Below are 138,106 nucleotides of genomic sequence, written 5' to 3' on the forward strand. Positions count from 1 at the left end.
TAATGTACTTGTAATTTTTAGTTTAAAATTTTGTAGAAATATTTAAACTTTATGCAAAATGCTGATGCAATATTTTAGATTTATGCCAAAACTGCTGAAGATCGGATAAAAGAAATTGCTTTAGAATTTATTTTCTTTCTGATGTATTATTGAGTACTGTTTTCAATGCTTATTTATGTTTTAAGGAAATCTGACCTATTAATATATAAAAATGTGTATCTATTTATGGGAAATATGTAACAGTGAATTCTCTTCTGTAAAAAGTTTCAATAGATTCCGTTCCTGCAATCGATATTTCGCAGAGAAGCATGCACATCTATTGTATAGGTAAATGTACCTGGAATCGCTTGGATTGACCCAAACGGAATTCACACAGCTCAGTTCCGACTTTTTATTGCACGATTCGAGATAGATACCAATGTTTCTCAGTTGAAAACTATGACTAACGTTTTCCCCTCACTTCATAGTCAAGCCAAAAGATGAAAAAGCTCTTGCGCAACTCAAATGTCACCTGTGGATTTGAGCAGCCAATCAGAAACCTCCTTCGAATTCGCCTCTCCATTCCCCTCCACACATCAGGTGGTTGCTCTTTACGGACCGTTGAGTGAGTTGACCGCACATGCATCCGTCGGTTTTCTGTACGAGAAGTTTTTTGCGGCACCAAACGTTTTGACGTTGGAGCAGCATTTTTCGGTTTTCCTACTTCTCACGGCCGCACCGTTTAGTCGCCGCGCCGCGCAATCGCGATGGTCGCTTCTCTACTTTATTGTATTTCTCTCAAGCTGTTTTAAGATTAATCGCAACGTCAGCAGCCAAACATTCTTATCGCGTCTCAATTTTTTCTATTTGCATTCCTGAGAGGTATGAAATGTTAGCGACGTAGTTGTGAGGTGTGTCCTTTCATCAAGTTTGTCTACTAGAATCCCTTGCTCAGTGAATTAGCAAACACTAAACTAGCAAACGATTTCCAGTTCTTAGGCAGAAGAAGAAAAAAACTTCATAATCTGACCTTTGCACATCTTTACCCGCTGGAGTTTGGATTCTTTTCCTGGATTAACATTTGCTGTCAACAATCGAACTAATTTTTTTAAAAAATGTAAAAATCTTCCTACTTTTTTACGAGTTTTAGAAAAATTGACTTAACTTGTCGACGACTTGGAAGTTCATTTTTGTCGTTAATAGTGCAGTCTAGTCTAATTACATGATGCCTCTATTCAGTGCAAAGAAGAAGAAGGAAGATTTCAGAAATAACCACACAAATGGGAATGGTTCCTCGGCTCCAAATTCTCCTGGAACTCCAGAGAGATCAAACACTCCGAATAACTTATACCAGAATGGACAGGTTAGTCCAGCAACTCCTGACCAAGTGCGAGAACTTCCGGTTCATAAGCCGAAATTAGTTTTTCACTGTCAACAAGCCCAGGGAAGCCCTACTGGAATAATATCGGGTTTCACAAATATTAAGGAGTTGTATCAGAAAATTTCAGAATGCTATGATTTCCCAGTGTCTGATGTAAGTATTTTCTTATAATTTATCTTCATGTGTAAAATATTGAAATGATGTTTTCCTGAAATGATTGTCTACTTTCGAAAAATTGATTTCAAAGTTATATTGGTTTTATTTCTTATCATTCATTTATTTTTATTTATTTCATTACACCTTTTAAATACAAAATCGTTAGATCAACTTGTGGGATGACTCTGTCTAAATAAAGTTAGCCTTTTGTCTAGATGAAAAGTGGAAATTTAGGATGCATAATCTTTCTTGATAATATTTTTAATGCATTGATTAATACATGAGAAAGAGTTCAGATATATAAATTTCTGTTGAATTCCTGAGCTTGGTTGCAATTATTCCGAAATTTCATACGTCTTATTTATTAAAAAATGTATTTTCATCAGTTATCGGCAATAAAAGCGTCCGACGCTTTTTCAGTTGGTTTTAGTTGCATCTGTCTTCTTTAGAGTTAGGAGAATTCAGAAAGGATTGGAGGACAAAGGATACTTTAAACATAAATCAATATGTGACTTGGAATCTATCAGCCAAACATTTTATGAAGTTTTTCTTGATAATAAAAACTGAGCCATTATTTCTCTACACTATTTTTTATAAAGTTCTGTAATATTTTTTAAAAGAATTTCTTTCTTAGTTCAAATGTCAGAAAATTTCATCAAAAAAATAAACTAAAACAAATAAAAACTTTAACTGAAATCCGTTAAGGAAATTTAAATGTGAGACCAATATGGGATTTGTTTCTTGTAAAGATTTGTTTATTATTAGTGTATCATAATTTATAATTTAATTATTAATAGGGATATAGATTTTTCAAATGCAAGAAAAAGTGAAAGTTAGTAATGATATCTTAACAGTCTTTTGATAATAAAACTATCACTTAGAAAAATTTTCACTGTTCTCAGTTTTTTTAACGTTTTTTGTCTGTTTGTTTGTTTGTTTATTTTTGAAATCCTTGACTTTAACCAGAGTAATTGTACATTGCAGCTAATCAAAACAATTTTGTTAGCATGAGCTGTTATCATTTAGTGCTGTTAGAAAAATATTTTGTTTCTTGTTTTCTAATGTTTCTTTTAAAAGATCTGGAAAAGAAAGTCAATTAAAACAAAATGACAAAAACTCAGTACAAATAATTTAAATTGTAATTTATTGCAAGATAACTACTATGTGTAATATTTGGAAAGTAAAATACAATAATTTTAAGGATTTGAATTTAAAAAAAAATATTTCTTATGAATTATAATTATCATTAATAGAATGCTGGTATAATTTAACTACAACTATCAAATGATGATTAAATTTATGTTAGCAATTCAAAGCTTGTGTTTGTTTCAATTATTTCAGAAATGTGAGTAAATGTACGAATTCTGTATATATTAGTTTTCATATTTTTTTTTGAAAAAATATTTTTAAAGTAAATTCATTTGCATATTTATTTTGTATCTGCTTAGAATTATCGTTAACTATTCTTAGAAATAGGTTTCATTATAAAAAATGTGTATTTAAGTAAATATTTATATGAAAATCTTTTATTATTATAAGATTTCGTTTTTTAAATATCTGATATGTTAAAGTGTTTAAAATGACTTTTTTCTACTTATTACACATAGTGCGTTCAACCTTTTTTCTATAATTATGTTATTAAGATAGTTTCATTTTATTATCTCAGGTTTGAATTAGATTTCCAATTTTTTGTTCGTACAAAGCTTTATTTTATTCTTTGGATGATAATTTACTTGATCCATTTTGTTTTTTGAAAAAATCATCTTCTAAATTTCAAGTTTTAATTATGATATTGTAGATCATTTATAACTAAATACTTCTCTTAAAGTACCATAAATATTAAAAATAAACGAAAAGTAAAATTTTACTGTTTATGAAATCATAAAATAACTTAAAAATTCCCCTTTAATAAAAATATAGCATTTTGAATGTGCTCTTATATTCAACAGTTTTATTTTCATTATTTACCAAAATTAATAAATAATTACTTTGATAGTATCGAATATTTTCATTTGAATATGAAATAACTAGTATTTTACAAATGTACTGTTACGTGCGGAAGTGGCAGCTGTTAACGATATGATACGTGACATGTTGAAAGCAGACGAAAACCGGTGTAATTTGGAGGGAGGGTGGGGTATAACCTTTCCTGTCAGCTGGTTTTTGTCCTATCTATACAGGTGAAATAAATTTTAAAACCTTAACGAAAGAATTGACTAGTGGTATTTTCAGAGTTTTAGGATTTTTACTATTGCGAATGCATAAAGAATCAATATATTGAGGCATAAACGTATTTAGCTTATTTATTGTGTATACAAACTATTTTTTTTAATCAAAAATTTGTGATCGAACTTTTTTTTTTTTTTTTTTTTTTTTTTTCACTTTTCTTAGTTTGAAAACTTGCGAATGTGAACTTCGGTTCGAAATTTTTTGAATGTTCAAAATAAAAAGGTTTTTTATTCAATCAAATCAGATGTTCGTTTTATCGAAAACAGCGATTTTTATGACAGAGCACACGAGGTTATCAATTTTTTTAATGTGAATAATCTGAAAAAATTAATCCGAAATATTTTATTCACTTTTTAAATTTTTTTATTCTCTTATTCCAACAATGAGTTCATTGACATCTGAACAAGTCTTTTTAGAATTCAGAATTCCTGTATATCTCGCTATGTCATTGGCGGAACAATGCATAATAACTTAAAAGGAATACATTCGCGAAACTAGTTGTAATGTGGCGATGATACTCTTAAATTAGTGGAAATCAGAGGTAGGAGTGCTCATAAATCCCACTAAACAGACGTCGACTCATGAGCTCAAAATTATTTGATAGACTTAAGAATCCTAAAGATGTTGTAAATTTTATCTGAAGGGGAAAAAAATCATGGATTCACAGAAAGGGTTACCAGTTGTTTTTGGCTTTAAAGCTTAATAAGTTTCTATGTAAGACGAAAGTTAATTTATTGAATGTATAAATCAGAAGAAACATCCGCGCTTCTGAGTTACAAAAAGCAATTGTCTGCTTTTTTGCTTCCTTAACTATTATAAAATACTTCGATCCCTTGTTAGTTGAAAATATTTATGAAAAAATACTTTCTTAAATTTTTCCTTGCAAAAAAAAAAAAAAAACCTACAGTATAATAGGTACTTATATCACATTTGTAATATGCAAAAAAAGTTTTTCTTTAAGTTGTCATCTTATATTAAATTTAAGTTCGTTTAAATAAACTTTTAATCAATTTTTTTTAAAATTGTTGCTATAACACCTAAAAATAAAAACAACTGAAAGCTGAACTAATTTATAATAAATGATGGTTTTGTATTGCTATTGAATATTAAACCTGTTACAAGAAAAGACCACTAAAAAATAGCAGAAAAATAGTTTTTGCATTAATAAAACGCTGCGATCAAAAAATATGTTTTCATTGCTTTAAATTATATTATCTAAAAATACTAATGTAAAATGAAATGAAATTTTAATTTCAATAAAATAAATCTAAGATAATAATAAAATATGAGTATCTGACTTATCAAGAATGGTCATAAGCTTCATACCAAATTAAAACTGGCAAATTTGGTTTATTAGATTTGTTTTATTTAGTGATTGTAATTGGCGAACTCTGTCAAAGATTCTCCAAACAGACGATGGGCAGTGAAATAATTCTTTTGAAATTCCTCTCGGAAACGGATGATGGTTGATAGAATGGCGCCGTTCATTTGATATGAAATTCACATGTCCTTGCATTAATAGCATTGTTAGCATTAATATGAAATAAAACTTGTCGAATTCGGTAGAGTTTTTGTGAATGGAAGATTTATTCTTTGATTTTACCAGTTATTTTAAATATATAAATGTTGGGCAAACAGTTGGTCGTATAAGACGTCTTGGCTGTTTTATTTCCGACAATGGAATCTATTCTAAATGGATTCCATAGCCAATAATAAAATTAAAATCAACGGATTTCCTAATAAAATTGCTTTTCTTGCGTTCAACCCTTTATTTTTGAAAACAGAAAATTAATATATTATAAATGGTACTTGCCATTATTCTGACGGTTTTCCTGTAAGAGAAAATATGGATATCACAATGTAGTATTTAAAATAAAGCATTCATTAAAATAATGTATTCTTCCGATATTTTCACTAAAACAAGTCTTTTGAAATATTCATGGGTTGTTCTAAGAAATGAAAAGTACTTCCTTATGAATGCTTGGGAATTCTCACAGACTTGTTTTTAACTCAAAAGGAAAACACGTAAGAAGTCGTTTAGAAAATTTAACATGCCGGTGGCATATTATGCATGAACATTCTTCGGGCACAAGATGTAAGTGCTTTTTCTTTGTTGAAATAATGAAATGATAAATAAAAAAAAATATATGAGCTTTTATAGTGGAATAGTCTATTCGGAAGTCAGTAAAAACGCCAGCATGAAGAGAAAAAAGTGATATGTTGTAAAGTAAATAAAATTATTTTAAACACATAAGAAAAAATCATATGTGTGGAATGTTGTCGATTTCACTTGTTGAACTAAGTAAACATCTATAGACTGGGAAATAGTCGTAAATAAAATAGTAAAATATCATTCTCGTTGCCTTTAAAAGAACTTCTGACATTAAAATCATGTCTTATGTGTTAATAATCTTCAGATAGACTTGCATTATTTGTATTTGGGACTTGGATTAACTTGGATTTTGCTTTAGGTGTGGATAGTTAACTATCGTAAGCTTGAAATGGTTATTTTCCCTTTTGTTTCGTTTTTAAGTATTTTTTTTATAGAATTTTGTATTGAAATACTACTACTTTTAATTTATTAGAATAAATATTAGAGCTTTTAGAATTCGAAATCTCTTTAACTCACGAGAAAAGAGGCAGACAAACAAACTACTATTATTTCATGTAATAAAATATGTATTAGTGTGTCACTTAAAGCAGTTGAGCTGCAAGAACATTTCATAAGTATATATTATGTAGTTAAGATGGTAACAGTATTTCTGCTATCTTCTTACTTGTCAAGTAAGGAATAAAGAATTGAAGTAATAAATTAAAACAGTAGAAATACATTTTTTTAGAATAAGAACCTTTTCTTGAGAATTGTGAAAAAGATTGCGTAGTTAACATTATTCAAGGCAGAAGAACATATTTTTAATGCAAAAGGTTGACAACGTTTCAGATGGGTTTTACCACAATAAGACAAAAATTTATGTCCACATTGTTGGAAAAAATGACTTGGGTAGCTTCTCTGTAAAAGGTATCTGCAGAATTTTCAAGTTGTGTGATTGCGAAGGATGTCATCAGAATTAGAAATATAACTTTGTTCTGTCTATATGATGTCCGCTTTCAGATTTGTTTTCTTTCTACATTCGATTGTGAAACATCAACATTCAAGTCCACTAACCTTTTTTAACACCATCAAGTTTACTCCGTTGCCTTTCTTTCTTGAAGGGCATATTTTTCATAGCGGATACTTTCTCTTAACAATGTTTTCGATGAATTGTACATTATTATTTTGATCTAATTTATTAACCCCTTAATCTCGCCGTCCTTCATTTCATTACCTTACATTTTCCTGTGCAGGTGAAAAGAAAAGGATAGTGGTTCCGCATTATCACCAACTCCTTTTTTAGATAAAGATCTATTTTCATACCTAGAGGCAACTGCTTAAATAGGGTCATCTTGTTGCGCTTTGAATACGAAAACGTTCGAACCGAGCTCTATTTCGAACGAACGTTAGAACCTACATCGTTTCTGGACGCGAGTGACCTGGTTGAATAGATGAGTGTCCGGTTCGCATTCAGAGCTGAAATCTGCTATATTACAGTTTCAGGGAATACACGGACTATTAATGACAGGAAATGGAAAAACCTCCTCTTTTATTGTTCTCGAACCAAAGATCAAGAGCAACATGGGATATACAGATAACAGTGCAGTATTTTACACTTACTTTGATTTATTTGGTTAACAAACAAAGAAATGCGGGCGTGCAACAGAAAGAAATTCATAATGGCCGCTTTCTTCTATAAAATAAACTTTTAATTATTAATACTTTAATAACATAAAAAAGTGCTACACCTACCTTGCACACCTTACATTCATTGCAAAACATCCTTTGAAATTTCTTTTAGATAGCATTCAGAGCATATTTGCACTAGAAAAAGCTAGGTAATTTTATTTAAATTATGGTTAAAAGGAAGTCGCTATTTTTAAATTTTAGAAATATAGTAGATAGCTTTTCGCATTCCAAGAAATGATTAGAAATTTGTTTTATTTTAAAGATAAATACATGATGTATTTATCATGCATTTATAAATACATTACAAGAGTGAATTTTCAATCAGTTGCTCAAAAATTAAGAATTCGCCATGCGTGTCTTCTATGATATTTAAACGGTGTGAATAATCTTTAAATTTTTTTTAAGTTACATGTTAAAGAATTATCATGCATCATTTATATCTTTAGGAACATAATTTAGTCAAATGACAGAAGTTCAGAATTTTCTAATTATATGTAGCTAAGTTTTGAACTTTATCTCCTCTTATTTCAAAAATTTCTTAATGATTTAAAAATGCTTATTAACATTATTTTTTTTCACAAGAAACACAAAATTGGAATGAAGATTTTAGATTAATTTTGTTATTATAGACACTTGACTGTCGACAAATACTAAATGGCAAAAAGGAATAGACCTCAATGCCTATAATAAAAATTTCACTTCTAGAAATTTTGCATTTTTATAAAGAAGTAAGCACATCGATAGCTCTTAAACTTTTAAAACAAAAGTCTTCTGCTTGAAAACCATATAATAAATAATAAGGTTTTTAAAATTATGTATTTATCAAGTGTGTGATTGTGATTTCACGCGCTTTATTCATTATAAAACGAAACATTCATTGCATCAATTCATTCTGGATTCAATAGAAGTAATATTTTTTTCTCTACATCGCGGATAAGAATATAAATAAAGCCACTATTTAGAATTCATTACAAGTTTTTGTGAATTTTAAAGCATTATCCCTGCCTTAAATAGAATAAATCATTATTTTAAACAATTAAATTACTTCAATTGCAAATAGATGTCGCAAACGATTTAATTTATAGAAAGCTATTTTGATAGCACTTTCTTGCCCAATATTTATACAGAGATGATTTTTTTGTTACTAAAGCTATTGCTTCACTTCTCAGTAAAAGATCTACAAAGAGGATCATTAGTATTCATTAGATATTGTGGAATTTCCACACGGATGATTAAGAGTAGATCAATATCTGACTGACGTTGTGTCTCGATTGTTAAATGTGTGGTCGTGAATGCATACTTGTGACTAATAATAATATAAATTCTTATTGCGAAAGCATGCGTGACTTTATAAATGTATTCCAGCGAATACATGGATCAAAAATAACTTTGCGGGTGAATAAGAAAAATAAACAGCTTACGAAAGTTTATTTCTAATTTTAAAGAATGAAGATTTCATTTTTATTTTAATCAAAATTATAATTATTTCTTAGAAAGCATTATAAATTAAATGAGGTTTTTTGTTTTAATGAAATTAATGACACTAACATCAAAACAAGTAAAAGAAATATCAAAGTTCAACGTTTGTTTTAAAATGGTTTTAAATTACTTAGATTGCTAAAATATGTAATGTAATTTTCGGTTCATTCGTTAAATTATATGTGGCAAGATCATTTCAATAAAAGAATTGTCGCTATTTTAATAGTTAATACGCAATTTAAATTTTTTTAAGTAATTCTCCTTTGTGCATTTTATAGCAACTGTTATTATTGTTCAAAAATTTGTAAAATACAATAATGCAATGAATCATCCTTGCACGAAATAAAAAATGATCTTCCATATTAAAGTGTTTGAACTTTTGTTGAAGTGATTAAAATTATTAATGAATCAATTACTAACAGATTTTATCCTTTATAATGTATTTACGGCATAAAATTTGAAAAAGGGAAAATCAAAATTTTAAAATAAATAGAGTTGCTTATATGACCAAGGAGCCCTTTTTCTATGGTAGTGTTTGTGCAAACGATAATTATGTCGTTTTCATTAATTTTTCATTTAAAGCAGTAAATAAGATTCGTACGTAACTCTAAAGAAATATTTTAAGTTTCGCACAATATTTGATTTTTCTAGAACATTCTTATAAATCTTATAAATTTTTTATTCACATATTATTTTATTCTTTTGAAACCTGTGTCAGTAATAAAACATCGCCATTGTGAGCAATTCCATGATTCAGCTCTTCTAAATCAGCGTTCAAAGCACGATAAACCGTGATTACTTAAATGTCCTCGGCATGATTCTGTATTTTCCATTTACACGTGTTACATTTATTCAGATCAATCAACCTTTATAAAAATAAAGTTAGTATAATGATTTTACAGGGTTAGCTGACGGTGATTGTTTTAAAATTGATTTTATTATATGAAATAAAGATCAGACAGCTGTATCAGTTAATTTTTAAATCAAAATAAGAACATTATTATGCTACAAAATCTTCTTATTTTGTTTGAATTAATATAATGCATCATATCTCAGTTTATCTGTTTTTATCAATATGGGATTTACTGAGAAAAGCTAAAACTTTTCTTAAATTATTATAATAATGATAATACAAGTTCAACTTTTTTGTCTTCCATTATGTTAATTATTATTGTGGCTTTTTTAAAGGTAAATGAGTAACTTAATTCCTATTTGTGCAATCGAAAATACTGTTAATTGGTAATTCAGCTTGAATTTAATTATTAGTTTATTTTAAAAGTGAATTCATGTTCCTCATTTTGCCTGTATTGAGAAGATCATAACAGTAAAAATAATTTTTTAATTAAAGATATTTACTAATTGATAGGTATAAAACTATATGAGTAAGCTGTTCCTTGTTAAAAGTCCCTAAGCAGGCCAAAATGTTCTCTTTTCTTACAGGAATAAGAGTTTTTTCACCTAAAATTTGAAACGATATGAATCGATGCAGTTGTAATGATACAAGGATTCAATTAACGTTTATGTACTGACAACGTTTATCAAGTATTTCAAGTAACTATCCGTTGTATATAAAAAACTGACATCATCAAATTTGAGGACATGGTAACTACACACATGTGTAAATAAATCTGTTTATCAAAGAGAATCTCGCCTGTGAATGCGATATTTTTCATTGCTGGAAATGTAGAAATGTTCATTTCCTATAGGCACATAACAGGTAGTTTCATCATTGACAGTAGCGTTTCGATTTTCATCGATGTCATCTCAATTTTTATTTAAATATAAATTCGAACTAATTTCCAGGAACAAACACATGCGTTTCAAATATACCGTTAGATACAAATGTTGTCCTCTCCATTAAAAAAAAGTTTTTTAAAATAGATTTTAAGTCCTTTTGACCTTCTTTCTATCATAAATTTCATACTGAAAAGACAGTGAAGAAAAATTTCGAATGTCATGTGTTTTATAACTTTTATTTTGGCTAGATGTAACAGATGATCTATTTTTTCAAATCATTTTCTTTTTTTGGTTGCCACTTTTGCAACTTCACGACACCCACTGTAATAGAATTGAGAAATAATGTCTTTCATCTATGATTAAAAAAAATCCTATGTTTGAAAATAAGTATTTACATTTTTCTAGCCTTTATGTTTTTATTTTCTCATTCTTTGTCAATATGTCGAGATTTTTGGGGAAGGCCATTTTTAGTACTCTCACTTCATTACTCAGTATAAATATTTGTTGTAATTGAATTTTATTCAAATTAATATTAAAAAAGGGATTACAATATTGCATTTCAGTTTGTAAATTACAAATTTATTCTGAAGCACTATCCGTTGAAAAGCGTGCCTACTTTAATACAGAGAATTGTCTTAAAAATGAGTAATTAGTGGTATTGATATATTTTTATTATTAATGAAGGGAAATCTAAATTATCGTTTTCATGTTATTTTTTCATGTCATCGTTTTCATGTTATTAATGTTATTTTCTCTCAGAGTTTCTTACAACACTATTTATCACTAGGTATTTTATTTATTTTGTTATTTCTCACAATCTTAAGGATTTCTTCTATATATATGTACTCTATACATTTTTAAATAATTTCATTTTATACAATTTATTATTACTTATAATCTTAAAGACTTTTCCTCTGCTTTATTTTTGTTTCTCTCTTAATATAATGAAATAAAATTTTATTCATTGATACGAAACTAAAAAGTTTTAGCAAAATGTTTTGTATCTGGACAGTAAAACTTTCTTGAGATAACTTGTCTGTACGCTGTAATTATAATCACATATTCAATTCAATTCATTGGAAATTTTCTTTTCGTCCTAACTTATGTTTTTCCTTTTTTATATAATTATTTATATAGGAAAAAATTGCATGAGAATAATTACAATAATAATGACATTGTCAAAAAAAATATCAATGACTTTTGAAACAGATGAATGAATATGCGACAGGTGGCTGACTTCTACAGGAAGGCAAGATAACGAAATTAAATATTTTAATTTCTGGCTATCACTCTATTTAAAAATTATCTGCTGATAATTTTCATTTAGTTTTAAAAATTAATGAGGCGGAAGTGAAACTATGAGGAAACGGATTTAAGAGTTTTTTCTACGAAAGCCTGTAATTATTATGCTTTTAATCGGATGATTTCTCAAAAGAATGGTAATTATTTTGGTTAAAGAAATAACTAAGAATCAAGTAAATAAAATAATTTGAACTTAAATAATTGCTTAGTTTAATTTTTTTGTTCCACAAGGAAGAGCTTATTTTTTTTCACAATCTAAGTAATTAAATTAAAATTAAATAAAAAATTGTAATTAATAGAATTGGTGATTCGTGAAAAATTTTTTTTGTTACTTTCTCTGGATCAAATCAAATAGCGTTTAAATTATAATTATACGAAATAACACAGCGTAAACTGAAGGATATTAATAATACAATTATTTTCTATGTTATTGGGAAAAAAATCTTATTAAGAACTATACCTTTTAACATGGAATTTTTTCCAGGTTTTTGACATTTTTGCAAATATCTTTACAGAATTTGTTCATAAAGCTTTTTTAAACATAATTATACTTTACATCATCAGCGTGTAAAAGATGTATAGCTCTTTTTAGCATAAAAATTCCAAAGCAAATTTCCGATCACAAATATTGAAACTGGAATAAATTTCTGAAGAAGTCATAAAGGTAAAATAGGTTCAAAAAATGTAAGTTAATTTCTTAATATCATTTTTTTTAAATCCAGAAAGTTAAAAAAAATTATTTAAGATTATTTGCTAGCATTCTTATATCTCAAGGCTATAAAAAGCTATTAACGAAACGATGTGATAATATAAATAACCAAACTAACAACTGTTAATAGTTAAGATATTCAGAACTTAGTTGTATGACTTCTCGGAAATTGTAGGGTAAATTATCACCACTGTTATATCAAAATGTTGGATGTCAAATTTATAAAAAAATTCAATGATGCCGAGCATTTATATAGATGGAAACACTACGTTCCGTTCTCAAATTGCCGAATGTTATCGGATAGAACTTCTTTTAAAGATTAAAGACAAAATGCTATATATCGTTAATTATTCCATCTGCTATATCAAAATTTCATGTGTGGTGTAAGTGTAGTCTTTTTACCTAGGACATTTTGCTATGTCAACTATGAAATGTTTTCTGTATCATTTATAAAATTCTAGAATTAATGGTAATAACGTCAATAAAATCACTTATATCATTTGCTGCAGCATTATCTCATCCATAATATTCCATAAAAAAATCCAAATCAAAAAGCTTCGCGAAAACACACTCACTTTATCTTTTCAGATGAAATGATAAAAATTATCTTCATCTGCTTAATGTGTTTTTGCTGTATGGTTGTGAATAAAATGGATCGGATCATTGACTAGTTCCGTGAATTTAATTGATATATCGTCTCATAGTCGTGAACAAGGTAATAAAACCTTTTATCTAGACGTAGTGATATTCATCTTTCGTTTTATCTTAACATGTATCATTATCTTTCTAAAAATATGTAGTCATGGTTTTCTAAGCAGCAACTCTCTCGATAAAAGTCAAACTGTGGTTCAAAACCGAAAGCAGGGCCGAGGGGGAGATGTTCCACCTGACGACTCAGTCTTGCAAAAGAAAAACCGGATTGCATCTTCTTCCTCCTTAGGCTGTGTCTAGGAACGCTGATCGGATGTTACCCTCAATTCTTCTTTTTCAATCTAAAACACTCTCCTTTGCCCTTACCGAGGTTAATGGCTGAAAACACGATGATTTCTTCTCCTTTAAAGCAATTCAGTTAAAAGCAATTTTGATAAAGATATATTTCGATTCTGAGAAAAAAAAAGTAAACATTTTTTAATACACGTGCTTTCTCGTTCCTACGAATCTGTAATTTATGAAATTTTAATTTTATATGAACTATTTGAGGATTCGGGAAAACCTCTGTGACCTCGATCTGGTAGTAAGATCCCGGTCGTGGTTTTTAAAGTAGATAAATACATATAATTACAAACTGAATTTTGATTTTAGCTATTTATATTCCAGAAATTCATTAATGCTATGGGGAAGTTCAGATCGAGACCCTGCAATACTGAAAACTGCTGTCTCATTCTAGTAACAAACTGACTGATTTAAAACTCAAATAAGCTACATTCAACTATAGATTTATATTTCCAATTCTATGACAATATTTATCGTTTAAAAGGCAATTATTCAGTTTTCATTACTCTACTAATTTGGTATCGTAGGGTTCAGGGTTCAAACCCAAATATCAGTCTTAGTTTCATCATGCTTATGGGCCTTTTGCACATAATTCTGACGTTGAGGATCAAAAGATTTCCAGCTCATCTGAACACGGCTAAGTATTATGAGAACAATCCTAAAATGACCTTCAAGTTCTTACATTAAGTTACGTTACGAGACATTAATGTAAAAAAATTAAAGTGGGGATTCGATAACGAATTTAACCTTAATTTCACTTCCTTCTTATTAACTAAATATACACATACTCTCTCACTGAAGCAGTTGACTCCAGATTACGTCAATTAATAAAGGGGAAAAACATACAGTTACGACCTTTGAAAACACATCACTTGCATTTTTTATGAATATTGTATTATAAATTTAACTTTGATATCGCTTTGTTTACCGCTTCATCATTTAATTATTGCTCGTCTTCAATATTTTCTTAAAATATTCTTCTTCCCTTTCTCGTTGTATGTTTTAATTATATTCTTATGTGAAAAGGAATTTTATTGTTACAATTCAGGTTTTAAAAATCTCTTTTTTTTTATAATAACAACTCAGATGTGCAAAAAGATTAAAATAAGTTTGATTAGTGCTGATTCCAAAAAGGATTTTTTTTTAAAAAAAACACGTGAGTTTTTTTCCAAAAATGAATTAATATTTTGGGATAAATAACTCAAATCAAAATATTTTAGCATTTTTATTTTAACATACCATAAATAAATGCATTGCATTTATATCCTTGCAGTGTTACAATTTAAATGATAAATGAATTAATGAAAAAGGTTATAATTAATTCTAACGGCAATTTTTATTTTTCTGGAAATTTCGTTTTTCCTCTAGTGATTTTACAGGGGATCGTCACTTTTCAACATTTAACAATAGTTGGCATTCACTCCTTATCTCATATCGCCTTGCATTTCCTATATGTACTTAGCAGAATCTTTCAGCTGGCTCTACGCTGGTTGTACCGAAATTTTCATAATAATTGCCTAGGTGCAAATGCGGAAAATGAACGTATGAGTTCATATTACATCCTACTGTGTTGAAATTTGCCAACTTCTACTGTAGATCTGCAGTGTGAGTCTACTTGGTTCCCTAGAAATTTAGTTACTATCATCTTGAAGGGTTTTCCAGAATTTCCTTTTACTTTCTCCGTATCGAACTCCTCAATTTACTCATGTCTCATGTTTCTCATCAATTTACTGATGTCAAATCCCTATAAGAGCCACTTCTTTCAGCTGTGCTTTCTATAAACCCGGGTGTGATTCATAAAAATACTGGAAACATTCTCCTTCTTTTGGCAATGGCTTATGAGACACAATTTTATACGAAGTAATGGAAGTAAAATCTTCTATGGATAAATCAAACTTCCCCTTGAATTTTTTGATTCCAGATTTCAATATCTCCCTCTTCTTACCTCTCAATTTTATGTCAAAATAAACAAAGTTCGTTTTTCCCATAACATTTGAGAATTGATATTTTACATATTAATGCTGGTCGTTGCCTTCCCTCCTATATATATATATATATATATATATATATATATATATATATATATATATATATATATATATATATATATATATATATATATATATATATATATATATATATATATATTAAATGGTCTGCTGCCACAATTTCAAAAGGAACACCTAAACTAAGCCATTAGGTGTCAAAACAACTCACATTTAGTTGCAAGTTGAATTAGATCAATTTGATGCGCTTTTTAGTAGCCTAATAAATATATTTACTACGCAGCCGAAGGAGCATTTATAAGATTTCATTTTAAATGTAGTTATGACATAAAAATAAATAATTGGGGAAAATCATTTGGTGTCAAAAAAGCCCGAGTTCAAATAATCATAACAACCTGTACATTACTAGATGCTTGTGGAGGAAAGCTGCACGTCCACTACAAGGTAACAGGTCAAATCCGATGACCTAGTTACGCGAGAGCATTTTTAACGATGATATAGATGGTTTAAGAAAGGATGGAAATGTTGCATGCTTCAACTGGATTTTTTTTTGGCATATATTCATTCTGTGAAAATATGAAATTGATAAAAATGATCGCATCATTAAATTATGAAACGCATTACTTAAAAGGCATTTTTGAGTAAAATTCTGCCTTGTTCATGTGCGAATCGAAATTCCGCATATATAAACTTATGTAATATCCATGTCACAGATAATTAAATTCTTTCAAACGGAAAAAAAATTTGAAAAAAATCAATTGCATTTTTCTTTTATAATAAATAAATAATATGATATGTTTATTATTAGCTCTTAATTTGAAAATTTTTCTTCGTGCTCTGTCTTTCATTAAATCTGTATACAGAGGAACAATTTAGAAAGTATTTTCTAAATAATCAAAGAGATTTTTCCCTTGAAGATTTTTGTAAGTAAGTAAGTTTTTTCTCTTGAATGTATAAGATTATTATTTAAGATTCAATAGCATTGTTTTCATAAATGTACAGCAATTAATATGCACTAAAGTTTGATAATTCACTTAATTGTACTTAATTTACGAGACCGTTAAAAGTTTTCTTTACCTGCCGATATTGTTTAATTTTTTACAATATCAGAATTTTACTCTGCCCGTAATTAGTCTAAATATTTACTGCTCCTATTAACAGAAAGAAAACTAACTTGGAATAACTATCGTATTCTCTGTCAGAAAAACTACAATGTACTTAAAATTCCTTTAAAATATACCTTTTTAAGTATATACACCACATAAGTCTTTTGTATGATCATGTTATCTTATATGAGTGTGCTTTAAAATTCATATTGCTTATGAAATGAGCAAAAGTTCGTTTTGATTCATTATGAGGTCACAATTTTTTGTGTTTTGAAAGATGCACTGTTTATAAGACGAACAAAACATAACAAAGAGCTTGACCTGCGTTCATATTTACTGTATTACAAATAGACAGCTAATTTCTTAAATGTCCAATACAAAAAAGGCTAATGGCCTTGTAAATCTTGTTTCATTCAACCCTTATTGATAATTACTCCCCTTAACAACCTTTCACGCATCAATTTATTCACCACGCCTTTCAGTAAAATTTTCCTGTAGCGGTTCAAAGAGGAAAAAAGGATATTCATATCGCATATCAATGCACACTATCAAGTGCAGTTAGTCATAATAAATAGTTTCCCTTACGCTCCAACGAAGCGTCTGTCTGGCGTCCGTCACAGACTGACAACTTAATTTTCAAAATTTCACAACAGAAAAATCCATTTGTGTCTTTGTGGAAATTTACAGTGAAGAAAAAATATCCCCAGACCCAAAGCGGAATGAGGCCAACAATTCCCATGCTCAGTCACTGCAAAAAAAAAAAAAAAAAAAAACGGCAATTTTATGAACGACCCACCGGTTCAAGCATTCAACTAATCTATAGTTAGGATGGTTACATCACCCAAAACAATGCAGTTAAACTCATGGTGTGGTGATAAAATATCTCATGGTTTTTAGAAAACCCATTTGGAGTAGTGTCCTTGTCTGATGTTGGTTAGTAAATGCCAAAAGAAGTTGAAACCCGATCTTCAGAGCATGAAACTGTGGATCGGAAATGGGAAAGAGGCAACGCCCAAATGCTTTGTATGGGAACAATAACTACAGCAACGTGCTTGAAATTTCGGTCGCTTCTATTTAAGTCTGCTTTCCGGGCAACACGCACGATTACATCCTTTTCCTTCCTTTACTTTTTGTAAAGCCGTATATATCACCAGTTTGAAGGGAAGCATGCGTTTCGAATACCTACTGAACCATTTTTTTTAAATCTAAAAGTAAACATTGAAATGTTTTACAGCGTGTGGACTTGAGATAGTGAATTTATAGAAAGTATAAAAGACAACCCTTCATTGCAGATATTTGTATCTTTTCCTACCGTAAATCATTTGCGTTTCCTCTAGACAGTAATGAATGGTAACGGGAAACATTTTTTGAATTTTTAGCGTTTTGCCAAGGGGAATTTAGTTGATTACTTGACATTCTTGAAGGGAAGCATGCGTTTTGAATCCTGCTGAAATATTTTTAATCTAAAAGTGAACACTGGAAATGTTTTACAGCTTATGATAAGGAATTTATAGAAAGTATAAAGATGAACCTTGCTGATAATGTATTTGTAACTTTTTTCCCAAAATCATTTACGCTTCATCTAAGTAGTAGTAACGAAAAAATATTTACGGAATTTTAAGCATTTTAAGAAGGGAAATTGATAAGGAGGAAAAATGATATGCCCTGTATAGTGCTGATATCAATAATTCTACAGGTATTTCAATATGGATAGTAAAAGGTAGTTTTAGGAATATTTATAATAATTCCTTGATGTTGGTTCCAAGATTAGAATTGTACCTCCAATGCTGAATTTTATGAATTCCCATAATTCAAATCCAATTATTTGATTCAAGTCCCCCCACATATTATTTTATAAAAAAATAATAAAACCTATCAAACACAATACTTAACTTTCGATTTTTGTGTTAAATGCTACTAAGAATAGAAGAGAATTGTGGGTTAGCGTTCAATTTGCAGAGTTAAATGCATTTCAGAATTTTTTTTTTTTTTTTTGTTTGTGATATATGCTTGTTTGGTTAATATTCAGTCAGAAATTATAGTTTATTTTAAATAGCTTTTTTTCCATTAGCATTTGAAACTATCTAAGTATGGATAGTTTCGCTCTTTTTTTAAATAGTAAACTTTTATTACTCAGAATTTTATTAGTGATATACTAGAATTTATGTTAATGGATGTGTAGGAATGACCGAGACAAGGTGATGTTGATTATTTTTTTTATCATCAAGTTGAATTCAGTTTTTGAAGTAAATTTTGTTTCTTTATATTATTAGAATGGTTTTTTCTTCTGCTGTATTTATTTTGATAAATTTTTATATTAATATAAACAACATTATTTTGATGTTTTAAAAAGATAATGCAAAAGTGTCGTCTTGCCTCGGTACTGGGACAAAACAATTATTCTTATGAAGGTTGAATGCAAATTTATTCTTGGAAAATATAAGACAATATACTAATTAATTACACATTTTTTGTTTTAAATCGCATGTGACTAAATAGGTATTGTGTTTAAAACTCTAGCTAATAATAAATTAATATAACTCGAAATAAGTTTTTATTATAAAAAATTAAAAACAAATTTCCCTCCTTATAACTTTGAACTCCTTTATAGCCGCCATATGTAGCTTTTGCAATATTCTATTCTAATTTTTGGATGGATGATCAAAATAGGTCTCACATCATGCAGGAACTGCAGTGTAACTTTGTTTGGAAATTTCAGCTGATATCGTAAGTGTCGGACTTCTTAGTTTTTTTTTTTTTTTTTTTTTTTCGTTTCGTTTTTTTAAAGGAAAAAAAATTCAGTTTGTTAGTAATAACTCCTTTTATTTTGCATCTTGAGCCTTTTGTCTTTGTGGATATGAATGTTTCTGTTGTACATCATGTTTTATCTTCCAATGGTTAGATTGTTAAAATATCTTTAGGTCGATGTATGGTATTAGTATGAAATAGTTTGTGGATCATGTATATCAAGAAAGTCGCAGAAAAATAATTTTTAGAATTTGCAAATATACCCCTAATAGAAAGCAGTAAAAAGAATTTGAGGTAAAGTAAGGAGGTTGTCAACTTATCTTGGTCATCTTGTCGCGATTGGAAACATTAAAAGTCTAATTTCTTTGATTGGACAAAAATATGATATATGTATAAATAGTCACTGCGACAACCAAAATGTCTAGAGTAATGATGCACAGTAAAAAAAAAAAAACATTTATCTTGAATTATGGAAAATAAAACAGGGACTCTTGCATCACACCTCACTTGGAAGTAAGTCTTGGTATTGATGATGAGCTATTAATTAGTCATACCAGCAGTAATATTCCACCAAAGGTAGTTAGAAAAGAGTTTGCTTATACAGCAGCTTTCCATCCTCTTACTTGAGATGGCATAACGTATTAATTTTAAACTTTTCGCTACCGAATTAATTCGAAATGACAATCATTCGACATGTTAATGAGACATGTATATACTACTGGAAAGGAAAGGCTTCTGAAACAGCCTATCATCACAAGAAGTAATTGTTATTTTGATATATTCCATCCTTACTTCCAATGAAATTTGATTCTCTTATTACAATCATTATTACTACCACTTATTGTTCATATCTTATTCAAGTAAAGTTTATTATAAAACATCCATTTCTAAAAAAATAAAAATTTTTAACATATTTCTGTTTATAAAATGCATTCCATTCAGTTCTGATTTCTCTCAGACATTTTAGAACTGTTCCACTTTGCATTCATTTCTGTGCAAAAATATTTTATAACCATCAGAAGAATCACATTTTGTAATCATCATTTCCAAAATACAAATCTACAAATTTAATTCTACAGAAAAGTATAGGAGTTTCAGAAAACAACTTTTACAATTCAGTTTTCGGATTGATATCAAACAATAGTAATGGAAATTACTTCCTACATTTTTACTTGGTTGTTTTGTAGGTCACAATCTTTCTGACTGTGTAAGAATTGCATTCCTCATTAAGGAAACGCTTTATTCAAATGCTTTATATCTTGTAAGCTATAAAGTTCAATTTGTGTAAAAAAAAATTTCCCATCTCAGGATGTAAAAGTTGTTTTCATGTTTTAACAAATTAGTAACCTTTTTAATTCTTTTGGAAGAAAATTAAAAATCTAGTAGTACATTCATTCATAGAAAAGTTTTGACATTTCATTTGATACGGTTGTGAAAACATTGTTCAGACTGTGATTTAACAGCCAATTACGATCTCGATCGAGTCATTTGTCTAAGAAAAGTTAATGGAGGGCGTGGTTGAGACTAAAAAGATTATTTAAGGCAAGGATTTCAACATGTTGTAATCTCATTTTCAAGAAATGTTATTATGCATCAAAACAAAAAGCAACAAGTATTTCACGCCTAGTTTTTAATACTTCACGATAAAAGAACGCCTTTCAGCTGTTCAAATGTCAATCAATTTCATTTCATTAGTAATTATAAATATTGGATTTAGCTTGAAATACATTTTAAAATAATTATTCATAAAAGAATTAATAAAATTAAACGTAATGCATTATTGCGGAAAATCAATACTTTTTCTATAGATGTTGTTTCACAGCCTAAATCCAGCTTTGACCTTGAGCAATCTACATGGTGATCAGATGCTTACAAATAAAACAGTAAATGTAAGTTTATATAATTTTTAAATGTTTTTTAAGGTGTTAGATATTACGGATAAATTTGATGGCTAGTTTCTTTTCTTAGAATTGATTTACAGTTCTCTCAAAAAAAAATTTTTTTGTTTAAAAGTTATTAAAATTGTCACATGACTGTTCTTTTATATTATGATGAGTCAGTTTCACCACTGGAAAACAAATTATGTATAATGGACATTTTCCTTACAACTTTTATAATTCGGAAAGAAAAGGAATTCACATTATAATTTTTAGGACTTCATATTATTTAAAATTAAAAAAACATTTTTTTTTTTTTTTTTGAAAAAAAGGAAGTTTATGTCTGCATTAAGATTGTCATTCAGCAGATGGGAAAATAATTGTATTAATAATCAATAGCGATGAACTTTTTTCATTTGATGAGCAGCAAAGAAAATAACAGAAGGGAAATGATTCCTATTTTAGGTAAATAGCCGAAATCCATTTTGACGCTTAATTACTAGTAATAGTAGTTTTACTAGTAATTAGTAGTTTTGGCACATTTTTGCTGGTAATTACGAATAAAACCGGGATTCCAGCTTTTTATGGGGGCATACATAAATTTCCTTGTTTTTCGATTATTTGAAATATACAATTCAGATAACGGATTCGCAAATTTATAATTATATAGAAACCATAAGAGAGCTTCGTTCTGTCCAAGTGGACATCAAGAAAAATTTAATTGAGTTAGTTAAGATAGCATAAAAAACTAACATAAGATTATGGAACAAGAGGAAGACAAGGGTCACAAGGGAGAGGGAAAAAAGAAAAAGGAAAGAAAAGGAATAGGAAGATAAATAGCCCCCCAGGGGGGCACTCAGTTATAGGGATGGGAGGTTTCCAGAATGGTAGTTAGTTCTCGCTTCTCTAGTGAGAGTAAAAATGGTAAGGGACTTGTTATCTCTACTCCGATGACGCATCTTGCATTTGTATCAGGGAGGAACGCATAAATCGAGTTGTAATGGGCAGCTATATTGCCTTCACCACAGTGCCTGTTTTTATTTTCTAAACAACTAGGTCATTCAGACTACCTCTGACACTGAAATAAAAGGGGGGTAGGCTCCGTACAGTTATCCTTATGATTTAAGAAGTAATTTATCATTTTTGAAGAGGATATTGCTTACTCAAAATTGATGAATACATCAATACAAATAGAAAACAATGTAGCCCCATGCACGTTTTTTCTCAATTTAGCACCATTCCCATCAATTCAAATTTCAGAATTCATGAATGATAAACAACCAACAAAATCTGAGAGTTTCATTTCTTTTTCAATTCTATATTTCCAAAATTAATTTGATGCAGCATTTTGGCTTATTAAATATATTCGCATCAATTTTTTTCTAGATAGGCATAAAAGAATGGGGTTGGAGATAAAACTATTAAAACGTCTCTTATTTTATGAGCAATGGAATAAAAGATATAAGGCAAAGTAAATGTTTAAAACACACTACTGAAATGTTCAATGAATTTTGTTTAGTTTTCGGTGTAGCATAAAAATATTTGAATTGCATTTTATTTCTTTTTATTATTATTATTTTCATAATAAAGCATGTTGTTGTAGCTTTCGTATTATATATTCCTAAGTTTACAAGAAGTAGAATTCTTTAATAAAAACATTGAAATATTTTAGTTTCTGCAATTCCATCGTATTATATAATGATGTTAATACTATAATTTCAACAACCCTTATTATTCCATTTATTCGTTTAAAAATATCTCTTTCCTTTTATATAAATCCATTTGATATAAAAAATTGAATGAACACTAAAATTCACTCATTATTATTTGCTCTAAAACAAAAGTCAGTATTTCCTAATTAAGAGCAATATTTTGCTATAAAAGTGCTTCATTTCTGTTATTTCTCCGAATAATTAATTGTGAGTTCATCTTATGTTAGCATTTTTACGCATTGCGAAATGTGAATGGAGAATTCAAAAGCTGCTTTACAAATAATAATTAAAAATTTTGAAAGAACTATTTTTTTCTGTTTTATCATTCTTCTTTCCTTTCTGTTCAAGATATAACTGCTATAAATATTGCGCATCTAGACGAAATAAAGCATTTGTTTAATAAATTTGATGTAGCAATTGTGATGAATAAAGAAGCCAGACTGCAGAATCTTCTAACGTTCTATTTTTTTTTATTATTTATATTCTTCTAGCCGTAATTTTGTCGATTTTATTGGATATTTGAGCATAAATCTTTATTCATTATTGGCAATGTATCTGGATGTTCTCAGTCTTTTTCGTGTAAAACATTTGGAGGGACAGAAAACGGAACAAGGTTTTTAAATAACATTGTGTGTTATTTAAATAATACGTATAGTATTTATTATAGATATTTAAATAACATATACCTATGATATTTATTGCAGATATTTAAATAACTCTTGCCTTCACTTTCTCTTTAGGACTTGTGTAGGTGTTGATTTAATTTTACAATATTTTTAATCGAAGATTAAACATGCAAACCAAATTTCATCAAAATTGCCTCAGAGTTGGGAAGTGATGTTTGAACAACATAATTACTCATATGTATTCATGTTGAGTTTTAAATTTTAAATTGCAGGATCTAGACTGCAGAATCTTTTTTATTATATTCTTCTCGACCTTTACAGTAATGTTGTCAGTTTTATTTGATATTTAAGAATATATTTAAATTTATCATTAGCAACGTTTCTGGCATTGTATGGTTTTTTTTCTTATCAAAATCCCGTGGTAGGTGACACGAAACGCAACAATGTTATATAAACAACATAGTGTTTATTGATATTATTTTAGTGATAGAATATTGCTCTAATTCCACTAAAATAATTCACAAGTCTAAAGTCCATTGATTTTTTTCCCGTTAGATTATACAGTATTCTGTTTTTCATTTTTACATTATCTGATCCATTTTTGAGCATTTGTCAGTCAACAGCATAAAAATTTCATGTTAATTGATCCATCTATTAAATGCCTTTTAATGACTCATTCTCATTCAACCAAGAAGAGGATGAGTTAGAGTTCATTAACCATTATAGTATTTTAAGTTGAGCAGTTGAAGTTTCCCACATTAAATGAGAAACATATTTACCAAATTTTATCAAATTTGCCTGTGGAAATGTCATCATCAAGTGCTTTATGGACAATTATCATTCTTTCGGGTTCATTTAATTGAATTCACCATGCTTTTAGTTTGACAGGTTGATGCATGTGAATCAAATCTCATTTCCATTGATTCATTTATTATATTTTTTATTAAGTCTCACCTCTATCGTATCCAAGAGAAGATGGGTTGAATATTTAATATCCCGAAAAGATGATTACCATATTTTTAATTCGAACTAATTGAAACATGTGAATTAAATTTCATGATAATAGGTTTATTTATTACAGGCATTTGAACACCCTAAACAAAGAAATTTACTAGGTGTTTATTTACCTGCATAATATTTTAGTCCTCCAATGAGAAACATGTGAACCAAATTTCCTCAGAATCGCTTCAGCCGTTGGGAAATCATGCTATTTTGCCAAAGTGTTAAAATAAAAGTAGGACAACGGCTACTCTGTAGTTACATCATCTTTATTACGCACAGACAAGAAAGCCATTACCGTCCACTTCGATGCTTCTGGTGTTTCCGTTGCTCATTTTTTTTTTTTTTTTTTGTTATATATATACATAGGAAATTAAAGTTGGCTTCTTCGCGTCGGTGACTTCGATGGCAAACTCTCGTTTAGCGCACCCGCTCGTGTGACCAACTCCGTTCAAGGGTCTCTTCTGGCATTGAACCGTGAAATGAGGGAAGTGAAGTAATATCTTAGCTCCAAGGTCGATTGTTGGATACTCAGCCAGAACGGTAAGGAAGCAAAAGAGTTCTGCTCAACTTCGCTACCGCATTCTAAATGTGATTTTTTTCCCGTAATGTCCGAATGCAAAGCTGGAATTCCGAAAAAATGGTGATATTTCATCTCTATGTAGATCCTGGCATAAAAAAAATGATAGATGATAAAACAGAGATGTAGATATATACATTTATATATATCAATACAATATTTATACAAATATGGAATTAAGTAATTAAGTTTCAATCCAATCGACATAAAAATTTATTTTTAATAAAATTATTAAAAATGAAATTTTAATCTTTGCCTCTACAGATATCGAGCCATCGTAATCCTACATTATGTGGCTAGTGGTCTAATTAAGACAAGTATGATAGCTTACTGAGATAAGAATTTAGGATACTTGATTCACTTGTCATTGTTGTAATTACGACTTGCAGCCATGTTGTCGCGTCTTAGCTTCGAGGCTATCCAGTAGAGGGTCAGTGAAAAGAATTTCAAAACCGAAGCTTTTCAAATATTCCAAATCTGGTAGACATGGACGAAGGACGTTTTGACGAAGGATGGATTACTTCATGTGTCCCATCGAAGGAATATACTCGTATATGTAATAAATTCTTACTGCACGCGCTAGCCTTTATTGTCTATAATTAATGTGTACTATCAAGCGTTTGTACACAAATATATTTATGGATATTCCTAATTGACGGCTGTGACCTTTCAGGTCTGTCGCATTTATTTCTCTATGGATAAACTCACCGGTAATGTACCTCAGTATTAAAATGTCTCAAGCATACTAGTAATTTCTCAAAAAAAAATGTCCATGCAAATCCGAGAATACGTTCTAAAATTCAACTGCTAGTAACTTCCCTTAATTACATGAAGAAAAAAAACTGGGGGGAAAAAACCTTTATTTTTTTCTTTTTCTTGGGTGACATGAACTCAGAAAAATTTGACACTATTCCATGATTTAACGATGAAGAGATCACTACTGTTTTCGACTCGGATGAATGTACATCAGAAATAAGAAGGTTTAATCCTGATCAAGGGAATGAATAATTTTCGATACGATTCCATCTCGAACGTGCTTATACTTCAAGGTCAACTGTCGAACGAATAGTATTAGATAAAAAAAAAAATGGCCGAAAAAGCTTCATATAACGTGATTATCGTATTCTTTTGCCAGCCTTCTAATTTCGTGACTTAAGAGGAAAGCCACTTCACTCGGAAGGAAAAACTTTTAAGAAGTCAATAAAAATAAATAAATAAATAAAAAGTAATAGGAAAAAAACTGGACGGAGGAAGCAAGAACAAACTTGTTATTCAGAAGAGAGCCCACGACGAAAAAGCCGTTATAGGGCACACCTACCTTTCTCGTATTCTGGATCATAAACAAGCGACGGCGTCTCACAGTTGACCTTACAGAATAATAGGAGGGTTAAAAAAGAAAAAAAGTTTAGGAATTATTCATTTTTTTTCTCTTCTTCTTTGGTGACCACACAATTATCGGTGAACTAGTTTCCTTGTTTGTTGAAGCGCTGCCGTGTTTCAGAAAAGGTCATGTTAAGCCTATTTCACAAAAGGTGAAGCGTTGTTCGACAATGCCCTTGAATGTATTTAGTTATGAAATAACAATAGACGTGATTTTGGGGAAAATATGGAGGAAGAAACTTTGCACTGAAATAGGATTGATATCTTTTTTTCATGAATTCGGAGTGATGAATGTTAAACCCAGAAAACATTTATCGTTATGTAGTTGCAAAGAATTTCTTTCGGTTGACCGTGTAACATCAGATACGCTTTCACCTAGTATTTTACTAAGATATCAAATAGATATCTTCGCAAATTACTAGATGGTATATCCGACTTCCTGCTTTAGATTTTTTTAGCTACTGCATTTTAGGTGCCATTTCTTTGATACTGAAAATAATTATGTTTAGCAGTTTTGTTTGAAGCATGAAAATGTGTAATTTTTTTAAAATTTAGCTATTTATGAATAATGTAGAAGGAAAAGTCAGTAAAACGAAACAAACATTCTGTCCTGTTACTCTTTCAAAAAATAATACACTGCTGGAATGCTGTTAAAAATATTTATAAAATTTAGAAGTGCCCAAATTGGACTTTAAAAATTTTTAAGCTTCAAGCTAATATAAGTAAAAAAAAAAAAAAATCATTTCTTTGGAATATGATAATGATATTTGGCCGGAAGTTGCGTGCAACGAAAAAGCGTAAACTTATGAAACACTGATAAATTTTATTCAACCTTTAACCGTTCTCTCTATAAAATGTTATTCATCGCATCTGAAAGTCATTTGTTTCTTACTTACAATATGGTTTCGATTTAACAACAACAACAAAAAAAAAATGCTATTCGCTCACTTCTCTTAAAATATTCTTCTAATTATATTACCCAAATTAAGAGAAAAGAGTAAGAAGAGTTTAAACAAAAAAGTAAAGTAATTCATCCATTCAGAACAGTTTTTGTTTCAATATAGAACAATAAATCTTGAAGGCATTTTGTGGATAAATTTTAGTAAACTTACTGATCTAAAAATGCGTTTGAATAAACACAAATGGATGATATAATGCAAAACATTCCGCTTCGCAAATTTACTAAATTACTTTAAATGCCTTCATTTCGCAATCAGGATTAAAAACATTTGTATAAATATAATAATTTTGATTTTTCAAAAAACAATTAGAAATTTTTTTTAAAAACCTTGAAGAAATTATGTAAAGCAATTAACTCCCAGGATTTCCGAGTTATTTCGAATCAACCTTAGAATCTAAGAAAAATTTGGAACAAGAAAGAAAATTATGTTTTGTCACTTTTACAAGAATAGTTTTTTCAAAAAGGAAATAATCACGAGCTTAAATATTATCATTATTCTCAAGGAGACAAATCTCGCATGCCAATGGGAAAAAATTGCAGATCTAGAAAAATCGTTATTCATTGAAGACCAGTTTTTTTTTTTTTTTTTTTTTTTTTTTTTTAACCTTACAGGCTGCAAAATATTATTATAGAAGGTACTTCAGTGAACGCCTTTTCACTAAATATATATCAAAGAAACAACTTACTTTATATTGAAAGAAGTTTTTTCATTAAATGCAGTTTTCAAAAAAAGATTTAAAATTTCCTGTCTGAAGGGGTAAATTTAAGAAAAATATTATATTAGTTTTGGGTAATGAATCGTTATTCAAAATGGATGGATATGATATGTGATCGCATTCGTGCATGCCTAATAATAAATTAATGTAATTTTTAAAATTAAAATTTTTATGGATTTATGGATAAATAATTCCTTAGAATGCTTTTTAACAACATTAAAAGCTTAATTTATCTTAAATGATACTTTTATTTTATAATACGTTGATATTAACCTCATTAGAAACATTGACACATATATGTTCTTTAGTTTTCTTCCAAGTAAGAAACCAATTCAAATTCATCAGTGAACTATTCACTACAGAATTTTTAAAATAAAAAAAAACAAAATGTCGTTATCACTACTAGTAGCGTTTTATTATATTTTATGTTCACTTCTTTGAAACAACGCTAACTTTTAACTTCTTATGTGTGAAGTTTTTGTAATCCTTTGAAGATAATTCTTATTTTTTGCTGAATAAACTGTCAGGTGTGTAAAATATAGTTCATTTTCATGATTCTATATATATTAAAAAAGCATTTTTTATTATTAGTTATATTTTATAAAAAAGGAACATATAACAAAATACATACTTGTTTACAGTTATCATTTCAGATGGAAATTTTTTCTGAATCGTTGAGCATGATAGTTATCTGAGAATTGTGCATTTGATTGCGATCTTTGTGAAAATGCATAGCAAATAATATATAATTATTCACTATCATTAGCAAATTTTTCCATAGAACTGCTTTTAATTTCTCAATGTATGAATAGTTTAATTCATATATTCTTTTACATATAGTGAAAAAAACCATATACGTTTTCTAGAGTTCAAAACATTACTAGCCACTACGTTGATACAAATGGGCGAGCTAAACAAAAACTTGTTAAACCTAGTTCAAGTTCTGAATATGAGCCACCACCTAAAAAGTCCAAAAGCTGAACCAAAGTGTTACTGAAATTAGGTTAGATCAAGTTGCAAGACGCTATCTTAAATAAATAAATAAAAAGTAAAGGCAGAAACTTAAAATACCTCCCCGAAGTCACAACAAAATATGTGTCAGATGAATTTATTTATTTATTTATATGCCTACATCGATATATTCTTCTCAGAGAGGATAAGATACTGTTCTTTTCTAATTCCGGAGAAATATTGTGGAAAATATAAAGAAATGACACGCAGAGAGCGTATGAAATGTTTTAATTCATTATTAATCTCTAACGCTTTACGATCACATATGAACACGTTATAACACGTTATCTTTTGGATATATTTAATATTTTTCTATTTTTTATTTACAGAATTGTATCAATGTAATTTGAATAAATTATAATGAAAATAATTAAAACGATTTTTTTTTATTTTAAAAAATTGTCCCTGTAGAGGTTAAAGTGATAAAAACTTATTGCACAAATGATAAGAAGCAGTTTATCACGCACAACGAACTCTTTTACCCAGATGATTGGCTCTTTCAACAGAGGAACACTGTTTTCTACATATATCAAAACATCACATAGGTGTTTTTCAAGACTCTGTTATCAAACTTCAGTTAGAAATTTCGCTCTCTCAGGCTTATCTAATCAGTTATTTTTTATACTAATCTTCCGATACAAAATGAAAGATCGAAACTGAAATGAAGGTGAAAGCTAAAAAAAATCTGTAATATTCCTCGACCGATGACTTTATTTCTGCTGCTTATTCATTATTTTTGTATCTCAAAGAAACAATTTAAAATCTTTCAGTTTTAAAATATTCGAAAAATTATTAAGCATACGTGCCATAGAGATAATCAATGAATACGCAGAATATTTAAAATTTATTTGTGATTTATGTATTATTTTACATCTACAAACTAATTTGCTTTTGATGTGCAATAGGGTCAGTTCAATTTCATTTTTATGACCAATCTTATCTAATCAGATTTATTATAAGATGATCAATAAAAGATATCCAGGTCGAAAAAAAATTAAAAAGCAATTCTTGTGATATTTGCTTTTTTAAAGATCATTCATCCCATTATCGAATCTTTAAAAAATAATAGTAGAAACTTTATCCAACTAAAAATAGAAAGTAATAATGATCCTATAAAAATCTTTGTTTATGTAAATAGAAAAATTCGAACTCAGGGACAAAAATAATTGTGAAAGTTTCTTGTAACAATATCAAAGCTGCTTATTTAAAAATAAATATCGCAATATACATATTTTTTCAATATGTTGGTAGAGAAATTTAAAAAATACGAAGAAAAAATTTTCAGTTACTGCAGTAGTGGGAGAAAGGATAAGTTTTTATGACTGTTAAATTATTCTTCAAAACAAGGCTATCAAATCGGCCATGTTTAACTAAATCGTTTAATATAATTACTCATTTAAACTAGTTTCAATAAAAATTATATAGCTGAATTGAACTTAAAAATAATGTAAGGTTAAACCTTTGAAAGCAGGAAAAAGAGAGGGTAGGAAAGTATTCTCAGTTTATATAGTTTTTGAAATAAATTTGCTGACACAGCGTTTTGGTTCTGTGGAAAAAAATATAGCCCCACAACTCAGAAGTTAAAATGACAGTTAAGTCATAGTTGAAGTGATTAGGAAACTATTTTTGGAACATATCTTGATTAGAAATTATGACACACACTTACATATATGTAAGTACAATAGACAATATACAATATTTAACCTTGATCGTTCTTTTAGTTACTTGGGGCTCCAAACCGTATTTTGTTTGCTCCTCAATCCTTTCAATATTCTTATTAATTACTTATTTCAGGAAAAAATGGTCTAGTCAAATTCTGGTTAAGAATGACAGTAAATGATGCGCTATTTCGGAATTTCATTTCACAAGCAATTTCAGAGCAGTAATAAAACTTAATGCTAAATCAACGAAAAATAAATATATATTCACTAGATTGAATATAATTAACCTTTATTTCTCTTATTTTACTCCAATATTTCATCGATTATTTAGAAAAAATACATAAATGTTAATTGAATGTATTTTTGTTTTTGTTTTTATGGAAAAGTTTTCAAAACATTGTATAAATTTAAATATGTACATTTTTTTCAGTCTTTATATTGTTTGCTATTGAATTTATCATGAAAGTTCCATTCTAAGACTGAAATTTGAAATTTGTCGAGCGTTACGAATGGAACGATAAAAGATTCCTTGTCAAAGATTTATTTTTATTATTATAAAGAGAAATGTTGTTTATAATCTATCTATTTATGTATTATCTCTCCACAGATTAATAGGTTTCTTTATATAAAATTATATATATACGCTACATCTTATATCACTATGTTTATCATAAATACAGAATGAAATCTTTCTATTTTTCTAGACAGTAAAGTGCCTCAATTGATCTAATTACTAAACTAACACATTTACTTCTTCCTTTTCAATTTTTAAAAATTATTCATCGTTAGTTTCCTTTTTCTTAGTCAAGCATTGTATGCTGCTCTTAATCTCTTTTCCCTTCTGAAAAGGGCTGTTAATATAATATATTTTTGGTTAATTTCTTATTATTATAATTAATGAAGATCACGAAAAGAAGGTTTTTAAGCCTTCTCCATTGTTTCATAGGAACTAATTTAAGCAAACCCCGAAGCGTGTCGAAAGTAGTTCAATTGTTGATAGTTTTAATTAAGGATAAAATTCACGATTGACATTGAAACTAAAAAATAAAGCACTGAACCATTACATTCTTCACCGTTTAGTTTCCCAATGAGAATGAAAAAAAAAAAAAAAAAGATTTATTATGTCTTTTTTTTATGATATTATTGTAAACTTCAGTTTAGTGTAGTTAATGTATTGTGAAGCAGTTTTTCATTCCGTTGTCGCTCTTACTAAGCATAACAAGCGTAAAATGTAAATGATCGATTATCGAATTCAACTTTCTATTTTTGAAATCTCGTAAAACACTTCCATGATGCATATCTTGTTTACAAAAGAAACCGCGTGCATTGTACTCGGAAGTGAGAGCTTCGTTTAAAAATAAAGTGGTTCGTTGAAGATAAAAAAAAAATCTTGTATTTTGCAGTTTTTAATTGCAAATAAGCCAGACTGGGGGTACTTTTCTAACAAAAACTTTCACACGAGAAAGGTGAAACGAACAGAATTATCTCATCCTTTGCTATTATTTCTCAGCATGAATGTTCTATTTCCAGTCTTCGATTATCATTATAAGACAGAGAAAGAATTTTTGAGACAATTCATGTAAAAAAAGAAAATACGAAAGTATGAATTGGAAGGTATGAATTTTTGAAAATATCTTTGCTTCAAATAGGCAAATTTCTTCTTTCATTTCTTTCGTTTACTATAAGTAGGAGGCATCAAGTACGATTTGATTCCATTTAATTTTAGGAAAGAAAAAAAATCAATTTGTATGAATTTTCTATTTTTAGTTTCTTCTCTGGTCTTTTTTCTGTGAATATTATCAAAAATAGTCGCTTAATATGAAATTTTTAATCTTACTTAATTTAATATTGAATGTTTAAAATGAAAGATGCATTGTCATTTTGCTTAGATGGTTATGACATTTCGACTTTTGATAGCAATTTTTTTCCTCGTAAGCTTTATATAAAAGATAAAGTTACTGATTCTTATATATAAGATAACATACCAAACTATCAAGAAACAATGGTTACTCCACGCAATTGTATAGAGGTAACATAAAAAAATGCAATTCTATATTAATAACGTGAATATTTTTGCTTTCATTCATTTTTTTTAGTATTTAAATAGTTTTGGTTACATTTACTTTCGACAAATTTTCCTGTAATATTGCACACATCCTTCCCCCCCCCCCCCTTTTTGAAAGTAATTTGTTAACAAAATTCTGATGTAAAATATTTACAGGAAATTAAGTTTTTGAGGAATTCGACTATGTCGAAATAAATGAATATTTCATCTTTTATGTTTATTTTAACAAAAATGCTGCCATTGAAGTAGATTGATACTGTATTCCGTTTCTTAATCTCACGATTGTTGTTAATTTGTAATGAATATTCTTTATCCTTGAATATTTTTGAATTCATAATTTGATTCAATGTATAGATTATTCTAAACTACTTTTTTTTCAAATGAATTTATAAAATTAATATTGCGGATTCGTAACTGTAAAAATTTATAATTTATTGATAAATTATTTCATTCACCTGTTGTTCATTAATAAAATAACCAAGCAAATATTTTTGTTCTATTTTAGATTTCTTATTTAAATGAATATCTTCACATATTCTTTTAATATTGATAAGATTGATCAATCTCGATTTCTACCGTCACCGCTTTCTCTTTAGCTCAGCATAATCAATTTAATGGTTCTTACGCCATAAAAAACAAAACTAAGCAAAATCTTTCCAGTGTTTTGACAAATCATATTTATGTTTCTTTTTTTCTTTTTCTTTTTTTCGCATTATAAACCAAAAGTAAGACATTCATTAGCTTTATCATGTGAAAAACGACAGTACATTACCAAACAACAAAATGGAAATTTGAATACATTTTTGTAAAAAAAAAAAAAAAAAAAAAAAAAAAGAGGATTGTTTCGCCATCTAAGATCACTTTTGTCATTTGTCCTTATTCTTTAGCTAATTATTCATTATCTTTATTCATTCTAATGGAAAATTTATGGCATTACTTTAGCATCAGATATTGGTGAATGCAAATTTTTGAACAAGATGACGTTATTGATTTCTGACTTGTTAGTAATGAGAGATGGTTGCCGAATAATCAATGCTAATTTAGAATCTTGTGACAGAAAGAATCCTTTCAGCTGCACATTTGTAAATAATGGCAATTTTAAGGCTTAATGGGTAACACCAATCTGACGTACTACAAAACGATGTATTAGTAAATATTGTATTTAAAAATTGATGGAAATTTATACAAATTTAAATTAGAATAAAGAAACAGCTAATTTTTTAAGAATTTATTATTGGATGAATTTTAGAAATTTAAACATGCATTTAAGGCATACGAACTTGTTTTGTAAGCAAGCTTTTAAAGAATGAAAAAAGAAATCAACTCTCAAGAAATTCTTTAAACAAACATATTTTCACACTAACACTTCTTTGCTGCGAAAATACAATAAGAATATTTTTATTCGTATTTGATATTGTTTATCTTCCACAAATTTATCTATATTTGCATTTGTTGCGGCAAATATTCTTAGAATAAATGTCGATAAGGGAAAAAAAATCGAAATTTCATAAATATCACAAAATAAATCATTAGTATTACTACGAACCCACTAAAAAAAGTAAAATTAAACGCAAAAATAAGTGAAAGCTGTTATAATTTTAGACTCCAATTAATCGTCTGTTGGCATTTTCTTTTAACTTTTTCAAATTGCAAAAAAAAAAAAAAAAAAAAAAAAAAAAAACTATTTTATAATTAATTTTCAGATCCGAGTATTAAACTGATCACGAGCATGAGAAAATCAGTTATGAAAGGAAATAAAAAGTATAGTATTTACTTATTAGGGGAGTAGAAATGCTTATTTATGTATAAGCTGGTGATTCATCTCCAAAAAAAACTTTCCAACTTTCAATAATCATTTCAAATTTTAGAAAAATAATCTCGAGGTCACGTACAAAAAGGGGACTTATCCAAATTTGATACAACTGATTTAAGACATTTTGAAAATAATCTATTTTGTAATCTTTCTATTTCATAATCTTTATATGATCTTTTGAGGAAGAATGCAATGACCGGATTTCGAACTTCTGATCTTCAGTCGTACGCGTTTTAAACCTTCTGCCCCGAGTTGTGTTGTGTCACCTCGATTAATTCGTTCATGTCTGTAGAATACGTTGCGTTTCAGCACATTCTGAGACAGTACCTTTCCGTTTAATATTTATCATTATTATCTTGCTTTCGCTTGCCGTATCTATTTATCAAAATTCTTTTTTAAAATGGCGCCGCGTTTATCACTAGTTTTAGTTTATCATCAGCAAAGTAACCACCTTTGTATGAAATAGGAAACAGAACAATGTTATGTGAATAACCTAGTATCTATGAATATTATTTTACTCATAGAATAATGCTGAAATTCGCATGAAATGATTCACAAATTTTCTTTGATTTCATTATATCAGCACTTAAAAAGCAATACCACTTATCTCAGTTTTCCACCTTTTGCGAGAAATAAAGAAATTTGTGCAACCAATAATGAAATGTAGCGCATTTTTAAATGAAACTATATACTTATATCAGATATGAAAAAAATCCATCATATTTGTTATAACTTGTGAAAAATACATTTTTTTCATCCCTTTATAAAATTTTAAATATTGATGCAGATTGTGGGTCTTCTTAAGCGACGATATAGTACAAGGCATTTTGTATTTTTCTTACATTATTCGGCCAATTTTGGGGCATTCTTTTCTTTTTAGGAATCTGTATATTAAAATTTATATTCCATTCGATCAATTTATCTAATGTTTTTCAATAATTCGCTTCCAACTGTCCAATGTCTTTCAAAGATTCGGTTAGAAATAGGATTCTTTTACCAATACAATATTTTTAGTTGAATGTTCTAACCATTCTGGGCAAACATTCCTACATATCTTAGAAATAGATATAATCTTAAGTAGTTTGTTAGAGAAGATTCAATACTACCATGATTTTAGTTTGATTGTTTGAAATATGCGAATAAAATGATAACATTCAGGCTATTGGTTACATATATTCAAACAATTCAATAACATTTCTAGAAAGGGATGATTTGAAGGTTATTTACTCCTACTCCTAAATTATTCTCGTACTGGTTTAAAGTGAAAATTTATGGAAGAGAGTGCCGATTCTAGAGCTTTCTTTGTCATTTGACGTCGGTTCAAAATTACATGGACGTTCTAAAATAGCCCTCGTTTATCTGGCAAACGAGGCCTTCGTCTTATTAACTAGAATAAAATGGAAAATTCATTATTTCCTTCCACTCTTCTTGGAATTTAGCGCAACAGCTCTGTTTCGAAACTTGCTTCAGATATTACTTCAGAAAGTTGCATTGATTTTAGAAAAAAAAAAAAAATTGTAATCTGAATACAGTGTGTATTGTTTCCTGTTTCAAAGGTTATGCTATAAATATATTTAATTGTGCTTTGACATTCTTTAAACAAATCTTAGTGTCAATATCAGTATTCATAAGTCATTTTTTTTTTGTCAAGCTTGTTCTTTTATCAGCCAGCCCTCATCGCTTATAAAACTAAGTGACGCTTTTTCATAAATTACATTTTCTGCTCATCACGATGGAATACTTTTTCTGATGAAAGTAATGATAACTTACTTCATCCATTCTTTAATATTCTGTTATAGTGCACTTCGAACTCATGGCTTCAATATTATATTCCTATTTTAAAAACAATTTTTATTTGTTAATACCAAACATCCAATCTTGATAAAGTCTTATTTTTAATCAATTCATATATTAAATAAAATATTGAGCTTTTCCCAATAATAATTTTATATTTGACATTTATGCGCATTATTTGAAATACATTAAAGTGATTCCTACTATTTCCAGCTTCTTGTGCCCTTCTACACTGCTCACTCGATTATATTCCTAAAGTTAAGAGAAGACGTGTTGACTCCTAACTGCATTGGGAAAACAGAGCCACTTTGTAAATATATCTAAACAGTAGTTTTCTATCGTTCCTAAAACTAACTGTGTTGTGCTCATTGCAATTACCTGCGCGAACTCTAAATTAGTACCAATTCATTCTACCCTCTTTTTATCTTAACGTGCGATATCGCGGCATACATCTTTCCTTTCTATTAATGAAAAACATTTACAAATTTTTGTAATTTTGAACTCATTTTTCTTTTTTACCTAAAGCTCTCTTTACGAGGAAATAGCTGTCACTATAAAATGTAAACTTTGTTCACTTCCCTAAGCAAAATTAAAATTATATTTGAATTCAAATTAATTCTTAAATAGAGGGGAAAGATTTTTTTTTGAATCAATGGGTGGAATTCCGAAAATTCATCTTCATTGCTTAAAATAAAATGGCCGTAATACAAAAGCAAATTTTCTGATTTTATTTATTTATTTATTGAGGATTCTGGGGACATAAAATATAATTTGTTGAATTTGTCATTCAAGACAAAGTTTTTAGAAAAGTAAATAATTATCTAATCTGATATAGATTAGAATGCACGTAAGTTAGAATTAATTTGATATTAGATATTCTGTGAAATGAAAGAAAATGAGAAAATTTCTGAAAAGAAATACAAATAAAAGAACAAATGTATTCATTTTAATCGAAACTGATTAACTGATTTTCTTTATTCATGATAAAAATTAGATGAAAGAATTTTAGTATAAAAGACAGTACAAAAGAACACTTTCAAAATTTAATAATGGAAAGAAATGAATGAAAAAAAAACATTAAATCAGTAAATTTTTAGCTGAAGGGAGGTTTCTTTATATATATGTTAAGAAGGTGAAATTATTAGACAAAAATAGAAAACACATAGATTTCGGCGCACTTTTTGTCATATAATATTTTTAAAAACTTATCTGAATGTATAGTTCATTCACTTGTATAAAAGCCAGCATTCTTACTCCTTTTAGATGTTTTCTTAAAATTCTTCATTAGAAGAAAAGCCTCTCATAATTCATAAAATTTGGTTTTTAAACATAAAGAAAATCTGCAATATAATAATAAAATATAACCGAGATTCCGTTGATGATTTCTATAAGAGGTCGTATTTAACTGAAATTCACCCAAGTCAGACTACGGCAGTACCTTTTATTACTTCGAGACCGAAACGAATCTAAAAATAAAATTATACGCCTTTAACATAAATAAAATTAATGTGCTATTTGTAGTCTTAAAATGCTGTATTTTTTAATAAATGTTTATAGAAACTTTTATATTTATTTATTTTTGTATTTATATTTTTATCAATGACTTCACGAAAAAAATTATTAAAGACTAGAATTTTCCCAGTACTGCTGAACCGAAATGTTTTCAGTTAGAACTAAAAACAAAATTAAATTTAAAAAATTTGGTTTGGTTTGGTCGATAGATCGCTTTGATGAGACAGTTTTCTCACACCTATCAATTTCTCACGCTTTTTCGAATTTGTGAGAGTAATGTTTTACTTTGATTTTACTATACACTGAAAATGAAATGGGATTTTGCATTCTACTACAGCATTTTTCAGCAGTAATAATTTTACATTTTAAAGATTTAAATTCGATGGAATCTGATGATTAACTTTAAATTGATACCTCTAAATTCAGATAGATATAATTCCGAAAAACTTTTTTTTTTTGACTCAGAGAGGATAAAGCGTGAAGATTCATCAAAATTTCGAGATTCAACTTTTTGAGGATAACAATACTCTCTGTTTATATATTTCATATATTCATAAGTTAACGCGGTCCATTTTAGGAAATTGTTGTCCAATGGCAACGGAGTGAATCTATAATTGTGAAAAGAAATACAAATCATTGATAATTAATGAGCAATAAGTATAAAAAAGAACTATAAATATGTTCTATATTAAATTAAAATTTAACGCTGAAAGCTAAAACTAAAAGATGCATTATAGTAATATTTGATGAAATGTATAAACATTTTTGTATTTTTTCCCATTATGTCTATTTTATTCCAAGCACCTAAGAAAAATGTGAATAAAAAGATTCCAACATGAAACTTATTAGTTAAAATGAATGTTTCATCTTGTACTGCAACCAGAAGAAACCCAATTCCCCCATGCATAAAGTCTTCTAGAACTGTTTATAGTAAAATCTATTTGAAGAAATAGTCTTAGCACTAATTATTTAACCTATCTGACTACATACCAATGCTATGTAAATACTAAAAACTCCACATTTACATACTATCAGCGTATATATTTCAATCAACTCAAAACATGCTTATTCCTAGACAAAATTTCTATTAAGTTTTTATTACTTATGTTAATTTTGAGTCATATATAGATTACGATTAGTTGTTATTCGAAGAAAACTATATCGAATATTTTTTCAAAATTCGAGCTAGCCATGACGAACAGCTGCTTGTTATTCAACGAAAACTGCATCTTAAATTTTTATCAAGATTCGAGTTAAAATGCAGTTTATGCCTGCTAGTTATTCGACGAAAACCGCATCTCATAGAATCTTTGTTGCATTCTACGGCGAGACTATAAAGTAAACCATTTGCTATTTTCTTTTTTTATTCAATCTATTTCTATCACTATTCGGTTTCATCTTTTGATATATTATATGATTTATCGATAAAAGCCTTTACTATTCTTTAATGGCTCTTTCATCTTCACGTGCTCAGTACGATTTTTATTACACGCTATTATGATCTCGAGCGTCGTACAATAAAATTGACACTGAACACATCTGATAACACAACTATAAATAGATTTATACGATTAAGTCGTTTAACATTCAGGCGTGACTAAATATTAGATGAGTTTATCGTATAATGTCGGTTAGTTTCTCGGAAATGAGCCATCAACTATTGTTCGTAATAGCCCAACACGATTACGTGTGGGTGACGAAATATTTAAGTGGTTAAGGAAAAGTCCCAGTAACTTAGTTCTGTTGTTAATAAGAATATTTTTTGCTTGAAAAAATGCCATTTTAATAAATTTGTTTATTAAATGCCATTTTAATAAACTGTCTAGTGAGGCTTACCGGACTGTTAAATACATAAATAGAAATTACATCTCTTGAAAATTCAAATCCTATAGAAAAATAATACAATGTTCCTTAAAAAATTCATTAATCAAATTTTCTGTAAAAAGAAAGAAAGGATGGCTGATTAAATCGTAAATTAAATGTAGTCTGATTGAATCATTGGTTTAGAAAATATAGATATCTATGAAAGGAAATATTAAATGAGCAACACAAAATCTATTTAGCTGAAATTATGTTTATTTTCTCATTAAATAATGATTATTAACAAGTTAGAACCTCTTCAAGAGTTTTCGTTGTTTGTCTTTAATTTGAAAGTACATTGAACGAAATACGTCACACTACGCAGTACAAAAGAAAAATAAAACCTTTGACTTTTTTCATACGCTAGTCTAACGCATAAAATCTGCCATTTTATTGCTGTTCAGAATATAGTGACACTTTTCAAGAATTTGAGTTACGAAAGTTATAAACGTGATATTGAAGCAGCGTCTTGTATTTATTCAGCCACTTTGAGATCATGCTTTTCAATGTCACGTATTTCGCTGTGCAATTTGCAAGGTCTCTTTCCATAAAGAACAAAAAGAAAATTAAAAATAAATCATACATAGATGTCACGAAGAATTTCCAAACTGTAGATGAAGAGTACTTTCGTTTAATTCTTATAAAACTTTGCTTTATTGTTTCTAGAAACATGTTTTATTGAAATGCTCTAAGAAATATAAGTGAATATTGTCATTGTCAATAAAAAAGGCTTTTTCTTTAGTGACCTGATTCCGCTAACTTGAGAAGTATCAAAAAATGGTTTGTTGTACTATCGGTTATTTGATGCTTTCAAAAATAATAATGCGTTTGATAATAAATTTTTTAGAAGAGTTAATTGAATTTATTTAAAGCGTCAGAAGAAAACACAATATTAATAATTCGTTAATTTAAAACGGATGAAACATCTGTTTGTATCATATATTTATTTATATGAAGTTTTGCTTTTTAAAAGAAATTTTATTTAAGAAAAAGAGCAAAATAAATAAATAATAATAAATAATCTGCAAAGTTCTGTGAAATGAACATGATATCTCCCAGCGTTTGAGATATTTATATTCCTTAGATACGGAGTTTTTTGATAATACTTTTCTAACACTCAATTTTTTTTCAAAAAATTCTTTCTTGTATTTGAAAAAAATTATCAGACTTAATTTAATAAAACAACTTTATAACTTTCAATAAACGAACTTTTTTTAGTGCACCAAAAAATAGAAGTTTTTATTTTCTTTTTTAATATTTAGTCTTTAATTTATAATTCTTCGTTCTAAATATTATAAAGCCTTGAAATCAATTTTTCTCAAATTACTTATCAGATAATTTTAAGAAGTGAGCAAACAATTAATTATAAAACTCCATTCTTACTAACAAGAAACAAATCAAGTTAAATATGTATTTCCAAAAATACTGCTTTTTTACTTGTATACTCGTGATCATTTTTGTTCAGTTTTCACAGTTCTTGATTTTCTATTGAGTAGTCCCATTTTTTGTAATTATTATAAAATTTACTACTTATGATAAAAATTACTTAGTCATGTATAATAAAAATAATGATATTATGCCATTCAGTTATTTCTGTTATTACTTTCTGTCACAGAATGATTAAAACAGCACATAGTTTATGTGCTGTTTTAATTTTAACGCGTAATTCAGTTATTATTTCCGGTACTAGTGTCTGTCGTTGTTATAGCTATTATACAAGTTAACATGTGAAATTAAAAGGTGAATTTCAACTAAAAAGATATAAAGACAATTTAAATGCAATTTCAGACTCATAGACTCTTAGTCTCAGACCTCTTCCATTATGAAAGGAAAGATTCGGTAAATAAAAACACGAAAGAAGAAACATGAAAACACGTAAGACAGTCACTTTAATGCCATTCAGCGTTATACGTGCAGTCATTTGCCGACTTTGAAAGTTTATTAGTTACTTACCGCAGTTGATTATACCTGTTTTGTGATTCAACAAATCTTCTGTTCTGTGCGAGTACAGTTTCAGGGAAGTCCAAATGTTCTTCTCAAGTTCTTCTATTGTTCAGCAATGATACAATTACTTCCTGGAGTTCTTCAAGGTCTAGGTCTTCCCAAAACGGTATTGCTTCTTTCATCGTAAAACATGCATTCAATATAAGTAATTCTAAAACAAATGCTTGGTCTGAGTAAGCCTAAATATACTGTATATACTATACACCCGTGATTACGTGGGAAGAAAGTGGCGATATTATCTCCCTGGAAATAGTTCGAACGTTCATGCGAACGGTGAATGAAAAAGCCATAGTTTTTCAGTAATCACGAATGTGACCTCTTTTGTACTCCATGAGACTCGTTCTTTCACCTTTGAATAGTATCTATGAGCATTCACTAAAGATTGCGTGATAGCACCCAAAACGGATTCCTTTCTGTGTCTGTTGCATTGTATTTATAGCCTTTTTATATTTGTAACTCCTAAAGACAATCAGAATTTAGTAGCCTTTCAAAAACAACGATGGCATTCCTTCTCCCGCCGATTTCAAACAGAATATTTCAAAGGAACTTTTTGTCCCTAAGCTGGTCTGATATTCCTAATACAAACAAAACTGTTTATTTTTATCAGGAGTCTCCTTAAAAGAGAAGCATTGTTTTTCAAACCTTCTGTTTTCAAATTGTTTATATTTTTGTTTTATTGATATACAATATCCTCAGTTTGGCACAGTCTGAAGTATTGGTGCGATAAACTCAAGCAGTTCTTTAATATTTCATTTTCTCAATAACGATTTTTAATACATCTATCAGTAGATAAATTTAATTAAGATAGAATGCATTAATAATAAAGCCTCTTTTGTTAACAAGAGATACAAATACATTATGAATTCCTATAACAAAAGGGAAGATTTAGTTTCTTCCTTATTAGTAATATTCATTTGCCCCTGGATTTTATATAAACTTTCATTCATTTCTTTTGTGTTCGGTGAAATTTATAAGTATAGATACAACTAGTTCAATCAAAAATCAACATTGAAAAGCGACTTTAAAATAAGACGACTTCGTCAAAAAGGACTTAATTTTGAAAACTTGTTATTTAATCTATTTAAATGTGTTATAAAAGGTTTAAATCGTATATAAAATATACATTTTTAAAAATGTTCTCTTTAAATATTATATAACTAATTTAATATTTTAATAATTAATAACACATTATTAAATTAAACATATTGACTATAATTTAATAGTTAAGGGATATATCTTAATTTTGGCCGTCCATTCTTTGAGGCATGCGTATTTTGTCCGTGATACAAACGCTGGCTTAAAGTTTTGTGTCTTCCAAATTTTTCTTGAAAATTGGTAACGGTATTAAAGAAACAAATAAGAGATTTGACTAATTAATAAAATTTCATTCATTACATAAAATGTAAACAAAAAACCATTACGTTAGTACAAAAATAAAATGCAAATGTGAAGAGATTTTTTTTTTTTTATTTTATCACAAAAAATTCCGATTTTTTTAGAGTTGATATTGAATCTGTTAATTGAAATTCTAATTAATAAGAAAGGGTATTTTTCCTCCTTAAGCAGTGCTAGTTTTGTGCAATTAAGGAAAATATTTGCACTTGATGAACAGCAGCAGTCAAATCACTTTTTGAGGTTTGTAGGGAATGTATTTACACACCTAAATTGAAAATTTTGTTTATTTGATTTCAACAGAAAAAATGCTGTCACAAGACATTTCAACGGTAGAAAAAATATAAAGTTAACTATGCTATGCATGAGTTTTCATGCATGCAATTTTCATTTTTTTTGGTAATTAACCTTGAAAATTTCATGTTCAAAAATCAGAAAATAGAATTATTTATTTATGTTTATCAAAACATCTTTTAATGCAGGGCTATTTTGCTGTTTCATTTTTCTAATTATTTTATATTTTGCTCTTAAGGGCCTAGTTAAAAATAACTTTTTTCAAAGTTAACATACAATCCAAGGAAAATAGTTTGTCTTTTTTCAAAAAAGAAAGTCCGAATAGAAACAGCTCAAAATGATTCATTGTTTTAATGTTTTAATCGCGTTTATAAGTTTTTCTTCTTTATACACATTTTAAATTTTAATATTTCTTCTTTGTTTTATTCGTTGAAGTGTAATGCACTTTAAAAATCTTACAATTTATATCGAAATTCAAATGTGAGAAAAAAATACTTCAATTATGACGATAATTTCAAGAATAATATTTGTCTCAAATTAAGATGCGAAATAACACATTCACAGAAAAACAATCCTTTTAAAATTGTTTAATTTTCTATTTTAAAATCAGTAATTGTATTCATTAAGATTTTTTTTATCTTTCAAAGAGGTCCATATATTTAATTTATCTTTTTGATGAATGTCTAAACTGTTCTTATAAAATTAACTCTTTCTTTTTCATTAATTTAATTAATTGCTTTGACTATGTTTATTTTCACTAGAAATACGAAAGAGGACGCGTGTTCTTGTAATTTCAGCTCTTCTTTCTCCCCCATAAAATAATTTTATTTCAGGAGATCTATTTCACATGTGGTTATAAAAAATTTATATATTCGCTTCAAGTATTAAATTTTTTTTTTTTTTTTTTACTTAATTAAAAGCCATTAAGGGAACTTCCCGAGACTGTTAATTTTGTCTTCATCTTCTTGAAACTACACATATACTAGCAAAACTCCTTAAAATAAATATTCAGAAATATTCACTGCACTTTTATTTTAATTAATATTTTTTTCATATTAATATAAATGTTTATTATATCTACATTTTTCAACAAAAATTTCGTTCAATTCAGAAGTATGTTAAATTATCTTTTGTACTTCTTGCTTAAGGAAACTGAATTTTTGACTCGATTGTTAAAATGTATTCTTTCACATTTTCTCTCCATTGTTAAAGCACAAATTTATTTTTATACTTAGCTCCGAAACAATTGTTAATTTCTTTTCTGTTCCTCATTTAGAAAATTCGATTTTCAAAATATGTTGATCTTTTCCCTCCATTCTCAAAAAGTTCTTTTATTCTTATCCTTAATTCTGAAACAATTGCTTATTTCTTTTCTATTACGAATTTGTTTGAATCAAGAAATTGTTTCTTTTTTTTTCTGAATTTGTTCAATCAAGGTGGGAACTCCCAAAAGAATTAGAAAGCTAGAATAAAAATTTTGTTTAAAATTTGAGATTGGCATTAATTTCATTTTCAACGCTCTCGAGAAATGGTAAGAAAAATTCTGAAATAAAATTGTTTTCGAAAACTTTCAGGTTTTTTGCTTTGAAATAGTAAATTTCCCACAGATTTTAGTAATTGAATTTTTAGATTTTGAAGATAATGTCTATTAAATATGTTAAACATCATAAATGTAAAATCTCCCAATTAAAGCATTTTATTATTTTAGTGAAGATAAAAGTTCGCGAATGAATGGTAATAACTTACTAAATGAAAAACTGTCATATTTTTGTCTTTATTTAAACTCCAAATTATGCTATAAAGATATTACAACTATCATTTTTTAAGACATAAATTATTAGATTCCATGTTAATCGTTGATATGCTCCGCTGTTCGATTTCTGGTGGAATTAATAGTTCTTCTCTAGGAAGTAAAGCTATCTATAGATTGAATAAAAAACCCACAGATTCTTAAGGATATAAAGATTAAGTAGCACAACAATTGTACCGACCCATAAGGGAGAAAATCTCGATTATAGAACTGCACCTTATGTAATTGTTCCACTACGTCCTGATATGCATAAAGAATCTGAATAGCTGGACTGTCTCAAATAATAATTGAGTGCAAAATAAATCCCATTAAGAGCTTCTCTTGTTTGAAGCTGTCACAAGGAGGGATATTCCGTTATGGACGATGATGTCGTTAACAAACCCAGCACCATTGTTATGCCGTCAAATGAAGTTGAGAATTGGTTTACTTATGCAGCAGTTTCTCATCCTTGTACTACTCCAGGCACCCCTACCTCTCAGGATGGGCTATACCATTCGTAAAGAAAAGGTGAAACCAATACACTTTTTGTATTCTTTCCCTTAAGAGCTTTACATAAAAATATAATTTTATAAACTTCTAATCCATTCATATTTGATGTTTTCACTCATTTCTTTTTAACAGATAAATTTATATGCTATTCCTTAGCAGGAGTTGTAAATCAAACTAAAATATCTTCTAATTTTAGGAACTCGTAAATATATCACTACGCTCCCAAATAAGCATTATCGCACGCTGTGTTGCTCTCTTTCTATTCTGTCTTTCATGGAAGAATGGAATTTTACGATTATTTTAACAAGAAAAATGTCTTTACATTCATTGAAATTTATGTGCAGAAAATACTTTCCTAAAATGAGTCTGGTGATCTACTGGGAAAACAATTAGATATAATCAACATGGAACTAAACAAATGAAAATATGATTGATTTAAATATAAAGCCTGTAAAAAATACTGAATTTCTGACTATACAATACAAGGTAGATATATTTTGATTCTAGGAACATTCGGTTAATTAAAATTGTAGTGCAATTCCTAATGAGAAGATGTAACTAAACGAAATGAATATATTTTAATATGAAATACAAAAAAGGAACAATTCAACACTCTTATTTTCACCATTATAATTTTTAATTCTTAGAAAGTTGATATTTTCTTTAGCTATTTAATTCTTTTTTACACCATTATAATTTTTAGTTCTTAAAAAGTTGATATTTTGTTTAGCAATTTAATTCTTAGGAATATATTGAAATGCATGTCGGAAATTTTATGAAAAAATATATTTAAAAAAAGAAAAAAATATGCGATACCAATGGATACATTGAGATATACCAAGTAAAACATTTAAATTTTCAAATAATAATCATTAAATAAAATAGTTTAAGTGTAAAAATGTTTCCATTACCGATATGAAATAGACTTAAAATTACCCTAATTCAGAATAGACAAATGGTTTCTTCATTAATGACTATGCCAGACATTTATAAATCAAAATAAAAGAAGGAATTATCTTTTAACACACTCTTTCCTCTTTTTTGTTTGTAAATTACGAAAAAGCCTTGAACCGGATGTGACCGTATTATCTTCGAGAAAATATCATTTATATTCATTTTTACATATTGAATAAAAGCACTTTTTGATTATAAAATGGAAAACGGTCTTTTTAAAGAGCATTTTAACTATTTTCATATCTAATAATAACATAACGAGGAAGGACATAACTATAATATTTTTTTGTATATATCAGATAAATATTATTAAAATTTAACAAAAAGCTTGGTCTGAAAATAATGAGATTCGAATTTTCCTCCAGGAGTAAATATTTTATCGATATTTTCTACACAACTTGACTTATTAGTCGAATGTGAATTTAATGTAAAAATTCCAAACAGAACATAGGGCTGTGGTGGCCTGATGGTAAGGCCTTAGCTTTGAGATTCTTCCGGAAGGGCCCTTTTAAACTTTCAGGGGTTTCAGATTTTTTTACTTATTTATTTTTCTGTATCGATTTGGACTACTTAGAGAGTGTTAGATACTTTTGAAGACGATTGAAAATTTGAATACGAAAGTACGATTACAAAACAAATGCAAACAATGAGTAATATTAGTACTGACTTTCAAAGTATCCCCCCCCCAAAAAAAAACCGTAGCAAAAATACAAAAATTCTCATCAGACTCGAAGAACATGCAAGATTCTAAAGACAAATTATCCATTCTTGAAACAATATCGTTATAAAGCACGAATATATCAAAAGTCTTATGCAAAATAAAAATTTAAGAAAAAAATACAGTATCAGTATTTACAATGAGAATCAAAGTTTTAAAGTTTTAAAAAGAATTCTGAATTCACAGAAATATCAAGAGAAGTAAAGGTATATTTTTATCCGACAAAATTCCCTTAATCAGAAAGTTCATTGCAAATCCAGCTGGAAATACTAAAACTCTCCTTCAGTTTCATCTGGACAAATTTATTATTAACTGAACATTTCCAAAAACTTTTTCAACCATATTAAAGTTTCAAGCAATACTGTCTTGCTTTCGCCAGTGGAAACACGACTAAATCTTGGTCTGGTGTACATTACATACGACATCGAGGATTGAATGTCGTCCCACTAGTGTAAAGTGAAACTTTGAAAAGAGAATGTCGATTCAGGTGACTATGTTACAGAATTACGAGATCTATTTCCAAACCGCGCTCGTGTTGCCTAAAAACAGATAATCGGTGTAACCAAACCAAGCGGAATGCCTGTATCTTTTAAATAATAAATACAGTCTCCTAAACTTTAAATAAAAATAATATTTCTTAATGAAAGAACATTTTCTCTATGAAATGATCAAAATCGTTTGTTTTTAAATTTCCTTATGAAACGTTCTTAAGAAAAGAGACTCTATTGTTTTAAAAAATGATGTAAATCCTAATACAAAGTTTGCAGTGATTACGAAAATGAATATGACATTTGCTTATTTTTCGGTATTTTCTTTTCAGATTCTTTTCTGCACATTGAATACTCATAAAGTAGACATGTCGAAACTTCTTGGAGGTCAGATTGGCTTGGATGATTTTATCTTCGTCCATCGCAAAGGTCAAGCCAAAGAAGTTGAAATCACAAAGAATGAAGACGCTTTGGGATTAACCATAACGGATAATGGAGCCGGCTATGCTTTCATCAAAAGAGTCAAAGAAGGAAGTCTCATACATGGACTTGGATTCATTCAGGTGATTTTAACCATACAATTGTTGGCAATCTGATAAGTTTATCCCTTAAGATGACATTCTTGAAACTTGATGATGAGGAAGATAGAAATAATGCTTCAATTGAAGGGAAAGTTGTGTAATTTCGTTTCTTATGTTTATATTTCAGAATCGAAATGGATATGTGAAATCTATATTCTGTGTAATCCACCATACTTACTCGAAAAAAGCTTTATAATATTCAAACCTAATTGGTATGAGCAAAATTTCAATTAAAAAAAAGCGAGTCATTTTCGTGTTTTTATATCAATTCAACAATCTTTCAACATTAGGTAAAATTTTTAGAGACAATGACATTTTGATCAAAGATTAATATTGATGTTGTTTAATATTGCTGTCTTTCTCAAGAGCCTGCAGAAACACGTCTGTTTCGGTAAAAACAGGTTTTCATGATTAAAAAGGTCATTCAACAGTACACTTAATAGTATATGACGTCATTTCTACTATATCCTTCTGTTGAAATACTAAACTAACGAAGTTACCTGCGAAGATAATGAGACGATACGTTTCCTGCAATGACCACCTTAAAATAGACTTTATATTTGTTCTAGTTCTTATTACAGATAAAAAAATAATTATATGAAGAGCTCGATTAATATAAGGTTAAACTGATACTCAGTTTTGTTATATCAGGTGCAAATTGATACTGTTAGTCGATTGTGTCTGATATTTTATACTTTTATCTGATACAATTGTACCTGATACTTTTATCTGATAACTTTGTACCTGATACAGCCGGCAACCAAATCTTTTCTTGTCGGAATGAAATCGGGTACTCGTTGGGCATTGGTTCGTGCATTTACGCCGAGACCGGTAAACAATACTATTACGAATATGACTCCAAACTGAGATATCGCATCAGAAGTATTGACATTAAGCCGGTCGCTTTGGTTTTGATAATAATTGACGGGCAGATCAGAATAGGAAAGGAAAGACTTTTTGTATTTAGTTAGTATGTAATTCTTAAGTGGTATGTGCACCATTATATGGGATAAAGGGTAGAAATATCTGGGGATGAAATATATTTAGTTAAAAAATATCACACGTGCTCATAGAGTTGCTGAGGCAAGATAAAAATTAGGCTATATCGACAGGTAACAAATAAAGTCCAAAAGGATGGAGTATAGAGTCCAAAAATATATATAGAGTATATATACTCTATATATCTATTTGGATATATATAGAGTCCAAAGATTGATATGAAATACCTTATACTCTTAGTCTGTATTAATTTTGTGTATATATATTTTTGCATACCTGATACAAAGCATCAGGTTGGTACTGCATGAATCAAATTTAATCCAATGCAACCTCCCTCATAAAAAGTCCAAACACCATTTCAGTATAAACTAGTTTACACAATTCGAATCACGGCTTGAAATTACATATTTTAATATATAATTTTTCTAACAAATTAAATGTATCTGCAAAATTGTAGGAAATGTGATCTAAAATTCGTATTCTAAAGCTTCATTCGTTATGTATGAGCTAATAATAATTGATGTCGTACATTTAATTATTAGTTTCGAGCGGAACTGTAGTTTCACAACTTAAAAGGCGTCTTGAGTCACCTCTGTTAAGTGCAAATTAAACAGGTTCTGAGGAGTAATAGTCACAACATGAGCGTTAAGTTGTAATCTTAGTTCCGCATAAACTGAAAAGACAGCGAGTTAATAGGTTTCGCATTCTATTTTTTATTCTTAGTTGTAATTCTTTAACTTCCAAACAGATGGTAAAAAGAAATTGCTCACAAAATATAACTGAATTTATATATTTTTAATGGCAGAATGAAATACGTTTTGCAAATGCTTTTTTAAATCTAAATGAATTAATTGTAATTAGGTTCAAAAAATTTTTGGCTATAAAATAAAAAGACCCCACTAAGCAAAAAATAATCACTTCTATTCAATAAATACCATATAATATTATAATGTTTATTTAACATTTAGTTTCATAGTTTTAAGAATATAATTAAGTTAGAATTTTTCTAAGTTTACACTTTTGTCATAAGTAATTTCTAATAACATTTTTCTACATGTAACATACCTTCGTTCTATAATAAAGTAGCATTAATAAAGGAATTTCGAAATGAATTAACTTAGATTAGATTTAATAGATTAATGCCTTATTTCTAAGTTACATTAGATAACGTACATGGCACCTGGATAAACATCCTTTTCTTCAAACATCCATACCACACATACCATTCAAATATACATGCATCAAACCCTCATTTGAGTTGGATCTCCTATGACAAGTCTCTGACCGTAGTAAACTTGCTTTTGAATTAATACGAAACATATACTTGCTACTAATTTTAATGTAAATACTACTTAACTTTACAATAATATTTTTTTCTGTGTGTTGGTTGTATTTCTTTAAAGTATAAAATAATCATTCATACTATCACTTTTATTGGTAATTTTTTTTTTGATTTCATCTTACTAGCGACATTTTCTTGAAGGATTGGGATTTTGAAGTCATCAAAGGATAATAGCAAATTTTAACGCATCATTTGGATAAACAGTTATTTGATGGAACTATTTAACCGGGTTTTCAAAATTAATCGGTGTATTCGCTTTAGATGAAACGTTTATCCGATATTCATCAACAATTTTCGTATTATATCCCAACATCTGCTTTTTTGGATGGAAGTTACTTTTCTTTGGTAGCATAGAAAATTCAAAATGCCTTAATTGTCCTCCTTCAAACTACAATACTAGCATTTTTAGCGTATGGATCCGTCATCATTACAGGATCCATACGCTAAATACATAAACTGTTTTAAAAAATTAAACATATTCCTTATTCGCTTTTAATTACTTTTGAACTTGGGAATAATATTTGTATATTTGATATGCTTTACAGCTTTTTATATAATTAGTAACTGCAATGTCCCTTCAGTTGTACTGCCAATGGTTTCAATATAATAACAGTATATTGTAGAATTTGGCTTCGAAAAATATGATGACCCAGTTACTCATATTATTTAAGCAAACTGAAAATAATTATAAATGTTCAATAACTGACTTGAGTAGTATTTTTTAGCAATAATTTGTTATTAATATTTCGCGAAAAATCTCTCTTGAGAAACTAAAACAGCTGTAGATAAAATGTATCTCTGATAAATATAGGCTAAAAACTTTAGATCTATCATTTCTTTGCGTGAGTTTCTCGTCATATTTTTAGAACTGATCAGATCTTTCATTCGCTTTTTAATTTACGCAACCTGATTTGAAAATCATTAATTCAAATTAATTTTCTCTGTGCTAATATATACAAGATATTATAGATTTCGGCAAATTCTTTCATTTTTTGAGTCATTCAGATTAATCTTCAAAACTAAGATCATTTGACTACTGTTTAGATATTACTGAGGCGATAATTTTAATTTCTGAAGCGAAAGTTACTTCGATTTGACGATTGAGTCATAATGTTTTAAAACAGAATAATTTTAATGACTAATTGATATTCAGGAAATGATGCTATCGAGTAGTATATCTGGAAGTATACCAGTCAGAAGCATAAAAACTAGTAGTTTCAAATCCAAATTGAATATTCACCACTCACTCTGAGTAATTTAAAGCTGTAGCTCATAAGTTAATTGGGAGATTATTTCATTTGAAATAAAATTATACAAATTTCAAAACACAAGAGTGCCTTTTGGCTTTGGACTACGCAGGTATCATCTGTAGGATTAGTCCAATTAAATGTCAACTTAATAATTGGAAAAGATAGAAATCGCTTTTATGATTGTATTAAATAAGTATTACCTTTATAATTGGACTAGATTTGTATCACCTTTACAACTTTACAAGTCCTTTTCATTTTATAGTTCAGAGTGGTATTATTCTCTTGAATTGTTCATATATATATATATATATATATATATATATATATATATATTATGGAAGAGAAGGGATAATTTTATTGGATTTCTTTGTTTTGTTTTTTTCAACGCACAAATAGTTTCACTAGAAATGAGGTGTACACTAGGGTGGAACGAAAAATGGCCTTAAAACTTTTTTTTTTTTTTTTTAGATTTCACTTTGATAATATTGCAGAAAAGTTGCCTTGTAGGTTCAAAAACAATAAAAATTTGGTTGTAATATTACATTACCTTAAGGTGCTGCAAAAAGCTTGAAATTTGTAAAAAAATTGAAAAAAATGGAAATTTTTAAAAAGGGTCTTTAAAATTCTTTTCTTAGATTTTAGTTTGGAAATTGTGGTGAAAAGCTAGTTTTTAGGTTCAAAAACAATTTTAAAAAATCCTGGTTGCAATACAACAATATTTCGAAGTGCCGAAAGGAACTTAAAATTTGTAAAAAAAATTGAAAAATTATAAACTTTGATAAAATATTTTTATGAATTTTGCGTTCATATAATATTACAAAAAATGATTTTAAATACATATATAAGCATTAAATTTGAAAATAATTATTAATTACAAAGTATAATTATAAAAACATATTTTTTATGTCCAATTTTGCGTTTCTTACTTCTGTATTCTTAATGATTACAAATGCTGCAGCTGCTAAATGTTTGTTTCTACTTCAGTGACACATTAAACAGTTTTTTTTTAAATTAAATTTTGGTATATTCAGATATGAGTCAATTTTTGCTCTTATATATCCTTCTCTTGATACCGAATCACAGACATTTTGACCCGATTTAGTCACCAGTCTCACAGCTCTTTCCACTGCTTGCACGTGACAAGGAAGTCAGGGAAAGTCGTTAACCGGGCCCCCCTATACTATTTGATTCAACTTCTGATGCCTTCTGTAAAAAGTTTTAATAAAACGCACTGGCACTTGGTAGTTTTATCGCTTCTTATCTATTTGATGGATCTGGTTGGCTTGCCTCTTTTTGAAAAGAACATTGTTATCCTTCAGCGTTGTCATTGTCGCCAGTAATCGTTTCTGATGCACTAGTACTTTTTGCCCGTTCTTGATTAAACTTAACTATTCTATTTACTTTACTCTTTCGTTCTTCTTTCTTCCTCAAAGCGCTTGTGGTAGCAATATCAATATTACCTATAACCATTTTCCTGTTAGAGCATTGATCGTTTCGAACCTTTCATTCTATAACTGGCCCTTTTTTTAAAAAAACAAGTCAGCAATATCAAATAAACGTCTAGCTTCTTCTTTAAATTCTGTGAGGTTGAAGTTAAACTTATCTGAACATTTTCTGCTTTTAGACTTTAATAAATTCTTGCATTTAGTATGATACGCTTTTATCATTTGTGAAATTCTTTTGCTAGAAGCAACGGAAACAGAAGCTCTTAACAATATTTCTTCTATTATGGGAACAAAAATATCACATATTTCGCTTACAGAAGGATCCTTCTCTGAAGTAATTTTGAGGTTATGTCTAATATAACGATAGCACTAGATTCGTCAGTAGTGCGTTACGTCCCTTTAACGTCCTTTCGGCACCTCAAGATATACTCTAATATTTTTTTATGATTTTTATTTATCTTATCTGTATCAAAAGGCAACTTTTCCGCGCTATTACAAATTAAAAATCAAAAACTGATTTTTTTCGTTCCACTTTAGAATACACTCAGATAATGGTACACTGTAGTGAAAGAAAAACTTTTTTTTTTTGCACAAACAATTTTTTTGAAAAATTTAACTAGATTGAAATTTAAAAAAAAATAATTTTGATTTCCTTTGTATTGAGACAATTAAATAAGAATAGCTGAATGATATCTGCATTTCTTACATACATTTGTGCTTGTCTTGTAATATTGCGTTATCAATTCTTTAAATAAATTAAATCCGATAACTTAACAAGACATACATTATTTACTTTATACAATATTCTTACAAATAATAAATTCTTCATTCAAGTTGTTTTAGTACAATAATATCGACATTGATGTTAAATATCACTTTAGCACATAATTTCATTTTTTACGATTTTAATGTGGTTCATGGGCAGTTTTCTTGCGCATTACCGTACAACCCAGACAATAATCAAGATCCAGACAACCCAGACCCAACCTGAATAAATAAATGCTTAAAAAAATTCTTCTCTAATAAAACCATAAACTTAGATAGTCGTCTGTGTTATGAGTTAGATTGGTAGGTTGCGAGCATTTTTATAGTGGAAATAGCAAACAAATGTTGTAATATTTTATATGATTCAATGTTTCATTTCAATCACAAATTTGCTGCTTTAATTCTCTTGAGATGATTATTATTTGTAAGAAAAAAAATCACATTGAAGAAAGTTAAAATTACTTCGTATTTAACATTTTACTTTTCATCCAGGTTAAAATTATTCATTTGTATCCAAACATATTGCCATCTCATAACATGTAAGTGCAATATATCTGCAAACTATGACATTTATTATTACTAAAAGCAGATAATTCAGGAGATCCTAAAAGGGTTATTATCAATAAATACTGGCTGCTTAAGTTCTAATACGGGAGATGACAGCTCACAGTGGCCTTTTATTATTCATTTGCAGTTTTCTAACGAACGCTGAAATTTTTGAACACTTTTTCAAAAAGAAGAGGCAGACTTAAAATTATTTATTTTTAATGAACGGCAATAGATTTAGACATATACTATAAGTCACTGGATCGAAGAAAGTTTAAAGTTTTATTCTATGCATTCGGATAATCTTGATAAAAGCGTATTGTTGTTTGTTTATTCAAAAAGGGCGATGTTGCAGAAATAGTCGTTTTGTATGCTGCAGTAAGCAAAGAGTGTATCTATTATTGCATTACAACGTGCACTTCGTTTTAAATTCATCAGTGAGCCATTTCGTCTTAAACAAATTTACAGAGGGTATATGAAATTCGAAGTAGATTATTGCATATGCAAAGGGAAAAGTAAGCACTGTGCATTCTCGCACGTTAGATGAAAATATTGAACGGAACCGAACTGCTTTTGAACATGATCATAGGAAATCCAAAAGCAGAGGAAGCAAACTGTAGTTACTCTTCATTGATCTGCAAAACCGATTTGTTATAATTGTGAGTTCAATTACCAGGCGCCAGTTACTTCCTGTATGGCAAGAAATGAATTTCAGATTCGACGCTTGTCCCGTAACAAATGGATCTCGTGATGAATACATAGAATAAAGCTTTGCACTTTCCTCTATTCAAAGATATGTCATATGCTCCTCTATGTATTGTCACCTATAGAAATCAATATTTTGAATGTACTTCTTTTTGAATAACAATGTATAATAATGTAAAACAACTTTATTGAAATTTATTAATTGTATAAGCCTTTTCTCAATGGATGAAAGTAAAGATGCTAATAAAAAGTGAATCAAATGCCTTATTCTTGTTTTTCAGTTGCATAACATGCAAATTATTCTGTAATAAAGTGCCTGAAAGGATATTTTTCTGTTCCGTCAAACGCTTCGTTGCGGAATACTTTTCCACTTCTTTACCCAGTGACACGATGCGTTAAAACGTATCGCATCAAAAGTAATTGCTTCAGTAGAGCGCACAGAATAAGCATTCAAAACATTGAGCAACCGGAATATTATCTATTATTTTACATCCCATCACGGTATTTCGAAACGGATAATATATCATTTGAATGGTTTACTTTCATTTTAATATGCAAAGTTTTGAAAATCATTTTTCGGACATATTTTCTTCCGAAAAGTAAATTCATGCACACAACTTCCTTTTGTTTGAAGAAATGTCATTGGAAATCCCAGTTTGGGTTGGGTGGATTTTGTTTTTCTATGCCAAAAGATTTAGGGTCAAGGGAGGAGAAGCCATAAGAGACCGGTTTGTCCTGATTAAGACATCAAAATTTTTGTATACAAAATTTCTTTTTAAAATTCTTATTATTTACATAATCAAATTAAACATAAATCTATAGAAAATAATAATAAATTAATAAATCTATAGAAAATGTCTCAAATTTTAATATCGTTACACATGTTTGTGGATATCATTTTAAATATTATCTAGAATTATTTACTCCTAATTATTGCTATTACTGCGAATAAATTATTATTACAAATATTATTAAACTATTTTTTGTTATTTCCTTTCCTTTTTCCACATTAGAAGTTAACCTCTCAGTTTCAAGATAAAGACTATTTTTTAAATCTTAGTTTAAATGCATGAATGTCTTATCTTTACAAAATTTCTTATCTTCACATTCAAAACGGCAACAGATAATCTCTTTTAATAATATATTTCTGCCAGTTTCTTTAACGCCGGATTGAATGCAAAGGATTAAATATTTTATCTGATAAAATTATTTCAACGCTTTCATTGTTATGAATAAGTTAATTCGTTCACCATGAATATTAGATGAGAGCTACAGATGAATTATATTATTTATACTATTTTTTATATGTACATTCATCATTCGCAATATATCTTTATATATTAAACAATGCATAATACATTTCAGATGGCATAGGCAACATACACATTAAAACCATGATGAATGTGCTAATCCTGGGACGCCCATTGCTTGAAAGATAATTTCTTTTTTATTATTGAGTATAAGTTGTAGTGCATGTCAAGATAGGCTTCAACTAATAGCTTCGTTTTATTTTAGTGAAATTTATTTGGCTCTTTGGGAGTCTGAAATCTAAGCACGAGAGTCACCATTTAACCTTCATTCAAAATTTCAAGGTCATTAATAGTAACCCTTTAGATCGTTCAACTGCCTCATTAATTCAAGAATATAACCCTTCAAACCACTAAACTACCACATTTATTCAAGAAAATAAAACCCAACCAACGTCACTTATAGAGTAATAGTGTTTTCCGAGAAACGGTGGCTCATTTATTCGTTTTAATAATTACTGTGATTCTATGGAACCAGTTCTAATGACAGCACACCAGAAAACTTTATTTTCGTTGGTGTTTAAGTCATTCGGAAAAATTTGTGGGAAAGGCAGAGAGAAGAGTTCAAATTATTACCCACGGAATAAATCATGGCTCTTCAAGATTAATAATCTTTAGTCAGTAATATAAAACTTTACTTTCTGTTTCATATTATAGTTAATTCAGCATAAAATTTATTTGAATCATTTATGAGTCTGAAGCATAATGTTGCAAAATCATTTCTTATCTTGAAATAATTTACAATTATCAATGTATGCCAGATTATGATGGCTACGATTGAGACGGATTTTCCAATAATCTCTTAATACTTTGCCATTCAATTGGCTCCACGCTGATGTTGCGTGTCAAATTGGTAACAAATACTATCGTCATAATACCGGCTGCATTGTGAGCGAAATGTGCCAGTTACGATGTGAATCATTGTTGCAGTTTGTTGATAATGGCATTGTGTTGATATTGATTGAGATATAGCAATTTATTTTTATACAGTTGCTGTTCCTCAGTATTAACACAAATAGAAAGGCTTTATGTAGAAATATTTAAGTTATATTGCGAAGTTTTATAGAGTACATTGTATATATCGCCTTTTCATATATACTACATTAGTATTTTTTTTAAAAAAAAATTGCACAATTTCTGTTACGTCGTGTTTTATTTAAAATACATCAGTATGTTTTATACTATAAAAAGTTGATTTGAATTCAAGAATGTAAATTAATTAGTCGTCATATTATTTTACAATTAGAAGAAAACATATGTAATCGCTGGCTCATTTGAAAAGAGAAGGAAGGATAATTCATATCGAACAAGCTATTTTAATTTGATGTTAAAATCCTTACATTTACCAAGTTGGAAATAAGCTATAAAAAATTAAGCAGAGTTCTGTTTTATTTTCTGAAGAATTTCTATAAAATGATTTAACTGTTTTTATATATAGTGCGATAGCTTGAGACTGGATCAATCATTTAAAATTTAATATTTAAAAAATAAAGTTACTTACGCGTAAACCTTTGGCATTATTGAATGGAGAATTGCATTAATTACTGTCAGTGAATCCTGCTCGAAATTTAATTTTAGGTCGGAGATCACATAGAAAAAATCAATGATGTGTCAATGGTTGGATGTCGACATTTTGAAGTGGCCAAACAATTAAAAGATATTCCTAAAGGAGCTACCTTCACATTAAGGCTGATTGAACCTCTGAGGGCTGGATTTTGTAAGTATTTTTTTCTGCGAAACTACCGATTTTTTTGACATAATTTAAGAATTATTACTGGGTTTGATCAATGTAAATGCACTTACTGAAATTTATACTCCTTTACGATGTCAAAAAAATTAAAACTGTTAAATTTAAAATCTGAAATATAATTATAGATTTTCAAAATACTAATGATGACAACACTCAAATATCCGAAATAAGCGAACAGAAAATTTATTATACAGGGGATTCCAAAAGATTGCTTTCAAATTTTAAGGGTAGGTCCAGTATATTCAACAACAGAACATGGAATAGTAAATGCAAAATGCGATCGCTATAGGGGACTCTATGATAATGAATTAAATAAAAGAAAGGGATCGTCTAGATGGATTGTACAACTCAGATTTACTGGAATACAAATTTACAATGTCACAACAGCATTAGTAGCACAAATGTACAACAATACTGTTACAACTTCTTCATGCTATTGTACAGCATTCAGGATATTGAAAAACATCGTGGAAATATCGTATATTATCTTATCTAATAGGGAGTACAGTTGTATGAATAAACGAAGCGAATATCGTTTCAACTATCAAGTCCCTTGCAAGTGCTCCTAAGGTTTATTATTGAGTGCTTCCTATTTTCAATTATATCCGTCATATTGTATACGACTTATACAGCTGATTTCAAGCAAATGAGATGCTGTATCATTATGAATTTTTATTGCTTGAAATCTCGGTGATATACTTTATCTTCATTATCTCTTTCTTAATTCGTTGGCAATTGATTAAAAAAAACAAAAAACCTGAAGTGATCGCTGTTTGCATTTGCAATCCTTTGTGTTTTTGAAAAAAGGTTTTATTTCTGTACACCTGATTTATCTTAAAAGTTTGAGAACAATCTTTTTGGATAGTTTTACATTAATTAATGTTAAAAAAGAAGATGTATTGCATATTTATTCTCAAGATTAACATAACTACGTGAAAATTATATCGGCCGTGGCTTCATTATTTTTAACTTAGTGAGATGATGCCGAACCCTATCCGAAGCCTCGTTTGTCTCAATTTTCATAACAAAATAAAAACGTTTGGACTTCGTTTTAACATATTCCGTTAGGTCAAGATTAAGTTTGAGGTTTTTCTATCTCAAAATCTGGACTGTCTCGTTTGGTCACTTTGCTTTTATAAAGAATTGTATAAAAATAATAAATAGCCCCCGCTAAATAGAAAATAGTATCCACATAAAAAATCAAGCCTCCTTAAATGAATCTTAAAACGTCTCAGAGGATAATTTTTTTAGTAATTGAATGTACATATCTTACAATGTATATAATTGACATTTCTGTGCAAGATTGTAGCTATGATTACGAAGAACATATAAAAATCGGGTTATTTTCTCAGTTAGAAACATTTTTCAAAAAATGCAAAACGTCAACAAATACCTTTTCCTTACAATCCTGAAAGCATACAATCGTGCAGTCATCTTCAAAACAAGAGTATTAAAAAACCGGTTATCGATGGCGGGTTTTCTAGAATAAATGCAATTCTAATAATACTTAATAAAAAGACAATACAGGAAATAGGCGATAGTGCAGGAAGAGACAGAGAGCAGACAGGAAACACAGAACACAAATACGTCACATTTTCTTTATTTTTTAAAGTATATTTTTATACTGAACACAGTGCATGTCAATTCGAAAATACATGCACATAGTATTAAATCATTTTTCTGATTTATGTTTCTTGCATGCATATATTTGTCTGCTTGCCAAAGAATTAATGAGGACAATTTAATGCATAAAAGAAATTAGGAACAAAATCTGGCACTCGAAATTTCTTAACAAACTAAAACCTTTTTGAAGCATAGCGAATTTTAATATTAGAATCCCAGCTAAAAGTGTTTATATCGACTTAAGAATTTAAAAGAAAAACAACAATCTGCTGGGTTTACGTTCCCATATAAGTATAATTTGTCCGAAAACGTATCAACCTAGTCACAAAACAAAAGAAGCATTTTCAGAAAAGTTTCCGTTAGATCTTAAGGAATAGTATTTGTTCATTTTCACAAAGCATCTAGTAAAATTTGCATACTTATTTATTCAATTATATCGCATAATTATTGCTCATTAATGATTAAAATTGTTTTAGTAATTATGAAATTCAAATTGGATTGATTTTTATTTCAGTTTGTAGCGAGTAGTAACAGCTTGCCCTTCTTGATTGTCTATACCGTGGATTTTCATACCTCTTAGCCAAGTCCGGGGAGCAATTAAATGTCCAGTAGTAGAGTTAATTCATGCTAACATACGCGGCATGCATATTTAATTTTAAAATCCATTGAGTATCTTGCAGGAGAAAAATACGAATGGCAAAATAAAATTAGACGTTAGATAACATGCGTAGATACTTCTGTCATGTGACTGTGATGTCAAGTAAATAGACCCCATTAATCGCTTTTAATAAGAATACATAACCCATAACCAGGACCAGCTCGAACAAAAGAGGGGTTTAATGCAAAGCAGATTCGAGGGGCATTGAAATAAATGTCATGTAATAAAATAAAATGTTATTATATCTTTTGCATTTCAAATAAAAATTATTTATATATTACATATCTCAGATTGGTGTAGAATGGGTTTACTTAAAAATGACAAAAATATTTAATTATTTTTTTATGAAATTACATTTTATTTGCATAAATAATCGTCAATAAATTAAAACGCAAAAACATGTAAAATACGATGTGATTTGCGAATTACCAGAAAGCTTAATTTTTTTTCAATTTCTGATACGTTTTATAATAAATTCATTGATAATAATCTCCATAATTTAGTTTGTTTGTCTAATTCTAATATGATAAATAAAATGTCTAAGGAAGTAAATCGCTCTAGACTAAAACTGGATCTCCAGTAATTTTTTTATTATTATCTTCATTCTTGAGAAAGATTTTTCAACAAATACCACAGTAATTGTTAAGATCAATATATTTTTCAGAGCAATAAAAATTAAGTTAAATTAAAATAAAACATCTTTAAATAAAGATTGTGATACTTTTAATATTGTTAACCTAGACAACAAAACTCGACAACAAACTTTGATTTCATTAAATAAAGTAGTACAATCAATATTGTCACCAAAAATCGAATTTAAGTCTTTGCATCATTTAAATGCATAATTTTCAGTCAGTTTATGAATAATATTCGAATTCCACACACATATATATATATTATGTTTACAATATACAATTGTTATACAATTTATGTTTTATATATATATATATATAACATAAATTGTCTCATGAATTTCGAATCTTCTCTTGTGATAAATAGGGTAGTTTAGATAATCACTAGAACTACTAGTATATGTATTCGTCTTCAGCTATCTGCAAGTACAATTAGATTCAAAGCACTTAATTTTGCTTTAGAGTGATAGACGTAAAAAAAATTGTGCAAATATTTGTATTTTTTTGGAGTAAAACAAAATTAAAAAAGAATGAATGCATTTTTTTCTTCTTCAAAATCATTCAGTAATACTGGGACCTTCAGAAACACGGTACTTTGTGCAATCACACTTTTCGCAATTCTTTGGACTGATCCTACTCATATTCCAGATCAAGCTTTCTATTCATATTTTTAATCTTATTGTTTAATGTTCCACTCATTAATGATGTTTTGTTATTGTACTTTAATTGCGCATGTTTGTACTTTAATTTTTCTATAGCTCACATAGGCCCACGAAGTGGAACAGTCTCTGGTGGAAGTAATAAAAAAGGAAGCTTTGGCACAGGTAAAGAAACTCTACGACTTAGAGCTAAAGGCCCTGCAACTATAGAAAAAGCAGTAAGTATCATCATTAGAATTTCTCATAAGAGTCATTTGCCGAGTGTTTTGCTAATTCATTAATTTTTTTAATAGCCAAATGATGTTGTGCAAGCAGCAGTTGAAAAAATCAACAGCCTTCTCGAATCGTTCATGGGAATAAATGATTCTGAGTTAGGTAAGCCAATTTTTTAGTATAAATTATTTGCTATTATTATTATTCATTGTTATTGGTGATAACGGCAAAATAAAATATTATTAATTTATTGCATGCGAGATTTTTACGTTATTTATCCATTTCGATACTAAAAAAGGGTATACAAAATAAATATTCAAATATTTCTATACTGAATCACATGTATATATGATATATTGCCTTGCGTACCCATCTGCAACATTTTGTTGGGCCACTCAGAGCTCAGAGAACATTTTCCTCTAAGTAAGTGATTTTCCGCTACTTATACTTTGCAGTAATTTATATAATTTTTTCTCCGATCCCTTGAAAAATGTAAGCGAGGGGTAATACTGTTCTCTTTCCAAGTAATTCGAAACATAAATTCATCGAAAAAAGTTAATTCCCAAGTTGTGTTTAGCTTTAGTTAGGCTAACATTTCTTTAGGAATTTCTTGACGGACCTTGTGATTTCAAATCAGATGAAAAGGATGGCGCCTGAACCGGCATTCCCTTTCCAGACTTTTACACCATTCCAGGATGGCGTTTGGCTCCTTACGTTAGATTTAATTTGCACCAGGTTCACGTACATGAAGAATCTTTGGTTGAAGGGGTTTTTTAAACTAAGACCCTTCTCCTACGAAATCGAGACCTTATCAACAGATAATAGCGGCTATTTTACTTGCAAATATTCAGAATCGAAGAATAAAGTTAAAGGTACTACAAGTGAGTAATAAAACAACCCAGAGTTACAAACATAGCAATGTTACTACGACACACTGACTGCTAGGAAATTTCAAAACTCAAGGAAAACTTGGAAAAACTCAAGGAAATTTTGCAGCAAAGCGATCTTTCACAACTGTTGAACAAGTCACACTTTAGCCATCTGAGACTCAAATCCTGTCGATACTGCTTCGTTCAGTGGTGGCGGGGTGGTCGGCTGTACGTAAGAAGAAGAAGAAGAAGCCATCTGAGACTCTTGCAAGGGGCATTGTTTCCTTTCTGATGGAAATATATATTTTTATAAAATGCAGTCCTAAAATTTTGGAGTTCGAGTAAATGGAAAAACATTTTATAAGAATTTTTTCGGTGTGATATGGGATGAGTGATTGAACACTAAGAACGAATCTAACGTCGTAATTGGCGACATTATAATCTTAAATTCCAGTTGGTTTTTGAGTGAGATTGAAATCCAGTAAAATACAGAAAAAATAAATTGATAAAAATGTTTAATTTTTTTTTTCTTTTACTTTTTTTGTTTAGAACATAGTTTCTTAAACTTTTACACTTACCAACTCTTTTCGGTTTAAAAAAAAAGTATCAAGACTGCATACCAAATTTTGTTTGCTTCTTGTGTTTTTGAGTTATCAGGTTCACATATATACACGGACAGACAAAGAGACCCTCTACTCGTTGAAGATTTAGTTGTAAAATTAGGCGCAGATCTAAAATTTGTTATAAAGATCATATATTAAAATTCAATGACCAATCTTAATACGTTTTTTTAGAATATCGCGTTCAAATGCACTCACACTAGATTGATCAATAAACAGTAAATTTCTTGATTGACTTAATTCGAAATCTGATACAGACCTACAAGTCTAGTAACAAAACTATCGGCCGAGTTTCATCTATCTAGATTATTGCATTTTTATATTTTGCGCCTGGACACAAAGAGATTTAATAAGACTTTGTTTTGATGGATTTTCTTGAAAATCTGAAAAAAAAAATCTATAATTTTAGTATCAAACCGTATACCAAATCTCATCTGTCTTGATAGCTACATTTTTGAGTTATTGTATTCACAAACAGAAAGAAATACTACCAAATTCCTTCAGTTCTAAATAACCTTTAGAGTTATTGAATAGTGGATTGGACACGTTGTGGAAAAGACAATCCAGGGGAATTAATTTCGAAGTACCTTTTGATTATACACGTATTGACACGTGCTGTTTATTTATAAATTCATTCAAATCACTATTGAAGCATTTTTATCAATATTTTAAATAATTACATTGCTGCTAACAATCTTCCATGGCCTGTATCATTATGATCTTCGTTTTTATTACTAATACAGGTTTTGTTGAGATTAAATAAAACTGACAGGAAAATTAAGCTACTTCTTTAACAAGAGTGGAATTATTTTTTTAGAATATTTTGTTTCAATTTTTCATACAGATGTTCGCAGCAACAAAATGCAGACGATTCTCATTTATTAAAGATGAGTATGAAAGTGTAATTATATGTTAAGGATGAACGATTTCATGAAAGTTTACGCAGATGAGTTCAAATCGTCTGAACTTGGACTACAGGAAAAACTAAGCGTTGCTCAAATGCCAGTTACGGCTACATCTTTTAAATTACTGTCTTTAAGAAGTCATTGACGTACCTGCGTTCTAATCATTTACATTTTAAAAAAGGGATTCGAAACATGGACGAGACAGGTAACGGAAGTGTTGGAAAAATTGCTCTTCAATTCTTGAGTGATAGAATATACTTTAATAACAAATATTGTTATTACACTATGCATCTGACAATTTGATTTCTCGTATAGTAATCATGAGGCATTTTAAACAAAACTCGACAACGGGGATAGATAAGGACTTTAAGTGGAGCGATGATTAGTGAATCAAATCCATTTTAGAATTTTTAAGCTTATTTATACCATGTTTTTTTAAATATAAATATTTAAAACATATTTTGTTAAATATATCTGCTCTATTAATCCAGAATTATTCGAAATAAGAGTCTTCTAAATTTCTTTTATATCTACATAAACCAATTTTTCTTTCAATTTATATTCTTTGAATTCGCTTTCCTAAAATATATTTTGAAAATATACTTTTCTAGCATCGATACCATATAAATATATATTAATTCTTGACATCAAAAATATATTTGTCCGTCTGTGCTCTTATGCAAATCACGAATGCTTTTCCTCATTAGTTCAAGTCTTCAAAGTCATGCATGTGTTGAAATATTTTAAATACAATAGTTAGTCATTAACACGGAATAATGAGAAAACAACAAACTGTCAACAAAAATCTTTAATAGAAACAAATGATGTAAATTCCTTCAGTGGCTATGTATTAAAAGAAAAGAGGGGAAGTTTCAATAAGCAATTGTTAGATAATAAGCAATATACAGAATGCTTCATTTATTGAAAGTTATAAGAATTCATACTTAAAGTTTATTAATGAGTCAAAACATGCTGACATGATATGCGTTAAATGAGTTACGTCAATTTAATTTCGGTTCTAATGTTTATCTTCCAGCAGGAAAAAGGCCGTGACGTCAGAGGACAGCATAAGATAATGCGTTCTTAAATATCAGATGGCATGCTAAATTATGTTCGTCATGTGACAATGAAAACACATGAAGTAGGCGATTGTAGAAACTTGTTAAATAAGTTTGAAACTTTGTTGTATAAGTTATATAACTTTGAAAATAAAATCTGATTAGAAATATGTTTCAATACTTAAAAAAAATCAAAGGCAATTTTGTTTTATAGGGTGCTAGACAAAATTGAATCCATTGAATTGAAATAATGCAATCAACTCAGATAAGTAAATGACTCTACACGTGATGTATATTTTTCGAGATTTGAATATTTTGCTTAAAATATGTAATAATAAATAAAGCATTAAATTTTTCAGTGAAATTTGACTTGCTTTACCCCCCCCTTCCAGGTTTTTTTTTTTAATTACCAGGAATGCATACTTTAGCAAAAGCGGAATAATAAAACAGCATTTCTAAGAACAACTCTTACATGCCAAGATTATTTAGTGATAAAATTTTAAGAAAAAAATCAAAATAAAAAAAAGTTGTCGCTGAAACAAGAAGTGGCTTTTCTGAGAGAAAGGATCGGCAATTATTTCTTTATCTTGTACTAAAGAAAAGAATAAGTGTCAACATAAAGGTACAGAAAGAAAGAAGGAATCATTTCACAAATGAGTGACCTCTTCATAGATGTGAACTTTCGGAGACATAATATACAGGGTTATTCAAAAAGAAGAAGCATATTTAAGATATGTATTTTTAATGAACCGCTTTAGATATAGATGCATGCGATGCATTACTGGATAGTGGAAAGTTCAACATTTTATTTTATGCATTCCGATAATCCCGGTAATGGCAGCCCTGTTATTTATGAGAAAAAGTTACACCTGAGGAAGAGTCGTTTTATGTCCTGTAGTATTCTAAGATTTAATACCGTATTGCAACTCAATGTGTATTTCTTTGTCAGAATACCAAAGAGACGCCTAGTTATAAAAGAATTTATAACTGATACAAGAAATCTGTAGACGATAGGTTGCATATGTAAAGGGAAAGCTCCTTTTGTCATCAGAAGTCAGGTGAAAATAGCTAGCGCATCCGAACTACTTTCGAACGCACCTCTAAGAAATTCTTAAACAGAGAGCTATGAATTCTGCATCCAATGGTATTTTATCTATAAGATGGTGCTCCGCCTCCTTTCAACAAGAAGATATGCCAATATCTTAATGACACATTTCCAGGGTGGAATATTCGAAGAGGTAGATAGCATGAGCTTGCACTTCTTAAGTGATGTCCAAGGTCACTAGATCTCGACCCTTGTGATTTTTATCCTTAGCGGTATTTAAAAGATAGTTGTATGTGCCGCTTATGCCTACTATTCTTCAAGACCTGTAAGATCGAATTATTACAGCAGTGAGTTTAATAGTTCGGAACCAATTACTTCATGTGTGGCAAGATACAGATTTCTAATTCATCGTTTGTCGCAGGACGAATGGTGCTGAAGTTTAATGCACAAAATAAAAATTTAAACTTTCATCTATCCAATGATATATGGTATGTGTCTCTATCTATTATCGTTTATTAGAAATAGTTATCTCAAATCTGCTCCTTCTTTTTAAATAACCCTGTATGTATGCATGGATATGAGTTTTGAAAGCCAACCTACCGACACCAAAGGCAGCTTTTCTCGATTTAGAACTCTTCATTTTTAACTAAAAAATATCCAACACTTTCTTTGTAAAAAGAGGATTGCTACCTCAAATGAGTTCCTGTAAAATCTTGACAGGATTACGAAAACCTTCATGCTCCTTCCATCTTTCAGATTCTTCAATATTTATGAGAAAAAAAATAATCAAGAACATCATTTTGATTAAAGGTATTTGATTAAAATTTACTGAAGGACTAGTTTATATTTGTTTTTTTATCAATTTTTAATTAATTTTCTTTTCTTATTTATTTTCTAATCTTCGGGTCGCGACAAGGCTTTATAGATGTTATATGGGCGCGAAAAAAAATGTTTAAAAAGCTTAAACTATTTAGGTTTGAGGAAATAAAACCAAGTATGAAAAGGAGAGAGACAATATGACTCATTTAGATTTCACTTATCAGCAGTTTGAATTACGCAAGTCGGAACCTAACGGAGTTCTGCATTATTATAATATCTATTTTCATCAATATCGATTCCTGGCCACTTGTATTAGGATGTTCACCCTCACTTTTAAATCACTTAATAATAAGAAATATGCGCTATTGTTACAATACTTTTTTACTGTTTGTACAGCTCTATGTATACTTTTTTCCTCGATATTTTGTTATTTAATTATTTTAAATGACATGAGATAATTAACATAGCTCTATTTCAAAATAGAAATGGAATAATATGTCATAGCATCTGAATTATAAAGAGTGATAGAACAAAATTTTGTTTTTAATTCTAAATCAAGTTTACAAATGATTAGCAGTTCAATGACTTGCATTTGACGATGATTTATATTAAAAAAAAATTCTCAACTCCGCCATCATTGCATAAAAGTCGATTAGCATATCATAAAAAGCGCTCTGTTACTACATTATTTTAACAACGTTACAACTTTTTTGTATAGCAATAAAAACTGAAATATCATTACGTAAATTGCGATATGAAAATTGAAATCAAGCAGTTACTTTTACAAATTGTGAAAATTCTTCAAGATTAAGTCATGCAGATTAGCATATCCGCATAGTTATTTAGTTAACCATGTAATAACTAAATAATGCAACCAACTTGATGGACTAAATTTGGTATTTAGTTTTTACTCCAGAATGGTAATACCAAATTTTAGATTAAATACACAAAAAGCTAAAATGTCCAGCATCTACAAAGGGGATCTCTTCGATGTATCCCCCTGTTGATTCGTGCGTATGTGAACATTATAATTGAAGAGTGCAAAAAGGTAGACAAATGAAATTTAGTATGTGATCTTGTTATTATAACCAGATCTCTGTCAAATTTTGGTTCAAATTGGAAGGAAAGAAAACTTTCAATACATATATATATACTCGGTTTTCTTTACTCTAATGCTAAACTCAAAACACTCTATATTGCTTTATTATATCAGAAAGTCATGATAATACATTCCCTTCCCCTTTTTTAAGCTTTAAATTCTTAGATACTTATAAATTATCAACCAAACATCTTTCCAGTGGGGCTTCAAACGTCTAATTCATAAGACTGTGATTACACTTACTGATTACGAGATTATTTTCCCCCGCCATTGGTCTCAGAATAGTGGTGAAATGAATGGTGGACAAGGGGGTATAGATGTTTCGGGCGCCGCAGAGACAAAGAGCTTATTGGTTAATGTTTTTTTAAAGTCAAATATGATGAGAGTGCGAAAAATGTAAAATGATACCCCGAGTTCATTTATGTTTGTAAAGCCAACAATGACGTTTAGTACATAAAATAAATAAATAAGTAGTAAACTATGCCCCTGATGCCACTTGACATCGATACGTCACCGTCTCAGAAGCAGATCGCAGGGAGGCATCAACTCTACACTGAATCGCACTACATTATTTAAATTATCATCATTAATTATTATTCATCACTAAAATGATTTTCTTGCGTAGCCTCATAAAGCAATTTAATCGCTTCCTTTAGATCACATGTAGAAGAACATAGATAATTTGAAGGTGATGGTAACAAAATAAAGATTCGATTAAAACAAAATGGCCCTTTTTAATATTATATTCCTTCCTTCCTCAGTGGCATGACAGCCCCGGGTGGGCCCTGGCCTTCTCAAGAATTTTCTTCAAGGCCTCTCTTTTCTTGGCCATGGTCTTCCAGTTAATCACTCTTAGAGTGGCGAAGTCCCCTTCCTGGCAATCAACCCATCTGAGGTTGGGTCGGCCCCTAGTTCTTGTTCCAGTGGGCTTGGCCAGGAATATTTTCTGCGTTGTACGCTTCCTGTTCATTCTAATGATGTGGCCAGTTCATTTAATCCTTTGGATTTTTATGTATTTCACGACGTCGGGTTCCTTGTAGGCACAGTAAGTTCTAAATTTGAGCGCCTGTGCCAAACGCCATCGACTTGTTTCGTCCAAAAATAGCTCTTAGTATCTGCAGATCAAAGATACCAAAGGCATTTTCATCTTTTTGTGTCATTGTCCAGGTTTCTGAAGAGTATGTGAGTATAGGTTTGATTAGACATTTATAAATTAATAACTTTGTTTTTCCTTTAACTAAATCTGATTTTAAATATTTCTTTAATCCATGAAAGCATCTATTGGCAGCTTTAGTTGTCCTCTGTACTTCAGGTGTGATATTGTTATTAATGTTAATCTCAGAGCCCAGATATATAAAACTATCAACTTTCTCAAATTTATAAGTACTTATTTACAGGTGAGTAGCTTAATATTGTATTAAATATATTAAAAAAGAAATTCAAGAGACGAGAGAAAAATCCATTGATTCGAATTAACTAAGTTCCGCTAAAATAGTCAAATCTTTTCAACTAGAAAGCATTCATAAATGCCAGTTTTTCACTTTTAACAATTTACATAAAATTTCTTCGTTGTCGTACTAAATTACTTATAAGCATAATAATAAATCACCTAAAATAATATTTAGCTAAAAATATTAATGTGAACTTATAGAATCTAAATTTGTTTGCTACTTATCACCAATACATTCCATTTCATATCGTTTATTGACATTTTCTGTTAATGCATTTCGAATATGATACATTTTTCAATGTTTATTTATTTATTTGTATTTTTTTTTCACAGCTACCCAAATATGGGACCTTGGAAAAGATAAAGCTAATCCTCATGACTTCGTTACTGCTATCGACAGCTCGGATTTGGAAGCATTTGGTTTCACGGATGATTTTGTGTTTGATCTCTGGGGTGCTATAAGTGATGCAAAAACTGGACGATTGAAGAAGGACTCTCACAAAACCCCTATGTAATATTGCGACTTATTTAGATAACACAAATTTGGAGAGCTACTTTTTTATACATATTGCAAAATCATATATTTAAAACTAAAGATTTAAGTGATACAATAAATGTTGCCATTAAGTAATATTTTCATTTTAGGTTTTCAGTATTATATGATGTGTAGTGTAGCTAAGGGACATAATTTGTATTATTGTCCTACTTATTAGTACTTTCTAAACATTTTTATTATTGTTTGTTTTAAAACTGGACCACAATTGCCAACCCGTCCTTGTCTATGACTACCTGGTCGTCTACTCCACTAGCTACATCACTGAAATGATTTAATAAAAATAAAAGCTTTTTTTTCAATGTGCATACTTTTAAGATATTTCTTTATTTAATGCTTGTAAATATTATATATGAATCCTTATGTTTTAGGATTTTAAGGGATATATTCAATTTTATGAATGTCCCTTAGTTTACTTCCCTTATTACTATTTTTGAATTATATCTGCACTTAGTAATAGCAGATAAAACTGGAATGTCTGTTTCTTTTCTTTTTTTGTGATTTTTATTTCACAGTAACCACAAAACTATTATGTATTCAATTGCATTATCAGCATACGGAACTGTAATACCTGATATTTTGTAAATCTGTTTTTCCTGAATACAACTATATAATGTACATATTGAATCAGAAAGGTGTTGGATTCGTTCATGAAGTTGAGTCTACCTAACTATATGCAATGCAGATCTAAAATATGTTCATTAATTTTTCTCTTACAACAAAGCATTTGAGGGCAAATGCATGATTTCGATTTAAAAGTGTAATTGTGGGACAAATACTACTCAGCAGATTAAAGACAATAATTTAAGATTAGCCATAGCGCAAGATGCTAAGGCATGCGATTTTCATTTATATGAAAACTGCTTATGAAATTAATTACTATTCTTAATGCTAAAGATTTATTAGAGTCGTAAGTTCCTTGCTATAAAAGCAAAACATTTCTTTTCAAATACCCAGGCTTATATCATTAATTGCAACATTTCTTTGTCCTTGAAGCTGTGCTTGCAGAAAATGGAAATTTTGAAATTAATTCTGTGTTTCTCAAACTGCTCCTATATGATCATGTGCCAAGTTATTGAGAACTTATCTTGTAATACACCAGAATTTTTTTCAGAAAAATGTAAAACAGTGAAATGCATGCAATTCATATGTAATTAATGGCAAAAGAGCGCTGAATGTATAGCACATTAACCTACGTACAATAAAGGGTCAAAATTTCAAATGGTTTAAAGCATTTTTTATAGTATATGTAACACCACAAACATGTAGTTAAGCTGATTAAGAAATGTACTATATATATATGAGTCTACACATCTACAGCTTATAGTGAGAACACGATTTATTTTAAATGAATATGCATAATTTTTCCTATCACATGTAATGCCTGTTTATCAAAATTAATAAATTATTTATATTTTGTAAAAATTGCAGAACTTCTATGTAATATAAAAATCTAAATATGTACAATTCCAGTCGACAGTTGTATATCCCTTTGAAAAGTGGAAGGAGATCATTTTCTAACAACACGAAATAGTTTTCAAAGAATAATGTCACCTTACACTTTTATAAGGTGACATTTAACGACAACGTAAATTGTCTAATGCAAATAAAATAAAACATTTGACTATTCAAATTAAAATTCCGCACATGAATTCAACCAATTGGACTAATTACTTCCAATTGAGCACTGTGCCAGAATGCCATATACTTTCAATTCAGTTTAGTAACGTAACCTGCGTAAGGCAAAAAGGATAATCGCTCTGGCACCATTATCAGGTGGTGCTGAGTAAAGTTTCTTCCTCCTTACTTATTTTCAAAGTACTTTGAATTAGTCCAATTGGCTGAATTCATGTGCGGAATTTTATTTTGAATAGTCGAATGTTTTTGAACTCAAAGTACTTATTTTCAAACAAGTTGTTCTATCAAATAGCACTAGGTGGCAAAGGTTATTTATTAATTACATCTTTGTTGAATTTTCTTTTAGAATTTTTGCCTTCATCTACATTTACAGCAGCTACCTCAAAATTTTACTACTTTCAAAAAATTTCATGATAATTATTCAGCTGCAGTTTTCTGTAATTACTTTAGTTACTTACTGACCAAACCAAAACAATTAAACCATTAAACCAATTAGCCAAACCAAATTAAAATTTCCTATAACTATTATTCAGCACTGAATTTATTTAAAATTTTTGATATTTCCACTTATAAAAAGATTATTTTTATGATTTTCTTGCTTTTACAAAAAGAATTCTACGCACTAGTAATAGATAATATACTAGTTCCCTAGTACATGATCTGTTCTCAGTAAACATAGAAACGAACATATTTCCCAATAATAGTATGGAAAAAATATTTCCATAAATATTAGTATCCACCTTTTGTTACAATTCATTGCTTATATACCTTAAGAAATTTATAGATGGTGCAAGTGAGTGGAAACTTCCAAGAGAATAGGAATGCATTTGATATAAAATTAATATGATATAATTTTATAATGAAATAACTAAGCATAAAATTTTATTAAAAATCGAATAATCCTCTTAAAATTTTCAGATGCATCTCTTGTATTTAAGTGAAGTCGAAGCAATCGATTGACAGTTGCAATTTGCAATCTCTCTGGCTTGTAACAATTTTTCAGCTCGTCAAGCGAAGCTTGGAGAGCTATCTTAAAATAACAGCCATTTAATATGCTGCTGATTTTTCTATTCTGTACTAAAATATATCGGACATTTTTTTATAGTTTTCAATTGGTAAATGCTTACAGTTACTAAACATTTTGCTAATTGGTCCAGAGAATCCTCGAGGGCCAATCATTGGTCTGCCTAGAAGTATTATCAAATACCTTAGCAAAATATGGAATAAGATTGATAAACCATACTCTGGAGGTATTTTTTTAGTCACATTTTCGAGAAGGGTATATAATGAATTCACTATGTCTTGTGTTAACAACAATATCATTGCACCCAACCATTAGAAGTGTAGATGTTTTGATTGGTGAAGAAATTCAATAGCGCTCTTTGCACATTACAAGGTTTATGAGGAACTGAAACGTATTCTTCATCTTTTGATGACTATCTATCACCTTTTCTAATACCAAAATTTTGTCTTTCCAGTAGCCGAAATTAATATTCAGAGAAATATCATACCTTCCTTCAATGATTGTTCTTATAGATTATGTATGCATTTCGATCTCTCTCTTCAAACTTTCATTCTGTCAATAAATTAAGAAAAAATTTTGGTGGTAAAAATGGTGGCGGCTAAATGATATGCTCTCCATATCTGTTGCATGTTCTTGAAATTGCTGTAAGCTTTAAGTTGAAAAATATTTGTGGATAACAGCATCCATGATGTTACAAACTTTTACTTTTACCTCTCTAATTTCTGTTTTAAAGCTGTAAAAAGCCTAAAGCTTCAGAAGGTTCTAGAACTTCCAACTGAACGCAAATATAGGTACTAAAATTTGATTTACCTTCTTCCTTGCAGCAGTTTTTTTTTTTTTTTTTTTTTTTGGAGCTGTTGATTGGTTTGCAGATGAATTTTATTAATATTAATTGCTTTCTTAAGTCTCTGATAGGTTATAAATTGTTCTTTTTGTAGTGGCAATTTCCATGATTTTTCACACTGGCAAAAAATTTCTTGATATCGGAGCGTCAATATATTTGCACACTGCGATGTCAGAGATTTTTGCTCTTTCTCTTAAGGCTTGGATTTATTTTGAAAATCGGAATTCTTTTGACCTGGGAATGATTTAAGTAGTTACAATATCCTTTCATACCTTTTTTTTTTAATTATGTAATTATTCTTACATGATGAAGAACTGGAGATGAATATTTGTATAATATTTCTTTGATCTTAATGGTGATCACAAATTTCTATCGCTTTTTGTTTGTAAATATCTCAACTCTCTTTTCACATCCATGCATGGATGTAAATACAATAGCTGAATAAATCACCAAATGTTGGTAGAACAATGCAACTGAGATAATTCTGGTTGCCTGTAATGGGACACTTAATCTGATTTCTAATCTGGGCTAGAATTCTTATTTCTAAATAAATTTGGGAAATCTCTAAATAAAAAATACAAATTTAACTATGTAAGCGCAAAAGAAACTTTTAAAACTTAAATACAAAGGAAATGAAAGCTGCACGGAAAAGCGCGGAGTAGACATCAAGCTACAGCAGAATACACATTCAGTGTAAGAAGTCGCATTGCCATTTATTACGGTTCCGCCACAATTTTCTAGTTCTATACTGTTATTACCTTGAGACATTTTACACTTCAAATAACTTAACAAAACTAATGCAATGAGAAATAACTGCTGCCCAAACTATAATGATTAAACATATAATTTTTTTTATAAGAAATAAAAATTTGAGGCTTTTACGGAGATTGAAATGAAGGGGAAAAAATAGAGAAAGAATCCAGCAATCATATGTTAGTGAATAGACAACTTTTGACACCTAATGCGATTTAATAAACAAACTTTTAATTTTTCGATCTACGCTAGTACAGAGTTGAATTTAAGAATTAAGGAAAGATGCTTTAAAAAAAATATATTGAGAAAAATATGAAAAGGGGAAGAATAGTAATTGTCAAAAATTCAGCTTCAAGATAAATTAAAATCTCTAAGTTTTAAATCACATTAAGAAACATTTTTGAAATTATGTCTGTCTGCAGGCACGAGCAAAATAAAACTTGATTTCAATTTAGTATGCGAGATCATAACACCGGAAATTGCAGATTTCTATCAAATTTTTAGTAAAATCCAAATTTTCCAAATTCGGGGCAAAATCCGATCCTTTCGTGCTTATATGGACACAATAATTCAAAATCCTCAAATACAGATAAATGAAATTTGCTATCTTATTGTGTCACCAAAATTATATATCATCATGAAATTTGATTTTCAATCAGGTGAAAAGAAACATCACATATTTACTTGATTTTGTATACTAATCGAAGAAAAGAGACCTCCCGTGAGCTTTTCTTTTAATTTAGAATTTAAAAGAAAAATTTTAATCAATTTAATGATCTTTTCTAGTTAGGCCCATGCTTCATATGGTCGGAGGGCGGTTATGCATGGATTTTTAAAAATAAACTAATGTAAAAATACTGGTTAAACGTTGATTGCTAAATAAATTCTAAAATCTAAATTAACTAGCAATATTGTTAATGGATGCTTTTCAGTATCTTAGTACGGAGACAGTGAAACAGAATTCAATCCAGCACTTTTTCAGTATTGCAATTCTCAAGAAAATAAGGAAACATTATACTTAATTTTCCTTGCCTTGATTTTATAAATATTTCAGACATCCTTCTTTTTATCGATTCGTTTTCATGTTTTACGAACCTGTTACTCGGGATGAAACATTTAAATATCTAATTTCAGCTAAGTAATACGCATAACATAAATATATATATAACTATCCTTTGAAAACTATTTATTTCATTATTCTGTAAAACATGCATGGAAAAAAAAAAACTAACACTAACAAATAAAACTAGAAACTAATAATCTCATAGACATAATTTCGTATTTGAGATTAAACTAAAAGTTGATATTTTTTATTCTATTTAATATTCAACCGATAGTCGGCACTTTAATCAATTTAATGTTCACATAATAATAACTCAAACTCACAATCATAACTAATATTAGCACTCGACGGAAAGCCAATGAGCACATGTATAAACACATGCAGAATATCAGTTGCCCCGAAGAACTTTAAAATCTCCTCGTGTCTAGAAAAATAACAGATTTTACCAACTGATTTATAACAAACATCGAATGCCAACTTTTCAATAAATTAATAGTTTGGGAAGAATTACATACTAGTTCAAAGTTCACTGAGTGTGGCAACTTGGACGCTAAAGGCAAAAAAAAAAAAAAAAAAAAAAAATTAACCCATCTATAATAGTTTCATTCAAAAGGAATGGCAACACTAAAAATAAAATAACATTTCCTGTATAGAGCAACTTGGTTTTTAATAGTTAAGAACATTTTCCGTGTTTCATGATATTTATTATACAAATTAGGAGAAAATCTTTTAAATAATTTAGATTTTAAAAATTACTTATTAATAATAAATTTTATTTTCATAAATAATTATAGATTTATAGACAATCGTAGATTCACAGTATAGATTTATAAAAAAATTTTGAAATCGGCCGAAAGATTTGCAATCATTGGACTACACACTTCTACATATTAACATTTTTCTATACCTACATTCATATGCAGTTTCATCATCTATATGTAAACCCGATCAGTTATATTTACACTTCAAAGAAAAAGTGATAGTTTAATTTCATGACCAAATAATGTTATATTATAAGCAAAACTACTTCAAATAATGTTATATTATAAGCAAAACTACTTCAAATAATGTTATATTATAAGCAAAACTACTTCCAGACATTCAGGAAGTATCTGTTCACTTAGACATTGCATAACATTATTCTTGTAAGCCACCAAGAATTAGCAATGACTTGATTTTAAAAATTAACAGATAATTAAAGAATATTATCGGAAAAAAATAAATTTTCTAACACATTTTAAGTTTATCTTTTTTTTTTTTTTTTTTTTTTTTTCATTGAAGCATATTTAATACCAATCTTTCATTGGAAAATATTTTTGTGTTTTATAAGGTTTATAATGATTATAAGTATAAAAATAAATTATTTCGTAGAAGAATCTGCTGTTTAAAAAACACAAAATCGAATGAAAGCACGATTAACATATTATATATATTCGTAAGAATATCACTCACTGTAGAAAAAAAACAATATATCAATATATTATCAATGGTATTTTTTTTGTTATTATATTTATTATATTAATAACCTTGTGTAATATGAGATAGATGATGAAAAGACTTCAAGAAACAATGGATTCCAATGTATTTTTAAATTAATGTACAAAAATTAAAAAAAAAAACGATAATTTACAAATATATTTTATTTCAAAAGATACAAAAATACCGAAGTCACATCAAAACATTATATAATATATATATATATATAAATACAATATTTTATTTTGCAGATTTCAATGCAATTTATTCTTCAAAAACATCAAAAAGTATAGTTTTAAGGTTCTATTTTACTAAAATGCACCAAAAATTTTGAAAGAAATGCAAATAATTAATTAAAAAATGATTTTACAGCAATGAGCCGCAAAATTTATTTTGCATAAAAATAACGCATATAATTAAAATAAAAAAGTAAAACACGCAGACAATGGTTGCCAATTTGGACGCAATATTTAGACAAGTTAATAAAAATTTATGAATATTATTTTTCGACAATAACAAATGGCATCCGCTTTCCATCAATCAATAAGAATCCAAATTATACTTGCAGAATTCACAATTTATTTTAATAATTCTTTTCTATTAAAAAAGTAAATTTCATTCCCAATTCTAAAAACATTAATGACAATGAATGCGATAATATCAACACTCATTATTTAAAACAATAATAATGTCAACCAAATTTCATTAATGAATAAGTGTAATTCCGCATTCAGCGTTCTTTAATTTTGCACAAATACTGGCATAAATAACCCCTTCTATTTTATCATTTTCACAATAACTGTGGTGAAACGTCTAGTAATTCATTAAATATAGGTAACAAAATCCATAAACTGAAAATATTTTTGTTTCATCGAAAAAGATGAAACTTTGAAGAAACAAAAAATATTTGCTTTCAGATTATTAGTATTTAGAAGAGTATCATGGTTTTAAAGTAAATAATAAATAATGAATCCTGAAAGACATCATTGGTTTCACAAGAACTACTTAATCGCTCTCTGAGGAAATGAGTTAAAATTCAATTTGCATTCTTTAAATGTGGAATGACATTTTAAATAATTGTGCAATCCTTTGTCTATAGTTAACATTAAACCAAAAACATTAAATACAGATACGCCTCTTTAAATTAAATAGTGAAAAAAACCATCCTCCTCAATGAAATGGAATTTCATAGAGCTCCATTCAAGGAGAAAAGAAATAATACACTGAAGGTATAAATCTGAATATACATTTTTTTAATATAGGGAATACCTTGATTGAATATTGGGAATACCTTGAAAAAGTTAGTAAAAAAATCTTATAATTAAGAAATAATATTTAAAATACACATGAAGTGTGTATAAAGCCAACCGATTTCAAACCAGGCATATTTCACATAGTAATATAGTCACAAATTAAGCAGCGCCGGAACACTCTGACATGGGTGATATTGTTGGAATAACTTAAAATATCAGTTAACAACTTTTTAAATTTTTGCATTTTAAATGTGCACTAAATTTTATATAAGTATTGAAATTATGAAACAATAAAATATCACCAATGAATATTTTGAAGTTATCTGATATTTTATCATTTATCGAGGATTATCATAATGTGCACTGTATTTTAAAACATACATATAATGAACATAAAAAATAATTTTTAAAAATTGACAATTTCTAGATATATTAAAATAATGCAATTTAAAAGTAAAATCATAAAAACTTTAGGTAAAAATTAATTTATACATTTTAAGTAAATAAAAAACTAAATAAAATTATGGTAGACTTTCAGGCACAAAATATAAGATACTTTCAAATGTCTGAAATTCAAATTTTTTATAACCTCTCCCTACCACTGCTTTCAAGTGCCTTATTAATTTTATTAATTTGAAATAGTGATCTTATTTATGAGGATAGGTATTAGATAAAGATCGCGATGCTTTAAAAAGGCTTTAAAGTTTTTTAATTTTATTTCTTGTAAAAAATATAAGCAGAACCATAACAGAACTATACTATACTATATCCAGAATTTCACAAGAGCTGCAAACTCTTTCAGTAAGGAAACGACTTGAAATTCAGTTTGTATTCTCTTAAATGCATAAAAACATTTTCAAAAATTGTACAATCATTTTTCTACAATCAGCATTCAAATACTTCAACATCCTTTCATATTTTTTGAAATATTTAAGGTATTCCAAATCAATGTAATATATTTCCAAAAGAGTACATAGGTATTTTAAAGGAGAAATTAAAACTGGAGGTTGTTAAAGGCAGGATTGAATTAATCCACACTGATAAATTAATTTACTCCAGTTACCATTTATTGATAATAATAAAAACAGATGTTAGTTCAAATTTTCAACAGAAAATAATATACTAAAGCCGAAATACTTTTAACAATTCAAACTAAATTTATTGAACCTTCTTTTAAATTGAAATACTGCCAGCTCTGAAATCTGTTTTTCCCAGATGGGCATTTACAAGAACGCTATCACCTCTTTTACATAAATCAAATGCAGCAGTTAACTTCGATTCCAAATTATTCTTATCATCACCAGTCAATACCATTCCTTTACCACCCAAAGCCTCAACAACTTTGTGGTAATCTGTGAACTAAAACAGAAAAAAAAAATATAGGAAATGTTAATCCGATTTATACAGTAAATAACATACATGTATAATTTTGCTTCTCGTACAGCTAAAAGAAAATAAGGAGAGCAATTTACACAAAAAAAATCAATATAAAATAAACCTGCATAAGTATGAGAATTCAAAATACTATTTTTTATCGATTTTCCCATTTTTCCAATATTAATAATAATAACAAAACATTCAGAAATGGTAACTATATACACAAAAAGTAACAAAAGGCTGCATTGGTTGTACAAAATCAAAGCAAATGAAGACTATTGCTTTTTGAAAAATAGTATTAATTATTACTAATAATAAAAGATGTGTGTGTGTGTGTGTGTGTGTGTGTGTGTGTGTGTGTGTGTGTGTGTGTGTGTGTGTGTGTGTGTGTGTGTGTGTGCGTGTGCGTGTGTGCTGGCGCTCTATAGGCCAGACCGTTTGGCCTACAGCTACAAAATTTTGAACGTTATATATCTCGGTGAAAGGCAATGTACACTTTAGAACAATTTTTTTGAAATTTTAATTAAAAGTCTAATCAATAAAAATTAAGCGAAATTTTGACGTTTTTCCGAGATAATTTCTGAAAATATTACAGCACAAAATAAATTTCACAATGCTTCAAAATTAAAAATCTTTTTTTAATGGTACTAATTTATTAATTGTGCACATTTTTCCTGAATTTCTGCATATGATTTTTTTTTCTCCAATTTCTAACAAATCAAATATTTCATTGCTTTTCTTCCACTGTTGAAAGCTAAATAAGAAGGATTCTATTTAAATTTGTGTAGTTTACAAGACAAATAGAAAAATGAAGTTACAATGCAGCGATATGTAGAAGAATGAATCGAACATTTACATTTATAATAACACTGTGATGTCAGAGGATTGGTTTCCACTGGAAAGGTTTGTATACACAAAGAATAGAATACATGAATGATAAAATAATATGACTTTAATATCTGACAATTTGAAGTAATCATGGACATGAAATCACATATTTAAAAAATTAAGCAGAAATTCAATATAACCAATATTTTCGACCAACCAACCAATCGTCAAAAGTAACTAGCTTAAAATAAAATCAGAAATTTGGTTCAAATTTCTGATTTGATTGATGAAAGGTAGCTATTTAGCTGCCTTTTTTTCTACCTTAAAATATACTAATAGAAATATAGCAATGATTTGGCTGCAGTTGGAATAAAATTAGATTAATATTTATTTCCACCCTTCCGATTAAAAAAAAAAAACCACTTCAAATTATATTTGGAAAGCAATCTTATCTTTCTACAAGAGCTATTTAAAGTAACTATGTATTAAATATCAAATTTAAACATTTTAACACAAATCATATTAAAACAGGATATACATATAATTCAAATACATAAGTTTAATTTTATTAGAAAGCCAGCTATGTAGAAAATAAACTAAAATCCTTTCAATTTTATAATATTTTTACTTTTACATTTAAGTTTAATCAACAAAGTATTTCTAAATAAGAACAAATATTGAATATTTTTTTTAATGAATACTATACTCACAGCTAAATTGCAGGCTACTTCACTTTGAAAAATGGGAACTTGCTCTCTAGCTATCTGAGTCCAGCAAGCATCATTTCCCACAAGGGCTATAATTGGCAACTAAAAAGATTTTAATAATTAAGTAATAATGATTATAAAACTAAAACTTCTGTTTTAGAAGCTGTTTTTAAAACAAGATTTTAGGAAGATTAAACATCTTCCCTTTCAAAATGTAACATATTTCAGCCATTGAAGTTTAAGAGTCTAAATAAAGAGAAAAAAATAGCTGTCCATTAATGCATGATGGAATTCCCTTTTTCTCAAACAGACAAAATAATATGTTCGTGACGGTAGATGGCGGCTCCCAGTATGAAGCGTCCAGTCGTATTAACACCTGATTTTGAAACACGAGGGCTCTTTGAAACAGACCTCATAATTTTGATCCATGGTAAGATCAAAGGACAACACTTGAGCTGCCCTTATTCCAAATTTCTACAACACTCCACTAGGAGAAACTTGATACTTCACGTTCCAATATTATAAAAAATTTAAATCATTAATTGAAATAAAGCCAATAAGTTGTGGCTGAATCTAGATATTCAAAGTAGAAATAGTGCATGTTTATTGAACTTTTAAAGACGGGATTCTTCAGCATTTAAGCTTTAGGAAAATGGAACTGAATATCTCTCAGATATCGGTGCCTTAACTGCACTAAAATTTCATTATACAAGAGTGAAGACATATTACTTATACTCCAGCTATTGAGCCTTCAATTATAATCACATATAATTATAACAAAAGAGTAAAAAAGAATGAAATTTCACTTATTCCATTTGACATAATTTACAAAATTACAGAAACATAAAATTGATTTATCATAATAGTTTATAAATGACCTAATTTCTTGTTCATTGGTTGAAAGGGTTCTCTTTCCCCAAAGAATAAAAATAAAAAGCTCTCTTATGCTTTTTAGCAAGTTATAATATCCACAAAAGCATATCATTCAGTACATAGATCTTCAAACAAAAATCGAAATTAATGTTTAAAATATTTAATAAGAAAAAGAAACAGAGACAAAAGGAAGAATGTTATGGAATATTGTATAGTATCCTACATATTAATCTTAATCTGGTCATCAAAAGATAAGAAGTAACATATTAAGAATTCTTGTGCTAACAGGGAAAGTCTAAATGCATGAAATCGTGTTATGTCGATGACGTAATTTAAATTCCGTGGGACGTGCAATCAATTAAAAATATTATGCTTTGAAGCTTCTATTCATAAATCAGCTTTCACATCCAAATATTTTAATGAAGAAAAATTCTGTTCTTCAAATTCTTAAACAAAAAGAAAATTATTTAAAAATTGCTCGTCTGTTCTCCTTTTGCACTAAGTGATGTTTTGGGGGAGAACGATGCTTAAAAGACGTCTTGGAGAAATTAAACGATTAGATCACAACATAAGGTATCCCCCCCACACTAAAAAAACAGATCAGGCGCTTATGTCTTTAAACATTGCATTTAGATATATACTTCCAATTACAAAGTTTCATTAAATGAGTTGGGCAATTGTATTATTGAAGTTTTACTTCTGCATGTTTGATAATAAAATGTTAAAAAATTAATTTTTTATATGCTTTCTATTGCTTAAAAATTCCAATTAATAAACTACATATATAACATTTATCTATGCATGTACAAAGTAGGATATATAAAATTTTCAGAGATATTAAAATGCATATTTATTTATTTAGATCATTTTTTCATATTGCAAACAAGTGCTAGAACGAATATTTCGATGCACGTTTCGGGTATATTATGCTTATCATAATACATTATTAAAAGAGATGAATCCAAATATGATAATGCTCTTATTAATTTTTCCGAAATTAAAAAAAAAATATTAGCAACATATTTTTAAAATATAGTCATATAATTATTTGCATAACTTTTCAAAATGAATATTTTCGACACCCATACATAGTTGCATTCTTCTAACAACATTTGCATTCACGTGCAACTGCATTACGATTATGTGCAGCTTAAATCCCCAGCATTTAAAAACATTCCTCTGTATCGAAATGTATAATTTTTAGGAAAGCTTAGCCCCAACAGCACTGTCCAATCGTGGTTCGAGCATTAAAAATCATATTTTTCAACAAATAGGGTATAATAAAGTCATTCATAAGCGCTATATACTAAATCATATGAAATCTATATAGCAAGCCGGCGACTGGCCTAGGGGTAGCACGCCTTCCCCGTGATCCAGGTTCGAGTCCTGGTTTGGGCATGGTTGTTCTCTACCCTGTGTTCTGTGAGGTGAGTCAAAGAACCCTCACTGTAAAAAGGGGTTGTGCAAGCGAATGTGCTTGTGTGTCATCTTCATATGAGCCAGAAGTCAGACTTCTGCCCCCGGGTCCCACAGGGGCCTTTGTCCTCAGAAGCCCTGCATACTCGGCTTAAATAGCTAACAATTCGTCAGCGGGCTTGTAAAATGCCGTAAGTAACAACAACAACAACATATAGCATGCGAAGTGTTTGCTGAAATCTTAGATGGATCCTTATGACAACATCATTTCAAAACAGAAAAAGTTCCAAATGAAAATCAGATAGCAGAGAAAATGATACACTTAAGAGGTTAATATCAGGCACACAAACGTGAGCAAATAATTTTTATTTTCTGGTTTGGTTAGCACTATTTTTCTGAAATATTTTAAAGGTTCGTTATAACTATCAACCAATTGAAGTGAGCTCCAATATGTGTGATTAGCATATTTATTTTAATTCATATTGTCTGAATGATATACAAACTATCAGACAAATATTCGCATGATAGTTATTCTATGTTAAATAAATTTGCAATTCTGAAATAAATGTTTCTATTTACATTTGTGATTTCTAAATTTAAAATATGCCAGGAAACTTTATAGACAGATGTACGAAATTTTGAATGTGAATGTAAAAGCGGCACTTTACTAGTTAGTTGACACTTTTACAGTATGGAGGCTGTATAAAAATTTCCTTTTTAAAAAACATTTTATTATGAACCTCCCAGGAGCTAAATCGTTTTCATATAATTGGCCACTCTATTTAATGAAACTTTGAGACTGAAAATATACGTCTTGGTGTAACATTTAAGGAAATAAACGCTTGTTCCAGTTATTTTCGACATCCTGTGTATTAAAGACACTTACTTGGAAATGAAAGGAGAAAGGAATTTCCGCACTACGTATTATCGCTCGCCAAAATATATAATTTAAAAGCCATAAAAACAAACCATTTCAAAAAAGAAATAAAAAAAATGAGGGAATCGTTTAGAGAGAGAATGTACCTCATAAATGCCTTCATCAATGCTTTAAGTACAAAATAAATAAATTACATACCTTATGCCTGATGAATGTATCAAATTCCATAATGCTGTATCCACAAGATCCATCTCCATATAGAATTAATACATTCGAGTCTGGATAACACAGCTTTGCACCTAAAGCAAAACCAGCTCCAACACCTAGTGTACCAAATGCACCAGGATCCAACCATCGTAATGGACCTCTGGGTCTACAAAATTAAATATACAGAGTAAGAATTTAGAGTAAAGAAAAGATATTGTTTTAAGTCTGTAAAATATTTCAATATACATACAGCCTGAGTAAAAACTTTAAGGCCAGTAAAATTTTTTGAGAAAATGTAAAATGAAATAAAAGGGATTCAAATAATATTAATTATTAAAGTTCATTGATAAGAAATAAATGCCATAAACATAATTTGTAAATACATAATTATGAAAAAATGTGGTTATTTAAAAAGTTAGTATTTCTGCCTGAGTAAAAACTTTAAGGCCACCAGTCATTTTTTAAAAATAAATATAATATAATCGTGTAATTACCATTGCAACTACTAGCTTGTGACAACGCTGCAATTTTCATACTTGTCATACGTTTCTTCGAAGTATTGGTGATCTTTGTGAAGATGGCGAAGGGTAAGAAGTTAACTGATCGTGAAAGTGGACAGATCGAAGCTTTGTTTACAACAGGAATGAGTAGTCGTGCTATTGTGATAAAGATAGGAAGATCAAAGACTGTAGTCAACATTTTTTTTTTAAATTGAAAGACAATTACGGTAAAAAGAATACTGGGGGAAGACCTAAAGCTTTGTCCTCGCGTGATGAAAGAAGAGTTTGCCAACTTGCATCTACTGGAAAGTACTCAACCAGGAAACTGATTCCGACGACAGGCTTAAAAGTTTGTCAAAAAACGATTTATAACACAATTAGAATGTCTGGAAGGTTCACTTATACAGCAAAATTGACTAAGCCTCAGTTACTGCAGAGACACAAAATAGAGCGTTTGATCTTTGGCCAGAAAGTCATGACCTGGGACAACCAATGGATAGAAATTATGTTTTCTGACGAAAAAAAATGGAATTTGGATGGACCAGATGGCTGGAATTTCTACTGGCATGATATAAGAAATAAAAAAGAAATATTCTCCAAGCGCCAATTAGGTGGAGGGTCTGTCATGACCTTGGGGTCATTTTTCTTACAATTGTGTGGGCTCGATTGCATTCGTTTCAGGCAGAATGAATTCACAAGGATACCAAAATGTCCTAACAAATCATCTTTTGCCAAATGTGGAATGTTTTGCTGGAGAAAATTGAAAATATCAGCAAGACAATGCATCGATCCATTCGAGTAATAGCACAAAAAATTGGTTCCAAGTCAACAATGTTGAAACTGTGAAATGGCCAGCTAGTTCACCTGACCTTAACCCAATCGAGAACCTTTGGGGTGACTTAGCAAGAAGAGTTTATGCAAATGGGAGACGTTTTACATCAACAACAGAGCTGAAATCTAGAGCGAAGAAGAATGGTATGAAACCGACCCCACCCTTTGTCAAAAACTCGTTTCATCCATGAAAACAAGAGTATTTGAAGTAATTCGAAAAAATGGCTCCTACACAACCTTCTAAGAATTTGTAATTTTTTTCTTATATGTTATTTTCTATGTTGGCCTTAAAGTTTTTACTCAGGCTCAAATATTCATCTGTGTGTTCTGTAATATTTTCTAATAATAAAATATTTGCAAATAAATTTTTCTACTTTTTTTACTTTTATTTAAGCTCAATAATTATCAATCAAATGGTATTTTAATTCCTCAGTTTATATGTTTCCATTTTCTCAAAATTTTTTACTGGCCTTAAAGTTTTTACTCAGGCTGTATAATGACATCTTCACACTAATGTCAATATATTTAAATGACATCTTCATACTAAAAAACGCTATTCACATATCAATTAAATATGTCTTAAGATATGTTATCAGACAACTGGGAAACAAATTCAAGAAATATCACAAGATTATGAAATAAGACAAAACAGTGTAGTTTTGCATTCCTACTAAGGTAATTAATTAGAAACACAATGCTTAAAAGAAAGAAAAAATATTACCATAGTAAAGAGAGGGCGATGCAAATAAAACTTCAACTGCACTGAGTACTGAGAGCATAAAAATATAATATAAATATATAATTAGGAAGTTAATTATTAATAAAGTAATAAGACGAAAAAATGCAAACTAATTAGGATAAAGCTTCTAAATAAAAAGAAAACATTAACAATGTACTGTGTTGGCTCGAGTAATAAGACAATTTAGCACATGTTTTTACCTAGCCATTGAGGGACAACAAATTTAATAATAAAGTTGGGGAAATGAATGAGAGAGAAAAAGAAAAGAATAAGAATTCTGAAAGACCGATATTTCGGCTATAAAAAAGTTAAACAATTTCAATCAAATATATGCAAATTTCAAATTTATGCAGAATTAGTGTGAAAATGAACATTATCTCTGCTCCTCCCTCTTTGTAATTGAATTTTAATACCTTCAACTCTGTAATCAATTTCATTTATTATTTACATTAATTCATTATTTATTCCATCACACTTCATTTTTCTTAAATAGTTCGCAATGTTTTCATGCAATTTCCTTAAATTGCAAGAGCAATAAGAAATGAAACTGTCACTTTCCGAAATCTATATAGTAAAAAACATTGACCACGGTCATTTTTTTTCAATATTAAATTCTAACCTAAAATGTAAATAAATAAATATGGAAATATATAGCACTCAAATCTTCATTAATTTAAAATTATTATCACAATGAAAAAAAAAAACCACGAAAACTTAAGATGAATTCGGAAGAAAATTAAATTCTCTGAAGTTCCTCTCTTTAGAAAATTAGGAATAAAATGCATAAAGAAATGCAATTAAGAAAAGACAATTGCCTTATTCAAAAAATATCAGAAGAGAGAAGCTAAATGGAATAAAGCATCTTAACAGGAAAATGAATCTCATATTTCACCTCAATATATAAGAAGATGTAGCAACAAAGTCTCCTCCATCGGCTACAATCACGGTGTTTTCAGGCAGAACTTTTTCAAGATCATACAACAGATGAACTGGATCAAGATATCGGGATTCGTTGTAGTTGATTTTTTCTCTTAAAAAAAAGTCAAACATACTTTAAAATAAACAACTCATTATTTCATTCTTAATTTTGTTTCATTTACAAATCTTTTAATCCTCTTTTTTACTTAAATAGGCTAATGAAATTCGCTATATAAATGCAAAAGATTTTTAATAAAACTTTTAATATTTTGTACAAGTTGAAGGAATTCAGTGAGGAAAAATTAGCAAGATTCAGATCAAATTATATAAAACGTCAAAATTAATGACATGTCTGTTAAATTAGAATGATATGGGATAAATTCTTTGATGGGATTAATTTATTTTTAAATTTTAAACTAATAAATTTAAAAAATTTATTAGTTTACTAAAAACGTAGTTTGCTTTTGATTTTGATCCTTTTTTTATTTTTTTTAAATTTATAACTATAAACAATATGGAAATTGAAATAATTCTTTTACTCAAATTCACAATCCTTTTACGCCATGAGTATAGATCAAAATTTAATTGTACTAATTAATTAACTGATAATTAAGTTCCAAAAGTATTAAAATAATGTATTTTCATTAACAGCACACAAATATTCAAACTTCTAACATATAAGAAAATGAATACAGAATGGCTATTCTTGGTAGTTATAAAATTTATTTAATTAAAAAATAATGCATATTATATTGTTTTTCACGTAATACTAAAATAAAACAATTTTTAGAAAGAAAAAAAAAACAACCTTATATAAAAAATACCAAATTGGTAAAAATGTTCAGTGACCTTTAGCATAGAGTACATAAATTATAATGAAAAATATACTACTAAAACATAGTATCCAGCAAATTTCATTTATGAGGAAATCAGTATTCAAACAAACTAAATTAAACTTTAGGATCTTATTGGTTGGCACAAAAAAGATCACTTCACATTTTCCATATCTGATAATATTTCGTGACCATGAAATAGAAAACAATTTTTTTATGACTCACCAAAAAGTAATATAAAATTAACACTAACTCAACAATTAAATAAAATTGCAGGGAAATACAGATATAAAAAAGATTTTGTAAAATTTAATTGGCATGTGATCCTTGCCACAGCATAATTTTGTGTGCACGTGTGGTTTTTACTATTTCATATACTTTGACCATAATTTCTTAATAAATGTAAATTTATTTGAATATTTGCTTAAAAGAAAATTCATACGTTTGTGTATTTATACTTAAAAAATTGGAATGCAGTAATAAAAGAAAATCCATAAAACAGACAGGGTGCGGTGCGAGAAATAGTTGAAAAAAGTAAGCATTTTGGCGAAAAAAAAATCAGGCATTATTATAACACTGAACTAGGTATTTTCTAAGTGTAGGATTTTTTTGGGGGGTTATAAAATAATGCATTGTCTTTAATTAAAAATTTTAAAAACGTTTTTTTTAATTTAATATATGCATTTTTTTTTTTTTAATATTTCTGTACTCACACAACATCTTCTATTGTTTTTTTTGATTTGAAATATATATATATATATATATATATATATATATATATATATATATATATATATATATACAGTGGGTAAAAAAAGTTTCCGTACGCAGCTATGACTGTTAATAGAAATTTAATTTTTGGCACAAAATATTTTGTTACGAAAATGAAAATTTTAAAATTGGTTTAACACAATTTCATTTATTATTTATAAATATTATAAAGGAGAAAATATGAAGAAAATTAAATATTTAAATTGAAAGAATAAAAAAATGCCACTAATAAGGAACAAAAAAGTTTCCGTACGGTATTTACATAGTACATGTGAAAAACCTTTTTTATGCTGACCAACTTGCATTTAATGATCGGTAGATCTTTCTTTGGCCTTTTTCTCTTCTCTCAACTGTTGTGGCATAACCCCCATCAGTTTTTTTGTTGTTTCTGGGGAAATACTATTCCAAATGTCTTGAATGGCCCTTTTGAGTTCAACCTTGTTCTTATTATATTTTTTTAGTTCAAGACCGATTTCTTCCAATAAATGTCCTATAAGGATTAAATCGGGAGACTGGGGAGGGCTATGAAGCTATTTTTTAACATGATAGAGGCATTAATCTTGACAAATCTTGGAGGTGTGCCTAGGATCGTTGTCCTATTGAAAAGTAAAGTCCATTCCAAGGGATAGTTTTTCTGCATTGGTTAAAACATTTTGTTTTAGAATGTCAAGATGCATGTACTTATCCATATTTCCATCTATAAAACATAAATTTCCGACACCAGCAGCACTTATATACCCTCATACCATGTTCAACCATTACCGTGCTTCGCAGTTCCACATAAGTTCTTAAGTAATATATGCTGTTTTGATTCCCTCCAGATCATAACTCGACCATCTGACCCACAGATATTAAATTTTGATTCATCACTAAAAAGGACCGATTCTCAAAAAGATAGAGGCTTGCTTATATGCTTCTTTGTAAACTCGAGACTTTTTCTGTAGCAGAGACTTATAACAGGCCTCTTAAGGGCCCCACATCCATTAAAACCTTTTTTTAAATGATATTTCTCAGAATTTAAGATGCGAATTTAATATTGTAATTAACCATTAAATCAGTTGCAAGTTGAAATGCACTAATCCGAGGGATTATCTTGCACCTTACACATGATATTTCTTTTATGCAAGCTATTTAACTTCGGAGTTCTTCCGGATCAATCTCTATCCTTAAATTTTTACACATCACTGTATCTTTCAATAATATACTGCATACTGCATTGTAGACTTTGGTTTGTAAGTCATATATATATATATATATATATATATATGATGCAAATTGCCATTACCAAAAATTAAGTCAATTTTTAAAAGATTAACAACATAAATCTGTAACCTTTTTCGATATTTCTTAAAATTACGAAATATTAATTTGGAAGGATACATTTAATTTGGATGGATACATCATTTCTGGAAATGTGAGTAGTGATGTAAAAATAACGTATGACCAAAAAATTTTAGTACGGGACAACCAATTTTTCTTCATGTTTAAATCAAAATTGAGTTAAAAATTAGAGAATGCATGTAAAAAAAAAAAAAAAAAAAAATGACACATCATGGCGTTTTAGGACTCCTCGAATTTGAAACAAGCATTCCACCTGATACATAACTGCAACCAAATTTTAGATTCATATACATCATGGCTGGAAATAAATGAATTGTATCTGACTTTTATATATGCAACAATAAATAAGATTCAAGATGGGCGGAATAGCATTCAAGAATAATCAATAATAACTAATCAAGCGTTAAGAAATTAGATACACAAAATAAAAGAAAACGTCTTTATTTTTCTCTTTTTGAGCTACTTAAAATAAGTTAGCTTTAAACACATTTTGGCTCTTAGAAACCTCTAGTTTTACATGGAACTTTACCTAATTTTTCTCTAATATCTTGTTAATTAAACACATTGATCAATATTTTTCATTTACAAGGGTAAAGCACAAATTTGTACTGTATGTTCCAAAAGATTCAAAAAAGGTTCCACTTTTATTCTTAAAACTGAAAAACTTTCCTGTTTAGTCATTGAATTTAAGATACAGTCCGTCAAAAGAGCATCCGGAACCTATTATTACTCGTAATCTATAAAAGTTAAATCCAAGGTAAAAATATCATTCGCTTTGGAAGAATGTCCTCTTTAAAAATATATAAACTGCATTCGCATAAGAAGGCCATCTACAAAAATGTATTTTTACATAATTTTAAATTTTCAAATTGCTAATGCTATTTTATCGCCTTTTAACCAATTTAAATAATGAGAAATCCCCTGAAATAAAATTTTAGACAAATCAATTCAAAATAACTGGAGATCTACTAGAAAAAAGGTTTATGGAATGTGTAAACATATATATATAAACGTAGCAAATAGATTACTCTTAGTTCTTACCTTTATTCAAATTTGCATTTCGGTCATTAATACGATAATTTTGCTATACGAAAAATCAATATTATTCTTATGCATAACACGATTAGCAATGTAACAAAAGTAATTAAAAATTCGAAACACACACTTTTGTCTGTATATTTAAAATAAATAAATAATAGATAATAAATATTAAAAATAAAACTAATTAATAAATATTATTAATAAAATTGTTTTAAGTTTAAAAGTTTTTGTAGTAGCTAAAAATTACAGCCAGATGCTTATTTTCTGAAACATTCCTTTGTAAATGAAACGCAAAAAAATATTATGCTACTTATTTGCTTGTCCAAGTTTTCAAAAAACGATACTTTAAATCATTTTTAAGAATTATTTAATACTTACTATCTCTTTATCAGAAAGCGGATAAAATAAAGAAAATATGTATTGAAATGCTTATAAGCATTTTCTTCGTTCCTTTTTTTAAAAAAGGATATTTTTTGAAAGTCTAATGTCATTGCATTATCTAAGCAAAGAGTTGCATTTGCATTTTATTCAATATTGTTTTTTTTATTAATATATTTCACGCTATATAAATTTTGAACTTAATAAAGAATTTTTCTTCTATGTTTTTTTCCCCATTAATGAAAGACTACACAAATCACTTTTTCAAACTGTAATACTCCTATTCGTACCAAACGAAATTTCGCTTGCAATGTAAGCGAAGTAGAATCTGCTTTGTGTATCGATTTTTCTCTCCCATCTTAGCATTCATTAGCATTCTTTATTTAAAGAGAAAAAAAAAAAAAAACTTCATCTAGAGCATTGAAAGACATGCTATGTTTACCTTTTCATTTTAACGATTTTTTTTTTTTTTTTTAATTCCTGTCATAGAATTCTTTTGCGAAAATGAGATGACTCCACCCCCCCCCCTCCAAACAATGTGAAAATCATGTTGTTCTGAGAGTTTTTAGTTTTTGCAACATACTTTAAAAACCATTTGATGAAATTTGACAAGATTTATAATATTGATGTTTTAAGTCTTTGCTTTGATTGAAAGAAATTCAAAAATTTTTAACTTCTAAATTTAAAAATTAATTAAAATATAAAACATACTTTCATATTTTAAAAAAATGCCCTAATTTAGTCTTGCTTATTTTGTATTTTAATGTAAATTAAGAATTATTGCCAAAGATTTAATATGTATTGAAATATCTAGAAAATACGAGAAATCCCATTAAAAATTAGGAATTTAAATTTTCAATTTCTTATAAAACTCATCAACCGTAAACTAAAAATTACAAAATACTATATGTATTTGAACTATTTTTATTCAGAGAATCCAAATATGCAATCGAAATTCGGTGTCGCTATTTGAAAAATTGAATTTCAATGAATATAAATCTTCAGACGAGCCCATACATCAATAATTATTCAATACATTTATAGAGAACATATTTTTATAACGACTGGCATTTACAATATTATAGTGCGGTAATTAGATTTGGAATAAACAGCAGTGTCGAATACATTTTTGACGGACTGTACAAGATATAGCTATATTAATGAAACATAATTTTTGTTTCGTTTGAGTATAAACAAAACTCGACTGAATTTTCTTCACTTTTAATTTAAAATAGTTATGGTAAGAAGGCTGAAAATAAATTATTATTTTGAACTTTTGTAGTTGCAAGACGAAAAATAGCTAAATACTGTTTAAGAAGAAATGCGAATAATTTTTAAACATCGATTCTTACTTAAATTACAAAAATTAAGTTTTATTATCAATAGATAAAAATATTTTCCTTTAATATTTAAATCAAATATTTAGTTACATAATCATCATTTTCAGATATTTTTTATTTGCTCTATTATTTTCAGTTAAATAAAATGATTTTATAATGTAGTATTTTATACCATCATTTATAGAACATTTTATATTATTTTGCTATAAATTTTATTCAAATTAAATCTTTTAATTTATAGTAATAGAATTTCTTCTTCCTTCATTTAAACTAATAATTAAAAGAAATGGACACTATTGACTGTAAAAGTGAAACACTGATGCTTCATCATTTTAAATTACTTTTTTTTCTGCAGTAAACAAATAAGTATTCACTAGTCACTAACACTAAAGTAATAGAAAATTCTGGATACGAAGTTTTTTTCTTTCTCTTTTTTAATGAACGCCACCTCAACCAGGATCCAAATTTATACACATATCTACATGATTGCCAATGTCTTTTAATTAGGAAACTGTGAATACCAAAAATAATTTAATCTTCTAATAATCATATTTATAAATTTTCAAATACCCATTCAACATTTTATGTGATTAATCTAATTCTGACTTAATGTAACAAAGGTGCAGTTCATAGATCAACATTTACTTTTTATCTTTCATGTTTTTAACATTTAAGCAACATTTAAAAACGATAAGAAAAAAATAATAACTTGTTTTTCTTTTCTGTAGCCTCATCTCTTTCACGTAATTTTGAAAGCCATTCATCCTGAGGATAACCTGAGGATTTCTTAGCTAATCTTATAAGAAAATCGGAAGCACTGGCTTGAATAGCAATTGTTGGTTTCCAGAAAATGCCAGAATTCTAAAAGAAAGCAGTGGAGGTAAAAATAATACAGACTAATGCAAGACCAATATAGTAAACGAAAAAACATTAAAGGAAATAAAATTTTAGTAAGAAATAAATAAAAAAAATTTTAATTTTAAAGTAACTTATAAAATTTTAATTGCATAAAATTTATTAAACTTAAATATTACTGTATAAAATTTTAATGCCAGTTTTTCCTATTAAAAAAGGCTTTATTTCAATATTAAGGGATATGTATGTAAATGAAATACTTTTGGTGGAATTCGAGTTCAAAATAATATTATAAATATATATACTTTATTTAAAAATCTTATATCATAAACTTTTTATTTGTTATATACTGTAAAGTAGAAAATTTAATTAGAGTAAGAATAAAATACAAATAATCAGAACTTTTTAAGAAATAAGTACCTTATAAAGTTGCGTTTTGTCCCTATTAATAGCAATAATTTTTGACTTAGAGCTAAGAACCCTTCCATAAGATAGGCGAAAATCACACACAGATCCTATAAAAATATTTAAAGAAAATGCTAGTTCATTGCTTAAATAAAGAATGCACATGACCGATATAATTGTAAAAAACACACATACTTCAAAATTACGTTTTTTTTTTAAATTATTATTATTACAATTAAACGCCAGCAGAAACAGCTTTAGAGCAGACAATTAAATTAGTATTCCTTCTTTAGTGATAATGTAAAGCCGGCCAGAAAATATTACAATTTAAAATGACATTACCTCAGTATACAATGCTTTTTGTTAGTTAAAAAAAAAAAAAAAAAAAAAAAAAAAGGAAAGGAAAATTTTATAAACTAACCTGCTAAAATAACTAAATCAGCTTCTTGCAAAGCGTCTCGTCTTTTTTGTCGGATATGGAGAGGATTATTTCGACCAAGTAAACCTCGAGCCATTCCTCCAAGAAAACATGGAATTTTCAAATGCTAGAAAAATATTATAGAAGCACGAATAAATTTATCAGACAATTAACAAAAGGTAAAAAGCAACCAAAAGCTTTATGTTTTCAAATTTAGAATAATTAGCATTCATAATTTAGCACAAAATTAATATGATTAAAAAACAAGGGTGGACTACTTTTAAGACTTGTTAAAAAAGGTAACTACGGCTAATAAGGTAATAAGGCTACTTTTAAGACTTGTAAACCTGGTATTTTTTAAATAAGCAAGTTTAAACTTTCCAAGCATATTTTATGAAACAGATTGTAGCGTAACTAGACCATAGCAGGCTTCCTGTAAATGCTTAGGACTTAAATGCTGCCATTTTTCACTTCTATATAGCTATAGATTCTATATAGATATAGATAATTGGGATACTTCGGAATGGGATTCTATAAAACCAAAAAGCCCCTGGTATTTTACAATTCCTGCCATACTATAATTACGCAACTAAACAAATATCAAGTAAATATATAGGTTTCAATAAAATTCAATATTTTTTTAAAAAGAAAAATTGAAATTAACACATAGCATATATGAAACAAATCATCAATTCAATAACTATAACGTTATTTTATTGAAGGATCGATCCTTCACTAACTTCAAGTGCTTTTCTCAAATTTTCAGCTTCTGTTGGAGGTATTAGAGCCTGGCTACCTAATAGAATCAAAGGGCGCTTGGCGTCTTTAAGGAGATTTTGACATTCTGAAACTATTAAAGACAAGATTTATAAAAGATAGTGAACATAGAAATATAAATGTATATAAGTAGAAAATTTAATAAAAATAATAATAAATAAATAAGACAGTGAATTTAGTACTTTTCTCATTCAAAACCAACAATTTATGAGCTTAATTCAGGTTAACATGTAAACTAAAAAATTTCATTTTTAATATATTAAATACAGCATTAAACTCTTTGCTACAAGATCAGAAAAAAACAAAACAAACTAATTCAAAAACATTTTTTCTAAACCATATTTGTGAAAAAAATAATAGAAGACAAACACAAGTAACACACAATTTTTAAGTTGAAAGTAACTCTGATGATGTTAATGCTTGCGTATCTTCAGCAATGGAAATAAATATAAAGAAAATTTAAACGTTCGAGAAAAGGAAAATAATATTATTCAAGTGATGTGTTAAAACTGACAATAATAACACTATTTGGAGCATGAAAAAAAATTATTCAAAATGTGAAATTAGAAGCAGAATTCAAAATGATGCAGTTTTTTTTGTGAATTTTTTAATGAATTCCTAATTTATTAAACACGCTGACAATCTAGAAAAAAAATCATTGCAGTATATAAGTAGCTTGATGCCATTTTCAGCTAAAACAAATTAAATCTGAAATTAAAATATTTAAGAGCAAATAAAAAACATGCATTCATAATACATTTCATAAAAGCAATGGATAATTTTTATAACAATGCCCCCTCACTTAAGGATAATATTAAGGAAACAAAGTTCAAATCTATTTCTCACTTTTCAAAACTGTTTATTTTCAGAAAAATTAAAATAAATATTAAAACAATAAAAAAATAAAATGTTCACCTTTAAAACAAATGTTTAACAGTTAAATATTTACTTTTCTTATCTGATGCGACAGGAGTATATACAGGTAAAGGTGACAAGTCTTTTTCATCAAAAGCAGAAGCAAATTGATAACGCAAATAAAATTTCAAATACCTAAAAAAGAAATTGGGGGTAGAATACAAAAGACAGAAAATTTTATACGGCATCTGTTCTCAGCATTATAAATTTTATTCATAAATGTGAAATATTTGAAATACACATCAAACATACTTGACACATATGTTATTTAGCAAATTACTGTCATGTAAATGTTTTAAATTCCGTGCAGAATTTCAATAACGAATAATTATTTCTATAATTTTAACTATGCAAGTTTAATATGAATTTGCATCAATTTTTCTCTGGGATAATTTATTTTTTTTATTTAAAAATTGAAAATTAGTCTAATGTCTGAAAACGTCTCCAATAGCTATCAAGAATAAATATATTATAGCAGAGTATTGCTAAAACTCATTTTTATAAAACTATTTTAAAACTTAAATGTTATTAAAAGTCATCTTTCAAAGAGATATAGTTAAACCTCGCGTAACGAGCACCTTACATAACTAGCGATTCGCATAATGAGAAAACAAAATGTAAAAAAGTGACTCGCTTAACGGGCGATATTTATCAGAACGAATAGCAAGTAGAATTTGTGACGTCCCGTGCAAGATTGCACAGTATAAGTCTATGTTAAGCGTTTTTTTTTTAAGAGAACCCCTACATGGATTATTTGACACGAGAGCGTTGTCGCAAGTATCTGTAGAGCCTAATCTACAAAATTGTGTCTCTGGCCAAGTTATGGGCTAGAGATGGATAACAATGACATCGATTTGATGGTCTAACAGCCTATCTAAAATTATCGAAGAGCTTATAGAGCTGCATTCTGTATCAGTAAAGAATGAGTTTTGGTCAGGAGAGGAGGAAATAATAGCCTCAGTAGAGCAATAATAATTCCAGTGAAATGTGGAAGATGCTGAGAGTATTGAAAATTATTGCATCCTATGTTGAGAAGCATCAGACAGTAGTTATACGCGCTAAAATTCATTTAACGATAATGCTGTGCCTCACTTTCGCCAAATTTTGAAGCGTAGTCAAAGGTCGCCTTTTGAAAATTTCTTGTAAAAAAAGCCTGCATTACCAATAATAAATTACAATATTGTAAATTTGTGTATTATTTTTTGTTGTGAAACGAATTGTTCTAATTTAATTGATTCTTATGCGAAAAAAAGTTTCGCTTCAAAAGTGTTTCGTATTAAGAGTAAGAATCGGGAAAGGATTAGCGAGATTTCACTGTGCATGCAAAGGATAAGATTTATAATACTTGGAGACAAATTCACAGTGTTTCCATGAATCTGCAGATGTTTGTAAAACATAAAGGTACACAATATTATGAAATTCATTAAATTTAATGAAAACTTAAAACTGAACTTAAGTATTTTTCTTTTATAAATATAATAAATCTTAAAGGTATGAATACATTAAATCAGTTGCATAAGAAGTAACAAATATGACATTTTATAGTTAGATGAATAATTGCTTTATTTAAACTCATTCAATTATATATATATATATATATATATATATATATATATATATATATCTTTTAATGAACAACTTGGATGACAACTCAGACATTTGTAAATCATTCCAGATATGAAGAATTAATTTTTTCAAAAATCTTACGCATTCATGATTTTGGGCAGAAGACCTTTAGGGTTTTCTTTTATCTTCATCTCCCGTTTGACAAACTTATGTGGATATAGAACATCCAATGGCAATTCAACAAAGACAGGCCCTAAAAATAAGTGTTTACAGTTATTCATTAAAATTTTATAAAAGCTTCATAATATTTCACAATCAATCCTACTATGATTTTAAAAGAACAAACAATGAGATAGTGAGAGACGAGTTGAATTTAAATTAATTCATTTTCAAACGAAAATCGTCAGCATGTACATCAAACCTAGTACTAAGTGGACACTGGAGGATTTCAAAAATAATTCTACTCTTAGGACTATCATCATTGTGAGAGATCCCAATGTTTTTCAGATTAGTTCCGCAAACATTATAGCTAAATTTAGCAAATTATAGCAGAGGGGGTTTGCCATAACTGATTAAATAACTACCGCAAAAGACTCTTTAAATTCATATGAACCGAAACTTGTATAAAAGTGCTGGTACACTTCCCTATTCTGACACATAATCTGGAATTGGGTATTGCAAATGATTAGGCCTTTTTAAAATGTATTTCCTTCTATTCTGATATCTGAGAGCTAGATTCTTTACACACGGATTAAATTTTAACTATTAACTGAAAGATTTTCTAAAAATCACGCACTCTAGTATTTCTCTGTCATTTGGGAGATCTTTCAGTACAAATTAAATCAAAAACTTATCTCCTCTTTCAAAATAAATAATTATAATGGTATTGAATCTGCAATTGGATAATTAGGCAAAACTCTTAAAGAAACCCTTGAAATAATTTCAAAACCAAAATTAAATCACATTCAGTGAGATTACCACAGGAAATTCAAAGCAATATTCAACTTCAAAACCAAATACAGAAAATCTAGCAAAGATATTGTGATACTTAAGCAACATGTGAAATCTATATACTCAGCAATGAGGTTAGTAAGGGTATTCTTGAGTTCAATTAGAAATCTTTTGAAAGTGGGATATAAATACTTATGAATGAAAAAATGTAAGTTTTGGAGAACTTCCTATCAACAAAAGTCCTACACTCTCTCTCCAACCTTACATATGCAACAGCATCAACTACGGTCTCAAGTGAAAAGGTGGAAGTCAAGCTGATAATCTAAGGAATCAATTTAAACATAACAAAGAACCGAGAAATATTTGTTAAACATATCAATACCGAAGTCGAAAATTTCCTCTAAAAATACAACTATCGACTTTGGAACTGTTTTAAATTGCAAGCTTAAAAAACTGGCATCTAAAATTAATTTTTTGCATCCTGCTTCTTCTGAATCATTCGTTCAAGAGCAGCTATTTCCTAAAATGCTGAAAATCAACAATGCTCTATTCAAAAGTTACTGATCTTAATCCACCAGAAAGTTATTCACCCAATCACACTATTCAATAGTTTGAGTAATATGAATTAATATGCGCTTCTCACATTCTTGAATACGCTCTCTAATATTATCACCGCGGAACTTGATTCATAACATCAACAATTCAACTGTGCAGTTGGTGAATCTCCGTAGCGATTCACCATCTACCAGTTACTACTGATTCACCATCAGCTTATTAATAATAACTTTTTAAGTCAAATCACTGGCGTACATTTTTTTGGATATAACCATGTCCTTTAATAAAGTTTGTACAGTGGCTCTTTCTAAGTTTATGTGACGGAGCTTACAGTCTGACTCAAAATTATTCCCTCTCATACTTTGATTTACATAATTTCAGAATACGAGTCGAAAATATTATCTTTTTCCTAAAATCTATGAGAAGCAATGTCCCTCACTCAGATTTGTCAACCTGCAGGTCTACAATAATCATAAAACTTCACTTATCACTCGGTAATGGTTGCAATAATATTGCAGTTATAACTAAGCACTTCAATGCACGTTTAAACACAAAAAATGACAAAATCATGCATTCAAATTATAGTGAATATTCCATGCTAATACAAATAAATTAGGGCGGGTCATCTTTATTTAAAAAAATGTCGTATACTAAATACTACTATACTTCTTCAAGATATTTGACCATCCCATCCCCTGAGTAATTGAGCATGAGACCCATAGTTGCCATTGGGATCTACATTAACCTTTAATATTCTCATCAAACCAGCCTTTTATATACCCTTAACAGCCACAATTCATTTAAATAAGTCGTGTGCAGAAGTGATGAAGTACAAGTTTTACTTTATAAATGTATCGTTGGATCAGCCTAGCTTTAATAGCACGTCAATATGCATATGAGTAGTAAGTAGCCTTACAAGATGAGACAAATCGCAAATTTTCAAAATTCATTAAATATTTCATGGTACGTAAAATTAAGCTTTTTTTTTAATACTGGCTTACGAATTAAACTAATTTTGGACCGTATTAAAGATATTTTAATCATGTTTTCCAAAAATCCCTTCCAAATCCCAACGAACTTCACGAGCATCACTCAGTTGTTTCCAGGTTAAAAGAAAAGAATTTATAGCTTGGATTGTATTTTTATAAATTTTTCTTTAGTTAAGAGAAAGTATAACAATACGTAATCAGAACTCCAAACCTCAGTTTCAATTTAATTCCACATATTGTTCCTTGTTTTTACAAAGCATGATATGTTGCACATGCTGAATGAACTAAAATTATACTCTTGTGAGTGACAGGTTACCATATAAGTAAGCAAATTTTTGTTTCCATTGTGGGTGCAATAATTCTGTGGCATCCAGTTACCTCCAGTTTCACTGACAGGTCTCATAGAAGTATTTCCCATCAGTGGAACTAAAGGTTCAGCCATAGAGGCGAATGAATATGGCTTTTTCAATCATTGCCCTTAGAAGTCCACTATCAAGTGTCCATTATTGCTTCCCAGATGACGATTATTCACATTACTGCAGATGCTTAGGCAGAGAGAGGAAAATCATTTGTGATTAGCCCAAAATAATACATTAAATTTCTTAATCATTTTTATTTTACTTTTTGGTCGCTATATAGCTCACAATTTTTTCATCTTTTTAAATAATTGTTTCCCCTTTCAATTAGCATCCACACGATTTGTTGAATTTATTATATCCTCTCCTTTTATTAATATTTCCAAAACTTCTTATGAGGAAACATCACTCTGAATATTAACTCCTTTGATTATCTTAAAAGATATAAAATTAAAATTCTTATTTAAATTCACCGTAACTACAATGTGAAAGTGCAAGTTTTCTTCCAAAGCAGCAGAACACTAAATTCACCTCTGTAACCTCATTTCAAACAAAATATGAAAATTTAAAAAAAATAATAATAATTTCTTTTGATGTGCATGGCTGTTTAACACTAAGCCAGTTCTATTTTTTGTTTCCAAACAGTCAGATTATAATTTGTCTGTTATCAATGCATATTAAATAAAATGGAGGAAAAGGAAGATTAAAACTTAAAAAAATAAAAGATTTTAATTTCCACTCCTGATAGTAGAATTCATAAATACATATAAATGAAAAAATGAAATTTTATATTATGAGTTAATTACCAGGAGTCTGAGAATAAGCAATTTGTATAGCTTCTCGTAGCACAGGAACAATGTGTCTCACACATGTAACTGATTTATGATACTTGCATACAGATTTCATTAAACTTATTTGATCAATGTCTTGTAAAGAACCTCTTCCCTGAAAATGAAATAAAATGATAATATTAACACTTTTTCTAACATTAAAGTACATAATTTAAATAATTTCTCTAAAAATTAGATCACAAAACCAAATTTTACTTTCAACAGAGAAGCTGCTGCCCCACCTAACAAAAGTAAAGGAGTTTCTGCCATCTGAGCATTTTTAACTGCAGTTATAGTATTGGTAACACCTAAAAAATATGTATATATATATTTTATTCTCCATATTTGAAATTCTATCACATTTAACATATATTTTTAGGATTTATAAGAAATACATGAAGGGAAAAAGAATTTGAAAAACAGACTATTACATGATCACTACTTATACTGAAAACATTAAATATAATTTTAATGCAATATAGATAGATGCATCAAGTTGCAAGCAGGACAGCATTTTCAAAAAATATTATACATAATACTAATATCAAAATAAAATTAATGTCTGAAAACTTCAATCTGCATACATATATCAAGCTCTATATTTGCTAAGTTTATAGTTTTTCAAAAATTGTTTGAACTTGCCCATCTTGCATATGTTTTAATATTGTACAACAAATGAAATGAATATTTAAGTGAAATTAAATGTAAGCAACTTGTTTCGATTTGTATGACTAGATGACACTTCATGCCAGTAAAATTGCTTATCAGTGATATCTGCATCTATTAAGCATTAAGTTTGATGCTTCAAGAACTATCAAAATTCTAAGAAATCATATGCATTTCATAGAAATAAATATATGACTCATTTTAATCCTTTTAACATACGAAATATTGAACACAAATACTAGTATGTATCCGGTACAGAAAAAAAAGTTATTGTACCATATGAAGTATAAATACATGGCAAATTTTAAAAATGTGTTTAAAATTTAAGAATAACGATGCAAGACTTTTTTTAAATAATCGGAATAAGATAACAACCAAATTTGTAATAAACCTAAATAAAAAGTAACAGCAGATTAATTCACAGGGAAAATCCTTTTGAACAGAAATTTACTAATATGAAAGAAAAAAAAATTATACATCATGAGCACATGTGAGCAAAATGCTCAAATTAAAGACAATTTTGTAAAGGAAAAATTAATTAAAAACATTTTACATATTTCAAATAACTGACTAACATCAATACAAATTTCTAAATAAAAAGGAATCAAAGAAAGTCTAAAGCACTAAAATCAGCAGAATATTGATAACTTTTTAAAAAATATCTTTTTTGTTTTCCCTTTTAATAACATTCTTCATAGTATATAATATAGAAGTTTACTGGAGGTGCTATGAATAAAATAAGTGAACGATTGCTTTATATATATAAGAAAAAATATTTAAAAACCTGGGCCTGCAGTTACAGCAGCTACTCCTATTTTGCCAGAAATACGAGAAAATGCATCTGCAGCAAAAACGGTTGTAACCTGCAAATACAAAATAGCCACTTGCATTAATGAGCATAGCCTAAATTAATTCTGAAAGAAAAAAAAAGGCAGATAAGTATACCTCATGCCTAGTATCTATCACACGTATTCCAAGTTTTTCAGCTGCTACAAGAATAGGAGAAATATGCCCTCCAATTAATGTGAACATATGTGTAACACCATGACTCTGAAATTAGAAAAAAAAAAAAAAAAAAAACTAAAGACAAAATATGAAAGCCAACCATATTTTAATTATTTTTTCTTATTCTTTCCTCTTATCCTTTTAAGAAATAAACATTTATTAAAAAAATTCCTGTTCATTCCAAATTGTGTTCAATATTTATAAACAGAAATTATATCATTTTTTCACATCTTTCTACATAGGAACCATATCATCATTGGCAAAATCTTGCAACAAAGGTTCACATTAAAACAAAACATTTCAAAGATAAGATTAAATAAGAAAAACTAGAATTCCAATAAAAAAGCTTCCAATAAACAAATGAATCAGAGGCTAAAAGAGCCTTAATACAGATGATCCTAATAAAAATGCTTTGTATTGATAATATAGTTTAATTATAATATCCCATTTTGAAGCAATGCAAAGGCTATGTTATGATGACAAAAAAAAAAAAAAAAAAAAAAAGTTTTTCAAGTGTATGAAAATAATTAAGAGAAGGGAATTTATTTTTGAAAACAAATAAAGGTTATCAATGAAAATTATTCTGCATTTTTTGTGAGCAAGATGAAAAAAAGCATTTTTGTATTAAAATACATTACTTGTATTTGTAACATGTATTTGTGTACATTACTTGTATGTACACAAATTTCAAAATGAAATTCTGATATAAAACTATTATTAGTCATTTAAAAGTCTTTATTCTGAAATAAAGTTGTTATTTCTAAGCATGTATAGCTTTTTAAAAATATATATATATATGGATCTTTTTTCTTTTTTTTTTTTGCTTAATAAATAAATTTAAAAAAAAATTTTTACAAACAGCAATTTAAAAAAAAAAATTAAGATGCAGATACATAATTGTTGAAAAAAAAATAACAGTTTCAAATTTTATTTTAACCTTGAATATCACTTTATAAAACAAACGCATTGAATAATCAGTTGCAAGCCAAATTTATCTGACAGCCCTGTTTGCACAACAATATCAAAACTATTCTTATATTACAGTGACTAAAAAAACACAAGTCGTAAAATAAATTTTTTTTACACTTCTTTTGAATGTAAAATTCTTTTATAAAAAAATATATTCCTTTTAATAATTTTTTTCTTTAATAAGAATCACAGAATATGTTCAGTATTCATTCAATTCTGAGTAGTCTTTACAAAGATCTAATTGATTATTTAAAAATTGCTAACAATTTTTAGAACCAAAAACAAAAATAAATTTATATATATATATATTTAAATCATTGCCTTAAAGTTTTATTTATATTATTTTGATAACAAATATAAGATTAATTATTAAGTTTTTGATAAGGCATAAATTACTCATTTGTCATTTCTATATTATCCATCTCAACAGAAATATTAAGCCAAAAAATCATCAAAAATTCCATACATACACAGTATATATATATATATATATATATATATATATATATATATATATATATACAGATAGATAGATAGAAGGAAAATTTCATAAATATAGATTACCTTAAGCACTTTAGCAACAAGGTCTCCTCCATTCTCATACGAATCCTCATTAATCTAAATTACATATAAGAATTTAAGTTACTGAAAATAAAATAAAGTTTTTCCTTGAATGTAAATTAAAAAAATAAATAAAATGCAACATGTACAGCATTATATTTGTCATGTCATGAATAATTCAAAAATATAATTATTTTATATTATAATTTTGTATATAATTAATTATTATATTAAAATATTATAATTTTTTATATAATAGAATAATACAAAAATTATATATTTATAGTATTCAATTCAATACTAAAGATCGTATGAACAAAATAACAGTATACACAGTGTCCTAATTTCAATATGGCATAGATACTATGTTCCTGCTGTTACAAGGATTTCACATGGAAAAACAAATTTTAATTCAACTCAACTTTATTTCTGTTCTGGAATAAGATTAATTGCATGTAAATGGGTATTACCAAGAACTAAAAATCAAAGTTCTCAAAAATTTATATATGAATGCAATCAAACACAACATTTGGAAACAGGATGGCTTGCTAATCAGACCAGATCATACAGTGAAAAAGGTGTTCCCATTACTACTAGAGTACACAAAAGTTCTTACAAAAATATACATTCTCATCTACTATGGAATATATATGCCCAAAGTAGAACTTTAAAATAATAATAATAATAACAATAAATAACTAAAAATTCAAGGATAAATTATTTAACATTCATATGTTAGATTATTTATATATTTACTTTAACGCAATATACGGGGAAAATTATAAATGATAGCTTTACAATATTTTGTTGAAACTACATAACAAGCAGTAGGGAAGAAGGCCTGCTCTCTTAACTCCCACCAATATCATAAATATCTAATTATTTAAGAGATTGAGAAGTTATACTGATAGCCAAGCAAAAATTTCTAATTCATTTTTAGTACTTTTTAATTTTTTCATATTCACTAATTTTCAAGTTCAGCACATAGTTAATAAAAACTATTAGACTTGATTTGAAATTATAAAATTTTAACTAGGTACTGGTGAAAGCACCATTTATATGCATATTTTTTCAATTTAAAATTTGAACGTAGTTGAGAGTTGGGAGGAATGGGACAATGGTAGGAATAGGACAGCTGCATTTATGTCTAAATAAAAGATCAGAATTTATTTCTAGTTTTTCTGTTACATAAAGCAGCTATAGCTCCTACTTGTAACACCAGCTATAATATTATTTGTGTCTAAAACAGAAAAACTGATTTTTAAAGCCTCAGAAGTGAATACAAAGTCTTATTTTTCCAATGATTTTTTATTCCAATGACTTATTATTTGTAAAATAAAAATACTTTAAATGTATAATAAACTCAAAGATATAGTGTTTACAAACAGTCAAATTAAGCTTAAACGTAACATGCTTAATGTAATGTGAAAATAAACAGAAAATGCTGCAGAAGGAGGAATGGGACAATATAAATTAGGAAATAATGGGACATGTTCGATTACATTTCAATTCATTTTGCAAATAGCTAAATACACTAATGATTAAAGATTTTAATTTTTCTTAATGCTGATTCTAAACATATTTTGTTTTGCTTTTAATAACTGTAACATATAAAGTATGAATACATACAGTAGATCATTCTGTATCATTTCACATAAAAAAAATTATTTTCTATCTAAAATCATGTTTATCACTTAATTTCATTTGGAAATATAATAAAATAATAAGCAATATAATAAACATTAAGTAATTAAAAATGAAGCTAAATTATGAAAGTTATTTATTAAAACTTCTGCTAATCTAAATTAAAAAGAATAATTATATATTTTTTACATAAAAATGCAAAGAATATGAAAGAAAAAGCATTTTTTTTCAAAAGAATATATAAAAAAACATTAAATAATAACATATTGCAATCATTAGAAATGGTTATAAAAGATAATAAAAGCTTTCAAATGTGGATCACCAAAGAAGATTTTACAATCAACTCTTGTTTGGCATGTCCAAAACCATATATCATTGAATGAAAAGGATATCAAAATACAATATTTATTAGTTTTAATTTTCTCAAATTTTGTCCCATTCCTTCTTTATATTAGTACCATAGCTCCCTCATAAAAGGGAGATGTGAGACAAAAATGTTACAATTTTTAACTATGCAGGTAAAAGCTAATTGTTTGTATTTTACAGTTCTTGTATTTTTTTTTAATAAATTAAAGAACATGCTGTTAAATTTTTATAACCTGCACTCTTAGTAAATCTAAACTAGTTTTGTGTGTGTGTGTGAACTCCTTCCTACTCCTACCAACTTTCCCCTATACATAAAATTTCGAAATTCTTTTTAAATACTAAAGGTAATTCTATCTAGCATTTATTTAAATTTTTGTCAAATAAAAAGGAAAGTTTATTGTTATTAAAATCAAATAATGCTCATGAATGAAACAAGGAGCAAATATCCTGAATATTTTTTTTCATCTGAGCACACATGAAGTTAGGCTGTGCTAGCTACTTTAAAATAAAACAAGAAGTCTAAAGAGTTATCCTAGAAGGAAAAGAGAGACTACTATTTTGAAATTCTTATCAACCCTGCCATACATGAATATTTTAAAAAGGTATCAATATATTTTAGTCCCATTAGCTGTTCACTAATGAATTTAAAACCCTTCACACTAGGACGAAAAATATTAAAATTTCTCGACTTTAGTCGTAAGTAATCGTTATTCGCCGAGAAAATGTATTTTTTAAATAATAATAATAAAGCTCAATGAAAGAACCAAGTTTCCCAGTTTTAAAATTTTCTCGTAAAAAAATAGGTACAAGAATTCGTGACCACGTAGGGAAAAAAAAAAAAAAAAAAAAAAAAGCTGATACTTATCTTGTTTTATGCACGGAAACTACATATAAATCATGATTTTAAAAAATACCTTAAAAAAGGACTTATATTGAGATATTCGTGGTATAATCGGTGCCAAATTTCGCATGCCATAAGTAAACCGAAAGGGTATTGTAATTAGCATTTTCGAAAGTTCAACTGAAAACGGAGCAAGAAGAATATGAAATATAACTTAAAGCAGTGTGATGAGCTGTAAACCTATAACATACACATCGATAAAAAGAATGATTATGCAATATCGATAAGCTTAACGCTTTCATGAGCACTTTGCAATTATAAAAAATAACTTTAAATATAATTACCTTAGATGCACACAGTACTGTAATTAATTCATATTTAATTACCAGGTAAATAATATTAGCGATTATGAAAGTCCCACAAGCAAAATTGAAATTAGTCCAAAAATCACTGCAGTCCGGAAGATTAAACATCTTGAAGAATCCAAGATGATTTTCACAATTCGTTTGAAATATTTTGTACCTTAATTTAATTAATAATTAAAACTTAATAATAAACTTAATTTCAATATGAATAAAATTCATTTTAGGAGACCATCACAGATAATTCAGAAAGAAGGAGGTTTCGGGAAGAATGAATAAGAATTTTTACCTTATTGCACTTATCGAGGAAGTTTTAATGGCAATCGTGTCGCCATCTATTGATGTTGTTTGGTTATATAAATTGAGTTGAGTTCAGATGATTAATAGATTTATCCTCGTCGAAATAATTGATTCGAGTTTCCAGGATATGCAAAACAAATCAAGACTGACGTGCATTTAATACTCTTATGCAACAAAAATATTATTATGTTGAGTGTTAAAATCATTTAAATCTATCGAAAGTGTAATAAGAAAAATGTATTCCCATTTAACAAATTTATAAATAATTATATTTTGAAATTTTGTATTTTCTGTAACACCATCTTTTTTTATTTTAGATTTTTTTTTTCATTTTTTTATGAGTGAACTGTTTTAAAGTAATTGATAGGGGCTTATAAATGTTACGAAGTAAGTGGGACCTTGATATTAAAAAAATACTCTTCGAAAAAGATATATAAAATTTATGAAATAACTACTATATTTGTGTAAAGAAGATAATAATAATCATTATGTGAAGATACTATAAAATACAGCTTGGTAAGTTTTTAGAAGTCGCATCATCTCAGGCTCACATACGATTAGTATGTACTATAGGACTTGATGATTAATAATCTCGCTTAAGATTGATAAACTTCCATTATGAAAATAAAACAATTTGTTTTCATTCCCTGGTAATCTAGGATAATCTCTAATCCTCTCCCATATATATATTTGCAGTCCATTTTTCCGTCATAAGAAATATAATGTGCAAAATAATCAACAGTAAAAACCCTCTTCTGCCTTAAAAAATAGAAATAGATGGGGAAAAAAGCAATTTCCTTTTAAATTTTTCAGTTTGTATTTCGAGTATAATCAGATATTAGAACTTAGAATACATAGGATTTGAGTTTATAGCATACACAGGGAAAATTGTCTATCAGATTAATCATTAAAAGTTTTAAAATTAAGTAAAAAAAATATTAATGAGATTTTGGCATTTTCCCTACAAATATCTCTTTTAAAATTTTTCAATTGTTTCCAGGAAATCTTAAAAGATTTAACGAATATCGAAATAATTTATAAAGATGAACAAACTAAGCAGTTTTTAAGTTTCTCTGTATGCAGTCTGAAGGAGACAAGTATCCTCTTTTTCTTATTTAAAAAAAAAAATGTAAACTTTCAACCAATTTAAATTCTTTTCTGATACTTTTCATAAGTAATTAACAGTATTATTGGCGAGTTATATGACTTTTTTCTTTATTTACTTCTGGCTTAGTAAGGCAAGCAGGGTTATCATGGCAAATTAATTACGCAAACTAAGTTGATGCTTTAACCATTGCATGAGTTCTTATAGTTTGAAGATGGTTTTTAATTTGTAGCCGTTGATTTTTATTGCGCCTGAAAGCTTACAATAAATGACCATAAATTACAAGATTTTTCAAAAATGTATCCATTCTTTTAAAATTTTATTTAAAGATATATTCATCCCCAGAAATATGAAATATTTGAAATAAAAATTGAATATTAAAATTTCATGGCAGGAATTTAAAATTCTGTTCAAAAAGACAAGATTTGCACAAAAAATGGAAAAAGAAGCGAATATCTGTTAAAGAAAAGTTTTATAACAACTTATAATTTTTTTTAAATTCCATGCTTAGAGAAATAAGAAAAAAAGTGGGTTCAATTTTGGGAAATGATAAAAGAACATAAAATAATTATTATTTTACTTCTATGAGGAACTTAAAAGTGTTAAAGGAAAGAGCAAGGCTTTTTATTATTATTATTATTTTTCAGTAGTGTCTGAGCTGTTTGTTAATTTATGAGATATACTATTTTACAAATTGCTATTGCTGTTCTGAGATTTGAATAAGTGATAGAATAAATTATAATTTATACTATTCTAGAATTTATTTTCATGTCAATAATTAATTTATTATTTCACTTAGGAAAACTTTTGTATTTAAAATAAAAATGTACTTAACGCCGACAAAATTTACAGCAAAATCTTTAAAATAAAACTGTAAAAATTTTTCTCAAAAGAGAAAGTAGGGTTAATTTCATCCTATTTTTGACAAATTGATGATTTTATTCTACTCTATAAGAGAGCTAAAGCATGTGTTTTGTCGAGAAGGTATTAATTTTTTTTATTTAAGTTCTATTAAAAGAAATGTTGTTTTCCAGTGAAGTTATGTTGTGACAAAATCATCGGCATTTTCAATGAAGAAAATTTTCATGCATAAATACTAATTTCGCATTAAAAATAATCTGAATAAATAATTTTAAAAAACAATTTATTTTATATATGCTTTGAAATGTTTAATTTTTTTTCATCATGCCATGTATGAATAATTAATCAAGAGCTATTGACATTACGGTATTTTCTACATGTTAAATTTGTCTCGCACCAAATATTTTTATTTTATCAAAAATATTCTTCTCGAAAAAAAGGTACTAACTATTCGTTATGCCAAAATTATTTATATAAATAAAATAAGCAATCATTTTTGCCTCTTTTAACAGTTAATAATTGATTTTAAATGATATGCTTTTATAAGAGCTGGCAGGCTCTAAATTTATATAAACTGTTACGAAATTTCCATTGACAACATTTTTTTCCTGATTCCTTCACATTTAAACATTCTCAAAAGAAATATTAACCTATAATAGAGATTTACCTATAGCATAGATTAATCAACAATGTTCTTTTTATTGTTGTAGCCGTTTCTGTTGTTGCAGACTATTTTTTTAATAGTTTTGCGGGCGCGTGTGCGTCTGCAACCAACATCTCTTAAATACAAATATGTTGCTAAAACACTATCTTGAACTAACTCGCTATGACAAATCTAATTATAAATGTTCTACAATTAAATTAATTTTCGTATCTTAATATTAATATGAAAACTAATGAAAACTGGTTAAAAGATGTTTTGAAGGAGATAAATATTCAACAGAGGCGGCGGCAGAAATTTGCCGACGTGGGGGGCGAGCCAAATCCGAAAGGGGATCAAGCACAATATCTCTATTTTGGCTTCAAAATAACTCATAGTAATTAATTTTACATTTAATTACAGGAAATTAAGTATTATTTAGGGTCTTTTTTTATTCAAATTCTGATCCTTTCTTTTATTGTTAAAAATTTACAAAGGTATTTGCAAAAACAATTTACTCAGTTTCTTTTACTATAAAAAAAACCGTCAATATTTGAGTCTATTTTTTAATGAGAATCCTGAGATTTAATTTCTCTGAGATCTAATTTTAGAAGAAATATGGTTATATCCCATTCTACATTGTAGTATATTAGATTGAAACAAATTGCGCCAGAATGATATGTCATGCTAAATGAACAAATGCATGCTCTTGCTATTTTATATCAGAAGCTATATAAAATGAATGTTGAAACAAAAAGTTTTATAAAGGAAACTTTTTTAGAAATTCAGAATAATAAATAAAAAATATTCGATGTTTTCGCCAAAAATAGATTTTTCTGCGAAGTCCCTTACCTAAAATATTTGTTAAGTAAGGATTGCAATAACTAGCAGGGTTTCACATGTGTTTTGAATCAACAAAAATTTACTATCGTTCGCACACGAATCATATAGAATGCGGAAAAGATATAATGATGTTGTTTCTTAAGAAGGCTGCAGAAAATATTTTGTAAATATATGTATAAACTTACTATTTTATGTAAGATATGAAAAATATTCTTATGAAAAATTGATTGCTTAAACATTAAATCCTCCATGTATTTATTTTTCAATATATATTTAGGCTTAAATTTTGCTGTAAAAATCTTTCCTATTAAAATAAGCATCAAAGTAAACATTACATCACAGTCACGGGAAATAAAATTTTATCCGCAAAGCTCACATGTTCATCGGAAAGAAGAGATTAGATTATTATTAATAATATGTCAGGACCCCATTTCCTCATGCACGCAAAGCAAGCATTTTTAACTCTTTCTCCTAATAATGGAAATATATTAACTATACAGAATCGTATATAAAGTAAATATCAAAATAGTTATATTGTCAGAAACATTTGGTCTCAAAGTTTCAATTAATACCAGCGTTTTAGGCATTTTGAGTTCTTAAAATTTGAAATTATGCTTGACTGTGTGCATGAGAACACAATAATTCATAAACACAAATAACAAGAAGACTGAAATTTGTTACATGGTTTTTACAACAAGAGTGCAAATGTCAAATTTGGAATCAGATCCTTCACAGGCTAAATTTTCTGTCTGTGTAAAGCCTTACAGCCAGACGACTTCAGGCTAAATACATAATGTACCGATCCTTGCCCAGAAAACATAGTATCATATATGCTTGATACAATAATCTTCATTACCTTCCGGGTTACTTAAAATTACGCATGTAAAAATAATACTCATTGTTATTGTTCAACGAAAAAAGTCTTTAAATGAAATAAAAAGAATCTTCGAAAGCAAGTTGATTTGGTTGATTTTCAATTAAGCAAATACAAGTGATCAATGAATTTTAAAGATCATGCACCACAATTATTTTTTTCCCTTCTTCGCCCTCTAAGAAGAGAACAGTGAATTGTAGAAGGAGTTATTAGACTATGGTGCATCTCACATTTTGAAGAACTGTAACATCAGTGACTTTACGTTAACCATGAACATGGAACTTCCAGTTAGTTAGAGATCTGATTGCAAAATAGCGTATAGAGCATTGGGGATCCTACAGTGCCGCAGCCCAGAATTTTTAAAATATATTCCAAATTTGGAGGCCGTACCATAGAAGCCATATTGGGCAAAAAGGCGCTTCTTTTTTAACAGCAACGAAAAAAAAAATCATCAAATTACAGGAGTCGTAGAATGAATTTCATATATAGTAAAACCTGTTTTTGTGCAGTAGATAGGAACCGCATAAAAGAACTTGTATTAAAAAATATTCCGAAACTTCATAAATAGCCATAACAAATAATTTTTTACAATATATTAAAAAAATCTTGAGGTGAAGGGAGATCGCATATAAAAAAGAGAACTTGTCGAAGATCTACGAAATAATGAGCAAGTGCTTTTCAAATAAAATAAATAATTACATTACACTTGTATGCATTTTTGTAAAAAATTAATTTTTTATTTTAAACATGGAGAAATTTTCAAAATGTACATCCAATACTACTTGTCGTAATCCAAAACGCGTATCATCTTGTGATGAACTGGTTCAAAATCACTTTCATCACTTGAAGACATTAGAGTTGATTTATTTGTGAAATATGTTATTTATTTCGTTTTGGAGTTTTGGAATTAGTTGACGTGATATGTATATACATTGCATACCATACACATTGTATTAGTACACATATGTAAACTGACAGAAAACATTACAACGATGTAATAATGCCAATACCTTTGAAATTCATATACCGTATACAAAATTGCACAAAAGTGAAATTGCACAGAAACAAGCTTGTTTATCAATCCTTTTTGGGATGGAACCAAAGCATAATTATATTCAACAATAATTCTATTATAGAAAAATTGATACCAAAGAAACTTTAGAACAGTTTTGAAAGGGTGGCAAGTGATGATAGGCTACAAAAGAAGGCGAAATAAATCAAATCGCTAACTTATGGAGAGCTGCATTTTGGTTGTTTATGCGATTTGAATGAAACACCATCTGTAGAATACTCTCCATTTTCTATGTCTATTCATTGCCGTAGTCTGTGAGAAGAATAATCCCGGTTATCACTGTGACATACACTGCAAAGAAAAATAAGTTATAACTTAATGTCAAAGTGCGAAACAAGAGAAAAGGTGTGGAAAAACAGTTGAAAAGAAAGTTGGAAACCGGGTGCAATCATAGACTTTGAATTGTTAAATGTTCAAAAAAGAAGAATTTGGTTCTTTAGATTATTCAAATTTAACTGAGAAAATATTTAATGTCATGGATGTTGTTTACCAGACAGAAATAAAAATGGCATTATGTCTGCCCGTGTGACATCGAAATGAAATTTTAACTTCAAAATGCTGATTTGTTTAAAATTTTATTTAGCAGACAGAAAGAAAAAGGGCATTATGTCTGTCCGTGTAAAACTGAAATGTCTTTTAACATCAAAATGCAAATTTTGATCCAAATCTATCAATGGATAAACTGTCGTTTGACTTGAAGACTTGAACTGTTTCCTCATATGATATGAACATATCATATCTGAAAATCATTGCAAAGATAATTTTGAAAACGGTTAAATAGTTTTATATAATAAAACCATTAAAAATTTCCAAACAACTTCACTTCAGGCTATTAAACTAAATCTAATCTATATTTTTATTTCCTTATTAGATCAGAATAAGATTTTGTGACTTTTATCTCTTACACCAAGCGTAAAATGGCCAAATTTTGCTTTTACGCCATAACTCATCAACCAACAGTATTAATACTTATGCAATATGTCATAACTTGTAAACTCTGCTTCATAAACCATGGACTACTTCTAAAACTGAAAATATGATTCAATAGTAGTCATTACTTCAACTAATTAACTCATGGAGCTGAAATCCTGAATCATCGAACGAAGAACAGCTTCGAAATCAACAACTTAAAGAAGGAAATTAAGATACTTACAGAAAATGCTTTCAGAAGATTGACACACAATCGGAGCAGAATTCGGAACATTCTGGTGACTAATTGTCGGATGTGTCTTTCTTATATACGAAATTCTTTTTTTTCTCTCTCTCTCTATCTCTCATTGTTTTCAAAGAATCCTTGGAAATTTCACAATTACCCAGAATTTATCGGATGATTATTGACTCAGCGAAATTAATGGATCTACTGAAATTTTATTAAACACGATGCCAATTAAAAACATTTTTGCGTTGAAGCAATGTGATGCTGTTTTGCTTATGATGAGGGTTTTTTTTAGAATGCAAATAAATCGCGTAATGCTTCATTAAAGTGTGCGTAATACTTTATCATAATTATCTGATCTAATAGGGCGCATTGCATACTATTTAATTATGTAGTGCTATGTAAATAAATTGCATAATAGTACACTTATATTTCAAAACAGAAAATGTGCACTGAAAATACTTTAATAAAAAGCTATATTTTTAGCCCCATTTTATGAAATGAACTAACTCATTTGGTCAAAACTACGTCTCAGTTTTCGTTTATAAAATTTTCATTTATATGCCATTGCTGATATATCAAACCTGTTATTTCATAAAATACATGAATATTTCCTGAAATAACGCATCGAAATTACTTTTCAAATATTTTCCTTTGCAAAATTGCAATATACGGGATGAAAGTTCTAGTCGTGATGCAACAGTAAATTTCTAAACTGTCATATATTTGTAGTTGCAAAACTGCTCCAAATGACATCATCTCTCTCTCACTCTCTCTCAGAAGATTTTTATTGATGCCACTTGAGAATATTCGGATGCATATGGGCTCAATCAGTTTTGACTACTGTTGCAAGACATCACTATTCTGAAATTCTGATTCTAATTTTTTTTTTCAGGCATGACTTTTATTAAAATTTGTAGATATTTTTAGTTAGTTGTTCGTCAGTTTAAAAAAATTTAATGAGTTTATAATTTTTAAGATTTATTTTGCAATTGAAGTATTAACTTATTTTAAACGTTTCCTTTATTTTATTATAAACAACAAAAGTGATTATTTTGCGTGTTGAAATTGCAACGTCATTGTAATTTATTTATCTTTCATTAGTTCTAAATTAGGAAATGATCGAAGCAATATGCTATGAAGGACGACAATATTCACACAATCAATGCGAAATATGAAACAGGGCAAGTTTTATAGTTTTTAATCTAAGACATTCCTTTTAATGAATACATAAACGTCATTTTGTTTCTTAGGGAACTCACTTAATCTGCATAATCTTACGTAATCTTAATTTTGAAGTTTCACATTTTTTAATTAAAATATCTTAGAAAGACGAGTAAGTAGTTTTAATGATTTTTAGAGTTATTGAAAATAATTTTGGCTGAGCGAATGAACTAAATAAGAGATCTGGCTGTGCTTTATAAACTTGCGATTTGGAACTCGCAAAACTAATTTTTTGCCATCACTTTGATTAAATTTTATACATTTTAGCATGAATTTTTGATAGTAACTGTTGATTTTTGTTTACTATTTATTATTTGCATTTAGGTGGTTTACGATTTTACCATACGTTTGGGGCAAAACAGACAAAATTAGTTCTTTCTAAAATCCCAACCAATTCAAGCAACAAAGTGGATTAATAATAGCAGCAGATTCTAGATGATATCTTCACATGGCGACGACTGCATTTAAACTGGCATCCTACATTTCAGTATTCCCTACCAAACAAAGTAGGAACGTTTGACATCAGACAGCAGAATTATAGAGCATGTAATAAGGTGCATAGGATTTTTGATCTTGATTGAATGAATTTGGTTGAATTTGATCTTGCTTTTGCAATCTTCCGCTTAACGATACACAAGTTGTCAACAGCTGTAGATCTTCTCTAATTTGAAAGGAATTTTAGAAATCTACTTTCAATCATACCAACTGACTGGATTCGATGAAAGGTATAGGAAAGCATGTTACTTTTCTAAAGGCAAGCTATTTGTCTCTCTAAATTATATCAGGACATCTTAATTTATGGATGGTGCCTTCAAACAGACATCAGTAATCTATAGAAGAACTTAAATATAAATAAATTTATATTGCGCCTTCTAAATAGCTGCTCTTTGTCTTCTTGCTTTTTTTTGTCGTTGGGGCTTTAAAAATGTGATCAATTTTCTTTTCCTTGTCTATTTTTTATCATGAAAATATTTACTATTCTGCATGTTTTCAACTTAACTTCTGTAGATAGTTTATTCCTTATTTTGCTTTTATAACTTTTTAGAAAGAGTACACATTTTATTTTATTTCGTTATTTAATATATCACCAAGAGTAATTGTAAAACGTTTTTAGAATTTTCACTTGCTTTATATACCTTCACGTATTTGCCACAACATGACCATATCGGACTGTTGCGTTAGAAATTAATTCGGCAAATAGTTTCATCACTAATTAATTTAATTAGCATTAAATTTTGGATAAAATCCAAACAAAACTGTTTTTCTGTCTGTCTATCTCTTCGTGGATGTCTAAATGAGATAGTTCAAACACGCAGCAAGTTAATTAAATGAAACTTTATATATGATCTTGACTCTTAAACAGTAAATAGGTATCAAATTTTGAAACCAGATAGATTGATCAGCGAGAAAGAGTCCAAAATGCATCATCGATTCTTTTCATTACGCCACAAAATCTTATACCAAACGAGCTATATTGGGAAAATATATAGAAAGTTGAAATGAGAATACTTCTGCTGGATTTTTTTATAACACAGAACAGCTAGTAAACCGTAGGATGAATCGACTTAATATGAACTTTACTAATTAATTTCAATAGCACCTTAGTTTCATTTTAAAGAATATTTAATGTCTTCATTTCTCTTCTTGCACCACGAAAAGCATTGTATTCGTGTCTTCTTGAATGCTACAAGTGTCTAAATTTGTATCTCTTTTTGCACAGTGTGTAAAAAAAGAACATGTAAACTTATAATTGATAATCTATATAAGTTTAAATTCAAGGAAAAAAATATCATTCGAATTGGAAGAATGTCCTCTTAAAAAATAAGTAAACTGCCCTCGCATTAGGGAGCATCTAATTATTTATACTGAATGTCCTCTTTGGTGACATGGCGAACTATCTTCAGAACGCTTCTAATAATATTTTACAGTTCCATTAATTATTTAAGCCAAGTATTTGATTCAGTAAAGCTGTAAAATGGTTCCATGAATAAAGTAGTCAAAAATCCGTATGATGCTTTGTTTATATCTAACTGTTACTATTCGATAATTAGTAATAAGCCTAATTTCTATACCACGTACGTTAGTGTTTTGTATATATAGATTTTTGATATCTTAATTATTTCACCGTTTTTTAATTAATATGTTTAAATTAAACATTTAAGTTGAAAGTTAAATTTATCTTGAAACTTCAAATTAAGACTTAAGATATAAATCAATTTTCCTGAATTCCTTGAACTCATCAATACATATTTACAAAGCTGCGGTTGAAAATAAAAATTAAATGAACAAAAATTGTAGCCTAAAACTGAAATATAAGAATTTAGTACAAATATTAATATCAAATTGCTTGGCCAACCTACTATCTAATCAAAGGAATATGTTACTGAATAGATAAATAGGGAAATAGCTTGTATTAAAAAATAGTGATAAATATTTTAATAACTTCCACAAAAAGTGTATCGAAGAATATCATTGAATTAGGTCTTAACAAGCTAGTTTAAATCTAGAAATAGCTGACTTACGCATGTAAAATGAATATACCATTCAAAAAGGGAAAAAATAAAAAATAAAAAAATAAATTTAAAAAAAAACTGTTTTTCTGACATTTTAATTGAAGAAAGCATTTATAAAGCGTAGTAATATTTATAGAATTTCAAAATGAAATATAATCTTTGTTAACCTGTGATTACGTAAAAATAATACAAAACTTTTTTAAAAAAAGATGATCGACTAAATAATTTCAGTTTAATGTTATAAATTGAAAACAAAAGATTAAAAACTACAAGATAAATTTTTCGTTTGTCATTGTTAATTCTTCTTCAGTTCAAAATTTATGCTTTTTTTTCGAAGCTAATTCAAAATGTTTCAAATATTTAAAAGGAATACTTTTACCCTTACAAGAATTATTTGTTCAAAACAAATGTCTCAGAGGTGCCTAGTGATCTGAATTCTCCAGGATGGAATACAAAATATTTCGAGCTTTCTAGGGCATTAAAGGTGAATAAATTTGTGCGTGTATTTTTGAATAAAAGGATGCAACAGAAAAAATTGTTATGGATTCGATGACAGCAATACTTTGAAATATAGTTATATTTTCTTCACAACAGTTCTATTAAATTATTCTGCTTAAACAGATTCCTTGACAGATTTAAGCAGAATATTTGAGAAAATTGCTTAAAGCAATATTTTTTGGGGGAAATGGCATTTGCTTTCGTGTACATACCATGAAATGAAGCGAATATACACTAACTATAAGGAAAACTTTTAATGGGATGGTTTTACACAGCAGTTACATATACTAAAATGTTCTCAATTTCTATTTTTAGAAATTAACTAGTTTAGATAACGCAATTAAATCATTTAATTTAATTCAGGTATCTAAGAAGAAAACATTAACCGAATAAGGTAAATAAGATTCACTCTTTATTTAGAATCTCTTATCATTCCTAATACAATATAAGTTCTTCCAGATTCTATGGATTTATAGAAATAAAGTAGATAAAATAATTAAATTAAAAATTACATTGATTAAAATTAAATAAAAATGAATAATTACAATAAACTCAAAATAATATGAATGATTACATATGAAGCAATTGCGGATAAAATAACTGTAGAGGTATTAAAAGGAAAATTAAAGAAATTGTTCTCTTTTTCGAAATTTCCGCATTCTTCTATAATATGTGGAATTTTGTTTTTAACTTCGTAATATAATAAAGAGAGCTCAGAATACATTTTGAAATTTTTGTTCTTTTCCGATTATCAATTTCTGCCAAAATCTGATACAGATTGGTAGTTTTTATGTTAATATCACATGCTAAATTTCAACCTAAATGAGAGATAATCAGTAGTCTTAAGTTTAAACTTCATAAAATAGAAAAAATATTATTGTTTAATGCTGACTTTCACTTCCTGTAGCTAGTTGTCTTTTTGGACTAGTTGTCTTATGCACATGAACAAATAGATAGCATTCTTTTGGATAAATTTGGTCAAAAATTTGGTTCTATGACGATATAACAAATTTCATTCACTCACTTCTTTTTTTTTAATTATTTTTTACTATGTTTTCATATGTAGAGGTATACAGGCGGATATAATTCCAAAAACGGTTTTTTTTGTGTTTTTTTTTTGTGTGGGTGGGTGGGTGAGAGTACACAAGCAGGCTTTTAATTTAGGAATCCATTATTATTTTTAGGATGAATTCTTTCTGACGATTATAAAACTCGATTTTTTTTAATAATTTGTACTCTAAATTGTGTAGAGGTTATAGAATATATATAATTGTAGAATGAATAATTGGGAAAATTCTTGATTCATTTAAACACGAATGATCAATGTTTTTTTTAGAAACATTCCAAAGAAGCTTATTTAAATTTATTTATTAAACTTATTAATTTTTTTCAATAAGAAGACTCTAGACCATTGCAACCACACATTTAGCTGAATTCTAACTCAGATCTGTCTGGGTATAACTTGCTTGAACATTTAAAGTTTTAGAAAATATTTGTTTCCAATACAAAATGTATGTTATAGTTCGATTATTCGTATTACCTGAAAAATATCAAGTGTTTGAACTAAACTGACGGCAATAAATTTTTAAGTTGCACCATTCTTTCTTCACTCCTATTCATTTTCACATATTTCGAGGAAGGTTGTTTCGGCTGTCCTAATGAAATTTAATTTTGAAAATGGCTAAATTTGAAATGATTAAACTCTGTATTTTATAAATATATATACAGGGTAACGAAAAATCTTTCTTGACTTACTCGACAAAAATATTTCTGAATTTCCGTGTTAATTAGCAAATGCTTGAAAGTAGCACATCGAGATAGAATACAGGCTTACTTATAATTTTGCATCAACCATTAGTTTAAATTAAATAATTCTCTTCGCTGAAGCTACAAACTAGGAAAGCGTTCCACCCTCGATTTTCTGCACAATATGGCATGTAGCTGAATAATTAAGTGATCCAAGCATATACTTTAGAATATGCTCTACAAAGTCTTGTTCACCAAATTAAGCTGAAATTTTAAAATGGTATTGAAATAATAAAATGTTTGTAGTAAAACTAAAAGTTACATATTCATGCCTCTAGTTCGTTGCATTGACCTCTCCCACAGACTTACTGGATGCTGAATTTGATGTAAATCTGTAATTTTAAGAGTTAAAAACAAATATCAAAATTCATAAATTTAGCTCGTTGTGTGCAGCTCCTTCATAGTTTGAATGGCTCTAAAATGTGATGCAAATCTATAATGTTTGTGTTAAAAATTTTACAAAATTTCTTATTTGTGAAAATTTGTGAATTACAAAATTTCTTATATATGAATAACCATTCCGACAGCGAGTCAGCTGTTAAACAGAATTTAGCCCAAAATTTGATACACTATTACAATTTTGATGATAGGACTATTCGTTATATTTCTCTTATCTAGCTAGTTGCGTTTTTAAGTTACAAGCCTCATATGTATACGGATAGACATACAGCAAACAGGATTTTTTTTTTTTTTGACTCATGGAGGTCAGATACGTAAAGACCCATCCAAATTTCTAGACAGAGGGGTTTCTTCCGACAGTTTTTGCATTTTTCTCCCTTCTTTTTGTGCAAGAGAAATTATGAACTGATTTTTTTTTGTATATAAATAGCATATGGCAAACAAATGTCATATACGTAATTAAAGCGATATAAATAATAACAATAACATAAATTAGAAATGCTTGAAAATAATTAAATGTTTAATTAGTAATTAAATGGGGAATTAATAATTAAATGGGGAATTAATAATTAAATGTGGAATTAATAATTAAATGTGGAAAATAATTAAATGCGAACCAAAATTTAAGAAAGAGTCCAGTAAAGACTAATCTTATAATTGTTTTAATGTTCTTTTGATGAGTAAAAAGTTTAAATATATCTATGAAGTGAGATATAAGGTATGAAAAAAACTTATGAGCAAAATTTTAAAAAAAACATTTAATACCTAAGTATACAGAAGAAAAAATGAATCTTGACCGATGAAATTAGAGATCAACATAAATTATAAAAGAATTTATTTGATGAAATTACATATGAAATGTAAAATTAGTTAAAAAAATTCGCTACCTAATCTGAAAAGGTATATAATAATACATTTTCTCAAACAAATCATCATAAGTAGTAAAATGTAAAGAGTAGAATTTGAAATTCATTTTATTTAAGCCTTTAGTTTAGTGTCCAAAAAAAAAGAAAGATTTTCTTAAACATAATTTTAAAAATGTCGAGTCGGAGTTATCCATCTGAAATCCTTTTATATTATTTGAATAGCGATTTCAAGGAAAAAATTCACTCATTTATCTCAAACTACTTGCATTTCAAATTTTAAATCCAACCTAAAGTTATTCATAATTTCATCATTAAAGTAGAATGAGGGATAATTGAAACAAATTTAACGAAGACAGAATGCCATATGCCTGAAAACAATGCTTCATAATACAAAAAACAGACAAAAAAAACGATAATAATAGTAATAATAAAAGTTTCAAAAGGAAATAAAACATATTTTTGTATGTATGAAAAATAGTTCGGTAAAATTGGTAGAAGAAGGAAAATAATAATTAAAAAATATATAAAAAATTTTTAAAAAACGCGATTATTAAGTATTTTGATCCGAATAATTTTAAACTTTTGTTATTTCAGTTTATCTCTATTATTGAGGTAAGAAAATGTTTTAGGAAATGATATTTTGTTTCTTGATTATGATTGCCTTTTTAAATATGAATAATCTAATTTATCATATGAGATATCAAATCATTCTAGAGTGATATTTATAATAATTTAGCTAAAATCGAAAATGTAGAATTATCTTCTTAATGCAACAAATAATTGAAATTTTGAATTGCATTAAAAAAACTCAAATAAGGAGAAGAAGAGGATCTTTTTTTAAAAGTAGTTCCATTTGTTCTAAAAAACATCGTGACTCCTTCAATGGTTTTCTGTTTGCATAATGAATGAAAAATAAGAAGGACACTTCTGGGGAAATTAAAGAAAAGAGACATTTCTTATAAAGTTAAAAAAAAAACTTTTTTTCCCCTTTAGAATATATTTTTACCAATGTATAGTTAATCCTCAATTTAACATAATAATAGAGGCAAAAATGTGCTCTTAAAATCGAGAATCCATTAAATCGTGTATTGTGTTACAGTACCAATAATAATAGTAAATACAACAATTACAAATAATAGTGTTACAATAACATCCCTATGGCCGCAAGTCTGTGCATATGCCCTGGGGACTATCCAAAAACGGTTTTCATCTCTTGAGACCAAGCGCTGCTTTCTGTGCAAAATAAATTATGCGAAAGAGTGAATTTAAGGGAAATAATAGATGAATTTGTAGAAAGTAATGCTATAAAAATAAAATTCATTGGCTTTGTTTTTCTTTTGAATAAGTTATAGGTTAAATATTATTGTTTGGATAAGAATAAAAGCTTTATTTATATATTTCTTGCACTAAATATTAAGTATGTTACTTATCTACTTACTTTTTGGTATAAGAAATGTACAAGGAAAAAACGCTGCCATCGTCAAAAAATTCGATCGCGAGATTTTGACGAATTTTCACATTTCAGGAGTCAGAAAAACACAGCATTTGGAATTATATGTGTCTTTCTATCATTATGTCTGTCTGGGAACATGATAACTCAAAAATGCTATGAGCTAAATGGGTGAAATTTGGTTTGTGACCTTTTCATCAGGTGTGTGAAATCCACTGAGTTAATAAATTTTGAGCGAAATCCATTCAGAAGTCTGTCTATTCGTGAACATGATAATTGCAAAACGTAAAGGGCTATATGAATGAAAAACAAATAAACAATTTTAGAATTTAAAATGTAGATCCAAATCAAATTTAGAACCAAACCCATCAAGGTATTGACTATCTGTCAATTTATACACTCGCATGCATATAAATACAATAACTCAAATATTCGGCGATTTAGATGAATGACATTTGGTATTATCTTGTCACTAAAATTTCTAAATGTTCTTTGTGTTTTAAATATTCCAATGTCTTCTAATGTAGTGTGTTCTAAATGTCTTTTAAATGATCTTCGTCACATTTTGGTTTTAATCAGTTATAAAAAAAAGGTATCCATAATGCCTATTCGATTTTCTTCACTATACTACAAAGTATAAAAAATTTAGAGCGGCACTCTGAAAATAAAATCTAAACATTCGTGGCATTCACGGTCTTGCCCATGCCAATTCCTATGTTATTACTTATGGCACTTTACAAGCCCGCTGGCAGATCTGTCAGCGATTTAAGCCTAGTGAGCGTCTCGTGCTTTTGCAGTAGCGCCAACTAGGGCCAAGAGTACGACTTAGCTACTTCATGCGTCTCATTCGCTTGCACAGCCCCTTTTTACAGGGGGGGGGGGCACATTCACACACCTCACAGATAGAACAACCATGCCCGAACCGGGACTCAAACCCAAGACGCCCAGATCACGGGGAAGACGCGCTACCCCTATGCTAGGATGCCGGCCCAATTCCTATTCATAAAAGAAAAGAATGACATCTTTAGTACGGAATAATATTTTTGAGAGATCACTTCCTCTGATTCATTTTCCACTCCGTATTTGGAATTGGAACAACCGTATCTACCTAAAGAAGGTGAGCCCCTGACAGGATAGCTCAATTGTGATACTTCTTTGCCAATATTTGAAACAAATTTTGCTTATTGAAAGAATTTTTTGGCTTAGCAATTAAGGTTTATTTATTCTATGCATTTCAAAATCAATTTTGAATTCAGATTGCTTCCTGAATGAATAGCAAGTAACGTTGATGATGTTGTGGGATAGAGCTTTATCAACTTTGTGGTGTAGGGATTATTGCTTTCAACAATCCAACTGTGACCGTTGTTTCTTAATGTATTAAAAATTGTTTATCGAGATTATTTTGTTCGTAAGCAGATAGGTTCGGTCATAGCGTTAATCTGAAATGAGATTTATATTCAAATTACTTCTCGAATCAATTTCTAGCAACTTCGATGATCCAAGTTTTCTTTCATACTGATCCATTATATCAGTTGAAAGCCTATTTAACAGTGACTTTCATTCCATTCTGAGGCATGTTCTCAGGAAATAATATAAAAATCACATTACACAAAATATTTAAAAGAAATATTATAAGGCTATTACTTAGTGTGACACAGAAGAATTATTTTAACTTTTGTATACGGTGCTCAATTCTGAGACATAATTCATTTTAAATTACATTAATGACATAAAAGCCTTTATAAAACGGCACTTTGCGTACCTAAGTAATAAAAAACATTTTTTATTGTTAAAAGTACAAAGTATCAAAAATGAATTTTGTAAACATAATACTCGAGAACAGCGTTTCTCATACTTTTTGTTACTTACATACTCTTTGATTTATCATTACTGCTCCACATACTCCAATCCCACCACATTGTGTCTAAGAAGGGGTATCAGTAAATAATGCACATAATTTTGAACGCAATTATAAAAAGCAAAATACATAGCGTATGAAGCAGAAGTGAAAGCATCACCAATTTATTACTTTTCGACATAACTGGCATTTATGTTGAAGGATTTCTTCCAGGGCTGGATGAGTTTAAAAATCTGTCTCATAGAATGCCATCAGCGTCGAATGGAACTACTGTCACTTGAACCGTTGAAAGTAGTGATCAGAGTCGAACTTCTAACCGCCATGGAAGATCTTCAGATGAAAATTTGAGAAGTTACAGTAAAATGCAATTTTGCAATGAGGGAAAACTGTAAGGATTCGATTGGGAAGTTTTACCGACAGTCCTGGAATTATCATTCTCAAATTTTCATTTTTTTGGAACCATGAAAAGGTTCCTCGGCGGTAGTTTGAACTCAGAAGTTTAACTCTGGAGGCGACCACATATAGGTCATGCGACAATAGCTTTACATGCAGCTGCCGGCTTTCTATGAGACCTGAATTTTCAAACTGATTCGGTGCTGGAACAAGTATCTCAACATGAATAATAGTAATGTCGAAAAGTAATAAATGTTTAATACTTTCGTATACGTATCATATTATCACGAATTGCATGTTTTATTATCGTGTTCAAAATTATGTGCATTACTTATTAATTCCCCCTCATAACTACTAACATCACCATACATATCTATCAATGTCCACTATTACATATTTTTATTTACGTTCTCCCTGAGACCCTTTTACTTACCTCTGGGGATACTCGAACCATAGGTTGAGAAACACTGCTCTAGAATATGAAAAGGGCATTTTAAAGTTAGCAGTCATTAGAAAGCTTGAAAAAAAATTCCTTGTACCATAAAGAAAAAATTTTCATTTTCAAAATTTCTTCTATATGGTAACATATAATTTAGCATAACAGAATTTTAAATATTCTTTCATCAAACAAATGCTAGAAATAGTTTAATTAAATTACCTCATTGAATAAATATTCAAATCAGTTGAACAAAACTTATAACCGACCTAAGAAGAAAATAAAATTGAACTTGGTTAAGTTATTCGAATTTCAACTCACACCGTTTCCTTTTTGCATTGACTCCTTTGGGAAACCGTAACCGAAAATCTCTGGTCCCTTCTTAACATACGAAGTAACTGAATAACCTGATAGCTAGAGATAATAACAAGAGCCCAGGGAACCGTGCAAAATAAATCTCATTACGATGTATGAGATCTTCACCAAGAGAAACATCCCATCATCGCCGATAGAACCTTTAATCAGTCACAATACCATTATTGTCCTTGTACATCTGGGGCCCCTCTGGACGGGTTTCTTTGGGAAAGTGCCAATAAATATAAGAATAAATATGAATTAAATACTGTTGCAAATCTGTAATGTACTTCCTAGCACAGTTATTCTCATAATAAGGAAAATCGATTTACATATACTTAGTGATCCCCGACCTTGGCTATAAACTTGACGGCTTTGTTGGCAAAAATGAACGTTCTAGAAAATGCAAGAATTATGGCGATATCTCTATTAGGATCACATCCAGATTCGAAATTCTTCTAGAAAATCCTATGTTTTATTGGGAAACTGTGAAAGGCAAAGCAGTTACAGAAGGAATAAATTCTCTCTTTAGAGTGATGATCGCAGAACGAACTCTCCAGTTGTTCTATATTGAGCTCCATTTTATTGAGCTGTTATTTAGTTAGAAATTTTTTGTCTGCTAGTGCGGTTTATATTTGCAAATATTGTCTTTGTGTTGGCTTCGGCCGTATTTCGCTATTTGTATTTCGTGTATTCTTCTGGAATAAAGTATCGTTATCCGTTATCGAGCTTGTTGAACTTCTTCTATCATATACTCATTAGGTGATTTTTCGTAACATCTCATAAAGTACGAGAATCATCCATTTAGGTGACATAACTTTTAAAAATTTCTTTCTGATTTTCCGTATGTTCTAAAGTTATTTTATTTCACTTCATTTGAAAAACAAATATTCGGCTTTAATTGTCGATTTCGTTAAGCTTCAGACATAAAAAATAATGCTCCTGTAGCAATAAGATTTAAAAAAAATTTCTGCCGTACAAGTCTTGCTAAATGGATTATAAGAAATTTATTTTTCAGATATAGAGTATTCAAGCAACACTCAAAAATTCTTTGACAGAATTCTTTCATAAATATTTAAATTAGTATCTATAACCATTATTTCAATGATAACAAATAAACTCGTAGAGTAAACATTTTGTATTAAAGCCATACAAAGAGAGTATTCATGCAAAATCCAATATATTAAATATTGTAAGCTTTATACAATTCTCAACAAAAATTTAAAATGCTATGACACCAGCTAACTCTTTTGAAATATTTAAATTCGTTACATGTTCACATTGAACAAACACAGAGAATTAACAAATGTAAGTATTTGGATTAAAAATTAATCGTAAATAAAATTTTTGTCTCGGAGCTTGAATTCATATTCGCTGGTTCTTTTCTCAGTCCAGACTTACTCTTCGCAGTTCACAGAATGATTTCGATTATGCGCATTTTCGCCTTTCCTTCGAATAAAGCGCATACATTTGTCAAATCGCTCTTATGGTATGAAATCAACTTAACAAATGTGTGGAAGTTTTATTCGCCATTAAAAGGATAAACATATCCTTTTAATGGCGAATAAAACTTCCACACTAAGGATAAACATAATTAAAAGGATAAACATATCCTTTTAATTATGTTTTGAAGATATTAAAAGGATAAACCTATCCTTTTAATATCTTCAAATCTTCTTTCAAAAACTGTGGAGAAAAAAAAAATCAAACTCTTCCCCCCCCACCCACCTATCCTTCAAATAACTTTTTCTATTTTGACTGATTTTCCCTCCTTTTTTTAAATAACACGTTTAAATGGATCGCGCATAAAAGAATAATGGACATAATTGAGTGCGGAGCTTTTCGACTCATTTATCATAAAAAAGTAAATAATATTGAATTTTGAATATAAAGTGGAAAATTTTTCGAACTGATAGTCATAGATTTTAATTGCTGGATTTAAAACTTATCTGGATGGGAGCTAACTTAAAAAAAGCTAAATGTTAGTTCTTATCTTTTTTGTTTTCAATAAGGTGTTTTTTTAGAATGCCGTTCCATTGCGGTGAATATTTTTAAAGGAACTTAGCAAGTTTGAGCCACGATCAGATGACAAGGATAATATCTGAGTCGGGACAATTTTCTCCAAATTTCCAGAAAAGACAGCCAGATTTAACGCGTGTCGAGTTCTCATACACAATTGAATCGTATTTCAGATCCATAATTCTTCTTCTTTACAGTCATGATTCTGTTGCTAAACCATCTTTGAATTTTAAAAATAATGTTTTTAAATATGGTGCATTTAATAAAGAAATAAAACGTTACATTTGTTTGAGATATATTAAGAAAATTTCTCCACTTTTCTAATCAACAGGAACAGAATATTTAGATTTTATTTGTGACAGAAAAAAAATCGCTGAATATTATAAAAGGTATTAATTAGCAAGGATCTGCAATAATAATATCACTGTTCTAATAATATTATCTCATTCTAAAATGTTGATAATTTCTACCTATTAATCGTTCTTTCTTATTTTTCTATGACATTTTTTTAAGCCATACCATTTCATATCGCTTTTTGATTCAGTAGCTTAATATTAGGAAAGTGAAAAATAGAATCAATATTTACCATATGAAAGAATTTTCTGAAAAAATATTCGTCCTGGCTTACGTCATGGTATATTGCTTATTTTGAAGAATATCAACTTACTAACTGATATGGCAACAACTGGTAGATAGATTACTTTTAGAATGTCTACTTATTGAAATGGATATCATGACAAGATTTCCAGAAAAATTTTTGCATATTATTTTAAATCGTAGTCTGTATAATCAAAATCTATTTTCATTCAAAAGAACAGAAAGGACTAGAACAGAAGGAAAAGAAAATATAACAGAAAGGATTTTAATTTCAATATCAATAAATATATATTCTGATTATCCAATATTTGAATTAAAGTCTATAAAAATATCACTTATATGGAATAAATACCACCTATTCTAACAAAACTACCCAAACAAAACAAAAATTTAAATTCAAAAAGAAAACTTATTAAATATGCGATTTGTCTAAATTTTACTCTAATTTATTTTAAATTTTTATTTTCGTTTCAACAATTCTTTCTCTTTTTATTGTCAGTAGTCAAAAAGCATACTTATCGGAACAAATATTACAAATCGGTTTTTGATTTGTTTAGTTATTTGAACCACTTTTTCTTCTTTCATTCTACGCACATAAGAAATGGATGTCGTTTGCTTTTCTCCTTAATGTTCTCCTTAATGTCCTTATTTAATGTAAAAACATCTTGAATATCAAGAAGGTGTTTTCCACTCTGAAGAATAATATTCCATCATATTCCTTCCATATTTACTTCTTTTTAGTTTTTCTACAGCCTGAGTAAAAACTTTAAGGCCAGTAAAAAATTTTGAGAAAATGGAAACATATAAACTGAGGAATTAAAATACCATTTGATTGATAATTATTGAGCTTAAATAAAAGTAAAAAAAGTAGAAAAATTTATTTGCAATTATTTTATTATTAGAAAATATTACAGAACACACAGATGAATATTTGAGCCTGAGTAAAAACTTTAAGGCCAACATAGAAAATAACATATAAGAAAAAAATTACAAATTCTTAGAAGGTTGTGTAGGAGCCATTTTTTCGAATTACTTCAAATACTCTTGTTTTCATGGATGAAACGAGTTTTTGACAAAGGGTGGGGTCGGTTTCATACCATTCTTCTTCGCTCTAGATTTCAGCTCTGTTGTTGATGTAAAATGTCTCCCATTTGCATAAACTCTTCTTGCTAAGTCACCCCAAAGGTTCTCGATTGGGTTAAGGTCAGGTGAACTAGCTGGCCATTTCACAGTTTCAACATTGTTGACTTGGAACCAATTTTTTGTGCTATTACTCGAATGGATCGATGCATTGTCTTGCTGATATTTTCAATTTTCTCCAGCAAAACATTCCACATTTGGCAAAAGATGATTTGTTAGGACATTTTGGTATCCTTGTGAATTCATTCTGCCTGAAACGAATGCAATCGAGCCCACACAATTGTAAGAAAAATGACCCCAAGGTCATGACAGACCCTCCACCTAATTGGCGCTTGGAGAATATTTCTTTTTTATTTCTTATATCATGCCAGTAGAAATTCCAGCCATCTGGTCCATCCAAATTCCATTTTTTTTCGTCAGAAAACATAATTTCTATCCATTGGTTGTCCCAGGTCATGACTTTCTGGCCAAAGATCAAACGCTCTATTTTGTGTCTCTGCAGTAACTGAGGCTTAGTCAATTTTGCTGTATAAGTGAACCTTCCAGACATTCTAATTGTGTTATAAATCGTTTTTTGACAAACTTTTAAACCTGTCGTCGGAATCAGTTTCCTGGTTGAGTACTTTCCAGTAGATGCAAGTTGGCAAACTCTTCTTTCATCACGCGAGGACAAAGCTTTAGGCCTTCCCCCAGTATTCTTTTTACCGTAATTGTCTTTCAATTTAAAAAAAAAATGTTGACTACAGTCTTTGATCTTCCTATCTTTATCACAATAGCACGACTACTCATTCCTGTTGTAAACAAAGCTTCGATCTGTCCACTTTCACGATCAGTTAACTTCTTACCCTTCGCCATCTTCACAAAGATCACCAATACTTCGAAGAAACGTATGACAAGTATGAAAATTGCAGCGTTGTCACAAGCTAGTAGTTGCAATGGTAATTACACGATTATATTATATTTATTTTTAAAAAATGACTGGTGGCCTTAAAGTTTTTACTCAGGCAGAAATACTAACTTTTTAAATAACCACATTTTTTCATAATTATGTATTTACAAATTATGTTTATGGCATTTATTTCTTATCAATGAACTTTAATAATTAATATTATTTGAATCCCTTTTATTTCATTTTACATTTTCTCAAAAAATTTTACTGGCCTTAAAGTTTTTACTCAGGCTGTATTTCAGTTTTATGTTTTCGTATGTTTATTGCTATTGTTATTTACCTCTATGATCCAAAGTATCCAGAAACTTATGAATTTTCAGATTTTCTCGAATTTCTCTAGAAATTTGGCTACCTATGAATTTCGATCATGCAAATAATATGCATGAACTTACGTTTTACTGTGGAAATTCATTCACAAAGAAACAACCAGGTATTGTTAAAGACGGAAACGATTTGGACTCCCTTCGTTTCACAAAAAGTTAATAATGATTTACAACTTTCCATAATAGTTTAATTTTCTGTTAGCAATACTTTTATAAAATTAGCAAGTATATCCTAGTATATTTTAAGGTATTCGTGCAGGCTTTCTGAAAAAATTCGGAAAATGTATAAATTTGAGAATGACAGGATAGGTACGCGTACACACGTATAGATATAACACTTTGTCAATGATTGGATTTAACCTGGCATTATAGGGAGAGATATGTTGTAGGAAAAGTGAAAATCTTGACCAAATTCATGGTTGGTCTAATCAGCTCAGAAAAAGGGAATGGAGGGATTTTCAGTCTCTTAAAACCTCTAATTTATCGGAGATAGAAAAATTATTCATATTAGGTGAATAATTGTTTCGTTATAACGAACAAATTTTCTACAAAAAAGTCTTTTAAAGCTATCACTTTTTGCGAGTTAAGAACAGATAACCTACCTTATTCTGAGATAAAAACATCTCCATATACATTAAAATTTTCTTATTCTTAGATCGGCGAAAACACGGAATGTTCATAGTAGAATCTGGGCCTGACGAACAAAAGGTTGCGCTTTGGAAATCTAATTTTAGAGAAGCCCTATCGTGTATTTACATAAAAAAAATATCTTGCTTTATTTTAACCTAAACAAACAAATAAAAAAAATGATCTCCGTTCAGTTTTCCAAAAGATATATATTTTTTTTTAATAATATGACATAATTTTCAGGAGTGAATATCTTTAGCCAAAGAAACATCAAAGTTATAGCAAATTATGTTTTAAAGTTTTCCTGTCAGTATCGCAAATAAAGTTATCTAAACAGTTAAGTTAAAAAACTTTTCACATTTAATAGTAAAATTTATATATATTCCTTTACATGATTTTTATTATTTTGCATAAGTATTGTTTGTTTCAAAATCCTTAAATTTCCTTCTTCTCATAGTGCACGTTAAAGTCCGTTACCGTTAATGGTAAGAATATGTTTAAATTTAGCTTTAAGATAAACATGTTTATTTTTTAGGGTGAAACAAAATTATTAGTGTGTGATTTTCTTAGAATTATGGACATGAAATTTAAACATATCTACATCTCTTATTTTCTATGTTTCTTAAATGGATAATAAATTTTTTTATGAAAACGATCTAATTATAGGCGTCATAGCATTAAATGTTAAAATAACTAAAAAATTTCATGCATTATGTTGGAAGTTTTCTGTAAAAAAAAAAAAAAATCTTCCTAAATTGATGCTTGATATATACAGTTGGAACAAAAATATAAAGAGTTTCTTAATAACGGTACATTAAATTTTACTGAAAATTACTTCCAAAATCTCACAATGTTATATAAAAGATAATAAAACTGTGATGGAATTCTTTGAACTTCTTCAACTTTTTGAATACCTTAAAAAGCTTTAAGGTATTCGTATAAGGTATAAGGTATAATGTTTTTTTTTTTTTTTTTTTTTTAGTATTTCAATATTTTTAAAAAAGAATACATAAAACAAATGCATATGCTATATAATGAATCCTACAGCAAAAATGAATCTAGCTTTTTCAATTGCTCTTTTTCTCTCTCTAATTATTTTTGATGATCATAAATTCATTTATAATTTTTTTTCACTCACAAGGAGAAGTGCAATTTAAAAAATACATTAATTGCAATTTAAAAGAAACCAGAACTTTAAAGATTAAAACGTATACTCAAATATTATTCTTGGGCATTTAAAATGCTTTGTTTGAAAACTGTAGATAATATTTCAAAGGAAATTCAAAATGTAATCCTAGGCGTATAGGTATGATTATATTTTATATATCGCTTTTTCGTCCGTATTAATCAAAACTTTCCTTTTCAAAATTAAAGCGAACCAAATACTTTTTCTGCATTGGAACTCGAAATGGATCGTGATACGACCTATGTTTTACATTAAATTTCAACAGATTTCGTATTATTCAATGAATTATTTCTGCAATCATTTTAAGATACAAAGGGTTGTATTAAAACCATCGAAACGATGAGATGCTATTCAGCACATAAGGAGTTTCATAAACTGTTTTTTTTTCTATCTTTTTGTATTCAAATTGCTTTTTAGGATACATGAATACGTTACTGAATAATGAGTAGCTAAAAAATGCAAGAAGTCCTTATGAATATGAAGCACTGGTTTGAGAACATAAAACCTGATAAAGATGGGAAGTAATAGTTTAATTCTTTTTGCTCGGATAAATATTAGTATCATATGTAAAACAATTTCGTAGCAAAATAAAACTAACTACACATTTAATGATCATCGAGCACCATCTAGTATTTATAGAAAATCTGAAAATAATTAAAGCAAAAATTTAAAAAGAAAAAAAATCTATATTATTAGAACATTTTTTTTAGGAAAAACATTGCAATTAGAACGCGCAAATGCTGCATCACCTAAAAAAAAAAACATTACACCCAAGTTATTCTGAGTATAAAGGCCCTGAAATATATAATGTATAAAAATATGTACATAAAAATAGGGAAAAAATGAAAACAATTAATAAAAAAATTAATTTGGGGCGAAGACTTTATCAAAGCTCACCTTCGGACAGGTATTCAAACCTGTATTTTTTTTTTCTTCTATGTAGTATGTAACCAGGAACCAGTATTTTCTAAATTGGCTATAATCCATTGTCATTATTCTGAGCTAATCTGTCATTTTTCTTGGATTTTTGGTGAATAATGATGTTATTTATCATTTTTAATTTTATAAATTTTGATATTTCACCGTTTGTTTGTTTGGTACTGACTTTTCCAAAATTTTCAATATTTGAATTTTATAATTTTGGCATTTTTTCCCATGGTTTTTCTTATTTTTGCTATGTCTTTTTTTTTTTTTTTCCTCCAGAAATTTCAATTTTTGAGATTTTCTGGTCACAAGGGGTTAATTTTTGGACTATAATTAGGTCTACCTGAAGGTGACCCTTCATAAAGTCTTCGGGCCAGATTCATAGTTTCATTAATTGTTTTCTTTATTTTATGTACTTTTTGTACACTATAATTTTCAGACTTTTTCTACTTGGAATAAGTCTGAAGGTAAAAGGCCTTGAGGTAATACTAATTACTACACTTTGATTGTGATTAATCTTCTAGAGTAATTGTGTAAGAAATTTTTTTCTTTCTTGAATTTTTATTACAGATCGCATTGCAAAATGTATTCTTTGGGGAAATGACGAATTTGGACCACCTACGTATATTTTAATTACAAACAGAAAGGTAATTTTATTAAAAATAACAAATATTTGAATTTTTAAAAATTTATTTATCTTCTAAACAACGTAACTAGCTCTTTATAAAATGCATTTTAAAGTATTCAAAATTGCGTCATCTGTCCAATTTAAGGAACTCTCGATTCAACTTCAACCACCAATTTCTTTAACCACAATAAAAATAAAAATATTTTTTCACTCTAAAATTCACATGAGTGCATAAAGCATGAAACAAAGTATTTTTTTTATGCATTGTATCATTTCTTCTTTTTTACTTCTTCACATATGATAAATTAACCGGGTAGCCTTAATCTTTGTTCTTTTATAAACAACATTTGATGTTATTAGTATCTTTTATTTTTATTTTAATTAAATAAATGCTTTTTTGCTTTGACTCCTTCGACTTCCAAATTATGATAACTAATTAAGATTATAAATGCGCCATGTGCTATTCTTCTAATTCATGATAATAATCTTGTTGATTTAAATAGCATAATAAAGGCAACTGTTTGTGTTCTAGTCTAACTAAATTTAGAATAACAGAAAAAATCTCCTTATCATATTAATCTTATCTTTAAAGTATTTTAATAAAATTATTTTAGTAAGCTAAACATATTTCATCCATGATGATATAATAATATTTTTGTTACTGCTTAAAAAAAATTTAGTTAAGAACTATTAGTGTTTTTTTAAAATATTCAGTTGAAGATATCTGAATCGAAACATTTGTTTTCTATCTGTAAGATTTAAAAGTCATTTCATACACCACATTTACAACGTTGCAAGATAATTTGCCTATTTTATGGCCAAAATATTTAATTGAATTGAAACTGTGCTGCCTGTCCAGTCTAGACGATGTTTGAAACTTGGTTACTCACCTTTAAATTGCGATATTTAAATCTTTTTATAATAGTAGATAGAAGTTAAAATTATTCTCTTGATTAGAATAGGTCTATATATCAATTGGTCTGGTTATTCATTATTGTTAGAGAACTGAGTTTTGCTTTTTAAAAAATGTTTTAGTTTCAAACATCGCGATGTTTAATTTTGAATTAGGTTTAAATCATTGTAAATTAAATTATATATAAAAAACTCTCTGTTACTTTTTAAGCGACGCAGTATGAAATGTCTGAGATGTTATAATGTTTTTGACCTCTGAAATAAAGAGGAATGAAAACAAAATGAGGTATTAAAGCTTTTTAAGGTATTCAAAAAGTTGAAGAAGTTCAAAGAATTCCATCACAGTTTTATTATCTTTTATATAACATTGTGAGATTTTGGAAGTAATTTTCAGTAAAATTTAATGTACCGTTATTAAGAAACTCTTTATATTTTTGTTCCAACTGTATATATCAAGCATCAATTTAGGAAGATTTTTTTTTTTTTTTTACAGAAAACTTCCAACATAATGCATGAAATTTTTTAGTTATTTTAACATTTAATGCTATGACGCCTATAATTAGATCGTTTTCATAAAAAAATTTATTATCCATTTAAGAAACATAGAAAATAAGAGATGTAGATATGTTTAAATTTCATGTCCATAATTCTAAGAAAATCTTCATTTTTCAGTTTGCTTTTTTTGTATCTGTCTCGATACTATTATTGTGAAATAGATATACATTTTACACTGGAATTTTAAAATTTATACTTTTTGATGATCAACTTCCAAATTAAAAATTCGTTAGCAAAATAGAATTTTGAATGCACAGAGCATTTGAAATATAAATTATTTATTACTTGCAGCCCTTCTTGCATTATTTTGCAAAATAATACGGC

The 138,106-nt window shown here is 28.5% G+C and overlaps 2 protein-coding genes across 3 annotated transcripts; one reads left to right on the forward strand and one right to left on the reverse strand.

The window, feature by feature from the left end:
• Window positions 1-622: 622 nt before the first annotated feature.
• LOC129960255 (PDZ domain-containing protein GIPC1-like) lies at window positions 623-72,437 on the forward strand. Its single transcript, XM_056073533.1, has 6 exons — window positions 623-1,513; window positions 48,655-48,885; window positions 58,841-58,979; window positions 62,684-62,802; window positions 62,878-62,959; window positions 70,996-72,437. The coding sequence occupies exons 1-6, from the start codon at window positions 1,202-1,204 to the stop codon at window positions 71,175-71,177; spliced, it is 1,065 nt and encodes a 354-aa protein (XP_055929508.1). The 5' UTR covers window positions 623-1,201; the 3' UTR covers window positions 71,178-72,437.
• A 5,782-nt stretch (window positions 72,438-78,219) lies between these two features.
• On the reverse strand, window positions 78,220-109,552 carry LOC129960345 (2-hydroxyacyl-CoA lyase 2-like). Of its 2 annotated transcripts, none has more exons than XM_056073720.1 (16): window positions 109,257-109,552; window positions 106,065-106,118; window positions 104,472-104,576; window positions 104,311-104,389; window positions 103,077-103,168; window positions 102,837-102,975; window positions 99,321-99,432; window positions 97,648-97,748; window positions 96,662-96,771; window positions 95,925-96,048; window positions 95,519-95,613; window positions 94,953-95,104; window positions 88,514-88,651; window positions 85,543-85,717; window positions 82,182-82,280; window positions 78,220-80,625 (listed from the first exon to the last, which is right to left on the reverse strand). In XM_056073720.1, exons 1-16 carry the CDS (start codon window positions 109,383-109,385, stop codon window positions 80,440-80,442), a joined length of 1,890 nt encoding a protein of 629 aa, XP_055929695.1. In that variant the 5' UTR covers window positions 109,386-109,552; the 3' UTR covers window positions 78,220-80,439. The 2 variants fall into 2 exon arrangements, with proteins under 2 accessions (XP_055929695.1, XP_055929697.1); XM_056073722.1 differs by lacking the exon at window positions 109,257-109,552 and adding an exon at window positions 108,986-109,151.
• Window positions 109,553-138,106: the final 28,554 nt, after the last annotated feature.

The sequence above is a fragment of the Argiope bruennichi genome, chromosome X2, assembly GCF_947563725.1.
Source record: "Argiope bruennichi chromosome X2, qqArgBrue1.1, whole genome shotgun sequence".
NCBI lineage: Eukaryota > Metazoa > Arthropoda > Arachnida > Araneae > Araneidae > Argiope > Argiope bruennichi.

Excerpts from the sequence above, each read along its gene's own strand:
- LOC129960255 (XM_056073533.1), top strand. The coding sequence starts at position 1,202 with ATGATGCCTCTATTCAGTGCAAAGAAGAAGAAGGAAGATTTCAGAAAT. Across the intron at positions 58,980-62,683 it reads ACCTCTGAGGGCTGGATTTT|CTCACATAGGCCCACGAAGT; the intron begins GTAAGTATTTTT and ends ATTTTTCTATAG. Across the intron at positions 62,803-62,877 it reads CTGCAACTATAGAAAAAGCA|CCAAATGATGTTGTGCAAGC; the intron begins GTAAGTATCATC and ends TTTTTTTAATAG.
- LOC129960345 (XM_056073720.1), bottom strand. The coding sequence starts at position 109,385 with ATGTTTAATCTTCCGGACTGCAGTGATTTTTGGACTAATTTCAATTTT. Across the intron at positions 97,749-99,320 it reads CTGCCCAAAATCATGAATGC|GTATTTGAAATTTTATTTGC; the intron begins GTAAGATTTTTG and ends TTTCTTTTTTAG. Across the intron at positions 95,105-95,518 it reads ACAAAACGCAACTTTATAAG|AATTCTGGCATTTTCTGGAA; the intron begins GTACTTATTTCT and ends GCTTTCTTTTAG.